At 38.9% G+C, this 102,095-nt stretch overlaps 6 protein-coding genes, 1 long non-coding RNA gene and 2 other non-coding genes across 13 annotated transcripts; 4 read left to right on the forward strand and 5 right to left on the reverse strand.

The window, feature by feature from the left end:
* Nucleotides 1–3,289: 3,289 nt before the first annotated feature.
* On the reverse strand, nucleotides 3,290–38,554 carry banp (BTG3 associated nuclear protein). Its single transcript, XM_077597029.1, has 13 exons — nucleotides 38,464–38,554; nucleotides 35,227–35,303; nucleotides 34,168–34,280; nucleotides 33,845–34,044; nucleotides 32,812–32,892; nucleotides 32,157–32,329; nucleotides 30,789–31,028; nucleotides 29,075–29,233; nucleotides 25,611–25,732; nucleotides 21,234–21,305; nucleotides 18,949–18,993; nucleotides 9,205–9,345; nucleotides 3,290–4,108 (listed from the first exon to the last, which is right to left on the reverse strand). Exons 2-13 carry the CDS (start codon nucleotides 35,294–35,296, stop codon nucleotides 4,004–4,006), a joined length of 1,521 nt encoding a protein of 506 aa, XP_077453155.1. The 5' UTR covers nucleotides 35,297–35,303; nucleotides 38,464–38,554; the 3' UTR covers nucleotides 3,290–4,003.
* Nucleotides 38,555–39,417: 863 nt separating this feature from the next.
* LOC144071479 (cilia- and flagella-associated protein 20-like) lies at nucleotides 39,418–42,833 on the reverse strand. Of its 5 annotated transcripts, none has more exons than XM_077596640.1 (7): nucleotides 42,617–42,833; nucleotides 42,385–42,536; nucleotides 40,981–41,060; nucleotides 40,782–40,893; nucleotides 40,498–40,686; nucleotides 39,771–39,883; nucleotides 39,418–39,705 (listed from the first exon to the last, which is right to left on the reverse strand). In XM_077596640.1, the coding sequence occupies exons 2-7, from the start codon at nucleotides 42,466–42,468 to the stop codon at nucleotides 39,663–39,665; spliced, it is 621 nt and encodes a 206-aa protein (XP_077452766.1). In that variant the 5' UTR covers nucleotides 42,469–42,536; nucleotides 42,617–42,833; the 3' UTR covers nucleotides 39,418–39,662. The 5 variants fall into 5 exon arrangements, with proteins under 5 accessions (XP_077452766.1, XP_077452765.1, XP_077452763.1 ...); XM_077596639.1 differs by having other exon boundaries at nucleotides 42,610–42,833; XM_077596637.1 differs by having other exon boundaries at nucleotides 42,385–42,553; nucleotides 42,610–42,833.
* A 2,553-nt stretch (nucleotides 42,834–45,386) lies between these two features.
* On the forward strand, nucleotides 45,387–56,122 carry ces2b (carboxylesterase 2b). Its single transcript, XM_077595967.1, has 14 exons — nucleotides 45,387–45,599; nucleotides 46,839–47,031; nucleotides 47,132–47,273; nucleotides 47,430–47,563; nucleotides 48,896–49,049; nucleotides 49,127–49,231; nucleotides 49,320–49,418; nucleotides 49,539–49,682; nucleotides 49,765–49,842; nucleotides 49,919–50,060; nucleotides 50,136–50,285; nucleotides 50,364–50,436; nucleotides 50,522–50,697; nucleotides 55,613–56,122. Exons 1-14 carry the CDS (start codon nucleotides 45,524–45,526, stop codon nucleotides 55,888–55,890), a joined length of 1,944 nt encoding a protein of 647 aa, XP_077452093.1. The 5' UTR covers nucleotides 45,387–45,523; the 3' UTR covers nucleotides 55,891–56,122.
* Nucleotides 52,038–62,213, reverse strand: fbxo31 (F-box protein 31). The gene is made up of 9 exons (XM_077595969.1): nucleotides 61,685–62,213; nucleotides 59,448–59,519; nucleotides 58,552–58,628; nucleotides 58,310–58,477; nucleotides 58,135–58,209; nucleotides 57,940–58,049; nucleotides 57,220–57,373; nucleotides 54,635–54,981; nucleotides 52,038–52,778 (listed from the first exon to the last, which is right to left on the reverse strand). Exons 1-9 carry the CDS (start codon nucleotides 62,025–62,027, stop codon nucleotides 52,556–52,558), a joined length of 1,569 nt encoding a protein of 522 aa, XP_077452095.1. The 5' UTR covers nucleotides 62,028–62,213; the 3' UTR covers nucleotides 52,038–52,555.
* Nucleotides 62,214–63,252: 1,039 nt separating this feature from the next.
* Nucleotides 63,253–63,325, reverse strand: trnar-acg (transfer RNA arginine (anticodon ACG)). Its single transcript has one exon. It is a non-coding gene; the product is annotated as a tRNA-Arg (tRNA).
* A 356-nt stretch (nucleotides 63,326–63,681) lies between these two features.
* Nucleotides 63,682–77,942, forward strand: fanci (FA complementation group I). The gene is made up of 37 exons (XM_077596480.1): nucleotides 63,682–63,867; nucleotides 63,949–64,021; nucleotides 65,802–65,932; nucleotides 66,078–66,231; nucleotides 66,300–66,357; nucleotides 67,138–67,179; nucleotides 67,264–67,387; nucleotides 67,458–67,543; nucleotides 67,612–67,744; nucleotides 67,833–67,910; nucleotides 68,939–69,075; nucleotides 69,835–70,015; nucleotides 70,086–70,173; nucleotides 70,369–70,499; nucleotides 70,583–70,653; nucleotides 71,020–71,134; nucleotides 71,553–71,675; nucleotides 71,951–72,019; nucleotides 72,121–72,222; nucleotides 72,401–72,595; nucleotides 72,759–72,880; nucleotides 72,958–73,119; nucleotides 73,619–73,798; nucleotides 73,888–74,054; nucleotides 74,127–74,197; nucleotides 75,079–75,195; nucleotides 75,269–75,320; nucleotides 75,385–75,512; nucleotides 75,718–75,783; nucleotides 75,862–75,958; nucleotides 76,075–76,259; nucleotides 76,379–76,435; nucleotides 76,519–76,578; nucleotides 76,669–76,734; nucleotides 77,278–77,373; nucleotides 77,457–77,558; nucleotides 77,638–77,942. The coding sequence occupies exons 1-37, from the start codon at nucleotides 63,775–63,777 to the stop codon at nucleotides 77,695–77,697; spliced, it is 3,972 nt and encodes a 1,323-aa protein (XP_077452606.1). The 5' UTR covers nucleotides 63,682–63,774; the 3' UTR covers nucleotides 77,698–77,942.
* On the reverse strand, nucleotides 76,604–91,817 carry polg (polymerase (DNA directed), gamma). The gene is made up of 23 exons (XM_077596481.1): nucleotides 91,688–91,817; nucleotides 89,322–89,932; nucleotides 87,604–87,799; nucleotides 87,334–87,501; nucleotides 87,103–87,249; nucleotides 86,954–87,033; nucleotides 86,702–86,884; nucleotides 85,504–85,646; nucleotides 85,004–85,127; nucleotides 84,704–84,928; nucleotides 83,031–83,148; nucleotides 82,680–82,745; nucleotides 82,432–82,557; nucleotides 82,209–82,369; nucleotides 81,774–81,827; nucleotides 81,563–81,680; nucleotides 81,318–81,453; nucleotides 80,065–80,311; nucleotides 79,859–79,981; nucleotides 79,598–79,766; nucleotides 78,480–78,688; nucleotides 78,243–78,403; nucleotides 76,604–77,827 (listed from the first exon to the last, which is right to left on the reverse strand). Exons 2-23 carry the CDS (start codon nucleotides 89,903–89,905, stop codon nucleotides 77,763–77,765), a joined length of 3,603 nt encoding a protein of 1,200 aa, XP_077452607.1. The 5' UTR covers nucleotides 89,906–89,932; nucleotides 91,688–91,817; the 3' UTR covers nucleotides 76,604–77,762.
* A 155-nt stretch (nucleotides 91,818–91,972) lies between these two features.
* trnar-ucg (transfer RNA arginine (anticodon UCG)) lies at nucleotides 91,973–92,045 on the forward strand. The gene has a single exon. It is a non-coding gene; the product is annotated as a tRNA-Arg (tRNA).
* Nucleotides 92,046–92,613: 568 nt separating this feature from the next.
* Nucleotides 92,614–100,399, forward strand: LOC144071849 (uncharacterized). Its single transcript, XR_013299749.1, has 4 exons — nucleotides 92,614–92,757; nucleotides 93,715–93,894; nucleotides 95,219–95,494; nucleotides 100,223–100,399. It is a non-coding gene; the product is annotated as an uncharacterized LOC144071849 (long non-coding RNA).
* Nucleotides 100,400–102,095: the final 1,696 nt, after the last annotated feature.

Raw genomic sequence — 102,095 nt, forward strand, 5'->3', positions numbered from 1 at the left:
CTTTCACCTTTTTGGAATTTGATGGTGGTTCTTCTAATCCTCACTAAACTGCAGCTTTCAGTACCCCTCAATTTGGAGTCATTAGAGGGGGTGGCAGGAAAAAAAAAGGAGAGGGAGCATTATATCATTGACACAATACAATGAAGTTGAGGAACTGCTGACCTCAATGTAGATTAGATTAGATTAACCTTTATTCATCCCGTATTCGGAAAATTCAGTTTGTAGCAGTAGCAAGCACAGACACAGGAAAAGACAATGTAGACCTAGATAAAACTGGAACTACACACAGGAAGACCAAGTTTTGAGAACTCCTCGATTCACCGACACACATTCCTCTGAAGGAGCAGTCTCGGGATTCTGAAGCAGGGTCTACTGCATGGGTGGGCAAACTATTCCACAAAGGGCCGCAGTGGGTATAGGTTTTCATTCCAACCCATAAAGAGGCCACTTTTTCACCAATCAGGTGTCCTGCAAGTGCAATCAGTGGATTGCAGTCAGGTGCTTCTTTGTATTCCACAGAATTCTCATTGGTTAAAGTGCCTTTGCTGGATCGGTTGCAACAAAAACCTGCACCCACAGCGGCCCTCGAGGACCGGTTTGCCCACCCCTGGTCTATCGTCTCTCGGATGAGATCATCTTAGAATTCTTTTAGGCTCTGGATGATGTGGGGCTGTCTTGATCGACACGTCCCTGCATTGTAGACAGCAGGGACAGTCACTGTAGTTTGGAAAATGCCTCTTTTAAAGAAAAGGGAGGATGTGTTCCACTGGAAGGGTTCACGAAGGAGGTAAATACCCTTGTTCATGTGTGAGGATTGAAGAGGGCAGCAGATGGCTAGCTGGATCAGTACAACGTCTGCCAAAATGCATATGCTGCATCAATCTGTAATAGTGAATAAAGAGCTAAGCTACAAGGTGACACAATTTAACAGTCGGTCTATGTTATCAAACTCACCTATGGTCACAAGGTGTGGGTCGCAACCAAAAAAACAAGATTGTGGATGTAAGCATCTGAAATGTTTTCTCTGTTGAGGTGTCCATGATCTGTCTTAGGAGTAGTGGGAGAAGCCCAGCCATCCAAGATGGACTCAAAAATAAAACTGTGAGAGGTACCAGATGAGGTGGCGTGTGGATCTCGTCAGGATACCTCCTGCACGCCTCGTTGGTGAGGTGTTCGTGACCTGTGCCATTAGGAGGAGTCTTGGAGGATGATCTGACTGAGCACACGTTGGGGGACTTGACTCTTTTAGCTGTCCTGAACTTCAGCATCAGCACCGGAAATTAAAACAGAGGTGGCTTTGGAAAAGAAAATCCTTCCCAGCGAAAACTCCTGCCCAGCAAACTGACCCTAATTAAGCAAGGGGGGAAAAAATCAGATGGATGAAAGACACTACTCAAGATTAGCAAACCTTATAGTATGTGTACAACCTATATCTTACACATGTTCTGTGTTCTCACAAATGACCGAAATGACCAGGCCATTAAGGCTTCATTCTTGCCAATAAATTGAAAAGATTTTGGAGGGAAACAATCTACCATACGCAAATAGCAGAACATTTTTCTTAGTTTATCTAACTGTCAGGCAGTCAGGACACTCCTTCCTAATCATTGCTTTTCTCTGTCTGTGCTTTGTTTCTGCTTCCAGCAGGTTATCTTAGAGTCAGTCTGAGAGAGGCCCCGTTGCTAAGAGAACCATGGCAACACCTGGATGGAACCCAGAATTGTAAAAGTGAAGCGAAAAACCTGTACCGAGTGGAACATACAGAGATCGCTGGGAGGCATTTAAAATGAGCAATGTCAGGATTGTTTTTATTGGGATCAACCTAGCGCTTCATCCCTTTCAAACTTTTTACAAATATAGCCAGAGTTTAAAGCAGAGGTCTCCAAACGGGTCCTCGAGGGCCGCTGTGAGTGCAGGTTTTTGTTCCAACCGATCCAACACAAACAGTTTAACCATTGAGGTTTCTGCTGAAAAAAGAAGCACCTGACTGCAATCCACTGATTGCACTTCTAGGATACCAGATTGATGGAAAGGTTTCCTCTTACAGGTTGGAATGAAAACCTTTCTGGAATAGTTTGGGGACCACTGGTTTAAAGGAATAGCTGGGGTGGAAAGAACTGTGTTGCAGAGAAGCATGTGAGCGAGGGAAGTGGATGGGATGAGGTGGCCGTGAAAAGAGGAAATTGCGCCATCAGAGGGATGCCCCAGCCACCTCTATACATTTTTGGCACCCCACTCACCATTCACATGGAGTGGCGTCAGATATAAATTTATTTACAAAAGCATAGTAAGTCAGACATGTTGGCAAAAGACAGCACACAGCTCAAATAAGTGTTTCAAAGGCAGTACTCTATGTATGCACATGTTCCGTGTTATACAAATGACGTGCCATAAAACAATTGAGCGTAAAAGAGACATCTAATTGAAATGACCTGAGAATGAAGGTAATGTTCACGTCTTGCAGTGTAATTAATCAGTTTTCTAAACAGTCACCGTTCTTCCAAACTGACCTGATGTTTGTGGAAAGAACTATGGATACGCTATGGATATTCAGGTATTTTTAAAGAAGAAAATTGTACAGTAAGCGAAAAAGCCAAAGAAGAACCTGAAGAGGCTCAGCAACAAGAATCCGATGGGGAATAAGAACAAAGCAAGGAGTCACGTGACGTAGCACTCAGTAAAAGCGGGTGTTAGGCCTCTTCCTGGATCAAATTATGCATGTGTGGCCTTATATTAAAACTGATGAGTAGTGTAGATAATGTAATCTGGAGAAATTTATGTTTAAAGTGTTCCCATAAAAAAAGCTTCATCTAGAGGTGCCCCTGTAGTAAGGTCAAAGACAGTACTAATAGACTGAGAAATAAGAGGATGCAGTCAAGAGTTAGGAGTTGAATGTTATTTTATCAAGTTTTTTTTGTCGTCTGCTCTTTCCTCCATTCCAAAATACACAATGACATCACACCAAGCATGGGAAACTTCCCCAAAGATAGAAATTTCTTTCTCTTCTTGTTGCCTGTAGAGATGACTATATTTTGAGAATCATACACTATTTATCCAACCTGTAATACCGAAAGAACTGTTCAGAAACATGTTAGATTGGATAACAATTGATGTTGCTGTGACAAATAATTACCTAAAAATGCAATTATATCTATTGAAAATGTGTATTTTGAACCTTTTCTATGTTTTGTTAATGTTGTTACAAGTTTGGAAACATATGGGAGTTATTTAGTAAACCTCAGTTTATGGAAATGAATGAAAGTTAGAACAAAGCAAAATCAAACCACGCTTTTACAGCAACCACAAACATGGTTTATTCACATGAATGCACATTTCCGAAGACAAAGCCGGGGACATTACCAGGCTTTCCTTGGTAGTCTACAGGCAACTTAAACTGGCACCAGCTCATGTATTTCATGGTCTACATCGTTCAAAACAAAAGCATCTCCCCAAGTGAGCAACAAATAGATAAATCAAACATCTAACCAAGACTATACAGGAACATGAGGAAGAGAGCTCACAGCTGGAAGATCAAATATGGATTCAATTACGATGATTGATAGAACATCACAAAAATAGGCATTTTCAGCAAATTTAAAGTTCCACCATCATTTTCAATGAGAACATTAAGATTCAGGGCGTTAAACGCCATAAAAGGGCTCTCTGCTAGGCAACATTTCTCATCGCTGTAAACAAGTGAGGGTATGTTCTCTTGGATAAACAAAATCCGCCCACCGCCCTCTGATAATCCCGGTGTGGATTCAAGGGTGGGATGATTCCTTCAGATGAACATGCTTGAATGACAGCATCGTATTTTTAAGAGTTGTAGACAAGTTCTCCATGAACATATGCTTGGAAAGGGACATTGACCTCGTTCACACTGTTTCAGATTGACATTGGGGAATTGTGTAAAAGGGTTTCTGACATCTATATCAATTTGTCCGCAAGCGTGGACCTCTGACAGAGTAGTGCTGAGTGAGAGTTCAAGAAGTAGAAACCTCTCTCAGGTAGCCACAGAAGAGACTATTTGGACCACCTCGCCATTCTCTGCCTGGATGGTATCTTTAACATCCATGTCTGCTTGTAGAACAGGCGTAAGCTCAGCAGCCTGCGACATGGAAAAGAAAGGAAGAATAGATTTAAATATAAAATGTTACACATGATAGATGTTGCAAATGAAGTAGCTAAACATGTCTGCTTTTGTAAACGCTTGATTCTCATAGGAATCCCAAGGACCGTGTACACCTTTTACAGATTTCATTATTTGTATTGCAGAGAAAATCCAGAATTAGGAGTGGTAGGGGAAGAGGTAAAATGCGTACATTCTGAGCCACATCTTTAGCATGTTGATATTTTGTTGCTATGCAACCCAAAGTGAGATTAAGAAGACGCGGTGTTTGCACGAATTTTCTAAATGTTACTTTTACTTCCAAAGAACTGGAATGGAAAGGCAGCTGCTGCTACAATAGCACTTCAAAATTTGGTCATGATGAGTGAATGAGGGAAACACAGCACTGTTTTCTTCTATTATACATATATTTACAAAATTATCCACAGTTGATGAGCAAGCATGCAGTGTTTCTGTACAAATGAACAGATCATCCGCCAAAGATATTTCAACATTGAATTTTTTTGTCCATCTGAATGAGAATCATTTTGACAATCCTTAAGGCTGAGAGATTAGCTATTTGAATGCATTAAGACTGCAATGGGTCTGTACAGGCAGAGTTTGATAACCATAAAGAATGAGCCAATGCCCGGGGTTTCATCGTTGATTTTTTTCCTGTAGCCCAGCTGTATGCGACTTTAGTCTCCAAGTAAAACTTACATGGAGATTTTCATTGAAAATGTCAAATTCTGTCCATGATGAAGTATCGCAGTAAGCGTCTAACTCTCTATTTTGAAGGATAACAATCTCACTGTTGGACAGTTCTGACATAACTGAATAATGACATGTGATTTTAGATCATGTCCTGGCATTCTGTGGTGCACAGAGTAGCGGGTAAGAACATGAAAATGTTCAATTGATTATCCCCGTTTTGAGGAAATTCCACGGTATGTTGACTATGACATGGAATCTATCCAGTGTGGAGAAATGCAAATGCAGAGATAAATAAATCAAAATGTGAGAGGCATTTTTGCCAACTTGTATGAATGCTACCATGTGTTTGGAAACAGATGATAGTAATTCTCACAGTTCCAAATGTTTCAAAGAGATCTATACCAGTGCTAACCTTTGGCTGAACTTTGAACTGTAAATCAGCAATGTTTACAGTTTTGGACATCAAAACTAAACTGTCATACCACTCTCTTTACAATGCAGCTCTTTTTGTGATTCATGTGTGAAACTTCATAGCAGAGTTTCAGTTCTTCTTCCCAGTTAAATTGCTAAAATGCTTTTTAACTCTTATTGCTCATGTCAAAGATTTATCGGTTGGTTAGATTTAAAAAAATGTTCTGAGAATGCATGCAAAGCTGGATGACAAAAGGTATCCTACTAACTGATGTAGTAAACAGAGACAAACGTCGAGGTCCTTAAATTGAAGATAATGCTTTTCAAGTGCTCATCAAATTCTGATCAAAAGACATCAATCAGGTTGTTAAACAGTGGTTTCCGAAATTTTGAAGGGGGGGAGTAGAAAGCAAGCTGATGATCTCTGACAGCTTGATGTATTTGTAAAAGAACAACCAAAAACTCTATCAATCAGTTGAGAAAACAAACAGTTGGATTGCTTGCTGTGGTAGTATTGGAGACAATGTGCACGTGGTGGCAATCATAGATGGAAATATTTGTAATTTTTGTCTAAAATCTTCAGGCCATTTTCAGACTGCACCACCACAAATGTCTGTCAATCCTCATATCAATCAGCAAGATTTCATGACAGCAGAATTCTGCCATGACATCTGTATATGAGTCATTCAAATGGAAAAAATATGAAACAATATTTTCAAGGTTGACCGTTTAAACTGGTCAGTACAAAGCAGTGCAGGTTATCACCAGTGCAAATTACAATGACAAATTTGCATTTATCATAAATTAAAGGTAAATCCAATAGTAGTAACATTATGGCTATTGGAATTTCCACCTGTGATTCTGAGGTAGGCAGAAATAGTAAAAATTAGGATTTATATCTTTGTGTCCAAATGATGAACAAAAAAAACAAAAAAGCTAAAAAGTGCTAGAATCAGAACAAAGGTCATCTTTCCTGAGAATAATATGAAAAGTAAAGCATGACGAGAGCAACGCAAGAGTAAAACCACACGATGTGCATCATGTGTCAAAAGTTGGAAGTAGGGTAATGTCAAAGGCATGTACTATGGCCAATATTGGACCACATACATAGCAATTATTTCCAGTTTAAAAAAAACAGTTATATCTGCCAATATGAGATATTTACATTGCCTAACGATTGGTGAGCTATTTCTAAAACAGGCCCTGGGCTACTGTGTGGTCCTCGGGGGGACCGCAGGCATTATGTTGGCAAACACTGCGCTGAAAGACAGCATTGTTTGGGTGGTATTTGCGAGTGCAAACCTAAAAGAACAAAAGTTAATCCGCACATCCATTCGTCAGAAAAACATTTCCTGTTTGCCTTCTAATTTTGTAGTGACTACTTATTTTTGTTGGCATTTCAACCAAACATATGCAAGTACAAAGGGTTCTTTGTACCTCTTATTCATTTTGATTGCACTAAGATGGTAATGTGACATACAAGTTTTTACTTACTGTAGCTTTCAGATGCACTATTTGCGGGCAAAATCACACATTACAATTGGTTTCAAGTTTAATAAATGACAATGCTCAGATTAAAATAAACTATGGGCAAATACTTACCCACCCCTCAAACTCTTCCCTCATTCAATCTAACCCTAATCCTAACCACACAAGACACAAAATCAATTGTGCTGCAAATCCATTTGCAAGTTTTAGATCAATTTTATTAACAAGGACAATGACGCCTTATATCATGTTTTAGGGGCGCAGCCAAAATATAATAACAAACTATACAAAGTAAATAATCATGTATTCTTTGTCAGTGTATTACTTGCTTAGCCGCTCATTCAGAAAAGTGAATAGACTGCATATAATCCGTAATAAACCTGTATTATAGTTTTTTATTTATTTATTAGGTAAATTTAACCATTATTCATTCAAGTAAGACAATTGAGAATTCTCATTTGAGAATCTTACGGTGTGTCCAACTGAGTTTTATGTATGTATGCAGTGTACTGAATGCGTGTAATGTCCATGACATTCCACAAGAAAAACCTGCCACACTCATCACTCCCTATCTGAGGAGTGGCAGAGTCTTGACAGTCTTTAAATTTTCCATCTAACACAAGTCTGTCTGTCCTTTCACAATGGTTGACAAATTAATTCAGATGTGACGGACCTGCTTTCCCAGGTCAACCTATTAAATTCTCCTTTGGTGAAGGATATTAAAAAATTAAAAAAAACGCATCTCGCTTAAGTAAGAGCATTGATTACATGTTGCCCACCCTCCATCTAGGTGTTCAATTCCAAAAGAATGTTGTCAGTACCTTCCTAAACATGCACTCATAAACAAGTTTTATTTTTCCAATAAGCGAAATACCGTATTTTCACGACTATATGGCGCATCGTATTTTTAGCCGCAGTGTCAGTAACGAGTGCTATTTCTGTATTTTAAACACACAAAGGACGCACCGTTTTTAGACGCATATATGTTATAAATTATATATGAATATCTAACCGCAATAGCGCTGGCTACCGGAAGCAGCCCCAGACTCTTTTTCCGGTTTCCGGTGCGCAGTGACTGCTGGGATATATAGTCCTTGCACGCTACACCCACACGCTAAAAACACATTTTTAAAAAGGCAACGGAAGCAAAACTGAGTTCGGTTGTACTTTATTTAGCCATTTTACAACTTACTCACGTCATCATCACCCAAAAATCCATCAAAGTCCTCATTTTCTGTGTCTGAATTGAACAATTGTCCAAATTAGTCATCGAAAACGCTGAGTTTTATACGTTCGTCCAGGCGGCCATAATCCATTCGCCAATAGTAGCTAGCTGGTAACTAGCGTAACTTTTCCAACGGTGCTTTCCATGCTTTGTCAAGCTGTATGGATGTCGATGTATACAGGCCACAATCCATTCGTAAATAGTAGCTAGCTGGTAGCTAGCGTAACTTTTCCAACGGCAAGCTGTATTGATGTCGATGTATACGGGCCACAATCCATTCGTAAATAGTAGTTAGCTGGTAGCTAGCGTAAATTTTCCAACGGCAAGCTGTATTGATGTCGATGTATACAGGCCACAATCCATTCGTAAATAGTAGTTAGCTGGTAGCTAGCGTAAATTTTCCAAGGGCAAGCTGTATTGATGTCAATGTATACAGGGCACAATCCAGTCGTAAATAGTAGCTAGCTGGTAGCTAGCGTAACTTTTCCAATGGCAAGCTGTATTGATGTCGATGTATACAGGCCACAATCCATTGGGTGGATTGACAAAAGAACTACTACATATCCCAGCAGTCACTGCGCAGTACTTTGTCTATGGGAAAATAGTAGAGTCGGTGTACCCTATCAACTGATTCATTTTATTTTATCGTGATAACAATTTTAGTATTGGTCCATATATAAAGTGCACTGGATTATTAGGCGCCCTGTCTATTTTGGAGAAAATTTTAGACTTTTATGTGCGCCTTATAGTCGTGAAAATACGGTATCTGGATTTGAGTGTATTCAACATCCTTGGCACAAACGTTCCGCTAAGGCCAGCCGCCTCACCTCTGTCTCCCCGTGTTTTGCCGAGAAAATTTAGTGATTTTTATTAATGGATCAGTTTACCAGTTCTATAAGTTCGAATGAAATGCTGCAAGAGCCTTGAAAAGATGAGACAAAGAAAGCACAAGACAAAATTGCCATGTTTCATGACTTTAAAAGGGTTAGAAATGTTATGTTTCAATGTCCTGTATACATAAATGACAAAGTGGGTACTCCAATTGAATTTTTTCCATGATTCTGAAGAATTGGTGAGCTCTACTAATTTCTATTTTTGAATATCATGAACTTTGTGTAAAACTAAAGTGAATTGTGATTGTTTTAAGATATGGTTACTCGAGCATGGGAATGTTATTCAGTGTTAGTGTGTTACTAAGCAACTGTTTACACTATGTCCAAGAGCCTGAAGGAGTTTGTGTTGTGTGCTTTTTGTCTACCTGTACTGCCGCTGTGTGATCTGTGACAGGAGCAAGTTGTACATATTGCACTTGTATGTCAGCGGGGAGAGCAGTGCCCTCAACTGCTGCTGTCCCCCCTTCAGTTGATGCTACAGCTATGAGCTGAGCTCCCCGAAGTACCTGTAACACATGGGGAGAAAGGGTAAGTGTAAAAGGCAAGGAAACGTTAAGAAAGTATGCTGAAACATAATTCATAACCTCAGAATAAAACCTGACAATGACCTTCATCGACTTAATACTGCAGAATGTAAAAAAGCAGCAGTACATCTTGTTATAATCGACAGTGCACAGCACACAAGAGAAAGAAATGAGAGCCTAATAAAAGCAAACAGCTGAATGCTTCATTTACACTCAGTCCGATGTGTTTATATACTTTAAATGATCACAGGTGTCAGTGAGGCTATTGAAGTCCTGGGTGTCACTAACTTTGAGGTAACTAAAAGAAACACAAAATCTATGTGAAGCAGATACTTTTATTGTAGCCATTCTCGGTTATCTAACCCATTTGTTCTCTCATTTCTACAGACAATTAAGTTATGTTCAATAATACACAATAGGTAGTATTGCTTTCTGTTTCGATTACATTGAAAGTGTCTTGTAATTAAAAAGTTCTTGTGCTATTAGTTTCGTGTTGTTGTGAGTTGATTACATTTGAATATGGCACAATACAAGGAAAGTAGTGTTGCGGGTACAATAGGGTCACATCTCCAATAGATGTTCCTGTTAACTTTGCCTAGAAATAAGACCAAAAAAGAGAACAAGTTATGAGCAAAGACATAATGAAACACCTCCATAATGAGCAAACTCTGAATAATACCAACGGCGACATTCGAGCGTCTTTACGTGCAACATCCTTACTTGGATACATAGACTACTCTCAATTGTTAAAAAGAAGCTAAATATTTGGTTTATTTTCCACACTGTGCCAATGTCGGAATATTCAAACAACTAACTCTATGAAATGGCCAAAAAGGGTGGAAAGTGGGAATTAAAAAAAAATCATATTCCTATTCTATTTTTAAGGTCTCAAAAACAGGCCCATCCTATTGCCCGGTTACATAAAATGGTGCTTGCATGATTACTCATTGAAATTATGGGAGGTCTTCAAATTCATCTTCCATCTGAACTTACTGCCGAGGAAATCTGGGAGTTCTCCAATAGGCATTACATATATGGTAGAAAAGCCAAAACTCACTTCCACACCGTATCCACACTCAGTTCTTTTACTTTGAACTTGTGATCGTTCTGATTTAGTTAATGGTCCCGATAACCACAAGCTTGCTAGGTCTTCAAGATTGCAAGTTTCACCACAATTTCTGCTGCGTCATCATCACCATGCACCAAATCCAAGCAGCCTGAAGTTATTAGTGTGCAGGCCTGCTTGTCTAACATAATCAAACAAGGGGAACGATTGAGGTTGAAGTGGTTACATTTTGAATAAAAAAAGAAAACTGTAAGATCTGGGTCAAATGAATTACGTTTGATTGCCAATAAACGAATATTGATTAAAAGAAAATCTGCTTGAGTGGTTGGCGTGCGAGAGGTTCTTGGGAGTAATGAAATTTTCGCAAATGATCTGTTGACATTACACCCAGGAGGTGATGTTTTAGGATTCTATTCTAAGATGAGCTAAATTTATTGTGGTTTTAAAATGATTACTTATTAAAAGCCACTCGTTTAAAAAGTGTCATTTTATGGACCTGTTAGACGAATAATTCAGTCATGTGGGGACCAAAAATGCAGAGCCTGCCTGCTATTTCAGTATTTTTTCGCCCACAGAGATGTAAAGAAATCCCGTTTTTGTTACGATCGCGCCGCGACGTCGTGGCGCGATCGGGGGAAGTTGGACCCAGTTGCGGGGAAGCAGGGTGAGACGAGACGGGCTGTTCTCATGACAGTTACTTTAATGACTTAAAGGCTTTACAAAATAACAAGGGCTTATACATCCCAAACCGAAACAAAACCCGAGCATGTGGAATAGTACCTGGTAGCGATGTATGCTGTAACACGTAGGGTGTCACGCAGGACGATCCGACAATCACTAACTACTTCCGTGGTCCCTAAATACCCACATCAGGAAGTCAGGAGGGACAAATGAGCCACTCCTGAGACTTTTGTGTTTTTTTCCTATGGATGTGGAGTGTTTTTCAAATTTAATAATATATTAAACGATTGAATGGAGAGTAAGGTTGTACCACTGTAAACCCTGATATAGTAGCAATTTAAAAAAAACAGAAAATTATTCTTCACAAAGTCAGAATTATTGATGCATGTTAAATTGGATATCATTGCATGTTGCAAGTGGTCATGAATTATTATTGGTTGGTCGGTGAATATACGGTGTTCTAAGTTGTGCTGATCCAATCAGATAATAAAAAATCAGAGACAATAAGAGACGGTAATTTTTATTGTCTCAGGCTCAAATTATTTAATGTTACAAGTCATAAAACCTCAAAATGATGAGGTAAAAAGATGGTACTAAATAATGAAAGTTTTTATTCACACAAGTTTTTTGCACGAGTGATGCATGAAAAAAGGAGAGACAAGAAATGGTGTCCTTATGAGGAAAGATTAAGGTGCTCCTGGCTATAAGCCGAACCCACCATATTTCACAAAAAAAACGGATTGATTCCTGCCCACTGTCAAAGTGTCCTTTTTCAAGACACTGAACCCTAATTTTCACCAATGCAGAAGCACAATTGGTGTATGAATGGCTTTTTACTAACATAAAGTGCTTTGGTAAAAAAAAGTCTAGATAAATTTGCTGTATAAGTACTCTCCATTCTGCATTTTTGCTTTTAGCTAGAAAAGTAGGCTTGCATGATGAACAAGTAGGGTAGTTTCGGCTTGCAACTAAATTCTCAGGAAAAATCTAATCTTTGGCCAAACTTAAGTTATCAAACCCCTGTTCTTGGCTATGGCTCCCCACTGGTCCAATTGATTGAAACAAGCAGTCAAATATTGAGCCTCAACACACCCAAGTTTGCATTCTCAGCTGTGTAAAGATGCACAGAGGCTTAGAAAAGCAGCTGGAATTGGAACACAAGGATCTTTGCAGGAACCTCCCAGCAGCACTTTGTCATAACTCACAGTCTTTAGTCATCAGGTGTAATAGGTTCACATTGGATGGGGTACATGATAGGCCACAAATTAAATGATAAAATGATGAAACGATATGTCAACCGTCATCTGCAAGCCAAGCCAAAAATGTTCTAATGTATTGATTTGAATAACAAGCCTATTGAAAGACAGACCATTCATTACAGTAGAATATTAACTGGTTACGTTGTAAAAAGGATCATGATAACTTTGCCAGAGGTACTACTGTGTGTATAACAGTGGTTATTTATAAAGGACTGAGGTTCTTATGAATCACAGGAAATGTGTTGAGATGCTTGTTAGCTAATAACTCCCCAAAAAAATGACTTAGAATAGCACACGGCTATCTTTCATACTGTAATAACTAAGTGGAATAAGTAACAATAGTTATATTAAAGAGGAAAGATATATATTCTTTCATACTGTAATAACTAAGTGGAATAAGTAACAAAATTATATTAGAGTAAAGAGTAAAACATATGAAGCAGATCAAAGTTGGATTTTAAGACTTCATTAATTTTTGATAACCAATTCTAATTTGACACTTCAAAAGTCGCTAAATGTCAAGCATACTAAACTCCATTTGCCAGAAACAAAAGCTATCGTCAACGCGTAAATTATTGCGGACCTTAGATTTCAAGTGGACTCTCAAATAACCTGAAGTGGCAGGTGAGCGTCATCGCTGTAAGTCTACTACTTTACTATATATGAGCAGAACTGGAAAACCAATAAACTTTAATTGTCTGTAGGCTTTGCTCTAACCGAAAAAAAAGATAGACTTAGTTCTTGGGACACTGTGATAACCATTTAAACGTAGAAAGTTTCTATTTGAAAAGGTTGCTGACCTATTCATAGATTTTTGTTGAAAAACTAAAGCAATGCATCATAAAATCGGTTCATTACTTCTGAATAACTTGTAATCTTTCCAATCCAAACCACAGTCTGGTGACACATGAGAAAGACTAAACATGCTCCCACAATGAACTTTGCACATGCTGCAAACTGGTATCCACAGAAGGACTTAGTAAAAGCAATCTGTGCATCAGACAATACAATGAAAAATCCACTTGATGTTTGCTTGTATTTTTCTGCTATTCTTTGCTGAAATGAGACTACGACATAAAACAAGACTCCACAAACAAGACAAGATTAAGAAGAAATGCAAACTATATATAACCACCTTGGGGAGGCTAAAATGAAAAATATTCTGTCTTTGAATTAAAAAGATACACTAATCTAGTTATTTTCATTCACAAAGGAAAAATCTTGTACGCATAACTCAGAAATAATGATTTTTAAAAAAACATTTTGACTTTGCAGTGGCTGGAATTTCCTTTCGGCATCACAGCTGTCAACATCTGTATCTGCCAAATCTGGACAGATGTCCCGGCAGTAACACTATCTCCAGTTCGATAGGTGGGGTGGGATGGCTTTCAGAAATTGTTTTGGCTGCAAATCTGCTATGAGGATGCCCAAACATAGCCATGTTCGGGGTGCTTGGTGCTTGTTCAGTGTCGACCTGTAAAACGAATGTGCTTGCCTAAAAATATTTATCTCTCTGAGTGAACTCATCAACCTTGTTTTCTAACCAGGGGAATAAAGCACCATGATTACGGCAACAATAACTGTGTATTCTTTCACTTTAGTGCAAGATGCTATAAATGTGTGTCATGGCCAGACTCCAACCTTGTAAGGTGACTCCTAGTTTCCCATCTCCTGCTATTAAAGCTCTTCACACCTGCATCTAATCAAGTTCTTTCTCAATTTTTGTCACCATCAAACTAAGAATTCTACTAAGACAATGGTCACAAAGGCTTATGACGAACCCAGAATGACCTGAACCAGAAAATCAGAAGGGGACCGATGACAAAAATAACAGCTGTAATTAAGTCAGGCCCCTAAAACCAAAAGGACGGAAATTCCACTGAGGCTTTCTCTCTATTCGCTTCTGCAAATCGAAACCTGGCCCATCCCCGTCTAACTAATCAAGGCTTTTTCATAGTTATGGTATATTTCTTGATTTAGAGTGATGGTTGTTTACTGATTTGACCCATCCCATTTAATGCAACCACAGCACTTGTGTTGGCTAATTATTTAATTTCAACAACAACAAAAATCGTACAAATGGAAAAATGGAATACCAATCTGCAATAAGAACAAATCCTTGCAGCCTGGTTATTGTAATTTCCTATTAAACATCCTAGCACAAAGACTGCATTTCTCCTCAACTCTAAAAAAAAAACTTAGGATTTGCCGTTGGATATCACTTATCATCCCAACACTCCAATCTTGTATATGTATCTTGTTTCAGCACTTTTATCAAAAATTAAGGTTTTCTATTCTCTCCGATCAATTTGTACAAGTCTACATCTGTCAGCTTCTTTGTTTCTCATTTTAAAAACTTCCACTTGTGAAATTCCCACTCCTAAATCTCTTCTTAGCTGTTTGTTATGCAAGTTGTTGTTTGTCAGTTATCCACACTAAAACTTTACAACTCCCCTTGTAGACTACTTCATGTTTTTCCCACACATAATTTTAAGTCTTAACTTCAGCTGATGTTGGGAGATCTTGGTTAGGGTTGTTGATGCATTTTCTGTTCATGACCTAAGCAATTGGTAAAGGCACCACATGCACCATTTGACTCAGTTTAGATATGATGTTCAAATTGTCCCCATTCAAAGAGAAAAAAAATGGTAACGGCAAAAATGTAAAGAATACAACAGGTTTATGCACGAAATGCCTCTTTTCCTGGCAATTTACAAACTGACTTTGAATAAAGACCAAATTTCAGTAACGCAATTCTATTCAAGGGGTGGTCTGTATTTTTCTGTTTTCCTTCCATATCCAGTAGACCATGCAAACATTCTATAATTTCAAAGTTGACCGTTCCCGGTGTTTCAGTATTGTCAAAAATTTCCACTTAGACTTTCAAAAAGAAGCCTTTTTTCTCCCAATGCAATACACAGTCTGCCAGTTTGGCAAGTCTGCACCCAGCTAGTGCTAGTGTTGAGTCACAATGAAATAAGATCGAAACATCTGGTCCCTCTTGCTCGCACAGCCCGTGACCCTGGGTCCTGCCCAAAAAGACAAAAGAAAACAGCCAGAAGTGTACTGGCCAATGAACGATACACACACAAACAGAACATAGGATTCCCTAGCTCTGTATCTTCACGGTGAGATGCCACAAGGACACAAAACAGACTTCTACTCCTTTGAAACAGTATCCATCCTTAGGGCTCTCTGCTTATGTACATTCTCCTAACACTAAAATGGGTCATAAAGAATGGACTTTGTAGCTTTTTACCTCATTCTACTTTTTCTCCATGTGTGACGGACTGGAATCTCAAACACACTACAAGACAGACCTCAACAGCTCTCATGATTGGGGTTGAAAGGGAAATGAACAACAGCAGCAACATTAACAGCTAGTAACTGAATTCAGGCATCAATTATAAAATTTAAATCTGAATCAGTTTTTAAATGTTTAGGTGCACTGCTGTGGAGGATGCTGGTAGTAGAAAATAAATCACACCAATGTAGAGATCCTGGGAGGCTGGTGCTAAGAATCGATATTACCTTCTTTTCTGTTTAATTTCTGACCAATTTCCCACACTGATAAAATTGATCAAAACAGTTATACTTGTGAGGATCCGGCAGATGCAGAGCAACATCTGCTGTAAAAATATGAAAGGGGAGTGGGTCCTCTTGATACTTGCATCCTTCACTCCCTTTAGTGGGCGGGCATATATGCTGCAGGTCCATTGATGTAAACAATCGGGGCATAACAGAAGTACTGTGTAAACCCTATTTTAAAAATTAAATGCAAGTGTATTCATTTTAAAACTTAAATATAACTGAATAGTATTTGGACAGTGATCTGTTTCACGTACCATTATAGGGATACCATGCAACACTACTGGTACTCTACCAAACTTTTAGAGATGGTCTAGAAATCTTCCTCGTTTAGGTTTTTGTGGTATCTTGTACAGTGATATTTTCCTTTCTTTCAAAACACTATCTAATCAGGAATGGCATAAAGCATCTCGTCCACCATTATTCTTCTTGACTTTTCTTCCACTCTTTCCAAAACGAACTTCTCTTCATCCCTATCCCCTTTCATCTTCTAAATCCCCCATTTGGTCTGCATCAATGCAGCCTGGTAGCAAAGGAGCCGGGCACTCAGGAAGCACAGTAAAAGACCATAATATACTTTCATTGGCCTGCTGTCTGCTCCCATCGCATTCACTTGAAGGGTTTAAAAGTTGAATTGAATGGAATCCAATTGGGCAGCTAAAACAACGGCTAGATTGGCATTAACGGAGTATGAATTTGATGTGTAATGTATAGTTTCTAGATAGAGAACATTGAGGTAAGTAATGAAAATGAAAGTCACTAAATGAAATACCGTTGCAAATCTTTGTATAACAGTTCAAAGAATAAATATTTGGAAAACTACAGTAGTTTATGATAGGCATGTGTATAAAATCTAGAAATAATAAGACGAAAGGAAACCTACAAATATTTTTGAAAAGACCTTCTAAATACTGATAAAAATCAGTTAATGTGAAGGCAAGACCATTTGATCAAATGTAGACTGTAGCCAAAATTTCTAATTGAGATACAAAGTACTTAACAATGCTATGTGCCAGACTCTCGGTAAGTAGCAGGTGTCATTTAGGATTCGTATATCCATGTTGTCAGGAAGAACAGATGAACAGAAGACAAATTGGCTGAAGAAGAATACAGCCCGAGGGAGGGAGACAATGGAAGTGAACTCAATGTGATGAACTGTTTTGGATAGGTTGCAAAACATAACCCCCAGTCTTATGTCAGATTGCAAAAACAGTGACATCATACCTAAAATATTTTATTAACAAACCCCGGTAAACAAATGAGGCATTTGTTTGTTTGTGGCAGTTTTTATGACTCATTGTAAAAAAAAAAAATTGTGATAATGGCACAGTAAAACTATTCGGTCTATAGAGACTTTCAGATTCCTATCATCCATGTCCAAACAGCTGAACAGAAAACAAAAAAAATTGTGATAATGGCGCAGAATGTTACAAAGTCTGTGACAGGCCAAGTTGGTAATATTGTTTTGTAGTCAAATTGAAATGAGAAACCCACTGGGCATTCATTCATTCGTTTTTGGCAGTATGCTTCAGGTCATTGTCGATTGCCCTGTCAAATGCCATTCAAAGTTATGAAGCATTATGCTTTTGATTTATAATTGCTCATTTGTCCCAAGCACATACTAGTTTTTTTTAAGTGTTCAGAGCCGAAAAAGATTAATTTACCTTAGCTACAAAAATACCAACTTGGTAAAACAATGTGTATGTAATATGTACAGTAGATTTGATTCTCAACAATCATTTGTTTTTTCACATGGCTTCATGGAAAATTGTCCATTTCAGCAATAACAACCATGTGTAAATGTTTGTAGATAGGTGATTTTAGTAAGCGATACTGGCCTTTATGTTCCGTCATCAATTCAGATTTTAGTGATGACCTGATGTTACGTGAAGTACCATAACATTGATATCAACAGTACAATGGGCCACAGAGAAAGGGAAGAACCCTTTTTCAATTTCTTTTGGAACATCCTATCATTTTACAATCATAAGCTGCACATTAGTTTAAGAACAGAAAAAAAAAATCGGATGTTGAAATAGCTTTTTTTGGACACCGCTCACTAATACTCCCAGGGTAATTAACTTTCCCCTGCACTTTCTAGTTCTCACATAATAGCATTCAGTGCAATCTAATGTAGGTCAAAGATAGAAAGGTCTGCACACATTCTACTGCATATGCAGTAATATTCATTTTTTTAGTAAACTATTTTGCTATTACAAGTGCTACACTTGATAAGATGATGGACACTTGACCAGATAGTATTAGATAGATGGTACTGGTGCAGGACTTTTCACTATCCATATGACGATTATAATAAGCTGCAGAGTAACGCTAAAGTCAGGTCCGGCGTTTGAAGAGATTATTTGAGAACAGCACCATTGTGTTTATAAAACAGAAGAAAAGCAGTCCCTAGCGAAACAATCATGTAGTCCAATACCAACCAATGAAACACCAACAAAAGCTCTTTCAACAAATGCACACACAAATGGATTGTAAGGATAATTGAGATCCCTATCGACTGAACAAAGAACGGAGCAGCTGAAAGAGCATGTTTTCACACGAAGATCCTAGGATGCAACTTGCAGACCTAAAGCATGACATCATTTTAAACATTTTGACAGGTCTAGCTGAGAGTGACATTGTCATGGAAAAAATATTTTCCCACTTTTGATCAATAGTTCACCCTAAGTAATGGTCAGCGCTCTATAGTTTACCATTCTCTCATGTTGTATAGAAAAGTTATGAACATGTATTCACTCAGTACTTATTGAATTGAATGCTTTTCTTGTCATTATACAAGTATAATGAGATTTGTTTTTGTCCTATGACAAACCAACAAGTTGTTGTTTGTACAGGAGAAATACCAGTGCACAACAACTCTCTGTTCAGTACCTCAAAATCACCCCTAACAACAATACCAACAGAATGAAAGAAAAGTGATCCTAAACAGAGGGTTTATAATGCTAATTAATGAATGATTTCAGGCCTTACCTGTCCATCTTGGCCAACGTGTACCTGGTGGATCTGGAGGTTTCCCTGTAGTAAGACAAAAGCAGCATGCCATTAAAAAGGAGCAAGTAAACCATAAAAAAAGAAAACCTTGTCCAAAGAAATCCTCATGAAGTATGTGATTTTCAAACTTTTAACTCTAAAAAAAAGTTAAAACAAGAAGCTTGTTTATGTTTGAACATTAATTTAAATTCACAATTCACCGTATAAAGATCAATAAAATGCAAGATTTGGAGGCTCGATTGCCTCTGGTGGCGGTATGATTTTGAGTCTGTATAATTGTTTGCCTCTCTGTGTGCCCTACGGATGACTGGCGACCAGTCTAGGGTATAGTCTGCCTTTTGCCTAAAGTCAGCTGGGTTAGGTTCCAGCAACCCCCGCAACCATTTCAAGGATGCGCGGTGTGGAAGATGAATGAATGAACATTGAAGAAAATGTCTTTGTACACAAACCAACTATTCTGTCATGTCTGGTTGAAACATGACTGTGGAAAAAATATTCCAGCCCCAATGATAATCATTAAATCACAGAATATCAACACTGACAAAAACAAAAGATCAAGTGTGCAGTTTTTAAACATGTCCCCTATCGCTGTTTTTTTCTGTTTGTTTTTCATTCAGAAGGCTCAGCCATTAATTGATAGATGGGGCTTAAAAGGCACATCAAAATAAGTTTATTTTTTTTCATGTACCAGAAAGAAGATTGCTCTCAGCGTATCCTCTACCTTCAGACATAGGAGTTGTTCTGAAGTGACACTGAAGATGAAGGCAAATGGATTTAGCAGTGGGTTTACTCAGGATCAAGAGTTTGGTAAACAAGTTGTTGAAGGTATAGTTAGCTGAAGATCCTTTAATATGTTATGTGAACAGACACCTATTTTAGACTGTTGCTACTATAATGCATCCGGTTAAACCACTTAAATGGGGTGATATACACATTAAAGAAAATCTGAAAAGATAATATTGCTTTTGTTATGCAAGTGTACATTTAACATAAACGAATGGTGTGGCAAAATTTCCCTAAGGAGGTCACATTGGGCTGGGTCGACTCTGCACTTGCTAATTGCATTTCATGTATTTGGAGCAGTCTGAGATGTCATATGGTCAGCAAAGAGTGTAATCTCTCAAACAGCTCATTTCCTCTTTGAGCATGCTTAAATCCAAATCTTGGTGGAAAGTGGTCTGTTCCCAATGAAAATGTATTCTTTATGAGTGGCAGTTGGGAGAAAAGGGATTCTGTTGCTAAGCTTTGAACTTTAAAAAACAAACAATCATTAAACAGGCAGGAGAGAGGGGAAAAGAAAATCTGAGATCAGCCACAAAGTGCGGGGACTTTAAAGCTTTGAATACTGCTGATCTCTCTCACTCAATAGCTCGTCATCCTGCCAGTGAAAAAACGAATAAGAAATGTGAAAACCACGTGGTTTAAATGTCACAAGTTGGTACATAAATGTTAAACTGAAATGCACGTGTTGAACATATTTTATAGTGTGGGATTACATGCGTGTATATGTATATAAATTTGCGGCTTGGAACAATTCTCTCCTCACCTACCTGACAAAATAATCTCGAGTGATGTTAATTCAGAAATTACCATCATATGTCAATGGACTTTAAATTTTAATTTCGCATGGAAATTTGTGCACTAAAGACATGGAGCAATGCCTAGTAGGGGAGATGAGACATCTGGGATTTACATGGAAACAAAAGTCCGAACTCTGTGAGTAAGTAGGCGTGTATATAAACAAGAAGGCATGCAATAGGCAACATCTGTTTTTAGTCAAATTACTAATGACTTTTTTCTTATTTTTAGTGATTATTTAAGTCCTTTTCTCAGATGTTGCGTTCTAATAGAAGACATAATTACAGAAGATAGCATTTCAATCAACCATAAATTTGTCATATTGTCAACTGAACATTTAAAGCTATAACACACAATTGACAAACTAGCAATAAATGTAGTAATGTCTATAAAATGTAAGTGATAGCATAAGGTGTACAATAAAGCATGTAATTGAAAATGTATAAGAATATATAATGAGGAACAACTTTAGAATAAGGAAATATGTAGTTTTAGCTTCCAACATAACTATTGGATAAAAACGTGGTTGATGGAAAAAATCCAACAAGAGCTGATTCCCTTCTATGCTGTTTGTTTTTGCTATCACAAACGTTTGATACTAACGATGCTGGTGAATGGAAAGATGCCATAAAGCGGCTGACTCTTTTCCCAAAACATCTCCACCCAGAAACCCATGCCTCACTTGCCTCACTGTCCTGAGTGATCTGTACCTCCTCTCCTTGAGGCACCTGGGCAATGTGCAATTGGCCCTGTGGAATCTGAGAAAGACACACAAAGAACATTTTTAATTAGATGTCAAAAAATCGAATCATTATTCATTCAAATATTACAATCTAAATCACACGTGTCAAAGTGGCGGCCCGGGGGCCAAATCTGGCCCGCTGCATCATTTTGTGTGGCCCAGTAAAGTAAATCATGAGTGCCGACTGCCTGTTTTAGGATCAAATTAAAATAAAGAGTATAGATGTATATTAAATTTCCTGATTTTCCCCCTTTTAAATCAATAATTGTAATTTTTTAATAATGTTTTTCTGTTTTTAGTTCAAAAATCATTTTGTAAAATTTAAAAATATATAGAAAAAGCTAAAATAAACACTGTTTTAGATCTATAAAAAACTGAATATTCAGGTTTTTTAATCCAGTTCTTTTAATCCATTTATTTAAAAAAATCAAAATATTATATCTAAAATGGTCCGGCCCACGTGAAATCAAGTTGGCATTAAAGCGGCCCGCGAACCGACCCGAGTTTGAATCCCCTGATCTAAATGCTTTGTCCACACATTTCCACTACTATTTAAGTGAGGTGAAATTCAGCAGCCACTAATTAATATTAAGGGTTGTCCCTTAAATACCCCCCCCAACCCCCCCCCCCCCCCCCCCCCCCCCCCCCCCCCCCCCCCAACCTCTGTGTCATGGTCCCGGTGGTTAGAGATAAATCTAGAAAAGTCGGACATTAACAACATTGTTCAAAGGTGTTTTGGAATTATACTCCCCAAAATAACATTTACTCTCTGTCCTGTTTGTTTTGGCCAGTAGACAGGCAGTGAATGGAACATCAACGGTGCCTAATTTACAAAGTAAGAACTCGGGCCAGTGCTGTTAGTGTTCAAAGGTAGTTTGTCAACTGGTCGACGCAGATCAAGGGTCTCTACAGCTAGGTTAGCTTAGCAGATACGCAAGTAGAAATATTTAGACTTATTGTTATATTGTAGCATTTAGTTAAAACTACACGTAGGCCAGTATAATTGCAATTTCTGCTTTCTCCAACTACTTGCTTCTTGGAGAACTACTAACTTCTTGGAGAAGGTGTTAGGCGGTACAGACCAAGTTTGCTCTATGGATTCTGGACGAATGGGCCAGATCAAGATCTGAGATTGACCACTTCTCCAGAGTTACTGTTGTGGAGGGTGGTGGGATTGCCAATTTCCCGAAGCGGTCTCCATGGAGCACTTCATTTTTGTTGGAATATCTTAAACAGTCGTAAAATGATTTAGCTGCCTGGGCATCCTGTAAGGGAGATACTCTCCTTCAATTTGTGATCCCTAATGTTTATTTCCAAATTCTTTACACCCTATCGCACAGGTGTCAAAGTGCCGGCCCGGGGGCCAAATCTGGCCCGCTGCCTCATTTTGTGCGGCTCGAGAAAGTAAATCATGAGTTTCTATTTTAGGATCAAGTTCAAATGATGATAGATGTACATTACATTTCCTGATTTTCCCCTTTGTAAAATCAATCATTTCATATTTTTAATCCATTTTTTTTCTTTTGTGTTTTTAGTTCAAAAAGCATTTTGTAAAATCTAAAAATAAATATACAAATATTTTCCGTTTTCCACTTTTAAAAAAAAAAAAAGGTTTCCATTTGAAATAAAAAACATGATTAAAAGACATTTTCCAATACCAAGAAAAAAATGCTCAAATAAACATTGCTTTAGATCTATAAAACGGACTATTTAGGGCTTTGGATCCAGTTCTTTTAATCCAATTTAAAAAAAAATAAAAAATCTAGATATTAGATCTAAAATGGTCCGGCCCACATAAAATGGAGTTGACATTAATGCGGCCCACGAACCAACCTGAGTTTGACACCCCCACCCTATCGGATTTGAGGGGTTTTTTTTTTGTGCGCAGTTGGGGGTGTGTATATTAGAGGATTTTGACAATCTTTGTCAATTGTGGGAGGGTGAAACCTAACGAGATTCTTTTTTGATTCAGTGCTATATAAATAAACTTGATTTATGAAGACACATACAGCATTAGTTTTCAGACAACTCCTGGCTCACACTTAGAGCGTGAACAAAGAAGAATGGAATTACAAATGATGTCACTCTTTCAAGGAAAAATATGTGCATATAGTGTTTATATTTTCCAAGACCATATATAATTGGCAAGCAACCAAAGAAAAGAGTCTAGTCTTGTAATCAATGCATTGTTGTGGTGTCAAACAAATACGCAAAATATATACTGTAAATCCGACATATTCCCCAATTCTGTAGAGCCAAAGAAAAATACAGATGAGAAAGATTAGGTAGAAGGATGAAAGATAGGGCAAAAAAAACTAAACAAAAGCACCCTCTGCCGCTGATCTTGCCATACCACAAAGCTTGACCAAAATACAAAGAGCGCATTTCCATATGTAACTCAATACTATCCACAAAATCTATCTGTCACTAAACAGCATCAATTAATTTTAATAAAAAACAACGTACACCTTAAAATTATGATCTTACAATTCCATACAATATGCTGCTTAATTGGAAGAAAAATTCCTAACTAAAGGTATAAATAGTCATTTGCATTACAGTGATATACATATATACAAGCATTTATCAGTTTGTTTTGTAATGCATCGGCCAGAAGATAGGTTTGTGACCCCCAAATGTTTTTTTAATTGACGTAATGCAAACGCAATTTGTATAATTAATAATCTGCATGAAAGCACGTTTGCAACGATACAGAGATCATTATTATATTAGTATGAAGTGATAAAGATATGGTCGTTTAAAGTTAAAAATTCCTTGCACTGAAATTTAACCGGATCTTTCATCAAGAGACGAAATGAGAATTAGTTTGGACACTATGATATCTAACAACATTAGCCACACAGGTCTGGAAATAAAAAAGTTGTGGTATGGTATCAACAGCTGGATTTTAGCATGACATAAAAGAACACCAGGTGTTGTGCATATGTATTGTCCATGTTTACATTAAATAAAATTGTTTTTTTTGGGTGGGGGCGGTGTAATCACATCAGAAAAATATTACCTAAAACATTTTACTTCATCATCACTCAACATCAAGCTCTACTGCTGTTTTTTTTTCCTTCTAACATCTGTACACATTTATTCACATGCATTCTGACAGTATTCCACTGTCACTTGTTTAAGTACATTTTTGTGAGGTATGAACATTAGGACCAAGACAAACAAAACAAAAAAGATAACCGGTACCAGACACTTTCTGTTTGTCAGTATACCTATTATGCTGTAATGGTCTGATTATACAGTAAACCTTGACCCTAACAGCTGTAGAAGTTATCCAGCATCAACACAGAAATGCTGTAGGTTTGCGCCTCTATGATTCACTATGTGGTGTGCCATAGGCAGTACCTGTTGATTATAAACCTGCAGTATAAGGGTCACATATTCCACGGGACGTGATCAAACAGGACTGTTATATAATGAATCGGGTTTGGCGCCTAGAGTTGACCATCGGCAACTCCATTTGTTTCAATTCAAAATGTATATCATCTGTAGAGAGTCACAACATCACAGACAACAACCAGAAGATGTGAAGTCTCCATATGCCTGAAAGCAATGGTACACCTTAGTTGTAAGTGTCTGCCCTGTTCGGTGTTCAACAGTCCAGAGAACAAGAGTTCAAATACGTGGCCCGGGACAGAAAAATCAATTACAGTGACTAATTTTTCCAAAACTGAGGTTTTGGTATCATCAAAAAGATGAGAAGCTGCGGCTTATTGTTTAGGTGAGCAATGCAGCTTGCATGTCCAGAATCAGAAGAAAACTGACATTGAAAATTGCAATTAGAGTATATTTTTACAACAAACCTTCACAAATCCTTGACTCATTCAGTACCAAGAGTGTATTTACATAGCCATTTGCTCACTCTCAAACACATGTGCTTTGAGCAAGATGCTAAATGAGGCTATGACTACTACAACTCACCAAAGGATTAGGCCATTTTAAACCCTAGAATAAAGTCAGCAGGTGGCAAAAGTGCATTTGATGAGGACTGCAAGCCTCAGCAACTAAAGACATGGTGGCAGTCATGTGATTAAAATTCGATTAAACAAAATTAATTAGCCTCTAATTCATTTCATTTTTTATCAAGTTCCACTCCTAGAATATTTATTTCTAGATCTAATTCATTTCATTTTTTATCAAGTTCCACTCCTAGAATACACCTTTCTAGAACGAATTGAAATCAATTGGAATTAATGTGGCCGAAGCAATAAAATGAGCTCTACTATCCTGCCTCAGAACTAATGCATAAGAGACTATGAAGAACTTTAATGATCAGGGGATGATAAATACTATTACTTACAACTTGAACTTGTCCATCTTCTCCAATGTGATGGAACTGGACCTGCTGGTTGGCCAGTGTGTAGTGCAAGGTCTGCTGGGTGGCAGTTTCTATTTGGGCGCCTTCTTCTGCAAGGGTGCCGTCTTTTCCAAAACAGAAAAAAACAGTTACTATGTGGATCCATTTGTGCTTGTGTGAGTAGGTTAGAAATGAACTATGACTTAACCAAGGTACAGGCTAAAAACAGCATAATCTTCATTTTGCATTATTGCATATCAACTTATTAAATGGTTCTTGTGGCAATTAGATGATAAAAAAGACCACATTAATTCCTCACCATGACATGTCCAAAAATGGTGGTAATCATCATAAACATTCATACTGTATTTGTAAATGAGACATCAGTCTGTAAAGTCTAAACACTTCAGCAACCGCATGACACCTCTGGGTGGGTTTATCACATGATCCCCTACAGCACCACAAGCTCCAATGTGAAGAAACAGCAAAAAATATACTACAGGATCTACACCACAGGCCATAGAATACACAAAATCACAAAAATGGAATGCTAAAAATGCTGAAAAAAATATCAAGAAATAATATTTTGCATTTCTAGTAAAAATAAAAACAAACTACTATAAGTGTCAGAACCAAAAGTCAATAAGATGCTTGGAAAAGCCCTGACGATCAGTCCAAGGTATACACTTCTCACACAAAACGTGCACTCAGACTTGGCCATTTAAACCCTGTCAGGCCTAGTATCGAGATTGCCAAGAGAGCTTGCGTCTTTATGTTCATTTAATTTGTGTATAGTGGCATTCATCATAAAAAAGAAAGAAAAACGATGTGTATGTATAAGCCTAGGCATAATTCTTATAGTATTATGTAGTGTTTATTATGGAAGGTGTTTGTTTATAATAAACTCAATCAATCCCAAAATGGTATTTAAACAATTATTATAACCTAGCCATTCACTCACATGATTTATGTATTTTCGCTCTACCAGGTGGTACTTAAATTAGATTTAAACGAAGTGTAAAATGACTGAAGAAAAGGAAAACAACCAAGCGCAATGACACAGCTTCACGGAGATTAAATGCTAATGAAACGGGTCGCAAAATGCCTGGCAGCCTTAATTGGCTCTCAGGTTCCAGGTTTCAAGGCTCTAGTCTTCCTGTGACCCTGCTCTGAATAGGTGGTTTATAAAATGACAAAGAATGACAAATTGGGGTGTGGAATAGAAGAACTGTGATGACATGAAATCTGTAGGTCACATTGTTTACTTTTCTGGGTAGGGTCTGTTCTATGTTGTTTTGGTTTCGAAAGGAAGGTTTCTGTTAGTATATGTAAATAACCTGCTCTACTTTGGTTTGCCCGAAAGGTTAACCATCCAGAGGAAGTGTAGAGACTGTAACCCTTTTGGTGGCCCGATTTGTTGCTACACAAAAACTATATGATTGCTAGGTAATAGAGAAATGTAAGTGTGTATTGTAAGTGTTTAAGTACAGTGGTACCTTGACCTACGATCAGCTCTACCTACGACATGCTCGAGGTACGATGAAAATTTCGATCGAGTAATTGCCCGCGATACGATCAAAATTTCGAGATGCAACCAAGCCAGGTGGCCATGACATGAGAGGCTGTTTATCATTGTAGCGCACTGTCTTTTTTTGCCGCATCTCTTTCGTGTATAACAGATATCTACGAGCACTGAACGATTTATTCAGACGAGTTTCGACCAGGAAACGCACAACGCGCATGCTCGGGCAAAAAGAGGGCTTTCTGGGTAATGAAGTATACTCGTGCACTCAACACCGATAGGCAATGGCACCCTTTCTCAGAATAAAACTTCATTACCCACAATCAATACGTGGGTAGGCTGTTATTCCTTCCTTAGCCTGCTAGCTCCCGCGATCGCTCATTCAAGACTACTTCTCGTTGGCAAGTGGTTGCGAGTTATCCTATTGTGAAGACATTTGTGTGCATCATTTTTGGAATATTTTGAAGGGAATACAACAGCAAACAGCCCATCGATAGCGAACGTGAGGGTGGAGGCGTGGCAAACAGCTAACCGGCCAGGAGAAGAAAGGTAAAACAAATTAAAACAAAATTAGAATTCAGTTTTGTGTAAAGTTCCATTAAACGTATGTTTGAGTGTCTGTATATATTAATCCAAGTTAATTTAAATTTGTTTGTTCGTTTACAAATGCGTTGTTGCCGTGGATAAAGTCCACCCGAACACCCCCCCCCCCCTCCGTGTATGTCGCTGTCTCTACCCTCCGCGAAATGCGTCTAATTTTACTTCTATTAAACACATTTTATTACTATTAAACCACTAGTTATGTGTTACTTTGTTAATAGATGGCGAATTAGAAGAAATAAAACATTTTTTCCAATCCAATATCCTGTTTCTGGTGTTTTTTCGGAGGGTTGGAACGAATTAATTTATTTTTAGTTCATTTCAATGGGAAACGTCCGCTCGAGTTCCGAAAAGCTCGACATACGATCTCAGTCCCGGAACGGATTAAGATCGTATCTCGAGGTACCACTGTATATGGTAAAAGATTCGGCCTCACGTTGAGGTGTTCATTGCAATCTTCCGCGTAACACACTGATTCTCCTCCCCCTGAAGATATTAAAACAAAAGTCATCTCCACTCAGCTCAAACATTCATCTGCAATTCGCTCTGGCTTTCCAACACATAACTTGAGAAAGACTCATTGCACCTACAATCTGCCATCCCCAATTTCAGTTTGCCTTGCAGCCCAAAAAATTGATAAGCGCATTCTTTTCTGGCTTTCTGACACATCTTGGCTGGCAGCTCATAAGTTATCTCCAGCATATAGGACATCTCATGTGTCACAAAATGGCAGCTGCTATTAGCTGTCATCTTTTGTGTTTAAATATTATTTTCTCTATTATCATAGCTCTAAGAAATGTGCGATGTGCACATTTATACTTTAACTAACAACGTTCTTTAACTTTAAGATCATTTATACTAGTTGTCCTCTTTTCTTTTGACGTTATAACTGAAATGATAGGTTCTTCTATGCCTAATAAGTGAAAAAAAGACATGGCGATCAATCAAGCTCCTTCACTGTGGAAGAAGAAGTACATTTTTTTTCATACATTAGCCTTTTTTAGTCCTTTGCCGGTCCAAATTACTCTATGTTATTTTACTCTATTTCATTTGTAACCTGTTAGGTAGATTGGTAAATTGATGAGCCAACACAGACATGGATTGAATCATAAAACATGGAAAAGTGGCATTACTAATTCTCGACAAAAATGAATTAAAAGTGATCGTCTTCCTAGCAACTCAGCAAATATACAGTAGAAAATGTATTACGACATATCACCCTTCAAAGACCACATAGTATAACCACATGCTATTAATCAAAGAATGTTATGGCATTTCAACAACACAGAAAAATGTGCTCTTCAATGTAGGAAACAACAATTGTTGTAGGGAATCTGTACATTACCTGAGCCTGAAGCTTGAGGTGTCCGTTTAGAAAAGCTCTTGACAGCCAAACTCTGACCGCGCTGCTTGCGTCTCCAGGCAGTGCGACACTTTGAGTCAATGCTTTGCTTGATGCGATACCAGTCTGATTCAGAGATGCCAAATTTGTGGAACAAATGGCCTTCAGAAAAGTAAAGAGGTGTAAGATCAGATCATAGGTCAAACATACAGCAACCATTGAATGTGTAAAAGTAGTTTATCTGAGTGATTTGAAATTCGAACAAAAACTGATGGTTGACACAAAAAAAGGATGATTTATGATTTTTCCCCCTACTACTTCAACTTCAATTGTTAGCGTGAAATAATCATTTGCCTTTAGTAAATGGGTCTTGGAAAATGAAATGTGGTAGAATGACACACAATTCATTTAAACATGCACACATTATATAATTGATAAAATAAGGGCTACCAAGCACTACATGATTATATCCAGATTGACTTGAAATAATAATAAATAATAAACTAATTAACACTAAATACAAAATACATTACTATTATCATAGACAGGTATAAAATATACTACATGGTACAATTAAATACAATTGAAAATGGTATGTATTACATTTAGATTTAGCCACCTGACGGTATAGTGGTTTACTTGCCAAGATTGCCAGATTGATTACCACTCAGTGGCGGTGTGATTGTGAGTGTGAATGGTTGTCTATCTCTATGTGTGTCCTACGACTGACTGGCGACCAGTCTAGGGTGTAGAATGCCTATCGCCCAAAGTCAGCTGGGATAGGCTCCAGCACCCCGTGAACCTGAGTAAGTGTTGAAAATGAATGAATTCATTATTAGATATAACGCAGAGAGTCGTTAAATAGCCTGTTTATCTCGGAGTGTGAAGGCACCTTAATATTCACTCCCTAAATTGTTTTTACATAAGCCATTGTAAGTCGTTTTAATGAACTGTTCATAGAATATACAATTAAATTCTACATAACTGTACAACTAACCTTACGCCTGAGTGGAAAGAAAATGAGTGGAGAAAGCAAAAGTTTATCTATATAAACATGAGCCCTTTTAGGCTGGGTGAGACAAGTTCAGACAAGAGAGGCAGGTGCGTTTTCATTCCTTTTCCCTGTTTTTTTTTACGGGGGAGTACGAGCGCAATCAGCTGCTCATGCTTCAGCTCTAGCATACCATTGTACCCTTTCACTCAACTGATATACACACTATACGCATGTGCAAAAAAGATACAGTGTGTAGCTACAGGATTCAAAGGGGAATCAAAGAGCTCACTGACTTAGACGTGACTCTTTTCAGATCATTCTTCCAGACATGTGCTTGTCATTTAGAGTCTGGTATGTTATAAAATGTGTTGCACATTAACGCTTGTGTGCAATGATGAATGCATGTTGTTGTAACCCACCATGGGAATAGAGACTGCAGCCTATTTCTGTGTTCAATTCAACGCTTCTTTGTAATGGCAGGAGGGTGAAATATGGTAAGTTCTCATGGAGTTCATTTACTGACTGAAGGGGAGTTAAGGGTTTAAACCTTAGCTGGGTGAAGGTTTATATGCATTACTTTGATATACAATAAGAAATACACAAATTATGCACTGGTGGTTGGGGGGGGGACAGCACTGACTCATGGGTCACTGTGAAGTCATTAAATAGTAGCGCAGGATGTCTTCCAAAAATTAACCAAATCAAGGAAATGGCAAGACTCACAACGAATGCCATAAATCATGAGCGGATCCAGCTGCTTCTTGCCGTGTTTGCCCTGTCCAGAGAGATTGGACATGGCCTGGACCTCCCGATGGAAAAGGTAGTCCAATAGCGTGAGAGCCATTTTTTCTGCTGTGCGGCAATTTGATGAGATATGGAGCATGTCGGCTGCTGAAACTGGGCAACGAACACGCATCTCTGGGTTACCCTCTTCACCTAACCATGTGCCTCCTGGGTAGTCCTCTGAAAATACAATTTTTAAAAATCATTTACATACATCCCCAACCCTGAAAAAAAAACGTGAATTGTGGAGAATTTTCGTCCATCCACTGTAGTGATGAAAGACTACTTGTGAAACACTCAGCGCAACTGGCTGAACTAATGTAATACAACAGCACCCTCGTACGGCCGAAAAGAGAATTGAAGGCTTCGGGCAAAATATGAAAGCCACCAAAAAAAGCATGAAAGACTGAATGCCAAAACAAGATCGTACCTCAGAATGATGCTCTCATGTCACAAATATATAAATTATATGAAATTTTTTAGGCCCAAATAATTCTTGCAAGATTGTCTTTTGGAGTAAAGGAAACAGTGCTCCCTAAAGAAAGGAGGAAATTACTCTGTGTATTTTATGATTTACTGGTAAAAAAACAATCTGGAGAAGCTTTAGATTGTAAAAAACAATCTGAAAATTAACATCTGTGATCGCCAATTTCTTAAATGGCGCTGCACCAAGGCCATCATTCATCTCTAGCCGAAACAACCACATGGGCTCGAGATTACTTTGGCAAAATGTTGACGGTAACACGAATAAGTAGTTTTATCCACAAATGCCAGGTAAAACACGGCTGAATCCAAATATCCTGTCGGCTATTTCCCGGCCTCAGAGACATCTGGTCAACTTAAAACTGGAAACTTGTTTTGTTGTTCAACATGTCCATAATTCAAGCCGTTTTCGAAAGAAATTGAGGTTGCTACCAAAAAATCCCAAGACTAAGGTCTGTCATGGGATTTACCTTTGGTGAGTACTGTTGGAAAAGGTCGTATCTTTGATAGTACCCAGGTTATTTCGATATTGAATGAATCATTTAAGCATGTTTTTATATATATTAGGACTCTCGACATGAACTAAAAGAGATGACTTTTCAAGTACACAGAGGATTGAAATGTAGTCCTAAATTAGATAATTTGTATGTTGCATACTGTAATTAGACGAACATCTATAAATACTACCTATGAGCAAATAAGAACTTAACAGCAGCTCTATTTGTCAGGTGAAGCCTGAAATGAGCATATTTTTAACAAGAGTATTGAAATAACTTAATAAAAGTTATCATATCATGCATATCTGCATAAACCCTGACACCTTACCTTCTGAATTGAGTGTGATGAGTGTGACATTTTGCCCATTTTGACCAATGTTGGGTTGGCCACCATTGGAAACTGAGTCACTAGCCTCAGAGCCGCTGTCCACTTCCTCCTGACTCTCCTCAGGGCCTGGCACCTTCACCAGGATGGTATTTTGGCGCCTCTTAGCCACCGTGCTACATAGAGACACACGTGTGGTGAGGCAGATTGGGCACATAAAGTTATTATATTGAGCAACTCATATTATTGGATACATGGGTGTTGTAATGAAAATCAGCATCTTCATTAAGTAAGACATCTTAATTTAGGATCCCTAAATGTATGATTCAATTTTATGACTCACAGTTATCATATCCAAATGAGGATATTAACAAGAAAAATCTGAGGAAAAACATTACATCAGTTTTCTTTTTTCAAGATGATTTTTTTTTTTAAATTGGAGCAGAATTATAATTTTAGTAGTAATTTGCTCGACTCTTCAGGAGCTTTTCCATTGTTGGTATAACGTGTTTTAAATTTAAACTCTCTAAAATTGATCATCTGTTTGTTTGGTGGCCATTCTTCATCGTTAATGTGATGCTCTTGAGTGATCAGTAATATTGAGAAAGTTATGTATCATTCGCGAGCTGTTTATAATGCATTACTACAACTAACTCACTTGCTGAGCAGGTTTTCCAGTGAGGGGTCTTCTTGTTTCAGGGAATCATTGTTCACAATCACATTTGTTTGTGGAACAACACTATGTGAGTGGTACAGAAATCAAGATTAAGTTGTTAGATGGGAAACCTCTGTCAAATGGAACATAACTCAAAGTATACTACCATATTTTCACGGCTATAAGGTGCACATAAAAGTCTTAAATTTTCTCCAAAATAGACAGGGCGCCTTATAATCCAGTGCGCTTTATTTATGGAGCAATACTAAAATTGGTATCACGATAAAATAAAATAAATCAGTCGATAGGGTACACCATCGTCTACAGCTCTCACAACTACGGCAAGCAGCCCCCGACTCTACTATTTTCCCCATAAAAGAAGTACTGTGCAGTGACTGCTGGGATATATAGTTCTTTTGTCAATACAGCCAATGGATTGTGGCCTGTATACATCGACATCAACACAGCTTTACGAACCATGGAAAGAAGGGTTGGAAAAGTTACGCTAGCTACTAGCTAGCTACTATTTGCGACTGGATTGTGGCCTGTATACATCGACATCAACACAGCTTTACGAAGCATGGAAAGCAGCGTTGGAATAGTTACGCTAGCTACTAGCTAGCTACTATTTGCGAATGGATTGTGGCCGCCTGGACGAACGTATAAAACTCAGCGTTTTCGATGACTCATTTGGACAATTGTTCAATTCGGACACAGAAAATGAGGACTTTGATGGATTTGTGGGTGATGATGACGTGAGTACATTGTAAAATGGCTAAATTAAGTACAACCGAACTCAGTTTTGCTTCCATTGCCTTTTTAAAAACGTGTTTTTAGCATGTGGGTGTAGCGTGTATGTTTAAGCTGGTGTATGTTTTGCCATGCCTGGCTGCGTCTATAAAAACGGTGCGTCCTTTGCGGGTGTAAAATACAGAAATAGCACACGTTATTGACACTGCGGCTAAAAATATGATGCGCCGTATAGTCGTGAAAATATGGTATATTAGTCTGTCATTGATGAATGCATGATGCTTACCATCGCACTTTGTTCCATGTCTGAGTCGCCCCCTGGGGTGACCCAGCAACCATTGGAACTTGGATAGAATTCTTAGCACAAGGCACCATGCTATCCAGCTTTTGCGCTAGAGCCTTACATGTGGCGTCCAGAGCCTGCAGCTTGGATTCAATTCCTTCCAATCGCTGGCTGACTGATGAAGTGAATGAGACCATTAGGTTCTGGGGGGAAAAGGGTAGATTGTTCCAATACAAATGTTTCTGCGCTTCCCAAATGTAAAAACAATAAATTATACAAAAATAGTAAGGCTTTGAACTGTGCCCATTGCAGGGAAGCTGAAATACCTTAATATAACCTATGTCCTGGTTGTTGTTGGTGTTTTCTTGGCTGTTGGTGATCTTTCTCCTTTTCTTTTGAGGACTTGCCTCATTTTGTCCTTGATTATCTAGCATATTTTCTATGTCACATAAGAGATAAAAGGAGTGGCGCCCCACTATTAGAGGAAAGAACACTTTCACTATACTGTAATGACACGATATCAATGCAAGTTAATAGTATTAACAGGTCATTTAAAAAAATAATTTAATCATATGAAGTCAGATCAAAACCAATCTCCAATCGATAACAATACATATGAAGAATACGAAACTATCATCACATTTATCATCACTTAAATTATTGTATTTGTATTTAACACTTATTTAAGCAGGAAAAAAGATTTTTTTAACTACGCATGTATTTTTGTCATAGTTTTACATTGTTGTTAATTTACGGTTTACTTTATGGTTGCAACAACAAAAACTATTCATATATAACAACTGGATTATAAAGTACTTGTCCACATTGTACTACGAAATGCGCTCACCAAAAGAAATGCAGCAGATAGGTGCGGAAAAACCCAACAACCAGATGCAAATTTTAAACTATTCTGATTAAATTATCCAAAATGTATGTTATTTTTGAGGGATCATGAGTTAAACATGAAAAAATCCCCTAGATTTATTTTGCGAGAATCTCAATTTTAAGCTAAAGCGACCCCCAAATAAAAAGTCCCTTAGAGCAGTGGTCCCCAACCACCGGTCTGTGGACCGGTAACGGTCCGCGACCCACCTAGTGCCGGTCCGTCAGAGTAAAAAATATTAACCTTTACAATCTCGTCCTCCTACTTTAAATGAGAAAAGCTGTTATAATAATAATAATAATAATAAATAATTGCTCTTATGCTTGTGACGTTTTTTTTTGCCATCGTAGGAGTCGTTTGTGTACCGACCGCACCCCTTCACAAATTTGTCTGAAGTTGTCGCCCTCCCCATTAACCAGTCGGCAGAAAAAAAAAGAGCTGTACCGGTCCATAGTGAGAAAAAGGTTGGGGACCGCTGCCGTGGAGTCTCAACGGATCTTACCTGTACGGGTCTCTGAGGAAAAATCTTCTACTGTTATTTGTACAATTTCATCCAATTCCTCTTCAGACATCTCAGAGCTAGAATGAAATGAAGTAAGCTTTTTAACAGACACATTGTACAAAAATTATCAATATCAAACTTTATAAAGTAAAAGAGTACAATAAAGGATGAAGGCAAGCAAGAAACTATAGTGTCCTTATACAGCGCTACTTACATTCTGAAGCATACGGTAATTCCCCGATTATCGCGTCTTCACTACTTTCGCAAATTTTTTCCATATTTTTTAGTTCATAAGAATGTGAATATCCACGCTGAAACTCGTAAACAGAAGCCACTCTTGCTACTAGGACTCAGCATTCAGCGGGGGGGAAGTTATAATAGGGGTGACCCGACTTCACGATTTTTCGATAATCACGGCCATGTCTGGTCTACATTAACCGTGATATTCGGGGATTACTGTATACATCTAATTGTTTTTTTCTGGCTTTTTCAGTTTTCTTTCTGTCGCTCCCTCTCTTAACCATTTTATGCTCGGCTGGATTCTCTGAATAAACAAGACAGTATTGAGAACCAAAATGAGAGAAAACCTAACTCCACTGTGGCACATTAAAACTGTTTCAGCATTTAAAGCTTTACATTTCTCCATCTCCAGCTAGCTACACAGGACAGGTCGATATATAGATATAGATATAGATATAGATTATATATATATATATATATATATATATATATATATATATATATATATATATATATATATATATATATATATATATATATATATATATATATATATATATATATATATATATATATATATATAAAATAAAAACAGTTTGGCTGTTTAAAAAAAGGCACATGTACACAACCTTTAAGATAAGAGTGAAAAGTTCAGAAATAATTTTGGATGTTAGAAACTGTCTATGAGATTGAAAGTCAACTTGAGCAAACGTCAGTATTTCATTCATGACACTAAGTTTTGAGGTTTTCACACAATTATCTGACTGGCATTGTCTCTTTGCATACAAGTAGACCCAGTTGCATCAACGGCTGCACAAATGATTTGATGATGGACTCATCAACAATCATTTATGCTATTACAAAACTAATCAGCCCATACCTAAATCATATCCTTGACATTTTAGCTGTAACCGTGTATTTCAACCAAAAACTATTTGCTGAGAAAGTTGGATGATGCAAATGTATTATTGTTGTCTAAATCAACTACAGTTGCTTGCAAACATCTAATTTTATTACCATAATTTTTGGACTGTAAAACATATCCGACTATAAGACGCACCCACCAAATTTACCAAGAAATTGTTGTAATTTTTCACATATAAGGAGCAGGTATCCACAATGTATAAACCGTAAATATATAGGTGTGTAGATAAGTGGTAGTGGCGTGTAATTCAAGAATATTGCTTATTATGATTACAACTAAATGTTTCGGATGATTATTATGGGTGTCTGTCTCTATGTGTGCCCTACGACTGACTGAGGACCACCAGCACCAGGTCCGCCTTTCACCCAAGGTCAACGATGATGGGCTGAGACACCTCAAGAACCTGACAAGGATAAGAAGTGTTGAAAATGTTGACTATTATGGGTTGACAGTATCTAGGCTTCGAACAGATAAATATAGAAACTACTGTTGGCGAGGCGCATTTGAAGTGTGCTTGAGGAAGCAAGGTCTCAACTCGATCCTCTTCATTTGTGCACCCTATAGCGCAGGTGTGGCGAACATGCGGCGCTCGAGCTGCATGTGGCTCCTGAAAATTAATGCAGCTCTTTGCTTTTTAATCATATTTTGTATATACTGTGGCTCTTTGCCTCGTTTCATGTTTCTTTTATATTTATTCTTAAAGCACTCAAATTCATCAGGGGCCGCTAAAAACAAATACTAATATATATTTAAAATATAATTTGGCAGATTGGATTTTTTATGCTGCTTCAGACATAAGGCGTGGCTCTCTGACTCTCAGAGATTAACATTTTTGCTCTGTGTCTAACTTGTTCGCCACCCCTACTTTAGCAATTCAAATACTATGCCGTAATGCGAGTTGAACTTCCCCAAGAGGGATTCGAACGAGTAGATGGTGTGTTGGACTAGTGTCATGAAAATATTTTCAAATCCACACTAAACTGAACAAAAATATCAAACACCACACTTGCTTTTACTCACATTTTTCATTAGATGAAGTTATCGAAGTACAAGATTTAGAAATTTGTTCATATCCTTACAGCTTCCAAATCACGATCATGTTGAAGTCATCCACATCTTCAAGACAAGTAATATTAATAATTTCTATAAATCAGGAGTTAAGGGTGTGGGAGCCAGGTAGCTAAGTGGAAGATCCTCCAGTATTGCTGGGAACTTAACAGAACTTTTGTATGATGAATGATCTTGTGTCAGTTTTGACACACCCCATAATTCTAAATTAAAGGATATGAGCTATTTATGCTAACAATGCCAACTTGTTCTCATTTGTTGAAAAAAATAATACACTTCTGTATCTTTAGATTTGCTTTTACATTAAAAAAAGTGTTTTCGGAAAAATACATCTAAAGAATAAATGAAACATTCACAGTATGTGAGGAAAACAATCTGTTTATTTGTTTTATACAATGCATATCCGTTCTGTCCTGGGTAAACTCCGGAATGATACAGATTGCACATTTACATTGACCAGAATTCTCGAAATGATTTTTTAACTGACGCTATTGGGCTTATGGTTGTGGCAAATACTTTTTTGAGCTTGTTGTTCGTAAAATACGAATAGCACACGACACATTTTAGAGGTGGGTTTGTCTATGATGAAATATTAAAGCATCCTATGAAAAAGAATTGACTTTTTAAAAACAAAACCATCTTCCAAGAACCAATTAACTGAAGTAGAACTCTATACGGCAATAATAGAGTAAATAAATGAGGAAAAACGAACGCTAAATCGGAACTAGTTAACTTGTCATTAACTACTCGTTCTATAACTTACAGCTTCCGTCGTTAGCGCACTTTAGCTAGCGCAACTCGGTGTGCTAATGTTAAAGCTGACGCAAAGTCCTTTAAGCTAACTGGGTGGTTAGCATGCTAAATTGGGCCTGAACGACAACAAAACACTGTAGAGGAGGACTCAACTAATGTGAGGAAATTATGTAGAAATATAGTTTTAAACGGATTCCTTCCCGCACCAGTGGCAATCAATGTATTCCCAGCCGAGGATGGGCTTATATTACCGTGTGAATGATGAATTCTCGTGTTGTTTGTCGAGGTTCCGATAACGGCGCCGTTCCTCGCGAGAGATGAGCCTGTGGCGCAGTGCGCCTGCGCAGTGGTTCAAAGTACGAGTGCTGCGTTCAGGGACGCTTCATGGTTGGAGGTCCTCGGGATTCTTGGCAAACCCGCATAAATTTTTATTCATTCGTTCATTATTTGAACCGCTTATCCTCACACACACATATTACCATCATAACATAACATCTGGCCACCAATTCGGGGTGTCGGGTTCCCACAGTTGACTGGGATATGCTACTTGTAATGATAAACGGTACAAAAATGAATTCATGTATAAATATTGGGCTTGATTTTACACGATAACCAATCACAATGGTGACCTCCTACCCAACACTCATTCAAATATATGAATGCTTATGACACATGAAATTCAGGGCCCTAACTCTTTAAAGACATTCAGAAGAAATGCCAACTTTCCTCTTTGCAACTCTGCAACATTTACATCCTTGAATGACACTTATCCTTTGTATGATTAACAAAGATTACATCATTTGTCTAATCTCATCTCATTTTCAGAACAGCTTTATCCTCACTAGGGTCGCGGGGGGTGCTGGAGCCTATCCCAGCTGACTTCGGGCCAGAGGCGGGGGATACCCTGAATTGGTGGCCAGCCAATCGCAGGGCACAAGGAGACAAACAACCATTCACGCTCACTTTCATACCTAAAGGCAATTTAGAGTGTCCAATCAGCCTCCCATGCATGTCTTTGGAATGTGGAAGGAAACCGGAGTATCCATAGAAAACCCACACAGGCCCAGGTAGAACATGCAAACTCCATACAGGTAGCCCGACCAGGATTTGTATTCTATTAATGACAGGTCCAATGTTATAATTATGAGTTTTACAATAAGCATTCAAATGTAAAAAATAATTTGCCAAAATGACACCACCAGAAGTAAGTTTTCCATTTTATAATTGACAAAATGTCAATAAACATCCATTTTGTACATTCATATGTGCACTGGAGCATTCATTCATAATTTTAACAAATCATACAATACATAAATGAATTTGTTTACAAATATTAGGAAATGACACAACTAATATGAACTAGTACATACTGTATTTCCAACAGTGAATCACAGGTCTTTAAAGTTAACCATATGCCAACATAAAAGCAGATACGTGCTCTTGATTTGCATTAGGTCTGTCGTGCTACAACAGGTCTTGGGACTCCCTTTTTGCTGCAAGAAAAATAAGAGGTTTAAAACATCTCATCGGTCAAATACACACTTATCATTTTCCATACCCTGCATCCTGTTTCTTCACAGGAATAACCAATTTAAACTCAGGTGGGAGTTCATCCTCTGTATATTGTCTATCGGTGAAATAAACCCTCCTTATACGACAATTAGCATGAATCTGAAAGAAAAAAGGCGCAAAATAGGAGACAACATAGTTATTTTTATTAAAAAAAGAAATTAGGCTTCAGTTTATTGCTGTCATGCACTTTAAAATGGATTTTTCATTTTGATTCATCATAGTGAGTGCACATCTCTTCAGCCATTCAGGTCCCTTCTTTTAGGGTACACTGATCTGTGGAAAAGTAAGTTCTTAGGCAAAGAGTGCAAAAAGAGAACTTTACGTCTTTTGAGTAATGATTTGATTTGGTGATTCTTAAGGATCCCATTTACTTTGATTTGCTTTGTACTTTTTGCTTTGTTGTACTGTCTAACTTATAACTATGCCTTTTCTTGCTACTGGCACAATGAAATTTCCCGAATACGGGATGAATAAAGTTATCCAATCCAATATTCAATGGGTTTTTATGTTATTGATATCATCAGTGATTACCAGTTGTTGTTATTTTACACTTCTAAGACATTTTAGATCCTGTGTAGTGTGTTATGAATCAACTTTTGGTCTTATTTCTAAAGTTTTTGTTCTAGTTGGGTTTAAACACCACATCATTTTAATTTGACCTTACAGGACCTTTAAGGGCATTTGTCGATCAGTTATTTTTGCTGCACACACACCTGCACACGTTGAGTCTCTACATAACTGGTTCCATAGGCCCTCCTGGTGATGTCTGCCAAGTTGAACTGAAACTGGCTCCAGCGATCATCAACATTTATTGGCATAGTGCACATAAATGAATTCACTTGTGTCTTGCTGTGGTGATTACTTGCCCGAAACCGCCGACGTAAATTGTGGTCATCTAACACCTGGAAGTGCAAATGGAAGAAGAGAATATTCCTCACCAGGACTAGCAATGATTTAGTGTATATAGTTATTGAATATAAAGTGTGTGTTTCAGTGCCTGGACTTCAAAGCTGAAATATTTCCTAGTTTTCTTGACGATCATCACAAGAAAAGGCATTTTGATACCAAGAGTTTGCCTAGGGTCAGCAGGGCACGTGATGTAGTTAGTACTGTTGAAGCACAAAAATGTCAAAGGTGGCTGTTGTTGAGCGGTAGTGCATTGTTTCTCTATATTCCAATTAAATTGTCAAACTCACCTGACATTTGAACCCTCTACCTCCAACACGAGCGAGTTGATGTCATTGTCTGTAACCCTTTTGATATGGCCATTCTTGACCTTTAAAACAAAAACATATTCTAAGTGACAGAGAAGGTTCGAGTAATATGCAACAAGTTTGAGGCATGGCATTGTTTTTATATATGACTAAGCACTCCCACCAGCAGGTTTTAGGTTGCAGGTTAGCACAGCGCCATTAGCACCCATCAAAAGATGCATCTATGGCTCGTGAGCCATAGGTTCCCTACTCCTGGCCTACAGTGACACTTCCAAAATTGAAAAAAAAAGTCATTTCACTTCAGTGATTGATTTGTAATTTGTTTTAGACATTTTAAATTACCTCTCGGGCCTGTGTGGGTTTTTTCCGGGTACTGTGGTTTCCTCGCACATTCCAAAGACATGCATGGTAGGCTGATTGGACACTCTAAATTGCCCCTAGGTATGAGTGTGTGTGAATGGTTGTTTGTCTCCTTGTGCCCTGCGTTTGGCTGGCCACCATTTTGGGGTGTCCCCCGCCTCAGGCCCAAAGTCAGCTGGGATAGGCTCCAGCACCCCCTGCGACCCTTGTGAGGATAAAGCGGTTCAGAAATAATCGGACATAGGCTTTGTCATCATCATTGACCCAACAAAAGCCTAATTGTCATCATACCCGGCTGCGTATGACGAAATTGGTAAAATGAGATGTGACATTTAAAATTACCATTTACATTTAGAGAAGGTAACAAGGCGATAATAAAACGAAAATAAAATTGGCAGACAAATAATGGAGTTTGAATTGAAAGTATTAATAGAGAGATATTGTCACCTAGTGGTCATTTAGGTGTACAGTATTAGTTGGGGAAACTGTGGATGCTATCCTTTATATTTCTATTGACAATAAATCAAGATGACTCGAATTGGTGATGAAAAACATCTTGAACTAAACAACATCCAAATAAAACATACGTGACCAAATAAAACGTGTGACATCATAATTGCAAAATAAAGCATGGCCTTAGAAGTGTTCAATAATTACAACACTGCATTCACCGACTTAAAATAATGGGCATTGTTCATTATAATATTACGATTTCTTCTGCATAAAAAATAATTACCCAACATTCAACATACTATAATATTCTTATTTAAAATGAAATGAATATTTATTTCCAACTCACTATAACTGTAATGAGTGTATATGAAATCTACCGGCCAACCCGGTAGAGATCTACTCATTTTGACATTAACGTGATTCCATTCATGTAAAATAACAATAAAATAAAGATAACAGAACCGCTACCCAAATAAATCGTTTTAAAATATATGCGGTAGCCCATAGATGAAACTAAACCCAAACTCCATGGAGACTACCATAGGAATCAAGCTTATGAGTGATATAATATACCTTTATATCCCATATCTGCAGAGGTTTGCTGCCGATGCTATACAATATTGACAGAAATCCACCCTGAAAGGTACTTCTGAACATGGTGCGCGTGTTCGGTCCCGTTTCTAGGGCCGACAATGCCGGACATCCAGAATCACGTTTGTTGTGGTCTGTGTACGGTGGCAAGCTGTAAAAGTCATTCATTTAAAGCCAATGCAACCCACGTAGTCAAAACAAGCATACCTCACACCTTTTAGTCAGACGCCGAGACGTGTCGACGATGACGTCGTCATTCCGTTTTCTTAGTTCATCTATTTGTTTCCAATTGCTTGACTCTGACGAGAGGCAACACTTTTGCAAGAGGTAAACAACGTTTCGACGCCTTTTGTGGTATCACTTCTCGATGTCAAAGTATATACCATATTGATTGACTGAGTTGACAATTCCGAATGATTCACATGCTCGTTTTGTTCAGAAAGTATGGACCACCTGGAGTGCAAAAATAAATAAATAATTAAATGTCATTTCAATGTTTAGTTAGACCTGTGCTTATTTTTCCATTTTCATTTATTCATTTCACCATTCATTTCGGAGTGGGTAGCGCGTCTGCCTCACTGGGTTCAAATATAGGTCGGTCCACCTGCGTGGAGTTTGTATGTTCTCCTGGGGCTGTGTGGGTTTTCTCTGGGTACTCTGGCTTTCTCCACATTCCAAAGACATACATGGTAGGCTGATTGGACACTCTAAATAACATCTAGGTGTGAGTATGTGCATAAAGCACATGTGTCAAAGTGGCGGGCCGGGGGCCAAATCTGGCCCGCCGCATCATTTTGTGTGGCCCATGAATCATGAGTGCCGACTTTCTGTTTTAGGATCAAATTAAAATGAAGAGTATAGATCAGGGGTCACCAAACTACGGCCCGCGGGCCGGATACGGCCCGCCGGCACATTTGGACCGGCCCTCTGAACAATACCAGAGACGCTATCGGATTTTTTTCCTATTTGGCCTTGAAGACTGGGACGTTTTAACCTCGTGTTTGGTTCATTGCACCCCTGCTGAGCCCACAAATCATCCCAGTGAAGCGGGGCTTCGCATTGCTTCTTTGGTGACACGCGCGGGGAGAGTGTTTCCCTTTGATGCACGCGGGCACGTCCACCGTTTCATGCACGAGCACAGTGTTACCGAGACATCTGGACGATCGCAGGTGAGGGCGGAGCCCTGGGACCATCGCGGACTATTCAAGCATATAAAAACTGTGCAACCTGTTTGAGAACGGAATAATGGCAAAAAAGTTTGGTAAGAGAAAATTTGATTCAGAATGCAGCGTATTTAACCTGGAGTGGACAAACGATTATTTTTTGTTCAATGCAAAAAAAAGGCTGTTTGTCTCATCTGTCAAGAGACTGTGGCGGTATTCAAAGAATACAATCTTCGCCGACACTGAATCCCGTCACAAAGACAAGTACGATAGCTTGCAAGGCCAAATACGAGCAGACAAACTCTCAAAGCGAAAAACTGGAATACTATCTCAGCAGAATACATTTGTACGCCAAGCTCAGCTGAACCAGGCATCCGTTCGGGCCAGCTTTCAGGTTGCTAAACTGATAGCAAGCAGCGGTAAGCCTTTCACTGACGGAGAGTTTGTTAAGAAATGTATGGATGCTGTCGCGGGGGAGGTGTGTCCCGAGAAGAAAGATGCATTTAATGCCATAAGTCTGTCGGCGAGTACAATGACCAGACGCGTTGAAGAAATCGGGAGTAATGTATATGCCCAGCTGCAGCAGAAGACGAAAGAATTTGACTTTTTTTCATTAGCACTGGATGAAAGCACGGACGTGCAAAACACAGCGCAACTGCTCATTTTTATTCGTGGAGTTAGCGCAAACTTTGAGATATGCGAGGATCTGGCAGCCCTCCAAAGTCTCAAAGGGACTACAACGGGAGAGGATGGAGAAGTTGGACCTGGACTGGTCAAAGATAGCTAGCATCACGACTGACGGGGCTCCTAGCATGGTGGGCGAAACTCGCAGTCTAATGGGACGCATGAACCGGGAGTTGGAAAAAAGGGGTCTCACCGCCCCGCTACGAGTCCACTGCCTAATTCACCAGCAAGCACTGTGCTGCAAAGTGTTGACGTGAGAGAGATTCTGCTCTGACAACTGAGCTGAACTTATATCTGTTAAGATTGTGCATGGCACAACAGAAAGTTAATGTTCCATGGCTTTTTTTCTATGAAGAACCCAGAGAGAGTTATTTAGTTATTATGTATTTCATGAATAGTGTTATTTATTTCCTGTTTTTTTCTGTGAAGATCTCAGAGAGGGTTATTTAGTTATTATTTATTTCATTAATAGTTTTATTATTTGTTTCCTGACTTTTTTTCTGTAAAGAACCTGGAAAGGGTTATTTGGTTATGTGTGGCTTTCTGGAAAACAATAAAAAAATTTAAGCTCCCCTACGATCGTCACACTTTTTCTGTTACAAACTGACACCGGCCCCCCATCAGAGAAGGGAAAGGTTATGTGGCCCTCACAGGAAAAAGTTTGGGGACCCCTGGTATAGATGTATATTAAATTTCCTGATTTTCCCCCTTTTAAATCAATAATGGTAATTTTTAATCATTTTTTTCTGTCTTTTTAGTTCAAAAATCATTTTGTAAAATCTAAAAATATATTTTAAAAAAAGCTAAAATAAACATTGTTTTAGATCTATAAAAAACTGAATATTCAGGGCTTTTAATCCAGTTCTTTTAATCCATTGAAAAAAACTAAAAATTATATTTAAAATGGTCCGGCCCACGTGAAATCAAGTTGACGTTAAAGCGGCCCGCGAACCAACCCGAGTCTGACACCCCTGGTGTAAATGGTTGTTTGTCTCCTTGTGGCCTCCGATTGGCTGGCCACCAATTCAGGGTGTCCCCCGCCTCTGGCCCAAAGTCAGCTGGGATAGGCTCAAGCACGAGGAGGTTTAACAGGGGGCGGAGGGTGCGACATTGCAACAAGTGTGAACACAACATGAACTCTGTTAATCTCATTTCGATAAACTTGGCTGCACCCGCACAACGAATACAAAACGTTTGCACATTGGGCAAAGGGCAAGTGACTTCAGTGCACCTCTACCACAACTCCGGCAAACATTCACAGACCCAGCAGGACCATGGAAATACATGGGAGAGAAAAACTTAGTTTTTTATTGGCTGTGTTGTATTTCTGTGTCGCAGGTGCACGTGACGGTAAGTGACCTTACTTCTGTCCGGTGGTTTGTTGTGAACCTCATCGCATCTCATTTTCTGAACCACTCTATCCTCAATAAGGTCACGGGGGGTGCTGGAGCCTATCCCAGCTGACTTTGGGCCAAAGGCGGGGGACACCCTGAAATGGTGGCCAGCCAATCGCAGGGCACAAGGAGACAAACAACCATTCACGCTCACACCTAGGGGCTATTTAGAGTGTCCAATCAGCTTATCATGCATGTCTTTGGAATGTGGTGGGAAACCGGATATGCAGGCCTGGGGAGAATATGCAAACTCCACACAGGTGGACCAACCTGGATTTGAACCCAGGTTTCCCAAAGTGAAGCCGATGCACTAACCACTTACCCGCTGGGCTGCCCCTTGTTGTGAAACCAGTAGTACATGAAACCAACTTCAAGCATGGCGTAATGCAGTTTCCCGTTTGCAAAGGGCTTTGCCAATCCCTACAGTAACCAGTCGTTGAAGTTGATTGTTTGATGTACATGTTTAACCATTGCTTTTTTCGATATATCCATCATCTATACAGCTTATCACTGGCGTTACAGGGGTGTTGGAGTCTACTATCCATGATTAGTATAACTGTAATTAGTTTTCAGCCAAAAGAAGGGCAAAAATACACAAATGATAACTCATACCAACACCTAAGAACAATTGACAACCTTCAATTAACTTAAATATATTTGAGAGTCATCCAGAATCCCTGAAGAACATCCACATAGGAATATATACAACTTCACACAGAAAATGCCAAAGGCTGGGTTTTAACTCTCCACTGTGCCGCCGTTTAGAAAAAATTCTCATTCCACACTTGTGAAGTCTTTTGTTGCATCACAAAGAATAGAACGGGTCACCGGTCACCTTTGCACTACTAACCTGATTTGCACAATACAAAGGTGTGGTGTTTTCTACTGCACGAAAAAGTTTTCAACTTGCTTGGTTTTCCATTCTATTCTAGTATTCACATGAATATTGACAATACATTTCATTTTCACTAGCATATTTTGTCCGGGTGACAGTTGCCTAGCAACCTATTCATTAATAACATTAATGACCTTTTGACCCACATCTGTGGAAATGCTCCGTAATGTCAAACCATCGGGTAATGGTATCAAATCAGATGTCACGTTTATATTTACCCAACTTTATGTAAGTGTGTTGCCTCACTGTGTCATGATCAATTAGTGTTTTTATTGTACATTCTGATATCGCTTTTGACAGCACCCATAGTCCAGACGGAGCTTGGCAGTCTGAAAGGGGAGTATGTGGATGTGAAAGGGAAGGAGACGGGGGTCTACGCCTACCTGGGTGTCCCATTTGCCAAGCCACCTGTTGGACCTAGTCTGAGACTCTCTCCTCCACAGAAAGTGGAAGGATGGCAAGGAGTGAGAGATGCCACCAAGCAGCCACCAATGTGAGCTAATCTGTTTTCCTATTGTATAATAATGCAACTGGGAAATATGTGGTTTTTACTTGTGATACATAATAATAGTATTTTTTAAATCTCTTTTCAGGTGTGTTCAATATCGACAATTCACTATCGATTTGTTGGAGATGATTGGTGGCATGATAAAAGAAGTCCCAGATATTTCAGAGGACTGTCTTTACCTCAACATTTATACTCCTGCTAACAGAGCTCTTGATGCTAAGCTCCCAGTAAGAAACATTTGCTATAATTCCCTGTCATTTATTTCAGAGATGAGTTAAATTTCCTCTACAATGGGCTCAGATTGACTGCAACTTTTTATGTGACATAAATCTGAATCAGTATTAAACCAATTCAAAATTTGTTTTGGGTTTATGTGTTATCAGGTCATGGTATGGATCCATGGTGGAGGCTTTACATTAGGATCTGCTTCAATATATGATGGATCTGCTGTGGCTTCTTACCAGAATGTGGTTGTGGTGGGAATCCAATATCGCTTGGGAGTTTTGGGATTCATCAGGTTAGCATTATAAAAACAGAGGCCATCAGAGTAGAATGTCTTTCAGTCCTTTTCCTTCAACTAGAATATTGAGGGGTCTTTTTGAAATTCAAGGTTCCAGATTTAAATTTTTCAATTTGCACCAAATGATACAATAAGAACACAAGCGGCAAACTAACCAGCCAACTTGAAATCCTTTCACCTTTTTTTTGTTTTAAAAAAGTTTTGAAATTTTAACTGTTTATTCATTGGCTGTCACTCACTGCGACAGACGTCCAATCCAATTTGACTAGGGCTGGCAGCGATCGAACAACATTGCCACCAATATACACAGGATAACTTAATACCAGCTTTCAAAATTGAAATTGAATTCATTTAAGGTCTATAACTGTCAATGAAAGTGAATGATTTAAGCCCTACATAGAACAAAATAATTCAAAAGTATGTACAAGGATATTCCAAACTACATATACTCATACTCTATATCAGGGGTAGGGAACCTATGGCTCGGGAGTCACATGTGGCTCTTTTGATGGTTGCATATGGCTCTGAGCTCAAATATGGAAACCGGTGGTGAGAGAGCCGAGTCCCGAATGCACCAATAGGAACGTCACGTCGGCACTGTGGCATTGACTTTTTTTTTTTCCATTAGAGTCTTCTGCATCTATTCTCTCATTGATACTCATTGATATTCATTGATTAGCAACAGCGTAACAATGTTGTCAAAAGAATTCAAAGACTTTTTGTACTTTAAAAGTGGTAAAATGACTAAAAAATGGGCTCATTTTCATGTATTTTGACTTTTAAATTGTGAGTATGGCTCTCAGGGAATAACATTTGAAAATAGTAATTGTTTATGGCTCTCTCTTTCAAAAAGGTTCCCGACCCCTGCTCTATTAATCTACATCACTGAAAAAAAATCTAATGTTTTCTACAGTTGTTTCAACATGCTGTCAGGTTTTAGCTCTATCTAGTGTTAAGGCTCAGTAGTGCAATGTAGGTTGCTGAATTCCAGGCTTGTGTGGGCCACATTTACCAATATTTCTCAACATTTGCCCTATGCCATGTTTGGCAGCAAACCGGAGTTGGCTTGCGAGCTGTAGTTCGAACACCACTGCTATTGTGTTGACACAACAACAAAAATTCTCATTTCTGTACCATAACTACATAAAGCACATCGATCCCTTGGATTTAGCTGACATGGCACGTCTTTGCGTGATATGAATTCAATATAAAATGATTTGTGGACTTGAGCACCAGAGAAATTTTCACCCAAATTCAAAGGTTAATTAAGATTATGTGAGCAATATTTCTAACTAGTGCTGGTCATGTATTGTATTTTTTTTAATTTAGCACAGGAGACGAGCATGTGCCTGGTAACTTTGGTCTTCTTGACCAGATTGAAGCTCTACGCTGGGTCCAAAAGCACATTGAAAACTTTGGGGGAGACCCTGCCTCGGTAACCATATTTGGCGAGTCAGCTGGTGGAGTGAGCGTTTCCCTGTTGGTGAGAATCAGTTGGATGATAGATCACCCATCCAAATTTCTCTATTATTATTTCTACAATTTGGGGTTTTATTACAGCTCCTATCACCATTATCCAATGGCCTGATTCATCGAGCCATTGCTGAAAGCGGTACAGCTGCTATGGATGTGCTCATTTCAAATAACCCTCTTCCAGTGGCACAGGTTCATTGTAATTGTAAAATCTAAGAGATTCTTCCCGTTTGTAACATGATATGTTTATAACTGAAGGGTTCTTGTCATCCATTTTCAGGTTGTTGCAAATGCATCAGGATGTAGTACTGAAAGCACGGAGAAGATTGCTGCTTGCTTGAAAAACGCAGATATCGAAACTTTTCTGACTTTTGCACAGGTATGCTATATTATTCCATTTGATTTAGGTCGAACGCAAAACACGTTTAGGTGTCAGAGGTTATGACACTGTTGCAGGTTTTTCCAACTCTTGACTCTCATCTAAACTGCATTTCCTCAGGACCCAAACCTAAGACTTACTATTACCGTAGATGGACACTTCCTAACAAAACCAGTAGGTGAACTGTTTGAGAAGCATGAACTTCAAAAAATCCCATTCTTGACTGGTGTTAATGATCATGAAGGGGGTTGGTTACTTGGTACTGTAAGTATGACAATTTGTTTTTTTCTATCTGTAAGTCCAAAAATGGCCCTAACAAAAAATATCATGACTACTTTGTTCCTAGTTCATGGCTCCTCCAAACTGGACTGAAGGAATGGACCGGGAGCAGGTTTTAACGATATTCTCACCCTTTGTCGCCAATGTAAGACTTTTGATCCTACCATTGAAACCATTCAACAGTTTTTCTGGAACGTCGCATTTATTTCCTTCGGTCCAAGGACTCCATTATCCTGGATCTGGTGGCCGAGGAATATCTTGGAGATGGTAAAGATCGTGTGAAAAACAGAGACAGTTTTACTGAGTTTCTTGGGGATCTGTTGTTCAACATTCCTGCCATCAAGGCTGCAAATGCACACAGAGGTACAGTGAATGCAAGCACATGTATTTTGTTATCAATTTTTTATGATAACATATTGTACACTCTTCTATCTCCAGATGCAGGTGCCCGCGTGTACTTGTATGAGTATCAGCATCCGCCTCACTTCTTGAAGGCAAAAAGGCCAAGCTTTGTTAGGTGTGACCACGGAGATGAAATCTTTACAGTTTTAGGGTTTTGCTTTACAACAAACTACGTCCATCTAAATGGTGAGATCTGGTTTGGTATTTCAATAAATATGTCAAAGTTTACTTGGAGTGCAGTATTTTATGAAGCGTTTGTTTTAGAGACATGCCTGGAGGAGGAAGAACAACTTAGTAGAACAATGATGGCCTATTGGGGCAACTTTGCTCGGACAGGGTAAGAATCCAAATTTCCTTTGACGCAAAGGGAAGCAGTGTGAAACATCAAGTCAAGTTTATTTACTTTGTTTGTTTTTGTGTAGGTCACCAAATGGTGATGGCCTTGCTCACTGGCCTAATTATGGCAGAGAAGAGAAGTACCTGGTAATTAAAGCTAAAGAGCAGGTCATTGCCCAGCAGCTGAGGAATGATCGCTTTGTCTTTATGACTCAAATCCTCCCAGAGAAGATTCGGCTATATCTTGAGAAGATGGACCACGGTGAACTTTAGATTTGAGTTTTTTCTTCTTCTTCAACTTCCATCAATTCGGATCTATTCATTAAACTCAATGTACTAGTAATTCACTTTAACCTATTGAACCCAAGGAAATGTTGAGTGTTTACCACGCACATTGCATTGTCCTAAGTGTACTGGTCCACTTACGACATTTAAAATATGAAGAATACTCAGTCCATTCGAACACTGTACTGCTTATTTCTATGATGTACGTAGTAATCCACCGTGCAGCTTCAAAAGAAAGGATTGAATTAACTCATGTGGTATGTTTTAATTTTTATTTATATTAAATATGCCAATGAAAAAAAAATAGAAAGTTCGTATCCCAGCGAGTAACAAAAGAAAACCCGCTAGTTTGTATGACAGATGTCAGCGAACAAATGAGGATGTATCATGTAAGATACTACAGGTTCAGCTTTTGTTACAAAAAAAGGAAGTGTTAGCGATGATTAGAACTTTTAAATGTTAAAACAAAAAATTCACGGTGCAATATCGTGAAGATAAGAAAATGTATTGAACCATATAATTTGGTTCAGATGAACAAGCCAAAAGCTTCTTTTCAGATGTTATTTATGTAGCTGCAATTTACTACAAATACGCTGCCCCGTGTGCTAGGTCTTTAGACATGAGTTAATATTCTGCCCAGAAAAGTGCACTTGTAGTAAGAAAGCTACTGGGCAAGCCATCAAGCCATAACCAGACATACATACACTAGGTATATATACAAACAAGTGGTAAAGGTAGGATGAGATGATGTTGGGGTTATACGCATATAATGTCCAGCTAAAAAGTGACATGAATTTTGAAAATTACTTTTTGGGCAGGTTGAAATGTCAGGCCAATCATTAAATCTCCAAACATGACATTTATACATAAGAAGTTGCATCCAGCTCAAATCAACCCAATATGCACATAAACTAAATTAATAATGGATATGTATAGCTTATATTGTACTTTTATAATATACGTTTTTCTTCTGACATTAATAAGTAAGCCTGCGATGGATTGCCTGGTAGAGTATGGACTCCAGCACCCCAGTGAGTTTTTGAGGATAAGTGCCATGGAAAATGAATTCATAGTTATGTAAGATATGGTAAATTAATCTTTGACCCAAAGCATATAAAAACAGTACCACTCGAGCTCCAAGAGTAAAACCAATCTGAGCTTCATTGTTTGTTAAAAGAATAATTGCTACGATCCACTATCTCTGTCTCTGGTGGGCTCATTTTTGACAATTGATCGAAATCGATTCATCTTTACAACAAATAGAAGTGAATGGTGTCCTCTTATTCACATTTGTGAGAAAAAATACCTGAGCAACTGTCTATTTAAATACATGTATTTTACAGACTAATGTTCAAGGCATACACCTCCCTAAAAATAATCAGCTGCAGATCCAAATGCAAATTAAAATGCATCATGTCGTTAAAAATAAGCGGCACTGAATGGAAATGCATTTCACACCATGACCTTCTCAAACACTACTTAGTATAGACATGGTATCACGATAGGAGGCACATAAAGTTTGTTCCGTGATCAGTGGTTTGCAATATCGCATCCGTTTCTCCCAGAGGAAATAAATAAATAAATAGACATACTTATCATGCTGTACTGGGGTAACATCACTAAAGCTCAAGATAGGTCAAACTCAAAGTCCCCAACTAGACAGTAAAACATAATGAATGATTAACATTTAATGCGGCTGGAAAAGGTCATCTCACAAGCTTATATATACTGCTATGGAGGTGGGGTGGGGCGAGGTGCAATGTATTATATATCTTATAATTGGCATTAAGTTGGTGATGTATTGTATTGCCAGAAAGCACTTAAAATTTGTGTCCTCATGATGTCCACGACTGCATGTTGCGCAGCATGGCCTCGAATCGCTCCAAATTTGGGGCATGTGCATGAGCTAGGTGGTCTGTCAGGCGGCTGTAGAGACTGAAAGACTTCAACTCCAGCCATATGAAGCCAAAACGATCCTGATCGAACAGCACAAATAGCCCTGGGGTGCGCTCTGGACTTGTGAATCCGTGTCCAGCAATCAGCCCTGTTCCATAGAAGCTGTGAAGGTGCAGAGAAATGATTCAGTTAATATAAAGATTTTACTTTATTTTTTTCATTATCATGCATGTATATGAGCAGACAGTAGAGACCAGTGATTAACTATTGAGCCGTGTGAACCCAGTATAGAGATAGCCAACCTTGATTAAGGCAAGACAAGCATTTACACCATAAAAACCTCATAGAAAACTTTTTGTAAATTACTTTGAATAAACATATACTCAATCAGTAGACAGCTAATTGCAGGGCAGACAACCATTCATGCTCATACTCAAACCGAGGGGCAATTTAGAGTTTTCAACCGGCCAACCATCCATGTTTTTGAGATGTGGTAGGAAACTGGAGTACCCAAAGAAAACCCATGGATGCCTGGGGAGAACATGTAAACCCCACACAGGAAGGTCAGAACCTACCAGGGATTGAACCTTCGATCTCAGAAATATTATAATTTTTCCCATTACTTTTAAATATCCCTGTGAAAGTGCGGTGATCCGGTATTGAGACTAAGCAATAGGGAACAATGGACAAGCAGACTAACGTTTTACTTTCTGTTGTATTGCCAATACCAAGATTTCATACGTGCTTCTGTTTTTCACCTCCACTTTATTTGAATGCGTAAGTGAACAAGTGGGGAAATAACTGTTGTAGTAATTTAATGGCAAAAACGGCATAGTTCCAAACAGTGTTGTGGGTACGGCATGTCTTTTGAACAGGAATGTTCATTTAAGTATTGACACAACCTCCTCTGTCTCGATTTAAAAAATGCATTGCAAATTTTTCCAAAACCAGTTTAGTTACAGCGGCCCGGCGGCTGAGTGGTTAGCGCATTGGCCTCACAGTGGGAGACCAGGATTCAAATCCAGGTCGGTCCTCCTGTGTGGAGTATGCATATTCTCCCGGACCTTTTTTCCGGGTACTCTGGTTTCCTCCCACATTCGAAAGACATGCATGGTAGGCTGAGTGGACACCCTAAATTGCCCCTAGTTATAAGTGTGACCATGAATGGTTGTTTGTCTCTTTGTGCCCTGCGATTGGCTGGCCTCACTTTGGGTCCACCTGTGTGGAGTTCGTATATTCTCACCGGGCCTGCATGGGTTTTCTCCAGGTACTGTGGTTTCCTCCTACATTCCAAAGACACTTTAATTGCCCTTAGGCATGAGTGTGAGCGTGTATGGTTGTTTGTCTGTTAGGAGCAGCCTGCTATTGTTTTCCCACTCTCGTTTGTCCCTCCTGCCTTGCCGTTGTGTGCGCGCAGCTACGCATGATTAAAAATTAGTCCCTGATTTGTGTATTTAAACCCCAATGAGTTTAATGTCGTTGTCGGATCGTCTGCGTAAATTCCCTTACCATGTAGCCACGCTACCTTGCTCCTCAATTCCAAATGTTTTCCCTAATCCGGTTTGGTTTCATAAGTCTTTGTTATTTTGTAAGGTCCCTCCTAAGTTATTAAAGTTTTGGTTTTGAGCACAATTTGCCTCGTCCTCACCTGCTTCCCCGCGATTGGGTCCCAATCCCTCTCCCGTGGCCGTAACATTGTCTCCTTGTGCCCCGCGATTGGCTGGCCACCAATTCAGGGTGTCCCCCGTCTCTGGCCCCAAGTCAGCTGGGATAGGCTCCAGCACCCCCCATGACCCTAGTGAGGATAAAGTGGTTCATAAAATGAGATGAGTTTAGTTGCATAGTAGTGTCTTGAAGCTTCAACCATTCTGAAGATACGTACTAAAAATGAAGTACCACCTCGATACCAGTACCAAATTGGTTAGACAATAGAAGCATAAGATTTTTGTTTTTTTTCTAGAGGAGGAAATAACTACTGTAACAGTTATTAATCTAAATCATATTTACAATGTTCTTACCATTTTCTGCAAGTACGTGGGTACACTTCATTACGAGCCATGACTCCTAAAGGGAGAACGAAGGGCTGGCTCTCAAATGAACTTGGATCTGCACTTGGACCTGGCAGGCAGTCATCAGAACTGACGTCCTTATTGGCCACATCTGCTGCAGCAGCATTACCACTAACAGGGGCCCCCGCTGTGGCAGGAGTGCCTGATGTCTGTTGCCTCTGTACTTGCTCATGGACCCCCAATATGAGGCGTGACAGCTCCTCTATATTGCGCTGATGTTCCAAGTCTGGGAGGTCCAACGGCTGAGTCAGGTCAACATCCAAAGTCAGTTGCCCAGCAGGAACGTTGGGATCTCCCTTCATGTACATAGAGTTAAAATACAGTCAGCTAGGAGTCTATTGAACCTTGGAGCACATAAATAAGACCATGCATTATCGGTTTGGAAATTGTATTTTTTTTCATCAGATACATTGTTAATTGGAATTAAAGAAAGCTTCGTGTTATCCCAAGTGCACAGTACTTCTTTAGTAGGTCAAGAACAAAGACACACATTCTACACATTTGGTTCATTTAGAGTTCGCGCTAGCATAATTAGACCAATGATGCCCTAAAAAATTTGCATTTACAACGTCGCAAACTGATTAGATTATTTTTGTTACATATTACACAAAGGTCATAAAATGAATCCCTATTCATATGCAATATGGACGAACGAGGGCCAACTGTGCCATTCAATTGGAACTTCAAACTAAGACTCTGGTTTGCATTTGTCTGAAAAGGTTGGTTTGAAAGAAAGTCAAATGGCTCTGGTTATGTTGTACTGTGTTGAAGGACCTTCTGAGTCTCTCGGCATTTAAATCTCATTATACTTGTATAATGACAATAAAAGCATTCAATTCAATTCAAATTGCTCTGAATTGATAGCACTTAGCATCAAGTGTGAGAAAAAAAGTATTTTCATCTTCTGAACCGCTTTCTCCTCATTAGGGTCGCGGGGGGTGCTGGAGCCAATCCCAGCTGACTTCAGGCCTGAGGCAGGGGACACCCTGTATCGGTGGCCAGCCGATCGCAGGGCAAAAGGAGACAGACAACCATTCACACTCACACTCATACCTAGAGGCAATTTAGAGTGTCTAATCAGCCTACCATGCAACACCATGTGTGTGTACCATGGAATTTGGGAGGAAACCAGAGTTTCCAGAGAAAACATGCAAACTCCACACAGGTGGACTGACCTGGATTTGAACCCAGGACTCCCACTGTGAGGCCGGCGCGCTAACCACTCAGTCGCCAGGCCGCCCAGAAAAATGTATGTGGAAGAAATAATTCCAAGCTTGGGTGCACTATATATAGTACATGAGTACAAATGATATTGATTATATTGATGAATTACAGTATTTGTTGTTTTTAAACAAAATATTGTGTAATTCTACTTGGTGTGTTTATTTGTCTAGTCACTTTCAACTGGCGTGAGAATAAACCGCTTCAACCATGTTAGATTCTTTTTAAAGAACATCCTAATGAGAACTCTCACTCTACCCGATGACTTTTAAAAACGGCAAATGAGTGGTCAGCGCGTATTCCTCATAGTTTTGAGGATCAAGGGTTTAGTTCCATACTACTACCTTCACATTTTTAGATTACACGCGCTCCGTGCCCGCGTAGTTTTCATGCAGAAACCTGCACCTCTCTGCTGTGACATTTTGAAATCATGAAAGATTTACAGAAACGTGTAAATAAACTTTTTTTTTTCTGTGTATAAAAAGAGAATGATCAACCGATAAGTTGATTATTAATATATGCATGATTTGTGGTCATCTGCACAGATCATTCATTTGTATTTAGGCTAAGATTTATTTTTATTAATGTATTCCTTGAGTAAAGTTCATTTTATGTTTTTTTTCCTTTTTTGAAATGTTACACTGTGCCTAGTGTGAAAGGAATTTAGACAGTAAAAGATTCACTGGTCAGGGTAATCAAAATGTTACCAAGAGTAAAATGTCCAAGAGGTCATTTGTTAATTATTGACAACAGAGGTGCCTGGTGGTGGAAAATATCAGTGTGTGAAGGTTTATGACCACCCTATGTTTGGCATTATCCAAGACTCATTCATATTGTGTTAAAAATGAAATGCCATGGTCAGTTTACTACAGGGGTGTCAGACTCGGGTTGGTTCGCACGCCGCTTTAACGTCAACTTGATTTCACGTGGGCCGGACAATTTTAGATATAATATTTAGATTTTTTTAATAAATGGATTAAAAGAACTGGATTAAAAGCCCTGAATATTCAGTTCTTTTATAGATTTTATTTTAGCTTTTTTAAATATATTTTTAGATTTTACAAAATGATTTTTGAACTAAAAACACAGAAAAAATTGATTAAAAAATTACAAGTATTGATTTTAAAGGGGGAAAATCAGGAAATGTAATATACATCTATACTCTTCATTTTAATTTGATCCTAAAACAGAAAGTCAGCACTCATGATTTACTTTCCCGGGCCACACAAAATGATGCGGCGGGCCAGATTTGGCCCCTGGGCCGCCACTTTGACACAAGTGGTTTAATAAGACGCAGTATAGTAGAGACTTACGGTGAGTTTGGTAGCCCTTGCAGACATCCCATGAAAGCTGAGCATGACGATCTCTAAACCGTGACTGCCATAAGTGCCTTTAAAGAGGCCTGGGTGTATCAAGTCAGAGGGCATCAAAGGAGGCAAGTAGATTCGCCGATAAGTCAGGCAGTTGCTGACAAGAAGAAAAAACGGATCATTGATGGAGTTTCTACAATGTGAGGAATAAATCCTTTAAATAATGCACTACTTTATCCATACGGGGAACAGTATTTTGTAAATACAGTACATCCTATGTATATACCTTGTGGTTGGCATATATTAGATTAGATTAAACTTTATTCATCCCGTATTCGGGACATTCACTTTGTTGCACTAGCAAGAAGGTGAAAACACAGACACAGGAAAAGACATACACTACATTAATTAGCCAGCCACCTCTATTTAAAAAAAAATACGGGATGAAATAAAGTTCTAACCTAACCTAATATCCAACCTGGGAATTGAATCAAATGTTCAAGTTTTGGCATGGTAATTAGGATAATCTTAGAATGATCATGTTAGATTAGTATCAATTTAACATTATGTCTGTTATAGGTTTAGATTGTAGTGGCATAGAACTACTGTAATCATAGAGAGACGTGAAAAGTCATGTTGTGGCTGGTCCATATTAGATCACACTTTTAAGAAACACCCTGAATTGTTTTCTGTTTTCTGTTTGGATGATTCAAACATGCTTACTCATATTGGCTGGTGTAGATGAATTTCATTAGAATGAGCTCCTGCATATGTTCATGGAAAATCTCTTCCAGCGTCCGGCCCCATTCTTCCTCCAGCCATGTTCTGAACTCCTACACAAACACACACACACAAACAAACAAAAAGAGTGTTGACTGACTAAGAAATATGCTCAGAAGAAGTAATGAGTTGACATACTTCCTGTCTGCCTCCTGGCATGCGGTGATGATCTGTTTGATTACATTTTGTTGAGAATTCATCCTTCTTGACAGTCTAAAAAAATAACTTTCAAAATTATCATCTTTGCAGATTTAGGAATCCTATTTCTATCGTTTCTCACGGACGGGGTGTGTGTACGTGCGTGAGACCTCACCTGGATGTCTCCTTTGTGGGGACCCTTGTGGCCATACATACACTCCACAGTAGCCTTTTTGCTTTCCCACATGTGGATTCGAAAGAGAGGTCGTCTTCTCATTGGATCTTCCACACATGGATCATGAGGTGGCAAATACATCCATCCGATGATGAACAGCCCATCAACCTTTAAATAATTGAGCCTTCTTGTCAAACATCTGCAACTAAAAATCGCATTTCATAACGAGTGTTTATGCTTACCACAACATTAAGTAATCCCCCATAAGGGCCTATGTCAGGCTGCCATAATCCCAACATGTGTCTGTATGGATGAAGAACTGGAATACAAGAAGACAATGCACAATAATCAGCAATTCCAAATCAGAATCGTTACGCATATAAATAAGGCAAACGAACACTGCACTTATTTGTGTTTAATTTCACATGTACAGACTTAAGTGTAGTGGTAACCTCAAAGGAGCATGTGAGTGGATTAGGTTGCGCTCTGTCAGCTTTCATTACAAAACGCCATGCATCTTGCTTTCTGGCCACTAAAATCAATTGCAATTCACAGAGGAAGCAAAACACTTTCAATCAGAATTACACCAAGGGTAGAACCCCCAACAAACAAACACAAGCCTTCACGCTGAAGCCATTTGTGCAATGGCCAATGTACATACGGTGCGTGTACACGTCTTTATAGTCCATATTTTCGTAGTCAGGAAGGAGCTTTATAAAACGCCCAGATTTCACTCGTGGGTTCACACCTGGACAGGAACAACACAGGCATGTTGAGGAGCCATAGTTGCATGTGCTCTCTGACCGACTATGCATCCTTTGAATGATAATATGCCCAAAAATATGCCGTGAAAAAAAGAAAAATACTATGCCACATTAATCACAAATGAAAAAATGGCAAATCTTTTCTACTTAAATACACAGTGTATGCAAACATCAACATCTAATCCTGCATAGGGTAAAAATATTTAAAGGGTATTTCTAATGTTCAATGTGATAAAGTTAAATGATGATTTTACATTGGTGTAAATAGGGCTTCTTCTGTTTCATTTTCTTGTAATAGCATATAACAAAGTAGCACTCTGATGATATCATGTTTATGGTTTGTTGACATTTTACTGGAAAATAATCATTCTCACGTTTCACATAAAGGTCATGGCAAGAAACTCCTCCCACTTCTATCTTTCTCAGATCTTCCTTCATGTGGAATTCTGCAAAAGACAAAATAAACAATAGGAAAAAAATGTATCAATAGAGCTGGGTATGCATTTGTTCACATTGGCAAATGATGAGATGTGTTATGCACTTTGGTTTTGCACATTTTGGGAGTTATATTACAAGTGACAACGTAATCATCTGTGATGACGAGAGAGAAATGCAGTAGAAAGGCATCTACACCACTAGTAGGCAACTTAACCCAAATAGAAATTGTTGACACGCTGGAGGCAATCATTAAGGCATAATATGCTTGTGTCCACCATATACAAACTTCAAACTAGATACTTTGACTAGTGACCGACTGATAATCAGTCAGGCCAATATTTGGACATTTGACGTACATAGGTATCGGCCCATTATAATCCGACTGTCCGAAATGAAAAAAATCTATTTAAAATGTGGTTATTTTGTCCTACTGCCTTGCCTCTAACATAAACGACCAAATGCTCGCTATGTTGAGGGCTTTGATGTTGTTGCGACTGCTGACTGCTACGCTTCAATTCGCGGAGCCCTTGTTTAGTAATAAACATACTCACAAACACACACACAGATACACTAGCACCAACGCAAATTTAACCCCTTAAGCCTCTGTTGCATGGCTGCCATACAAATAAAGTTGAATTATACATTCAATAACATACATCAACATAAGTTGTAAGAATCCTCAATATATTTCTTAAGAGATATAGGGGTAGTATTTTTACGAGGTCATTATTTTAGTATATATAGTATATATATATATATATATATATATATATATATATATATATATATATATATCGCAGGGGGTGCTGGAGCCTATCCCAGCTAACTACGGGCAGCAGGCTGACTCGGTGGCCAGCCAATCGCAGGGCACAAGGACAACCATTCACGGTCACACTCATACCGAGGGGCACTTTAGAGTGTTCAACCAGCCTACCCTTTACCCACGCAAGCTCAAGGAAAACATGCAAACTCCACACAGTGAGGACCGACCTGTGATCGAACCCTCAACCCCAGAACTGTGAAGCCTGCGCGCTAACCACTTGTCATTTACAGTTGCCAGATAAGCTTTGTATGGTTGATGCTCGTCATGGACTATTTTCTTCTAATACCACCACATATTTTAAAAGAAATTGAGACACAGACAATTTACAGGCAATTCCATGGCTGAGAATTGAAGTGGGGTGACCCGGTGTATAAGTGTTTAGCGCGTCAGCCTCACAGTTTTGTGGTCCTGGGTTCAAATCTAGGACGATCCATCCGTGTGGAGTTTGCATGTTCTCCTCGGGCCTGCGTGGGTTTCCTCTGGGTACTCCAGTTTCCTCCCAAATTCCAAAGACATGCATGGTAGGCTGGTAGGACCCTTTAAATCAGCGGTCCCCAACCTTTTTCTCCCCGCGGACCGGTAAAGTGCTTTCGATTTTCCCACGGACCGGCTAATGTGGAGGGCGACAATTTAAGACAAAATTGTGTGGGGCTGGGGTAGGTGCATGAACAACGTCCACAACAACAACAAAAACTTGTCCCAAGCATAATAGCAATTATTTATTATTATTATAACAACTTTTCTCATTTCAAGTAGGAGGGCGAGATTGAAAACATTAATATTTATTCTGCTGACTGACCAGCACCAGGTGGCTTGCAGGGGTAAATATTTATAACCCTAGGCTCCAGCACCCCCGCGAACCTTGTGAGGATAAACCGGTTCAGAAAATGAATGAATGAAGGAACAATTGAACTGGATTCCTTCCATGTATTTATAATGTGCCCTATGTTCAGGACTCAATGTAAACCAGGCGTTTGTGTTTACATGTCCAATAGCAGATAAATATACTTTGGTTTCAGAATGTTAGGGCGGTCTGCCATGATATTTTTCGAACGTAAACTGTGACTTTAGTGCTGGGAAACACCGATCGCAACAATGCCAGCGGAAGGATGCTTGCTGAGCTGAACAGAGACAGTCCGGGCCTTGTTAACACGGTAATGTTTGCTATGACAGCGACTAGTCGGCGCTTCCCGTTTGCGATCACTAAAAAAGGCGTTTAGCGACTCGGATTGCAACATAGGAATACCTCGTCGTGTTTGGGGCGATGTAGCAACACGGGATTGTTTTATTTATTTCTTTACTTTTTTCTTTTTAGCAGCCGCTCGATGAATTGAGATCGAATCTGTGTACCTTCCACGCAGCGCCTCCTCCAGATGGTTTCTGTGTTGAGGATCTCCCGAAATGTCTTGCAGACGAGGGCGACTTTGGGTAGCGTCGTCCCAGGAAGTAAAGAGAAGATCTCGACTAAAAGCTCTGGAGGTAGTTCCGTCAAAGCCTGCGGGTGGTGCGGGAATCCACTGCGGTGCGCCCGGCTCGGCCCTGCGGTGTTGACGACTGGCGTCTGGCCCACGATGCGCTCCTCTTCCTCCTCGTCCATGTCCGAATCGCTGCCCTGGTCTTGCTGATCGTGTCGCGGTCGCCTTCGGCACCTCCGCGACTGCCCCACTCCGCAGAGCCTGGCACACACAGCCATCCGTGGTCAGCAGACAGGCGACATTACATCACTCCCACTCGTGTTTCCGCTGCGGTGTGCTTATCTCTCCTCCTCTGGTCCTCTGGTGGGACTGGAGTGGGTGGGGGGAGAGTCAAACAAGTGAAAAGTGAAGGCACGTCGGCTGCCATTTGCTCAGAGCGCCTTTCAAAAGAATAAAACACGAGATCGACGCTGTTATTCTTTGGAATTCAACGTGTTACTATTTTTGGAACATTTTTTATTTTGCTTGTGCCTGTTGCTAGGCAGAGTCCAACGGGATCAAATTCTCATTTTCCCCAATACTGTAGTGCGTGTATTTTAGGACATATTGATTCCTTTAATCATATCATGTAACTTGTAGTATTGCGATTGGCTGAGAATCAATTCAGGGTTTACTTTAGACCATTGTGAGGATAAACAGGACGATTGAGGGTTCGATCCCAGGTTGGTCGTCACTGTGTGGAGTTTTCATGTTGTTCCCAGGCCTGTGTGGGATTGCTCCGGGTACTCTGGTTTCCTCCCACATCCCAAAAACATGCATGTAGGCTGGTTGAACACTAAATCGCTTCTAGGTATGAGTGTGAACGTGAATGCTTGCCTCTCTCGTTGTGCCCTGCGATTGGCTGGCCACCAATTTGGGGTGACCCCTGCCTGGTGTCTGAAGTCAGCTGGGGTAGGCTCCAGCACCTCCAATGACACTTGTGGGGATAAGCAGCACGGAAAATGAAAGTTACTTATATTTATTCATTCATTTTCTGAATCACTTTATCCTCACTAGGGTTGCGTGGGGTGCTGGGGCCTATCCCAGCTGACTTTGGGCACAAGGCGGGGGACCCTTGTACGGATAGATGTTACAGAAAATTAATGAATATGTACTATAGCACTGAAACCTTACTATACTACTACAGGAGCACTCAGAAATTTAGAATAACCTGTCAGATCAGTAGTCTTGTTTTGCCTGAATGCTTCTGAGCCAGCCTAACTGTCTTATTTTAAATTTAAAAAAAAGAGGCACTCGAAACGTGCCATTGGCAGCCACTTCAGCTTTTAATCATGGGAACTTTGGTACGACATTGTCAGCCATTTTAGCATTCATAGAGGAATTGGGAACATTGGCTGCCATTTCCAAACTTGAATATTTATGCAAAAATCACATGGTTTCCGCTTCATGGACGCCACTTTTGGGGGATCTTGGTCAACATTGAGATGTGTGAGAAAAAAAATTCGAGCCAGCCAGGAGTCGAACCTAGAATCTTCTGATCCGTAGTCAGACGCGTTATCCATTGCGCCACTGGCCCGATGTACGGAGAGGGCGTAATACCTGTACTTAACCAAAATTTTCAGTAGTATGTATCTTCACCTGCAGATTGTGTGAATACGGATATTGGCCTCTTTATAATTATCAGTCTGTTAAACATAAAAACAACCCAGCCCCCTAAAATAAAAAAATGGTCACCACGGTCAAAATAAAAATATATTATGACGTACAAAAGACGCGTTTACCATTTTTATAATAATTGTGGTTGTATTAATATTGTTTAACCTCAGAACGTTTTTAGAATTGAAAACCAAACATGTCAAATCACAAAAATGGGAAATAAGGCTAAAAAGTAACCGGTAGTTATCTGTTCAATAACTTCCGGTTCCTTCTGGAATCTCCCTGCTGGCGCGAAATATGTTTCAGCAATTAAGTTTGCGGAAAAGATTACGTTTACATGTGACCGTCTAACTCTCATTTGTATTCACCATGAAGGCTGAAACGGATAGAATTATTTCTTTATCGGATGGGGAAAATTCAGCGGAACTTCAAAAATACTTGTCCTCCCTCACCGAAGTCAAGGTAATTAATGTTGGCATAAAAAGAGCCGTGGGATTTCTTTTATTTTTCTGTCATGTGATATATACTCTTTCCCCCTCAAAGATGACTGGGCTAATTACAAGTAGTGCACTAAAAGGAAAGACGATTGGTACATTTATTAAAGCTTTCTTCAAAGGTAAGAGTTAAGTTTTTCCTATTTTAATTATTGTAAAGTATGTCATGTACATTCAGAAGCGCCTACCTCTACTTTGTATGTTGTTAAAACCATTCACCCTTTACTGGGCCAGTGACTATTTTAATTTTTAGAATTAATTTGAGTGCTTAAAAATATGTGGACATCACATCTTGGTTAAAAGTGTCGTTCTGCACTTTTTGGCTTCCTTTAGTATTGAGGTACATTTGTGACTTTAATCCAATTGAAAATAAATGCTACAATTCAAATAAATATCTTCAGTTAAAGATAAAACATCACTTCAACCAAAGTGTTATTTTTCTGGCCGTTATTAATGACATGATGAATGAGAGCATGTAATGATAACATTATGGGTAAAACTATTTTCCTTTGGTCAGAGAATTGAAGATGAAATCCCATTATACTTGTATAATGACAATTAAAGTATTCAATTAAATTCGAACCGTGGGTGAGTTTACCAGAATGATATCGATCCAAACCACAAAGTTAGTAAGAGCAAGAAATTCCTCTATTAAAAGCATATTAAAATTCTGGAATTACCTAGACCAGGGGTGCCCACGTAGATTGCGATCTACCGATAGATCCTCAAGGAACTATTGGTAGATCGCCAAGGTACTATTGGTAGATCGCACGACAATAACAATTTGATCCCTCCCCTCTGTTTCCTTAGCTAGGCTCTTATGAATTTGCCATGTCTGCAGTAAGCTTAACAGTGAATCAAGAGTGGATTTTCACCCCCGTACCCTGCCGCTCTCATACATGTTGATAGAGTCTAATGCGAGGTATATCATTACTAATTTGCTGAGCTTTGTCAGTGGCCTATAAAAAAAAATAGATCATGGAAGGTTAACTCTTGGAAAAGTAGATCTTGGACCAAAAAAGTTTGAACACTCCTGCAGTAAGTCATGTGTGACACCTTTCCACAAATGTGGTATGTTAGAAGTGCAATCGGTGAATTGCAGTCTGGTGCTTCTCATTTCAGCACAGCCCCCGTTGGTTTAAGTGTCTGTGGAACAAAAAGCTGCACCCGCAGCGGCCCTCCAGGACTGCTTTGGCCACCCCTAATAACAAAGTAGATCAAGGGAGGTTAGCTCATTGAAAAGTAGATCTTGGAGCAAAAAAGTATTAGTGCTCCTGACCTAGACAGTCTCCAGACCTGAACCCTATTGAAACCCTGTGGAGGTAGTTGAAACCCCGTGTTGCCAAGTGGCAAGCTGTAGAGATCTCTGCAGAGGAATGTGCCAAAATATAAATTAAAGTGTGTAGACCTGGTCAAGAACTTCAGGAACTGTTTGACCTCTGTTATTGATAACTAACGCTACATTACAAAGTACTAAAACCACATCAATTTTCACAAATTCTTAAAAAAAAACTTACATTATGATTTCCTGGGTTTTATCTTTACATTCAGTCTCTCACTCATGATGAGCACCTCTGATGAAAATTACAAACTTTTCCTTAGGGCCTTTTAATTTTTTATTTTGTTTTATGTTTTCAACATGAGTGCATGGAAATGCATGTGAATGAGTACACAACCTGATGATTTATTTGTTTAACAAATGAGTTTTTGATCAATTCAATCTTTCTTTATTACTTTCTATGTAAATATCCTATATTGAGATAAGAACACGTGGCTCGTAGTCAGGTGTGACATTATATATAGATTTTTTTCCCTATATTTTGAAAGGTATGGGCTGTGCACTTAGTCAGTCAGGTGGGCTCTTTAGTGTGGGAATTACGGTAAATTTCTCTTTTATTTAAGGCTCTCCCCCTGGATCAAGTGAAGGATCAAAGCGTCGGTTGCTGCTTTATCAACATTGCATTCCTCTCTGTGAGTCTGGTGACCTCCAAACTGAAGTGGCAGCTGATATCATTGGACTACTCATGCTGGAGGTACAAACACTTCATGCGTCTTCTGTTCATCATTCAAAAAAGGAACTCTCACAGTCTTTCCTATCAACTAGTTTGACGAATGTATAATTTTTCATCACACAGTTCACAACCTTGTGTTTTTGTGCTGTTTGTGTTGTGTGTGCAGACACATACACTGGTTGGATCCTCTCTCGCAAAACTAGCAGAACTATTTGTTGAAGAAATCAAAGCGGGAAAAATAGCAAACGGGAAGTCCTTGGAGCTATTTCCTACTCTGCTTACTGCTATGACAGCTTGTGAAATGTTGTCTTACGGTAAAGGTAAGTACGGATTGTGTATGAAATTGAAGACAATGAATATTTTCATTAATATACTTATTTAACTATAGGTGAACTCAGTGGTGAGGAATGCAAGAAACAACTGATCAACAGCCTCTGTTCAAGCAGGTGATACAATAATACGATAACTACGCAGATTGAATTGAATTGAATGCTTTTATTGTCATTATACAAATATATGAAATGTAATACTTTCACCACTATGTGCACAAATAACAACAAACAAACATAGAAATAAATAATCAATAAATAAGTAATAAATTAACAAGTAATCCAAGTGAAATCAGCAGAGCAGAGCGGCCTTGTTCTATTTGAAGTCCAAGATGAGTTCCATGGTTTTGGAGACATTCAGCGCCAAGTTGATGAGAGCGCACCACTTGCTGAGTCTATGGACTCAACAACTAACAAACAAACAAACACATAGATATTCAATATATATTAATGATAAATAAATCATCAATAAATAAGTAGTCATCATTGTCAATAAATAGTAGTCAACGTGGGTAAGTGGTACAAAGTGATTAAAGTGGCTAGCAATAAGTCTTGATTAGGTCCAAGGTGGAGAACTGGAGTTGAGTATGGGGACAGCTCTTGTGAAGAAACTGTCCTTGAGTTTGTTTATCTTGGCTGTTATGGCTCTGTAGCACCTGCCAGAGGGCACCAGGTTGAAGTGGTGGGATGTGTATTGTATTTTGTGATGCTCTCTGCCCTTCTGAGCCTCCAGGATTTGTAGATGATGGACTTACTGGTCAATCGACCCCAGCACATGAAGCTGGGTCGCATTAAAAAAAAAAAAAGAATACATTTAATTCCAATTGGTGAGGAGTAATGAACACCAAATAGTATCTACCTAACAAATGTCAAGACAAGCCTGTTTTTACTATACAGATGGGACTCTCGGTGTGTTATCCACCTGACCACGATGTTCAGGTATCCCGTTTTGTTTTTCTCCCTTTAGCACCATTTTTTTCACAATCATCCTCTCACTTCACCTGTGTGTCTCACTCATTTTAGGGATGTGCCAATGTCATCGGATGAGTTACGGTTTGTGGTGGAGAAAGTGCAGCGCATGTTCAAAAAGCTCGACCTGCAAGAAATCCCGCCACTTGTTTATCAGTTGCTCTTGTTATCTGCAAAGGTAGTAGTGCGTGACAGGCATGTTTTGCAAGCAAGTCATTCAGTCTAAATCTTTCTGGTCTGCCATCTAGGGCTGCAAAAAACAGGTCCTGGATGGAATCATCTCTTATTTTAAGCAGCAAGATATTCACCAGCAAGAGGAGAAAATACATGGACAGTGGGTGTTGAGTGCTCTGCCCATGTTAAACGATTCCTCCTTTTCAATTCGCTTCTTCCCTCTCTCAGGGACTCTGATTTAGAAGTCCAGTCCATTCCACTGGACCAGTTAAGACACGTGGAGGGCACTGTTATACTCCACATTGTTTTTGCTGTGAGGCTCGATCATGAACTTGGAAGGGAATTCATTAAAAACGTCAAGGTATCTAATGTGTCTGTCAAAATTAGAGTTACATAATAATATATTTACATAAAGTAATTTAACATTCATAATCTATCCCTTTTAACAGGTTTCTTACGGGGACCTTTGCCCTTTCAGTGTTGCACTACTGCTCTCGCTTGCACGTATCCAGCGCTATGAGGAACAGGTCAGTTGCTGCTATTCTATACCGTTTATGTCTTTATTATTATAATCTATGATGATCTATGATTTGTGGCCCAGTGGTGAGTGGTTAGTGTAAGTGAAAGTGTGAATGATTGTCTGTCTCTTTGTGCCTCGCGATTGGGTGGCCACTATTTCGGGGTGTCCCTTGCATGGTGCACTTACCGTATTTTCACGACTATACGGCGCATCGTATTTTTAGCCGCAGTGTCAGTAACGAGTGCTATTTCTGTATTTTACACACACAAAGGACGCACCGTTTTTATAGACGCAGCCAGGCATGGCAAAACATGCACCAGCTTAAGCATACACGCTAAAAACGCGTTTTTAAAAAGGCAACGGAAGCAAAACTGAGTTCGGTTGTACTTTATTTAGCCATTTTACAATGTACTCACGTCATCATCACCCACAAATCCATCAAAGTCCTCATTTTCTGTGTCCGAATTGATCGCAAATAGTAGCTAGCTAGTAGCTAGCGTAACTATTCCAAAGCTGCCTACCATGCTTCGTAAAGCTGTGTTGATGTCGATGTCCAGGCCACAATCCATTGGGTGTATTGACAAAAGAACTATATATCCCAGCAGTCACTGCGCAGTACTTTTTTACGGGGAAAATAGTAGAGTCAGGGGCTGCTTGCCGTAGTTGTGAGAGCTGTAGAGTATGGTGTACCCTATCGACTGATTTATTTTATCGTGATAACAATTTTAGTATTGGTCCATATATAAAGCGCACTGGATTATAAGGCGCCCTGTCTATTTTGGAGAAAATTTAAGACTTGTATGCGCCTTATAGTCTGCTTTCTTCAGACCCAAAAATTAGGGGTGTCCAAACTGGTGCTTTAGGGACAATGTGGGTGTTTTTCTTTCAACCGGTCCAGTTTAACCACTGAGGTTTCTGCTGAAACAACACCAGATTGGTGGAAATGAGTCCTTTTGTGGAACAATGTGGCCCTTTGTGGAACAGTTTTGTCACCCCTGACTTGAATAGACAGACACCATTTGTTGTATTTTGTAGGTGTTTGAACTTTTCAAGGGGGCAATCATCAAGAGCTTCAAAGATGAGCAGCTGCTGCAGGGGTCCAAAGCTCTGCAGGACCTCCTGCCCGCTCACTGTAGCGTTGCTGAGATGATTCTGGACACAGTGAGGAGCAGGTGTGAGCACTTGCATGAGTTCAGAATTTGATATGTAACATTATCGGTTAGTTTTATGGTCAAACAGTGCATGGTGGAAAAAGTACTGTATGTGTAGTATACCTGTTTTGTTAATTAGTACAGCCTTCTTTGCCAGCAATAACCTAATTTGCCTTAGCTCAGAACAGACCTACAAAATGGTCAGGAGAACGTTTGGAACAGTCTTCTGTATAAAAATGGTTTCAGGTCAGCAATATTCCTGGGATGCTTAATGGGAATCGCTCTTTTCAGGTCATGCCACAGCATCTCAATTAGGTTGAACGTCAGTGAAACTCCAGAATTCTTATTTTCTTCTATTTAAACCATTGCGGTGTTGTTTCATCAGCTATAAGGCACACTTGAAATCCTTTATTTTCCCTCTAAAATTTACCTGTGCCTTCCATATGAATATCGGTTGCGGTCTAATGACCTCAAACCTATTTTGTTGTCGCATAACTGGCCTATAATCCTCTTAGACAAAGAAATCAAACAATAATTGCAATGTTAAAAGATAAAGAACAGATGATACATTCATGTGGCTCATATATATTTATATATATATATACGTGTATATTAATACGTGTATGTGTGTATATATATATATATATATATATATATATATATATATATATATATATATATATATATACTATATATATAGTAAGTAGGATTTTACATTTGAACTTTATCTTTTTTTTTTTAACTTTTAAAAAATATTCTTGGCGCCTTTCTTTCATTTAGTGTCTTTGGGTGGGATCATGTGACCCAGGGTCTGGTACAGCTGGGCTTCTTCCTTATGGATACATTTGGACCTAAACCTGGGCCATTTGGAAAAACCACAGAAGCTTCTGCCACTGTGGTCCGAACTCCTACTCAGATGGCATGTAAACTAGGATGTCAGGTGCTCCTGCAGGGATTTAAGGTGACATTTTGTTGTTGTTGATATGTTGATTGATTTTATTGTCTACTTTAATTTGTTTTTCTTTTGTCAGATGCACGAGGCAATCAGAGTCGAGATTCTGGAGCAAGTTCTGAATCGATTGGTCACAAAGACTGCCTCCCCTGTCAATCATTTTTTAAGTAATGCAATAAACACTACTGTACCACATTTTTACACAGTCTGATCTGTTACAGTACCAAAATTTAATCAAAACCGTCAACAATATTATCTTTTTAAAAGCAGATATTTTAAGATAGCTCTATGTATCGGATCTCAAAATGTTATGTTGTGTCTATTAAATGTACCTTGATTATGAATTGCTTCTCTGTGCTCAGACCTCTTTTCAGACATTGTGACCTCTGCGCCAATGATATTGCTCGAGTCATCCTCCAAGGTTACTGAGACATTTGACCAACTGTCATACCTTCCACTGGCCACTGTACAGGGCTTGCTAAAAGCTATCCAGGTACTAGAAGAACCCAGCAGGCACTCAGATACACATGTAAAGAGAGATGCATCTTTAAATTCTGTCACTGTTTTGACTTCCAGCCTCTGTTGAAAGTCAGCATGTCCATGAAAGATGCTTTGATTCTGGTTCTTCGTAAAGCCATGTTTTCAAGGTCATTGTTTCATATTCTATTTTTTGTTGTTGTTGCCAATTTTAACGTATTTTTCACGTTAGTGGGATTGGCTCGTGCAAAGGTGTCCAACCCCTGTCCTCAAGGGCCCTTATCTAGTCTGTTTTCCATGTCTCCCTCCACCAATACACCTGAATCAAATAATCAACTCATTAGCAAGGTAGCTTGATAAAAATCGTGATTACCTAATTCATTCAGGTTTGTTGGTGGAGGGAGACAAGACTGGAAAACAGACTGGATAGGGGCCCTCGGGCTGGTGTAATGAAAAATCATGTTATATGTTGCACATTTAAATCGGCAGCTTGAGAGTGATTTAAAATTTGTATTTATTTTTTGCTTCTTCATTAGCCAACTGGATGGACGAAAGTCAGCTGTGACTGGGTTTTTGTTGCTGCTCAAGAATTTTAAAGTATTGGGCAGTATGGCATCTAGCCAATGTACCCAGACAGTCTCCTCCAGTCAGGTGGGTAGTTACTACGTGCAGTATTTTGTGTGATGTTTTAACTGAAAAGAAAAATATATATACAGTAATCCCTCGAATATCGTGGTTAATGTAGACCAGACTTGGCCACGATGATCGAAAAATGGCGAAGTCGGATCATCCCTATTATAACTACCTTATTTTTTCTCTCTCTTTCTTCAGTGCTAAGTCCTTGTAGCAAGCAGAAGGCAGAGGAGTGGCTTCCGCTTACGAGTTTCAGCGTTGATTTTCACATTTTTATGAACTTTAATTTTTGAAAAAATTATTAATAGCAGAAAAAATCGCGAAGAAGTGAATTCGCGATAAGTGAAGTCGCGATAATCGAGGGAAGACTGTACCAACCTAGACTTTTTACTTGAACTCTGAAAAATGCTTACTTGTCTTCGTCCAATCCAACTAGATCCATGTGGATGTTCATTCTAGATATAATGCTGCTGCCAATGAAGCATTCTGTCTGGAAATCTTAAGCAGTCTGCGTCGTTGTCTTGGCCAGCAGGCCGATGTGCGCCTTATGCTCTATGAGGTTTGTGCAAACTTTTTCAACCTTGTTTTAACACATTGTTTTTTCATTTTGCAGGTGATATATGAAGATTCAGATTTGGACACCTTAGAATGGTGGTTGTGAATCAAGTGTTAAAAAAAAAAAAAAAGATATTTGTTAAATTATTTTCTGCCACCTAAGGTGACCAGCCTGAAAGAAGATGAATTAGTATTGCAATTGTTTTTTTTTTTTCTTAGTGATTTTTTTTAATGCGTGAATAAAGATGCACATGTACCTTTTTTTTGTCTGTTGTTCAGGGCTTCTATGATGTTCTTCGTCGCAACTCACAGCTTTCTAGTTCCATAATGCAGACGCTTATCTCACAGGTAGCAGTGCTTACTTTTACTGTTTTTCCCCCTCTCCTCATAATGACTTAAATGCGCTGTTGATTTTGTTGTTGGTGACACATTTGCCATTTGTACCCTAGCTGAAGAAGTGCTATGAACCTGAGCAAGATCTCTTACCCCCCGTCAAACTGCAGCCATGTATCACAGCTCATGGAGAACAGATCTACCTTCAGGAGCCGTTGGTACTTGACAATTTTGGCGATTATTTCCATTTTTTAATAACATGTGTTTTTGTGAATGAATCATCACTGGTACATGTTCTTCTGGATGCTTTTGCTGGAAATGCTCCCTAAAGATTAAAAGCTTTTACACCATTAACTCTTAAAGTGTTTTGGCTATGTAAATACTTTTCTTTGGCAGGCCCACCTGGTGTGCTGTACTGTTCATTGCCTGTTGTGGCTTAAAAATATGCGCCGATCAGCCAAAATCAGTGCTTACGAAAGCGATGATGATGATGACGACAACGAAGACGAGGGATATCAGTCAGAGCTACAGACAATGCTAGAGAGCATCACAAAGCGCATGATCAAAAGTGAAATGGAGGACTTTGAACTGGTACGCACACATGGATGGCCATCCGGAAAATTATACTAGACCACTAAATTCTTTCAAATATTAAGATACAATTAAAAACTCATCATTGTACATTCATCTGACCAATGTTAGACACAAACCAAGTTATTTGTAACAATCATGGTGCCTTGTGCTCTTTTATTAGGACAAGTCAGCAGAATTCTCCACTGTATCTAATGTCGGTGTGAAGAACAACATTCATGCTGTGCTTGTGATAGGACTCTATGAGGTCCTGATAGAGTACACCTTTGGCAAAGCCAATTACAGGTATCTGTCACTTCCATCTTTTTTCAGTCACATTATTTAGGAATTCATGTCTTAAAACTTTGTACAAAACCTTGTAGTAAAAGCGCCTTTGAGGAGCTGTTGGAGCTCTTTAATCGCTACCATAAACTTTGTGAGATCCTGAAAGAGAAATCTGGCAAGGGTCGACAGCCCGCAAACAAGACTCCTCGAAGTTTACTCTCAATGGGCTTTACATCAACTCTCCTCACTGTCCTCTTTAGGTAAGTATAATATATGTATTGCTGAATTTAGTTTCAAGTAAAAAAGTAGTGATTTTCAAATCAAATCAAAAGCCTTTATTGTCATTATACACAGCTGCGTATAACAAAATTGGTGTTGCTACTCCACAAAGTGCGTTTTTCCCCAGTATTTTTTTTTAATAAAAAGTCATCTCCGGGCAAGGTAATTCTAAAATATTGCACAATCTAAGATATTGCATTGTTATTGCACTGAAGGGATTTTGTGTCTTGCTAATGCAAATAAAGAGAATAGTGATTTTCTAAAAGTAGCATTTTCTAAATGCCAAGGCACAAACTGGGATCATATTGATAGAAATCTGGTCACCCTTGTCATTGTTTGACTTAATAATTTGATATTGCAAAGTTACTATGTGGCCAATGTAAAAACAGTTCACTTTTAGAGCACGCTTGTTTTGTACACCATTGTTAATGGTGGCCAATGCGTTAATAAGACTATTGCTATATTTTTTTTTTCTGCCAGAGATAAGTCTCAGAGCAAAGAGGAGGCGCTCACTGTGCTGCGCTCCAGTGGAGAATTTGTGCGTTATGCACTTTGTGTGGCTGTGCAAAAGATCCAACAGCTGGGTGATACTGGAATTACAGACGGCCCAGGTGGACAAAATTCAGAGTTGACTTTCCGTTTTCTGTGTGAAATGACAAGGTACGAGTTCTTTGGTTATATGAGCTATTCATTCATCTAAGAGTTTGCATGACAATGTCCATGTAAAAGCTTTTATGAACATTTTCCAGTGTGCTGATGTGGCGGTATACCAACGTCCTGAGTGTGGCGGACGATCCTGGGAAGAAAGAAAAGCGGTCGAGCCTGTCACAGTTGAGCCTGGAAGGCCTTCTTGGGATATTTACTGTCTGCCACCAACGTTTTCCTGATAAGATGACAAAACTTCTCTCAAGCATTGGTTCGACTATCACTTTTAAGCATGAACAAAATACACTCATTGTAATTTAAAAGCATAATTTACATGTTACAGACAACTCCGAGGAGGATGAGGAGCCAGAAGATGCTGAACAAATGATTTATTCTTACATCCGTCAATTTCAGGTAATCTGTCTGTCGCACACAGATTAGATTACTTTATTCATCCCGTATTCGGGAAATTTCATTGTTACAGTAGAAAGAGGGTGAGAATACAGATACAGGAAAGGCATTTTAGACATAAATAGCTTTATTTTTAGCTTTATTTGATGTATTTTCTGCATCAATGGTCTCTCTGGAGTATGAGTTGAACTAGTCAAAAAATGTGTCAAACAAAGTTGCATTCGACTAAAGTTTAAATTTTAATGGAAATTGTCCTGTATGTTGTCCACTATTTCTCACCAAGTAGACCAAGCACAGGATTGACTATTACTTCAGTAACAAAGAGTAGTTCAAACCTAAAATTGCCAGAACAGTCTGCTCTGGCCACATTTCTTCCTTCATGTGGCTCCAGAGACAATTTAAGGCTGTCCAATTAGATCTAGCTACTTTGTGTAGCTTAAGGTCTCCCAGCTGCGCTCCTCAGGACCGTACCCTTTCCAGTCCACCAGGACTACAACTCCACCCTGCTTCTATTTCCATTTAAAATAACAGCGTAAGCAGACTTGTTTCCAGATTGCAAAATTAAAGAATGAAGTAAAAATGTATACAGAACTTCATAAAATTAAATCACTGAATAGATCATCATTTGTAAGTATTATGATGTAGTCAACCCTGTTAGATGACTAACATTTTTTGGGTGCTTAATAATGAGCCCTCTCGGGGTTGGTTATATTTCATGTTCTTTTTGGCTAGTTTTAAATTCCAGATGTCATTCTATATTTTATCATTATAGAAGTCGCACCTGAGTCTAAGTCACAGGCTCAAATGCGACTAATAGGGAAAATATGGCTAAATATTTGTCGGCATACAGCTCCTAACCCATTGTACCCACTCTTTGTCAACAGAAAGCGCTATTCGCTCAGTTGACCGGAGGAGAGGAGGAATCGAACAGCAAAGAAGCTCAGCTATTGGTCAACATTTTGAGTGTGCTTTCACTCCAACTAAAACCCTCATCTCAGGAGGTTGGTACTCAGTGGTAAAATCTTTAGGGGACAAATCAATACTGGGTCTTTTAACATCTGTTTTCAAATCAAGTTTGTCCAGATGTGCTCCTGGACTGTGAAAATTTGCAAGGAGACTAACTTTGGTGAGTCAATCCCTGCCAGCAAGTTTTTGGTTTTGATCATACTGAAACGTTATCTCGTGTTTAGAGGACTCGGCTTTGTGCAAGGGGCTGCTCTCACTTCTCTTCAGCTTGCATGTCCTTTGGAAGAGTCCTGTCAGCTTGTTGCTGGAACTCTGCCAGGACATCCATAGCAACTTGGGCGATATTGATGAGGTATGTCAGCAAATCGAGTTAAACTGTGAAATGTATGTCGACCAGGTCTGATTGCTATACCATATCTCATTTGCCAAAGAAGATTAATGACGTAATATTAACATTTCAGGCACAATGGCCTCTACATTGGTCATCTATTCTAAAGTTTAAAAAGCTGATGCTGCATATCTATGCCTTAATTTTATATTGTTGCTTGTATTACCAGGATGTGGAGGTAGAAAAGCAGTCTCACTTTGCCATTGTCAACATGAAGACAGCAACCACAGCAGGAGTAAGCCAGTTCCTTCAATTCAAGTTTTTAAGATGCTGTTCTCACAAAATCAATTCATTTTTTAATGTGTGACTTTAGCTGCAGGTCCTATCGCAAATAGACAAGGTGCTAGATGAAGTGGACTGGCTGATTGGCAAAAAGAAAAGCCAGATGGCCTCTGACAAACCAAACCCCGGTAGGGAGCTTTTTACTGATTTTTATTAGTGCGACACCTGGAGTCAAAGGTGGATATGTTCTTTTTTTGTGGAGAATGCAAATACTTAGAGGTGTTGTTATATTGCTAAAATGTAGATGAGACCACGCAGCCTACAGCCCAGCAAGGTCCGACTGAGAAAGCAGTTACACTTCAGCTTGGAACCCTCTTGAATGCCCTCAATGAGTTGGTTCAGACTGCACTGCTACTCGGAAATAGCACCATCACATTGCTAAGAGTACTGAGTCGGACATACTCCCTCCTCACCACGCTGGTTAAATATGTGCGTATTTGTCTTTTTCTTTTTTAAGTGCAATGGAGGCACTTAAAGTTGACCAGAAAGTACTAAAGTTTTAAATGTACTTTACTCTGTTTGAAAATGTATTTTGTTTGCATTTTTAGTACATTCAAGTTTGTGCTGGTCAGAGTGGTGTGTTACCTTCTCGCTTTGAGAAGCTGGTGAGTCTTGGTAGTGTGGTATGCGTTTTCTGCATCAAATGATGTCGTGGTTTAATGTGTTTTTGAATGTACCAACTATATAGGTCAAGCTTTCTGGCACCCATTTGACTCCGCAATGCTATCATTTCATCACATATGTTCAGGTAAAAGTAGAGGTTCAGTCCATAGTTTGCAAATCAAATATGGTTTAATACTTCATCCAATTTGTAAATATTCCATACATTCTCCTGTAGGGGGGAGAGTCACGTGGCGGAGATAAACCCAAGAAGAAAAAGAATGAAGTTAACACAGCTGCAACTGTAAGGACCATTTTTTTTCAAAATGGATAAAATGTATTTGATTGGCAGAGCCTTATCAATTCCATTAATACCCATATGATATTTTTTAATTACAGCATGATTCCTATTTTCGGGTGTGTAGGCTATTTGAAGAATACTTTACATGTGGATATTTTACAATTACTCTGAGTGCATATTGTAGTTAAACATAAACAGCTACATTCCCACGGGATGTCCAAACTACAGCCTATTGGCCTGGAGCAAATTCTGAAAATATTAATACGACCCACTCTAATGTAGTAGTAGTGGTGGTGGTAGTTGGGAATTGTGTTAGGTGGCGTTGTGTGTAAAATTTACGTCTCTTAGTTGTGTCTTCTATTGTGGAAAAACAGTATATTTTGACACTTGTTGTGAATTTAAATTAAAACCCTTTTCCCCCCTACAAGTTGACATATCTAAAAGATGTTCTGTTGATCAATGTTTTAATTGACAAAATCTTTTATAAACTGTAAACAGTATGTTTTTTAAAAGTACTTTTGATGAATCTTTTTTGTTTCTGGTTAGGCTAAGCTTCTACGTCAAACAAAGGCCATTCCCAACTTGATCTTCAGCATTGAACAGTATGAGAAATATCTTATAACTCTCTCAAAGAAATCAAAGGTATGTTGGCGTAGGTAAAAAAATATATATATTTATGTACATATATACATAAAATATACATTGATGACATGTTCTTTTTGAAGGTAAATCTGATGCAATACATGAAACTGAGCACATCAAGAGATTTCCGCATCAATGCTGCTACTTTGGATGCAGCTCTGGAGGAACAGGATAACACAGTGGAGGTGCGTGCCATGTCAACTCCCCACACTTGGCATCAAATCTAATCCAGGTCGCCTCCCATGTTTGTTTCTGTTCTCTTAGGGTGAGTCACAAGCCGTGGAAGAGACTCAAGAACCCAAACAAAAGAAGCAAAAACAATAAGCTCCTCCATTGGTTTTCCATCTTGATGAGATCAGCTTCTGGGCACTTCTTGCCTGGTCTACGTTCTATTTTGCTTTATGAAGGGAGCCTCTTGTAATATCCACTATTTGGTAGATGTCCAAGGCTTCACCTGAAAGCACATCTTGTTTATTATTAATGTACAACAAATACTGTATTCACCATGTTTTGTGTTTATTAACACAAAGCTGAATTGTCTAATACTAAAAAAACAATATACACTGTTATTTGTGTTATGTGATCAATTTATACTTCTATTCAACTTAATGATGGATCTAATTAGCAATCAACCCATTGCGCATTCCACAACCTGTGATCTAATCGAAGAAATATATGCCAGAACAAATATAGTAGTAAGAATTCATTTTTACTAGCTACTAGTGAAATTATAAATAATTAAAACATGCTTCCAGTCATTTTTAAAAATAATTCATTCAGTCATAGCGACTCACTCAAGTGTATGACTTGCACTTTTCTAGAATGGTTGTCAATTTTCAATACTCTAGTGATTAATCAATTAGGCTCACCAGGAGGAAAGCCATATTTCCGTTCCACTCCCGTGGGGTTGGAGGGGGTCACGCAGTCCATGGTGACCTCTTTTCTCAGACACGTGTCAATGTCGACTGCGCTGAAGAAAGCGACCGACTGTGGAAGATCCTGCATGCCTAATGCGTGCGCAAACATACTCCTGCAGGTAACAAAAGCAGCATGTTGGTTACTGTCAAGCCCTTTTCCAATTGGGTTTCCATCCTGTGTTAACAAACCTTGTAAGGAGGTTGGTGACCTGCAATGCCAGTGCTGCCCGATATCGGTCCTCGCTCCGCACGAGGTATCGCACCTCGTCGTGGATGCTAATGCAAAAGCGGCCGTCGATGTCGTGTTCCTCAAAGAGCCACTTCATTGCTACGAGCATCAGATGAAGGTAATCCACCGCCGAGCTCTGGACCACCCAGTTCACTCTACTGGTGATGAACTGACATGTAAACCACAACACAAACCACAATATTACCAAAATTCATTACGTGGTTACTCAAATGTGACCTTATGTTAACCACCCACCCCACATGTGTCAAAGTGGCGGCCCGGGGGCCAAATCTGGCCCGCCGCACCATTTTGTGTGGCCCGGGAAAGTAAATCATGAGTGCCGACTTTCTGTTTTAGAATCAAATTAAAATGAAGAGTATAGATGTATATTAAATTTCCTGATTTTCCCCCTTTTAAATCAATAATTGTAATTTTTTAATCATTTTTTTCTGTGTTTTTAGTTCAAAAATCATTTTGTAAAATCTAAAAATATATAAAATAAAAAAAAGCTAAGATAAACTGTTTTGGATCTATAAAAAACTGAATATTAAGGGATTTTAATCCAGTTCTTTTAATCCATTTATAAAAAAAAATCTAAATATTATATCTAAAATGGTCCGGCCCACGTCAAATCAAGTTGGCGTTAAAGCGGCCCGTGAACCAACCCGAGTCTGACACCCCTGACCCACGCAGTTTTATAAACATTGTAGGTCATAATGAGTGTTACCTGTCTTAAGTTCTGCAAACATCCGTATTTGAAACCAGTGTAACTTCTGACCTTGCCTTATGCAAATACATTTCATGCTTCCTACACACCCACTCACCAACAATTTAATAACTAATAGCAGAAAAAAATCGCAAAGTAGTGAAGTTGTGATAATCGAGGGAATACTGTATTCCAAAAATTTATTGCACTGTTTACTTTATATAGACTTGCCAAATTTCAACAAGTTTTAGTAGTCTTATGTTGTTTCAGTTTTTTTAAAACAAATTATATTTCTAAGTACAGACTTTGAATACACGCCACTCATTAGAACTTGATGTTGATAATCTGGTGTTGCTGCACTCCTTCGCTCACCTCATCCTTGACTGCACTGGGTTCCAGTGCTCTGCTAATCCTGCAGCCCAATACAGGTGTGGCTGGCTGAGCTGAATGCGCGATGGTCTCCAGTTTGTTGAACATGTCCGACTCCGTCCCTCCAGACCACATCCGTCTGGCAACCAAATCCCACTTCCTTCGTCGTGTGCTAACATATTCATTTAACAGGGGAAAAAATAGGAAAACCAGTCAACATCAAGTTCTACAAAATTGTGATTCATTCAACATCATTTCTCTTACCTCTCTGAGGCCACTCTACTAATTTTCCGTAACTCCTGGAGCGACACGCTTCCGTCTTCCTCCCTTTCCACGTCAATTCCCAGCTCAGTGACTAACCACTCGCCATCATCTGACAGTTGGTATCTGTCCCAAAACACACACAGGCACGTGCGTCACGCTACCACAAAGAATGAACTCATACAGTGGTAGCCTTTTCATGCGAGTACCTGCGTAAGCCCTTCGTCAAAGCATACATCTGCTTGGCCTTACTGCCAGCGTCTGTCTGACTTAAGCGATGATTGAACTGCATTAGCAGCCTTTCTGCGAAGGGCTGTCCTGCACCGTAGATGCGGCCATAGTTAAACACCTTGGCGTGCTCCCTGCTGATGCCTACGGCATCGGCCGTGCGGCTGTGTAGGTCGGTGCCCTGGCTCTTCTTTCCTTGAAGGGTCATCCAGCCGAATGCCGTACAACCTGAACCGCAGAGGTCACTTGGAATTAGACAAAGATGTTGCATCAAACTATCATTAATTCAATAACTCATGTCTACATGTTACAAGAGGCTGGGTTATCATTTGACAGAATTGGCAAGGAATTAAATCGCAAAAGTCATGTTATTTTTCCATTTGGGGAGAACGTTAGTCAAAAAATTGGAAATAGTCTCCACTTTAAAGTTAAATATCCAATGATTTTTTTCAACAAGCCCCTTTTTGGCATAAAGTGAACAAAATATATTATCTTCCATAACTTAGGACTTCAAATTCAAATTATTTAATAATATAGTACGATTGCAGTGGAAATTGTGTACCGTGTAAAATGCAAATTGCAAATTTTCTACAGTTAAGTTTCAAGGTTTTCATTGGGTGATGCTCTGAAAGGCGCACAAAATCAAGCACAAATATGTTATAAATGTTAGTGAATTTGAAAAATCAAATCCCCTCCTATCTTCCTTGACACCTTTGGCAAAAATCACTTGCTTCTTAAATAAGTGTCTGCCACTTGAAAACTAAGCAAAGAGAACAAAACGTTGCTAAATTGGACATTCATCAGTGGTAGAAATGGACCATGTCATTATGACTTTTCCAAAACCTTTCAATATTTTACGCGTTTCAGTCACACCACTGAAAATGATTGAGATGCAACACAGCAAACTAAACAAGCAAAGTTATCTTTAAAACATTATATATTTACATTCGTCAGCCAAAAGATTAGCCACACATGCCATTAAGTCTTAGTGTGCTGGTCTTTATTGTGGCATCAAACTAGACTTTAAAACCTTGCATAAAAGATTAAAAAATGAGATTTGCACTTGCTTTATTCATCAAGAAAACTAACCAGCAATGTTTGAACAAATATACAGTGGTATAAAAAAATGGGATTCCCTGAAGACTGTCGTGGTAAACACGAGTGATAACGATTGTCTTACTAAGAGTGACAGTGGTACGACATAGTAAATTATGAGAAGGATGTTGAAACTCACCATGCATACCAGCAAAGTGAGCCTCTCCTAGCACAGCAGCGATCCAAAGTTCTTGGGAGTCCACATCGGCTCCAATCAGGTGGTAACCAGGTGGTGCTTGAACCATCGCCTTCAACTCACTGCCCACCCTGTCTTTCTAAGGACACAAAACATTGCTGTTCACAATTATTCACTCATTCCAAATAGTTTTAAACACTGTTGGTGTCCAGTGATAGCTACTGTACGTGGTGACGTGTGTTTCTTACACGTGCATTACTGGCAGTAAGCCATGTTGGCTCCACAGCCCTCCGCGTGACGGTTCCAGCAGTGACAACCTGTGGTAATATAGCGCCGTACTGCCCCTCATCATCAAACCCTTGGTGCCTTTGGAAACCACACAAATTATTGCATACATTACTGATTTTTCTATGACCTATTGTGGTTAATGGAGATAATATGCAGATGTAGCAGACCAACCTGCTCACGCAACGAGGAAGCTCTCCTTTGCGCAACCAAACCACCATTTGAGAGCTATGAGAGAACCACCAAATGAGGTATTATCAACATTTTCCAGGTTATCTTCAAGCACTTTCCAGAGGATGGCAACCCCACAAAATGGTGCTATTGACAAGAGTTGAAAATAAATGCCTCTATATCGGACAGATCTTTGCAAAAATGGAACTGATTTTTCCTTAGCCCAACTGCCATCAATAGTGTACTTCTGTCTATGTTGTACTATTTTCAATTTTACCATGGTACTTTTAAAAACTGCATTAAGTGGAATAAGTCTTGTTTAAAAAAAAAATCATCCCATTCTCCTGCAATGCATTGTTTGTCTCTCTGTGTTTCATTTATTTTATTTTTTAAGATTTAAACACAAGACAAACAATGTGTTAATCATGAAAAATATACCTTATGCGTTTTTGAGCATTCCTCCAGAAGGACATCATTTTGTTAATCTCTAAAGCACGTGTGGCATTGGTCCCGCCCCTTCCAGCTCTGAGAGTACCATCCTCCATCTTTGATAGAAAATCTTTTGAAAAGGGACTCCCAACGTTATTTTGATGACCGTCCTGAAACAGACGTCGTCTCATGAATGTGCTTCACTATACCAGATACTGATAAAGCACATTACCTTGTGTGGTAACTTGAAAAACCAACACCCAGGTATGTCTATATCGTCATAGGGTCCAATTCCTTCGTGATAGTGGCAGTGACTCTCATCTGGGATGGGTTGGGATTTGTGGGAAAGATTTTGCTTCTGTAAAAAATGTATAGGAAAACAAGATGAAGAGAATAACTGAAAAATAGTCAGTAAAAACTAACAATATTATGCTATTTAATGTGCTAATGGACTGTCATTATGCATTCAATAACAATTACCCCCTTTTTCTCTGCATTGTCTCCATGTTCTTCTGTTAGTCTCTCCAGTGATCCATACTCCTCCATCTGGTAAAAAAAATACCACAAGACCAAATAATGAGTATTATAAATTGGACTAACAATTTAGATGTTATGTCAGGACTTGTATTTCCCAAGAAAATTACAAGTATATAATAAATATTGCACTACAAATTTTTATCTTGCACTTTCAGTCACTTTTTTTTTACCTCACTTCATTTTTATGACTACTTATGTGTGCACATGGTGAAACTTTGTACTTGTACAATGACAATAAAGGCAATCAATTTAAATCAAAATTGGAGTGATATCATTTTCTGCTTAGGTCCCTACCTTTGCCCAAACATCGCCGTCTGTCCACATAAGTTCATCAGATGATGCACAGTCCAGAGACTCAGGCCCGTCCTTGCTGTTCTGCCCACAGTAATTTCTATAATTACGCTCTATCTCTCTGTCGAGTGGAGTGAGGTCGTGGAGGAAGAAAGAGACAAAAACAAGCGACAAAAGTTTGTACTACGCTACAGTAAATGCAGGTGTATATTGTATTAAATAAGGCTTGATATATATTCCGTATACTTAATGCCCCACATTTAAGAACCAGGGAATGGCAAACTCCAGACGGCTTTTGTAATTGGTGAGAGAGCTCAGTGGTCCCAACATTATTGGGCGTAGAGCAGGGGTGTCAGACTCGGGTTGGTTCGTGGGCCGCTTTAACGTTAACTTGAGTTCACGTGGGTCGGACCATTTTAGATAAAATATTTAGATTTTATTTTTTATAAATGGGTTAAAAGAACTGGATTAAAAGCCCTGAATATTCAGTTTTTTATAGATCTAAAACAATGTTTATTTTAGCTTTTTTATATATATTTTTAGAATTTGCAAAATGATTTTTTAACTAAAACACAGAAAAATGGATTAAAACATTACAATTATTGATTTAAAAAGGGGAAAATCAGGAAATTTAATATACATCTATAGTCTTCATTTTAATTTGATACTAAAACAGAAAGTCGGCACTCTAGTGGAAATTGTAGTAGTAGGGACACTTCCTGGCTTTTGAACTGAGGTTAAAATGAAAAGGCAGGTGCAAGTCTGGTTACGGAGTAAGCCCTGGAGTCCACAAGGGTGTGACCTTTCCTTACAGTATGTTTGACCCCTGTGGAAAGGCCATGCTGGAGAACTTTTCACCTTTTTGTGTATGGTTAACATACTATTTTCATGCAATTTACCTGCATTTTCATCCATCTGACAACTATAAATGGCAAAAGAGGGTTAGAAGAAGAGTTTACATCAGGGGTGTCAGACTCGGGTTGGTTCGTGGGCCGCGTTAACGTCAACTCGATTTCATGTGGGCCGGACCATTTTAGATATAATATTTTGATTTTTTTTAAATAAATGGATTAAAAGAACTGGATTAAAATCCCTTAAAATCCCTTCAGTTTTTTATAGATCTAAAACAATGTTTATTTTAGCTATTTTTATATATTTTTAGATTTACTAAATGATTTTTGAACTAAAAACACAGATAAAAATTTATTAAAAAATTACAATTATTGATTTAAAAGGGGGAAAATCAGGAAATTTAATATACATCTATACTCTTCATTTTAATTTGATCCTAAAACAGAAAGTCGGCACTCATGATTTACTTTCCCGGGCCACACAAAATGATGCGGCGGGCCAGATTTGGCCCCCGGGCCGCCACTTTGACACATGTGGTGTAGAGGAAGAATGAAGAGGCCAGATACTTGCATAACAAGGCACGGTGTGACGTCAGACTGAGCAATTTCAAACCTAGCCTTTGCAACGAATTCACTTGCAAAGGTGGGGCACATTCCCATTTCAAACTATTTTATGCATGAAACAGTTGAAAATAATGAATTAAAAAAAGAAGATTGTATCTGTGTGTGGCGTAGATATTCACTTAAAAAACAAAACCTGATATTTTTTGCAAGTTATTCTGGCTCAGTTTGAGAACTACTGAATTAGACTGTTCCAATAAATACCTGTGAGGACAAGGGGTTGAACCATTGTTCTCCCCCTGGGAGTCCAGGTTCTCCTTGCGTCCCGGAGCAAGATACCCCCAACCATGTTTCTCTGTATAATGCAGGGGGAATCCGTCCCACGTCAGACCCATCAGTTTGGGCGTCACTCTCATCTGAAGACTGATAAGACTTGCACCAGGTGACCAGCTGTCTGCCGACATCTTCTCACATAGCTTACGATACCACCTGGAAATGCAGTATACAATAAAGAAGAATTGGAAATGAAGGTGAAAGTAAAGTTAGGAGCAGTAACGATCGTACCCAGGGTGTCCAGGTAGGTGTTGCTTTCTTTTTGGAAGTCGATCCACTGTTTCCTTCAGTTTGTCCACAGCAAGCCTTCCAGGACAAGGAGCCTCTGCATTGTCTTCAGATGGTGGACCTGTGTCTGTTAGTACATGGGAAATTTAGATTTATTCAGTTTAGTTATTTGCTTGTTTAGAACCAAAAGACAATTGTTGCGCTATTTAAAAAAAGTCTCCTTTGACAAATGGGTGTTTAACAAGTAAACGATTGAGTCTACACACTTAGAGAAGGTGAAGAAATTCAATCGCTCGTCTATTAGGATCCGACAGCTGTTTCTGGCCACCATAAAAAAAATTCAACTCTCTACGTTGCACGGTTTGGACAAATGTAACGAGAAAATCTTAACATACACACACACACACACACACACTCACACCGCCATAAATCATGCTTTATAAGGATTATAGAAAACAGTTAAAATATAGTTATCTATCCTTTCAAAATATAATATACAGTACCTTCCATCCACTTTGGTGGAGACGCAGTAGTTTGGAATTCAACTGCTTTATCTGACTGTTTCTTTTTTCTGGCTGGCAGTTTTTTCAGCTTGAATTCCTGCTTGTCCCACTCAAGGTCCCAAAGCCAAGGATCATCTTTGTATCTAAGAGAAAATACATAAAATACACAACAGTAATGTGAAGCATTATCATCATATGGGAAGATTTTGTCTCATGTTTACATTGTGTTATGAGGTCTTTTGTGTAGAACTGCAGAAAATGGGATCGTTATGGAAAACGATGTAACTTAAAAGGTGAGAATAAAAAAAAGAGGAGCGAATATTGGATATTGTCCAGATGTGTTAAGGGAAATGTATATATCATGGAAACAAACTGTATTCCACTCCGTAGTCTAATGAAAAAAAAAAAGCTTAGTACTGTATATCATGGTGGTATTGTCATATCTATGATGTTAACATGAGTATGGTGTACAAAATACCCAAAAGAACACATGAGTTTGAATACAGAACTTGCATAGCAAATGTCATTTTTAAATGTACTTGACTTTGTGTACAATTATTTTTGTGAAATCAATCAACTCTCCGGTACAGATTTATTGAAATGCACCTGTGTGACATTCAGCATGTATACGTATTTCATGTAAAATACCATGAGTCATTTTCTAAAACAATACACATAAAACTAAGATCTCAAATACTATGTAGACCAAGGGTGTCAGACTCGGGTTGGTTCGCGGGCCGCTTTAATGTCAACTTGATTTCACGTGGGCCGGACCATTTTAGATAAAATATTTCGTTGTTTTTTTAATAAATGGATTAAAAGAACTGGATTAAAAAGCCCTGAATATTCAGTTTTTTATAGATCTAGAACAATGTTTATTTTAGCTTTTTTATATATTTTTAGATTTTACAAAATGATTTTTGAACTAAAAACACAGAAATAATTGATTAAACAAATTACAATTATTGATTTAAAGGGGGGAAATCAGGAAATTTAATATACATCTATACTCTTCATTTAAATTTGATCCTAAAACAGAAAGTCGGCACTCATGATTTACTTTGCCGGGCCACACAAAATGATGCGGCGGGCCAGATTTGGCCCCCGGGCCGCCACTTTGACACATGTGATGTAGAAGAATCAAGATCTGGTAAAGGATCATCCAGTACTAGTAAGCTATTAATATTTTTTGTCTCACCTCTCATTCTCTAGAAGTTGGCATGCATCATCAGCTAATGTCATGAGAGATTTCTTCATCTCTCTCTGGAGCTCTTCGTAAACGTCCTGGGCATCTTCCAGATATCTCCCCCAGTTATGATTGACGGGAAGGTAACTCACACCCATCTCGAGCATCCCGGCAAATGTGACTGGATGGGGACATCTTTGAAAACACAAATGAGTTGTTGCGATTCAGGAATGGCTACAATTGGAAATAAATAAGTATGCTGACCTTTCCATGAAGAGAGGTAGCTGTTCTATAAATATTTCATGGGTGGCCAGAACATCTGAGGCGCAGTAACGCATTAACTCCTGTAGGTGACAGCAAAGGCAACGTTACTCTCCACTGAGAGATTGATTACATGGGAAAGACAAGCAGACCTGGAAGTGGTTCCTGACATCCATCATGGTGCCCTTTACAAAGGTCTCTCTAAGCTCTTTCTGCAGTGGGGGCCCTCCCACATATAAGGCATGGACATCAGCTAAATTGTTGAGACTGCTAATGTTCACCCAATCCCAAAAGCCAAGCTAAACACAAAGCATTTAAATGTTAGAAATTGGTTATGAAAAAGAACAAACAACCCTAAAACAGAAATGTCAAAGCTCACAAACCTTCGGACCATCTTTTTTCTGTTTTACTTTTTTCATGTGCTGGCTGACTTCCTGGAGGCCCATCTTCTTTCCCAGTTTATTGGCCATCCATAGTGTACGTTGGAAGCCAGTCAGGCCCGAGATAGCCATGTGAAGACTCATTGTGTCCATGAATCGCACCTTAGATCCCTTGTGGGGAAAAAGTGTAGGGAACAAATGTAAAGACCGAAGTAGATAACTCGTGTCAAAATGTATTTTATTTATTTCACCAAAAAGCCACAAAAGACATACCTTGAGCAAATATTGCTCCTTAATGTAAGATCTGTCAAAACTGACATTGTGGCCCACAACCAGACGTTCCTTCCACTGTCCCCCCGGTGGGCGGACAGAGTTCAACGGTGTCTCCAGTGGGATGAGGTCAGACAGGATGTGGTGGTTTGACCAGGAGTAGCGCTCTTCAATCAGACGTTTGCTGCACCAAGAGTACCTTGCAATGGACACAAAACAAACTATTATGACATGAAACTAGCAGAGCATCCCAGTGGTATTTTTGGCTCAACCCCTCACAGGAAACGTACTAACTAACTGGTAATTTAAAAAAAACTTAAGTTTATAAAGACCTGATGACTATATACGTGCACATTACATTATAGGTCATGTAGACCAGTGGTCTATTTACTATTATGCTTGGGACTTGTTTTATTTATTTTTTGCCGTTCATGCACCGACCCCACCCCCACACAATTTTGGCTTAAGTTGTCGCCCTCCCCATTAGCCGGTCCGCTAGAAAATTGAAAGAGCTTTACCGGTCCACAGTGAGAAAAGGTTGAGGACCACTGATGTAGGCCATAGAGCACATGTGTCAAAGTGGCGGCCCGGGGGCCAAATCTGGCCCGTTGCATTATTTTGTGTGGCCCGGGAAAGTAAATCGTGAGTGCCGACTTTCTGTTTTAGTATCAAATTAAAATGAAGACTATAGATGTATATTACATTTCCTGATTTTCCCCCTTTTAAATCAATAATTGTAATTTTTAAATCCATTTTTCTGTGTTTTTAGTTCAAAAATCCTTTTGTAAAATCTAAAAATATATTTAAAAAAGCTAAAATAAACATTGTTTTAGATCTATAAAAAAACTGAATATTCAGGGCTTTTAATCCAGTTCTTTTAATCCATTTATTAAAAAAATCTAAATATTATATCTAAAATGGTCTGGCCCATGTAAAATCAAGTTGACGTTAGCGGCCCGCGAACCAACCCAAGTCTGACACCCTTGCCATATAGCAAGCTACTTTACTCTACTGACCTAATATGTAAAGTCCACTTAAGTGAACAACTGGAAGCCAGGTCTCAAGTATATTTTTTATTTTATTTGAAAAATAACATTAAAATTAACAATTGCTCTCTAGTCATGCTCCGCCCCAATTACACTCTAAAGTTTATGTTTTTTTCTTATTATTTTTGTGTTAAATGTCAACTGATTTGGAGAATCAGCCAATACCAAGTCCTGATCCAATACCCAGGAACTGTATTGAGTAGGAGAAAAAAGTACTATATCCAAATATCTTTTGTCCACCTAATTTGAATAGAGCTGATGCAAAATTATAATAATAGAAAAGGGTGACTATAACGTAGCGGGAAAAAAGGAATAAGTTTGCAAACAAATTCCTTAAATAATGTATTTTACATAAATAAACTTGGTCATCCAATGCAATAATTGAACTATTTTAGTTCTGATTTGTTAAACATTTACGTTTTTTACTTCATAGTTTGTTTCAATAGTGTCAAAATAGTCTGTTTATTTATACATTTTTGCATTATACCTATGATTGAATGTTACCTTAACTCATTAACTGCCATAGCAAAAAAAAATAAAAAATAAAAACAAGCTTTTTTTTTTTTTACACGATTCCGCTCCTCTGAAAAAGTTGCGATTGGGTCCAATTTCCAATCAATTCTGATCTGATTTCTGATCAAGGACATTCCACATCATACTGTCCAATTTTCTCACCAGTGTGTTGGTGACAAAGCCACTGCCAATGTTGGACACTGTCCCTCTGCCATGCACACCTCCACGTCGAACACAAGTGCCGTCTCATCCGGAAAGTCGACCCTGTGACTCTCCCCGTTATCCCCATAGCGTGTCCAGCCAACCTGCCATGTCCACTCCTGAGGCATGGGGGGAACTTGCGCTTGTTGCAGCTCGGCCGCAGCTTCCAGGTAAGGAAGGCTCTGTTTTTGAGCCAAAACCCGGAAATGCTCGTCAATATTATCCCCGTACATTTTAGGAAGCTTCAGCTCCACTTCTTGCAAAAGAGGGGTTTCTTTCCCCCACAGCTGATGCTTCTGCAAGTGCCTCACACCTCGGTCCACATGTTCTTCTCTATACACAGGCTCGAGACCCCGAAATATCTGCTCGTGAAGATTTCTTGACAGCATCTGGATGTTAAGGGGGTTCACACGAGTCTCTCCAGTGTTGTCGCCTTGAACTGATTGTGGCTCTGTTGAGCAGAAGGAGCGGGGCCATATCCTTTTATTGAAGGTGACAGGCCTGTGCAAGGGGCAGCGGACCACTTTGACCATTGCATGCAGCATCACCTCCTCTGAACAGGTGACAGCATCCTATGAAAACATCCACAACTCCATCATTGCATATATTTGACCTTTTCACAAAGTAAAAATACAATGCATTGAATAGTAGCCTTGTGTAGTCTTAAAGATGGGCTATTATCGTTATATTTTTTCTTCCTGTCAGGTTAATCAGGTTTCCCCCAGTTCTTTTTCTTGCCTAGAAGAGCACTTCCGCCTAAGCAGTCAAATTCAAAGCATCGCGACTATTTGGTAGAATGGCTACTCCCTTGTTTGAAACAAAGCCAGCATATACACCCCATGTCTCAAAGTGGCGGCCCGGGGGCCAAATCTGGCCCGCCGCATCATTTTGTGTCAATCATGAGTGCCGATTTTCTGTTTTAGGAAATTAAAAGGAAGAGTATAGATGTATATTACATTTCCTGATTTTCTCTCTTTTAAATCAATAATTGTAATTTTTTAATCATTTTTTCTGTGTTTTTAGTTCAAAAATCATTTTGTAAAATCTAAAAGTATATAAAAAAGGTAAAATAAACATTGTTTTAGATCTTTAAAAAACTGAATATTCAGGGATTTTAATCCAGTTCTTTTAATCCATTTATAAAAATATATATATAAATATTATATCTAAAATGGTCCGGCCCACATGAAATCGAGTTGACGTTAACGCGGCCCGCGAACCAACCCGAGTCTGACACCCCTGGTATACACACTTCTTAATATAAATATACTATAGATGTAACATTAAATAATATAACATATGGTTAAAAAAAAGATTGCAATAAAGTTACAAACCACATAGATGACAAACTTTGGCCTATCTTTGTGCATAAAATCTAAAATGTTTAGTTTGTTTCATAATGAAGGGAAATAAATTTAGCCACTGAATGTAGCAAAACTAAATTGCATAATTTCAAATAACTTAGGTACCTAAAAAGGTAACTCACGACAGCTCAATGTGATTCCAACTGCTACATTTGACTCTGTGGCGGCCCGATGGAGCGAGTAGTTAGCGAATCGGTCTCACAGCTCTGGGATCCGGGGTTCAAATCCAGGTCATATCCATCTGCGTGGAGTTTGCATGTTCTCCCTGAGCCTGTGTGTGGGTTTCCTCCAGGTACTCTGGTTTCCTCCCACATTTCCAAAAATATGCATGGTAGGCTGATTGGACACACTAAATTGTCCCTATGTATGAGTGTATGCGTGGTTGTCTGTCTCCTCGTGCCCTACGATCGACTGGCCACCGAGTCAGGGATAGGCTCCAGCACCCCCTGCGACCCTAATGAGGACAAAGCGGTTCAGAAAATTCATGAATGAAAATTCATGCATCTAAATTTATTTAGTATGAACATACACGTGATTTTTGTAGTTGTATATTGCCTCTCCTGCCTCGGAATGCTGTTTCAAAAAATAAACATAGACTTAACTAATAATAAACACAAGAAGCCCCCTCTCTCCCTGTTTTACTATGGTGAGGCAAAGCTAAAGGGGGCAAATATTCAGGTGTTTTCACGTTTTTTGGGGGCGGACACAACAAACAAGAATGTACATGATGCTGACAGAATGTAATGCAGTAGCTTGTTTCCAACGCAATAGGATCAAGTGAATATACTGTGACAAAAAACACCAATATTTTTCTACTCATGAATGACTACGCGTGTGGTGACGTTGTATGCTGTTCCGTTGTTAAAACAAATGTAATCTAACAACAAGGAATGTATAGCTATTAATGTTGTTTCTTATCTTCAATAGACATGCGTTGATTTAAAACGGGAAAGTTGCCCTTACCAATGTGGAATGAAATAAACACGTTGCTTCTCCGGTGTGGCACTATATCTATACCCTCTGTCTGTCAGGATAATCTTGCACACTGTTAGAGCTTTGGCGACATCAAGCGGCCTGGATGACCTTATTGACACAAGGTATGAATGAATGCATGAAGAATTTGATTAAATTTAAACGTGTTTCATGTTTATTAAAGTATTAAATCGGGTGGCCCCCTACTCAAACATCACCTGTCTCACACTGTGGTATTATTTTTTATAAATTCATATCCATGAAACTACGTCCGCCGGCCGTGTGGCCTAATGGATAAGGCATCTGACTTCGGATCAGGGGATTGCAGGTTCGAGTCCTGCCACGGTCGAGTTTCTTTCGGTTTTCTCGGATCAATTTTATAGTCATTTTTAAGGTACAAGAGCGCCAGGAATAAACAATTGGGTTTGGTTACAAATATTGTGTACGACATAAAAATAAAATATATTGTGTACTTCGGGGTCAGTTCCGATACATTTCGGCTCACTTCATTTTAATTTCGGGGCAATTCGAGAACGCTTTGATTTCATAAAAGAAGAATTATCTGATAGTGTCACAAAATGTAGGATAAGTAGTAGTCTTTTCAAATTTGTTAATTTTGCCACTGATAATTATTTTTTTTCTCCGTGTATATATATATATATATATATATATATATATATATATATATATATATATATATATATATATATATATATATATATATATATATATATATATACACACGTAATAAACATTAGATATGGACGTATATACAAAACGGCTTATTTTAGAGTGGAATCATCCCGACACTTTTAACACTCTTTGAAGGCCTGGAGCTCCGTGATTGGTCAATCGGAAAAACTTGCTTGTGACGTCATGACGTGGCGGCTTGACTGACAGTAGAGAAACCGCGAGGACTCGGAGGAGAGTCAGTCGCTTGATGAACAAGGACCGGAGGGGGTAGAAGATGTTCATTCTGGGCCCCGAACCAGACCAAACACCCGTGTGGGAAATTCAAGTCAAATGTTGCTGAGGGACTTTACAGCCTCCCTCACAAAAAGGTAAGCGAGAGTCTTTTTAAAGGAGAATCTGTTCGCCAACATCACGTTTTTCCTGCTTGCGTGTATCTCTCGTGGTGCATTCACGGAACGCATGATGCATGCTGTCACTTTGAACAAAAATGTATACCACGCCGTCATTCTTGATCAGGTAGAATCAGGTTTAACTTTAAAGCACGTTCATTAGACCAAATTGCGGCCTACAACATGTCATTGTGCCTACATAGTTGTCCAAGTAGGCCGATGACACAAGTCAAATTAAAAGTGACCATTCGGAGGTATTTTACAACCACGTCAAGGAGGCAAAACGAAGTAAAAACACGTCAAATGCAGCAAAAGGCCAGTTCGTATGGAGTCACGGTCATGTGGCGTTCACGCTCGTTTTTTTCCATTATTTTTTCTGCTTTTATTTCTGTATTTATTTAATTTTTCGTTATTTCTTACCTTGACGAGGGAAATTTGCCATCTTCCAATTTTTAAAATTATCCAAAACATCGTTCATAAATGTCCCACACCTGGCCTCGTACATTATTACTTCATTTGTCAAAGGTTACCTGCGATATACGTGGGTATTTTCATTTAATCGCGTAATTATGTCTGTGTTTAGTTAGAAAATATGGAAAATAAAAGTATGTATTCAAATGCTTTCACTTCATATTAATTTTTCTAAAAATGGCCACGTGGAAGGCGTTTCGGCCCATTGTTTGTTTTTCCTTTAACAATTAAAAAAAGAAAAAAGGGGGAATTACAATATGATTAAGAGTGACCTAATTTTGATAGCAATGTTATTCAAGCACTGTTTTTTGTTCTCTCTTTGAATTGTAACGGATTATATGAATATAATTTTAACGTGTAAATGGTTTTCTTTTGTTATGTGCTTCATGATTATTTTCCAAGATGGTGTAAATTGATGTTCACTTAATTTACTACTACACTAAACTTTATTTATTTCCTTTATAGATGCTAAATGCCATCCATTTTGGTTACGACGATCAGAAAATATAGGGAGTCTGTTTCTGTCTTTGGTTATCTAGCTGTATGAGTATTAAATACCTGTCATAAAGCTAGATAACCGAATGTAGGAATGACTTCCGTAATTAACAGCGAGAGAAGATTTGGGCCTCTAACAAGAAGTCAGAAGTAAGATTTTTTTTTCTTTTTTACAAAATGCCTGTTGTTTCTAATTGTGCGTGGTTAAAAATCATGCTGTACTCTATATGGAGAAATATATTCAACATACAACATGATGTAAATGGAGCACAGTGTAGAATATTTGTAATATCTGTTTACAAGGTTTATAAGTATCATCCTGTCCTGTCAAGAATCAGTAATGTTGTCCATTGCATTGATAAAAAATGAATCAGGTGGAGAAATATTAATGGATGAGAATTGAAAAGAGCAGGGATATTTCTTATCTTTCAATATGAATGTCATGAAAATGTAAGTATGGCCACATCACAGTAATTCAAATTATATTGAAGTGTGCAGTGTAATGGATAGGAATGGTATCATCTTTTTGTGTAATTGGATTTCACACATAAGTTTGTTTGGAGGATGCACATCACCAAGTCACTTATCAAATAAGTGATATGAATAGCTTGTTTAAAACCGGGTTGGATCCCGACTAGCGGAGGATTGGAGTCCTCTGCATTGCAATGAAGATTAAATAAGCAAACGCACAGTGGGCTTTATAAATATTCATATCCAAAGACCCAACACCGAATGAACTAGATCGGCATGCAGGCTCGTCATAATGTGCCAACGTGAATCTTTTGATCGAATTTAAATGTAAAACATCTCGCTCACTTTGTTGACAGAAGAAAGAAAGGGGGGTAACCAGTGCTTTGTGGCGGCATTAATGTCTCCAGGACTACTAATAATGCCGTGGAGTGGTGTGAGACCCTCCGTACAACAGGGTTTAAAAAAACACTTGGCATCTGTGTTTAAATGCTGTAACGAATCTTAAAGAGTCTTTGGGTTACATTGTAGCGAGACTCAATGAGAGGGGCCGGACCTTCCTAGACAGGAGCTGAACTTTTCAACTTGCTGCTTGAGTGCGATGCAGTCCATATCCATGCGAGCCACTGAAGCCTGGAGAGCACAAGAGTGAGATGAGTTTGCATTCAGCGTTTTAACTACCTATTGCAGTGGAGGGAGCTGTCTAATTGCTTCGTTTCACTATAGGATATTGGATACGTGAAAAGGGCCGCAGTTGAGACTCTTCCTCTTCTAGCTGTCTTTATTTATGGGATGCTCCAAGGCTTCATTGTGTCATCCTTTGTACCTCCGCCACATGAATGATCCTGGCCTGGGCTCTCGTTTAAGTGATGAGCAGCTGAATTATATAAGCGACATTGAATCAGCCGCCCCAACGTACATGGGTTTTCTCGGCGGAGCTTTCATCGTAGGCAACAACTCAACCCGCCCCTTGTTTTCTAAACCCTGGTTGATGTTCTCGTTACAGCGTTTCAATTAGCGCCATTCGCCTTGAAAAGATGGTGGAAGCATTGTTCAGAGAAAAAGAGGACGGGGTCACCGCGCTTCCTCCACCCTCGCTTCTTTTTACCCAGAAGCAGTGGGATGCCATCTGCGCTGCCAGCGACAGACACCGTGCCCATGCCAGGAGGGCACACAAAGACCTTGGCTCGGATGGATCCCCCCCTCCCGCCCATCCCGGGTGGCGCTCCGAGCGGCCATCTTGAGAGACGCTGCCGAGATAGCTAAAATGGCTGACTACAAGGTGGGTTGTCGCGTCATCCCTTTTCGGGCGGGTTTAGGAGTAGCCGTATGGGACTGATTAATACAAGTGTGAATGAAGGCGAGATGAGATGAATTTCCCGTTTCCTCTGCAGTCACACATATGGCTTCTCTTTTCTTTTCTTTTTAATTCTTCATCTGTCCTCTCGCTAATTAGCAGTTAGTGGGTGATGGTGGGGGGCAAGGGGGTAAGGGTGCATGATGGTGATAGGAAGGGGGCTGGGTAGCAAACAAAATTAATGAGCTGGCACTGGTTGAAGGAAAGCTGACATCCTCTCTTGTCACAGTGCTCTTTGCACAACAGCATGGTAGACGCCATGTTGTAACCACCTGGCACATGTGATAAAAGGACTCGTTACAAAGTGTAGATGTACATAGAGTTAGGTGGGGGGCAAACGTCTATCTCTGAAACGCCCTTTTTCAGAAAATATGTTATGTTTTGTTAACCCAATAATGGCGAAATAGAGTCATTGGTAACAATCAACACTTTTTCATTAAAATAAAAATAGTAGTGACATGCCCACATGGGGGACTGACCCATCGACCCCATTCGAAAAAGAAAAAAACTAAGGTTACTAAATTTGGAAATGATAGATTTTGGTCTCATTTCCAAATGTATAATACTCCTGAAACAATGTTGGGTGTTTTTCCTGGTTAAATTTTGGTTCAGAAATAAATATGACCATTGTAATGTAGGTAAAATCATTTATTATGGTTACAGCCATTCAATTTGGCCCAAAAGCCTCCCACATTTTTACGGTCAAGATTTGTTCTCAACAAACAATGTATTTGCCTCTTTACACACTCTCTCAGTAACACATCTCCTGCAGTATGAGTCTTATTGGTGGCCTAATCCTGTACAATACAAAAGCTATATGCCCAAAAATGAGCTTTTCAAAGGTAATAATTCTCAGTATTGAGGATGCTGTCAGTAGGAAATCATTCAACAATTTATTTATTACTCTGTCACAGGGTTGTCGTGGTGTCTAAGTAAGCATTACAACCCTGCTTTTAAAGTTCGATTTCCTTTATTTAGTATCGTGAGAGTCCGAATATTAGACACAGCTGCACCTGCATTAACGTACACTTGAATACCTCTTTGTCAGTATGTATCTGAAGTGAGCGTCCTGATTTGGTCCAGGTGGAATTTTTGGATGCAGCTCTTGTGCTAACGTTGCGGCCATTGCTTAGCTGGCACGGGGTCTCTGCAGCGAGGACGAACACGTGAGCATGGGTGTCCGTCGCCAACATGTGCAGCTGCCGCGCCTGTGTGTTAATGAACAGCGTTGTGCGTTTTCACATTATCATTCAAGTCCGCTCTCTGCCCCCTCAATAGCTGTTAGCGCCCCCCGATACACACACACACACACACAGCCCGCCACACCTGCCCCCCTCCCTCTAAAAAAAGCTAGCTTTCCCACAATTGTGAGCGCTGGTGCTGCGGCGGGTCCGGGCTGGGGGGCAGGGTGGGAAAGGCCCTCCAGACTAGACATGAGCAGATGCCTGAGACATTAGACTGTCGTGCGGAGCGCCGAGGTCGGCCGAGGCGCTGGGTTTGAATACGTTTGCAAGTGGATGCGTGTTTGATATGTGCGGGGAGGGGTGCAGCGTGGGCTTTGCCATGCCACCTGACTGTTCATTAGTCTATTCAGCCCCCTCGGCATGTCTGAAAGGGATGGAGATGCGATGCTGTTTTTCCTCTGTGACTCGGTGGCATTAGTTGACGCATTCACACGCCACACACGCACACGCGCCAAACTACATCTTGTCACTCTATCGGTGGCCTTTATCAGAGGAGGAACGCAATTAGAAATCAACCACACGTCCCTAATCTCCATCTGATTGTACGGCGCCTGCAAACCTTTGACTTATCTTGATTTATCCTGATGCAATTGGGTTGAAAGTGACGTTGGGAAAGATTTCAGGTGCAAAATAAAAGCGTGAACCAATGATGGAGGTGACTGATCGCGAGGAATAATGAACCAGACTCTGACACATTGGGAAAATTCATTCTTTAGTTTGTATTGGATAGAACAAGGGTGTCAGACTCGGGTTGGTTCGTGCGCCGCTTTAACGTCAACTTGATTTCACGTGGGCCGGACCATTTTAGATATAATATTTAGATTTTTTTTTAATAAATGTATTAAAAGAACTGGATTAAAAGCCCTGAATATTCAGTTTTTTTATAGATCTAAAACAATGTTTATTTTAGCTTTTTTAAATATATTTTTAGATTTAACAAAATGATTTTTGAACTAAAAACACAGAAATGAAATGATTAAAAAATTACAATTATTGATTTAAAAGGGGGAAAATCTGGAAATTTAATATACATCTATACTCTTCATTTTAATTTGATCCTAAAACAGAAAGTCAGCACTCATGATTTACTTTCCCGGGCCACACAAAATCATGCGGCAGGCCAGATTTGGCCCCCGGGCCGCCACTTTGACACGTTTTGGGATAGAAGAAAGCCCTTGATATCAAGGTCAAATAGGAATCAACACAGTACTTTATAATACTTTCTAATACAGAATTAAAATGACAAAAAGTGTCCGTGAATGTTACATGATTTCCATGTTGTTCCTTATCTATGATATGCTTCTACGTTCCAAAGAAATTGTATGCATTTCTTTTTGTTTACTGGGGGGATGTGACGTGAAATTGCAAAAAAAAAAAATGACTCGGCTGGTGATGAAACATACGCGTCTGTTTAATCTCTGAAAACAAAGAATATTTTCAATCAAGACGATCCGTCTGTGCCCGAAAGAGGATTTAAGACCTCACCCATTGTGTTGATTTCTCTGCAGGTTATGTGCTTTGCTGTCAAATACATTACATTTAATGTATTTTTTTCAGACTCTATGCCGTATGAATGTTTTAACACGTACTATTTCATGCTAGGCTCACGGGCAAAACCCGCAAGTGTTGAACGCCTTCCCATGTGGGTCAGGCGAGGCTCACCCCGCTCTTTTAATGCAACTTGGACTAATCTGGCCCAAAGCTCATCTTTAAGTATTTTACAGGAGGATGGCGAGACATTGGCTCGGATTAGGAGGAATCCCTGAGTGTGGCTCCTGAAGGAGACCAGAATTAGGTGACTGTACCTTTAATACTCCCTTGTCATAATCCCAGGAGGAGATGATGTCTCAACGTGACGAGCGCTCTGCATCAGACGCCATCATTTATCAGTTTGCTGCAAGATTACTTTTCTGTTAAGTTCAAGTTCACGGGTAGAGACTGCGGTGGTCCCGATAGGCATGCGCGTAGAGGGTTACATAGCCTTTGACCTCTGCTAGGGTTGCTATGGGGAAGAGGCCGGCAGGCATAGTCATGCTAGTGAAAAGGCCGAACTGTCTCAGCTCAGCAGCCAATGACACGCATACACACACACACAAACCTGCACTTGCATTCTTTGGCTATATTAGCTGAAGAAAGCAGTTTGTTTCTCATAATTCATCCAAAACTATTCATGTGAAAGCTCTACATGGTGAGTTATATATACACCGATTGACAGATGGTACGTACGCCTTCTTATCGCAAATAAGAATACTCCCAAAATAATGATGGAATGGACATTTTTTTTCTTTGGATTTTTTTTGTTCTAGAAAAACATTCACCCTGTTTAGTTAAATCCACAAAATATAACTTCAGAACCAACATCGCATGATTTAGGGCTTAGATTTTTTTAGACTATGGCTTCGTTTTAAATTAGGTTTACCCCAATGCAATAGATTTGAATTGCATTAAAATCAATATATAGTCTGAATGGTGTTCAATAAAAATATTACAATACATTTAATGCCAAATGTCTTCACTGTCAAGAACATAAATAGACTGTTGTGTTTATAGCCTGGAGTGCATCATTTTTATTTCACCCAAGAATGCACGATCGATACAATCATGTGACTTTTCCCTAAACAGAGGCAATCTGCATGAACTGCCTGGAATTCATGTGGTTATTTGGTAAATGCCATATTTTTGTAAAACTTTTTTTTTTCAAAAAGCTGAATAGCTCCACTCAAATTAAATCATTCAAATCTTTTGTGGTGCTTCTTGTTTTTTTGTATTTTTTTGTGTGTATTTTATGACTCCTGAGAAACTGTCAAGCCTGTGATTGGAATAAGTGCATGTCTCCATGCCCCCTCTGTAAATATGTGCAAGTGTGGCCTCATTTAAGGTTGCATTCATTCAGTGGAGGGGGGGCTCACGAATAAAGGAGTGTGTATTTGCATATGCTGCATGCTGTCTGCAGAAAATAAAAGGAGTGGGCCAAAAAAAAAAGATATCAGAGGTGCACAAAGAACAAGGACAAATCCTTCATTGTGGGCTTGGTGGGAGAAAAGGCTTCTGTGAATTGGGGAGTGGGTGAAAATTGACAGAGAAAGAGTTGGGCCCGGTTCCCCGTGGGGATAAAAGCCTTGAGATCCCTCCGTGATGAAGCCTGAAAATTGGACAGAAAAACATGCAGAGGCAAAAATAAAAAATAAATAAATAAAAACAAGACGATAAATGAACGCTTGTGTTTTTGGAGACTGCATGTCATGTATTATGTTTCCAAATTACGTTGCTTTTATTTAAACATGTTGATGACAATAAAACTGAAATGTTGGTATGCTCTTTTTATAAAATATTAAATACTGTTTTGGTTGGAAGGTTGATGGGAGGGTCTTAATAATCCCTTTTTATTGTTGTTGTTGTTTGTCTACAGGATGAAGATGACAACTCCAAACCTGTGTGTACCGTGGACAAAAAAGATCCCCCCCACTCAACATAAGAATATATTTATCTGTGCATTTTGAATACATTTTTCGTCACATGCCTAAAGTAAAATGTGTTCATGTTCAAATCTGTGAATAAAAGCAACACTAAAGATGTGCGCACTGTTCTTTCAATGCGATTGTCTAAAAGCATAAATGGTTTCAAAATGCTTTTAACTGCGAAAAATGGCCAATATCGCTTTTTAAAGGACTTCAAAAAGTTCTAATGATTATAAGTTTGTGTATTTAAGTCGCATCGTTGATATCAAAAATATATTTTAAACCGGAAACAATGCTATATTCGCATCGCCGTTTTGAGGCAACAAATCTTAAATTAGACTGAAAGCTTCACGTGTGCCGTATATATATGAATAATATCAATCCGTTTAATACTATGGCATTGTGTGTGTGTTTAAATAGAGAAGGTTTAAATTAAATAACGAATAAAAGGGAAAGGAAAAGAACGTCCTCATTATAAAGCGTGTTATTCTACCACGCCCAGATAAACATCGCAGTTAGTTTCAAAATCTGACTTCACATAAGCACATTAATCTTTTTTTAACATAAATGAAACGTTTCTAAAAGCTGTATCCCGTCATGAAGTGGAATTAAAATACTTTGAAGGCCAATGTGAGGAACCAGAAACAATTCTAACGGAGGCCAGTGTGTAACATCAATTTATCCATTTAAATTCCACGTCTTTTCTACAAAAAAATAAAAATAAAAATTAGAAAAGTTTGATCAATTTGAAAACGATAACGTACGGACAAATAAAAAAAAAACGTCCAAAAGTTTGACAAATATAAAAAGGTTCAAATAAAACTAAGTATATAGTAGTATACAAATGTACCCATCTAAACAAAAAAAAGCAATATGTATAAAAAATAATGAAGGATCCTATAAATCCAGTAAGAATGGATGCAAAATGGTAGGCACCATATGATATATAAATCAAATTTAAATCAGAAGTGGCAAAATGATTTTTTTTGACAATTAACCGTGGGCATTAAATACTGAAATCCTGTAATTAAATGACAAATGAGATGAAAGTGTGCATGGCAGCATGTTTTCCATATTTGTAGCTGCCCCTTTCTGGTTGAATGCAAAGCAATTAGTGAAAGCAGCTTCTGGAATGTTGAAATAAATGCATAAAGAATATAACTCAGTGATTTGAATCATTCCAAACTTCCTGCTCCACAAACAAGTGCATGCTTCCATTAATAATCAGAAGCTACGCCTCCCATACACCATCGGGATAGAAGTATTGGCTGGACATTTAAGATGAAGTTGACCTTAAACACGTGTCTTTATTTGTTTTGGCGAAGAACCCACAGGACATCAGGGTTCAGGGGTCATAATCAGGAAGGGCCCCTAGAGGACAATAAACAGACCTGAGAGATGCTGAGGTCGGGAGCCAGTCAAAGGTCAAGGGCTGCTAATTAAGAGGATACTTCCAGCCAGTGATCGCTGGATTCTGCAACAAAAATACAAAAATTCAAAAAAAGGATAACTAAATGGCAAATGGAGTTATGTTAGCCTGAAATATGTTCCAAAAACATGCAATTTCCTAGAGTGCAATGAATTTTACCCACAGAGTCACCATAAAAAATCACCTATTGATTTAACAATTATTAAAATGTATATATTTTATATATATATATATATATATATATATATATATATATATATATATATATATATATATATATATATAATATGTATAGATATGTTAAAAATATATATATCTTAACAAATTTATATCTTTTGCATTAGAATGTAGACGTGACCCTCTTTGGAAGACTATCTTCTTCCCACTCCGACAAT

Source organism: Stigmatopora argus, chromosome 3 (genome assembly GCF_051989625.1).
Source record: "Stigmatopora argus isolate UIUO_Sarg chromosome 3, RoL_Sarg_1.0, whole genome shotgun sequence".
NCBI classification, from domain to species: domain Eukaryota; kingdom Metazoa; phylum Chordata; class Actinopteri; order Syngnathiformes; family Syngnathidae; genus Stigmatopora; species Stigmatopora argus.

Excerpts from the sequence above, each read along its gene's own strand:
- polg (XM_077596481.1), bottom strand. The coding sequence starts at position 89,905 with ATGCTGCATGCAATGGTCAAAGTGGTCCGCTGCCCCTTGCACAGGCCT. Across the intron at positions 84,929-85,003 it reads CACCTACCTGGACACCCTGG|GTGGTATCGTAAGCTATGTG; the intron begins GTACGATCGTTA and ends CTGCATTTCCAG. Across the intron at positions 82,746-83,030 it reads ACGGCGATGTTTGGGCAAAG|ATGGAGGAGTATGGATCACT; the intron begins GTAGGGACCTAA and ends TTTTTTTACCAG.
- fanci (XM_077596480.1), top strand. The coding sequence starts at position 63,775 with ATGAAGGCTGAAACGGATAGAATTATTTCTTTATCGGATGGGGAAAAT. Across the intron at positions 67,911-68,938 it reads TCCAGCGCTATGAGGAACAG|GTGTTTGAACTTTTCAAGGG; the intron begins GTCAGTTGCTGC and ends TGTATTTTGTAG. Across the intron at positions 77,559-77,637 it reads AACAGGATAACACAGTGGAG|GGTGAGTCACAAGCCGTGGA; the intron begins GTGCGTGCCATG and ends CTGTTCTCTTAG.
- banp (XM_077597029.1), bottom strand. The coding sequence starts at position 35,296 with ATGTCTGAAGAGGAATTGGATGAAATTGTACAAATAACAGTAGAAGAT. Across the intron at positions 34,281-35,226 it reads TTCCTCAGAGACCCGTACAG|AAAATATGCTAGATAATCAA; the intron begins GTAAGATCCGTT and ends TATGTGACATAG. Across the intron at positions 9,346-18,948 it reads ACGTTGGCCAAGATGGACAG|GTACTTCGGGGAGCTCAGCT; the intron begins GTAAGGCCTGAA and ends CATGTGTTACAG.
- LOC144071479 (XM_077596635.1), bottom strand. The coding sequence starts at position 42,570 with ATGAATGACTTTTACAGCTTGCCACCGTACACAGACCACAACAAACGT. Across the intron at positions 41,061-42,384 it reads TGCAGATATGGGATATAAAG|GTCAAGAATGGCCATATCAA; the intron begins GTATATTATATC and ends TTTGTTTTAAAG. Across the intron at positions 40,894-40,980 it reads GTAGAGGGTTCAAATGTCAG|TACTAACTACATCACGTGCC; the intron begins GTGAGTTTGACA and ends GTGCTTCAACAG.
- ces2b (XM_077595967.1), top strand. The coding sequence starts at position 45,524 with ATGGAAATACATGGGAGAGAAAAACTTAGTTTTTTATTGGCTGTGTTG. Across the intron at positions 47,032-47,131 it reads GCCACCAAGCAGCCACCAAT|GTGTGTTCAATATCGACAAT; the intron begins GTGAGCTAATCT and ends ATCTCTTTTCAG. Across the intron at positions 47,274-47,429 it reads CTCTTGATGCTAAGCTCCCA|GTCATGGTATGGATCCATGG; the intron begins GTAAGAAACATT and ends ATGTGTTATCAG.
- fbxo31 (XM_077595969.1), bottom strand. The coding sequence starts at position 62,027 with ATGGCTGTGTGTGCCAGGCTCTGCGGAGTGGGGCAGTCGCGGAGGTGC. Across the intron at positions 59,520-61,684 it reads GAGGAGGCGCTGCGTGGAAG|AATTCCACATGAAGGAAGAT; the intron begins GTACACAGATTC and ends TGTCTTTTGCAG. Across the intron at positions 58,478-58,551 it reads GGGGATTACTTAATGTTGTG|GTTGATGGGCTGTTCATCAT; the intron begins GTAAGCATAAAC and ends AATTATTTAAAG.